General features: G+C 36.5%; 1 protein-coding gene and 1 pseudogene across 4 annotated transcripts; both read right to left on the bottom strand.

The window, feature by feature from the left end:
- Positions 1 to 41,201: 41,201 nt before the first annotated feature.
- On the bottom strand, positions 41,202 to 42,436 carry LOC102525362 (keratin, type I cytoskeletal 18 pseudogene; annotated as a pseudogene). The gene has a single exon (XR_001460535.3). The product of XR_001460535.3 is annotated as a keratin, type I cytoskeletal 18 pseudogene (transcript).
- An 8,141-nt stretch (positions 42,437 to 50,577) lies between these two features.
- KLF8 (KLF transcription factor 8) lies at positions 50,578 to 111,282 on the bottom strand. 3 transcript variants are annotated; one of them, XM_006218903.4, is made up of 6 exons: positions 110,642 to 111,282; positions 93,814 to 93,887; positions 82,464 to 83,028; positions 79,311 to 79,422; positions 78,541 to 78,680; positions 50,578 to 56,824 (listed from the first exon to the last, which is right to left on the bottom strand). In XM_006218903.4, exons 1-6 carry the CDS (start codon positions 110,646 to 110,648, stop codon positions 56,643 to 56,645), a joined length of 1,080 nt encoding a protein of 359 aa, XP_006218965.1. In that variant the 5' UTR covers positions 110,649 to 111,282; the 3' UTR covers positions 50,578 to 56,642. The 3 variants fall into 3 exon arrangements, with proteins under 3 accessions (XP_006218965.1, XP_015107215.1, XP_031531172.1); XM_015251729.3 differs by lacking the exons at positions 93,814 to 93,887; positions 110,642 to 111,282 and adding an exon at positions 93,080 to 93,218; XM_031675312.2 differs by lacking the exons at positions 50,578 to 56,824; positions 78,541 to 78,680; positions 93,814 to 93,887 and having other exon boundaries at positions 79,307 to 79,422.
- Positions 111,283 to 144,179: the final 32,897 nt, after the last annotated feature.

The raw sequence follows: 144,179 nt of genomic DNA, 5'->3' as shown, positions 1-144,179 counted from the left end.
GAATCATCAGAAAATGATGCTAAATAAAATAAGCCAATCTCAAAAAGTCACCTACTGACATACTGTATAAATCCATTTATAAAAGATCCTTTAAATGACAATGCTATAGAAATGGAGAACAGACTAGTGATTGTTAGTAGGTAGGGAGAGGGTTGGAGCAAATAAGGTGGGGGTAGTACAAAGAATCTTTGTGGTGATGGTACTGTTCTATATCTTGGCTATATCTTCTACATATCTTGGCTGTGGTGGTGGTCACATGAATCTACTGTGATAAAGTTACTTAGAACTAAACATACAGAACAGACACAAATTAATGTAAGTGAAACTGATAAAATTGGAATAAAATTGGTTGATTGTGTGAATGTCAGTATCCTGATTGTGATATTGCACTGCATGTATGCAATATATTACTTGTGGGGGCAGCTGATATGTGGACTATCTCAGTATTATTTATTATAACTACAAATGAATTTACTGTTATCTCATGATAAAAATTTAAAAAAACCCACAGATTGCTGTTTCCCACCACTAGAATTTCAGTGCAGTAGATCTGGTGTAGGTCTTTAGAATTTATATTTCTAACATGTTGATACTGATTGGGGTCACTCTTTTTAAAGCCACTTTATTGCTCATTCCTACCTATCCTTCAAAATCATCTCATGTACAATAGCTGACTAATTACTGCAGTCCTTTTTGATCAATAGATCCTCTGAACTTGACTATTGAAGAAATGCCTGATATATGCCAGACAGAGCTAGGCACTTTACAAATATTATATATATATATATATTTTTTTTGCTGTACAGCACAGGGAGCTATATTTGATATCTTGTAGTAACTTACAGTGTAAAAGAATATGAAAACGAATATATGTGTCTTCATATATGACTGAAGCACTGTGCTGTACCCCAGAAATTGACACAACACTGTAAACTGACAGTACTTCAATAAAAATACATATATATACCAAAAAAATGGGAAAATATAAAAAAATTATACAGTGAAATTTTCTCTCCCAGCTTTGTCTCCTTTTTGCCTTGAACCTTTCCGCTCCTTTCCCTTTTACCATAGAAAACCAAGTTCTGGTTTAAAAAAACCATTTCTTCTTATCTTCCAAACTGCCGCTCTACACTTAGCCTGGTGTTGGAGATCATCTCTTTCCTCCTGAGCTTTTTTCAGAAGACCACCTTTTGAAAAATTTATGGGCTTGCAGTGGGAGTAGCAGGGGTACTTTGCTTAATCCTTTACTGTGAATGGGATGAAGTTGTTTCTTTTGACCAACTCCTGATTTTGACATCCAAATTAGGAATAAGTTGGCCTGTGTGACCTGAGTCTTCTACTGTTTATTTTTAGTGAGATTTGTAATTCAAGGTCTTATTGCCAGACACATTTTTATTGTGTCCAGGTTATTTCTTCTGGCTATTTTCAATATTTTCTCTTTATTTTTGGCTTTTAGCTATTTGAATATGATGTGCCCCATGTGATTTTCTGTGTATTGATCATACTCCAATTTGCTAAGTTTTTTGATTGACAATTTTATGTCTTTCACCAAATTTGGAAAAATTTTTGACCAGTATTTCTTCAGATATTTTTCTGTTCCATTCTCCCATTTCTTTCCATCTGAAATTTTTTTTTACATTTTTTATTGATTCATAAATCATTTTACAGTGTTGTGTCAAATTCCAGTGTTCAGCACAATTTTTCAGTCATTCATGGACATATACACACTCATTGTCACATTTTTTTCTCTGTGAGTTATCATAACATTTTGTGTATATTTCCCTGTGATATACAGTGTAATTTTGTTTATCTATTCTACAATTTTGAAATCCCAGTCTATCCCTTCCCACCCTCTACCCCCCCCCCGGTAACCACAAGTCTGTATTCTCTGTCCGTGAGTCTATTTCTGTCCTGTATTTATGCTTTGTTTTTGTTTGTTTTTGTTTTTTAGATTCCACATATGAGCGATCTCATATGGTATTTTTCTTTCTCTTTCTGGCTTACTTCACTTACAATGACATTCTCTAGGAGCATCCATGTTGCTGCAAATGGCATTATGTTGTCGGTTTTTATGGCTGAGTAGTATTCCATTGTATAAATATACCACTTTTTCTTTATCCAGTCACCTGTTGATGGACATTTAGGTTGTTTCCATGTTTTGGCTATTGTAAATCGTGCTGCTATGAACATTGGGGTGCAGGTGTCATCCTGAAGTAGATTTCCTTCTGGGTACAAGCCCAGGAGTGGGATTCCTGGGTCATATGGTAAGTCTATTCCTAGTCTCTTGAGGAATCTCCACACTGTTTTCCATAGTGGCTGCACCAAACTGCATTCCCACCAGCAGTGTAGGAGGGTTCCCCTTTCTCCACAGCCTCTCCAGCATTTGTCATTTTTGGATTTTTGAATGACGGCCATTCTGACTGGTGTAAGGTGATACCTCATTGTAGTTTTGATTTGCATTTCTCTGATAATTAGTGATATTGAACATTATTTCATGTGCTTTTTGATAATTTGTATGTCTTCCTTGGAGAGTTGCTTGTTTAGGTCTTCTGCCCATTTTGGATTGGGTTGTTTATTTTTTTTCTTATTGAGTCGTATGAGCTGCTTATATATTTTGGAGATCAAGCCTTTGTCGGTTTCACTTGCAAAAATTTTCTCCCATTCCGTAGGTTTTCTTCTTGTTTTATTTCTGGTTTCCTTTGCTTTGAGAAGCTTGTAAGTTTCATTAGGTCCCATTTGTTTATTCTTGCTTTTATTTCTTCTAGGAGAAAATTTTTGAAATGTATGTCAGATAATGTTTTGCCTATGTTTTCCTCTAGGAGGTTTATTGTATCTTCTCTTATGTTTAAGACTTTAATCAATTTTGAGTTGATTTTTGTATATGGTGTAAGGGTGTGTTCTAGCTTCATTGTTTTACATGCTGCTGTCCAGTTTTCCCAGCACCATTTGCTGAAGAGACTGTCTTTATTCCATTGTATATTCTTGCCTCCTTTCTCGAAGATTAGTCGACCAAAGGTTTGTGGGTTCATTTCTGGGCTGTCTATTCTGTTCCATTGGTCTATATGTCTGTTTTGGTACCAATATCATGCTGTCTTGATGACTGTAGCTCTATAGTATTGTCTGAAGTCTGGGAGGGTTATTCCTCCAGCCTCTTTCTTTCTCTTCAGTAATGCTTTAGCAATTCTAGGTCTTTGATGGTTCCATATAAATTTTATTATGATTTGTTCTAGTTCTGTGAAATATGTCCTGGGTAATTGGATAGGGATTGCATTCAATCTGTAGATTGCCTTGGGCAGTGTGACCATTTTAACAATATTGATTCTTCCAATCCAAGAGCATGGAATATCTTTCCATTTTTTAAAGTCTTCTTTAATTTCCTTCATCAATGGTTTATAGTTTTCTGTGTATAATTCTTTCGCCTCCTTGGTTAGATTTATTCCCAGATATTTTATTACTTTGTGTGCTATTTTAAAGGGGATTGTTTCTTTACTTTCTTTTTCTGTTGATTTATCATTAGTGTAAAGAAAGGCAACTGATTTTTGAACATTAATTTTGTAACCTGCTACCTTGCTGAATTCTTCGATCAGCTCTAGTAGCTTTTTTGTGGAACTTTTAGGGTTTTCTATATATAGTAACATGTCGTCAGCATATAATGACACTTTTACCTCTTCTTTTCCAATTTGGATCCCTTTTATTTCTTTCTCTTGCCTGATTGCTGTGGCTAGGACTTCCAGGACTATATTGAATAGGAGTGGTGATAGTGGGCATCATTGTCTTGTCCCACATTTTAGTGGGAAGCTTTTGAGTTTTTCACCGTTGAGAACTATGCTGGCTATTGGTTTGTCATATATAGCTTTTATTATGTTGAGATATGTTCCCTCTATACCCACTTTGGTGAGAGTTTTTATCATAAATGGGTTTTGAATTTTATCAAATGCTTTTTCTGCATCGATTGAGATGATCATGTGGTTTTTGTCCTTTCTCTTGTTGATGTGATGTATTACATTGATTGATTTGCGTATGTTGAACCAGCCTTGTGTCCCTGGGATGAACCCCACTTGGTCATGATGTATAATCTTTTTTATGTGTTGTTGGATTCTATTTGCTAAAATTTTGGTGAGGATTTTGGCGTCTATGGTCATCAGTGATATTGGCCTATAATTCTCTTTTTTTGTAGTGTCTTTGCCTGGTTTTGGAATCAGGGTGATGGTGGCTTCATAGAATGAGTTTGGGAGTATTCCCTCCTTTTCAATCGTCTGGAAGAGTTTGAGAAGGACTGGTATGAGTTCTTCTTTGTATGTTTGGTAGAATTCTCCGGTGAAGCCATCCAGTCCTGGACTTTTATTTGTAGGGAGGTTTTTAATTGCTATTTCTATTTCCTTTCTAGTGATCAGATTGTTCAAGTGTTCCGTTTCTTCTTGATTCGGTTTTGGTGGACAGTATGTTTCCAGAAACTTGTCCATCTCCTCTAGGTTATCCAGTTTGGTTCCATATAGTTTTTCATAATATTCTCATATGATATTCTGTATTTCTATTTTGTTTGTTGTAATTTCTCCATTTTCCTTTCTTATTTTGCTAATTTGTGCTCTCTCTTTTTTCTTCTTTGTGAGTTTGGCCAGAGGTTTGTCGATTTTATTTACTTTTTCAAAAGACCAGCTTTTGGCTCGGTTGATTTTTTCTATGGTCTTGTTAATCTCTATTGCATTTAATTCCTCTCTGATCTTTATTATTTCCTTCCTTCTGCTGCTTTTTGGGGCTTTTTGTTCTTCTTTTTCTAATTGATTCAGGTGGTGGGTTAACTTGTTTATTTGAGATTGTTCTTCTTTTTTGAGGAAGGCCTGTATCACTATAAACTTCCCTCTTAGCACTGCCTTTGCTGTGTCCCATAGGTTTTGAGTGGTTGTGCTTTTATTATCATTTGTCTCAAGGTATTTTTTAATTTCAGCTTTGATTTCCTCATTGATTCATTGTTTTTTCAATAACATATTGTTTAATCTCCATGCTTTTCTTTTTTCTCCTTTGTTTCTCTGTTGTTGATTTCCAGTTTCATGGCATTGTGGTCAGTAAAGATGCTTGAGATAATTTCTATCTTCTTAAATTTGTTGAGGTATCTTTTGTGTCCAAGTATATGATCGATCCTGGAAAATGTTCCATGTGCACTTGAAAAGAATGTATATTCTATTTTTGGGGGGTGTAAAGCTCTGAAAATATCCACCAAATCTAGTTTTTCTATTGTAGTATTTAATTTCTCTGTTGCCTTGTTTATTTTCTGTCTGGAAGATCTGTCTAGTGATGTTAATGCAGTGTTAAAATCTCCAACTGTGATTGTATTCCCATCAATATCCCCCTTTATCTCTGTTAGTAATTCTTGTATGTACTTAAGTGCTCCTATATTGGGTGCATATATACTAACGAGTGTAATATCTTCATCTTGTATCACTCCTTTAATAATTATAAAATGTCCTTCTTTATCTTTCTTTATGGCCTTTGTTTTAAAGTCTATTTTGTCTGAAATCAGTACTGCAACACCTGCTTTTTTGGCTTTTCCATTTGCATGGAATATCCTTTTCCATCCTTTCACTCTCAATGTATATGTGTCCTTCTCCCTAAAGTGGGTCTCTTGTAGGCAGCATATTGAAGGTTGTTGCTTTATTATCCACTCTGCCACTCTATGTCTTTTGACTGGAACATTTAGTTCATTAACATTTACAGTAATTAATGATAGATGTGTGTTTATTGCCATTTTGAACTTATCTTTGCAGTTGAATTGGTATATCCTCTTTGTTCCTTTCTTCTTCCTTTTGTGGTTTGGTAATTTTCCTTTGTATTATCATTGATTTTATTTAATTTTTGTGACTCACTTGTAAATGTTTGACTTGTGGTTACCCTTTTTTGTAAATCTATTAACCTATACCCGTTTTTAATAAACTGATAATAACATGATCTCAAACCCATCCTACTGTTAAAAAAATTTAAAAAAAGAAAGAAAAATAATTCTATATTTCCCTGCCTCCCTCTCCCACTCTCAGTGATTTGTATGTCTTCTTTTATAATTTCGTGTTTTCTTTATTTGTAATTCATGAGTTATCACCTTTCCAGTTGTACGTTTCTCATTTCTATAGCTTCCTGCTGCTTTTCTATTTAGAATAGCCCTTTCAATATTTCTTTTAGCATGGGTTTAGTGTTGCTAAACTCCTGCAGCTTTTTTTTGTCTGTGAAACTCTTTATTTCTCCTTCTATCCTAAAGGATAGCCTTGCTGGATAAAGTATCCTAGGCTGCATCTCTTTTTCATTCAGGGCTTTGAATATATCTTGCCACTCCCTTCTGGCCTGTAGTGTTTGTGTAGAGAAATCAGCTGAGAGCCTTATGGGGGTTCCCTTGTAGTTCACTCTTTGCTTTTCTCTTGCTGCCTTTAGAATCATTTCTTTATCCTTGAGTCTGGCCATCTTGATTATGATATGTCTTGGTGTGGGTCTATTTGGGTTCTTCCTGTTTGGGACCCTCTGAGCTTCCTGTACTTGGATATCTGATTCCTTCTTTAAGTTTGGGAAGTTTTCAGTCATGATTTCTTCAAAAACCTTTTCAATTCCCTTTGATCCTTCTTCCCCTTCTGGGACCCCTATTATGCGAAGATTGGGATGCTTTATATTATCCCATAGTTCCCTTATGCTATTATCATTATTTTTTATTTGCTTATCTTGTAGTTCTTCTGAATGGGTGCTTTATGTTGCCCTGTCTTCTAGATCACTTATTCGTTCCTCTGCATTAACTAGTCGGCTTTGCACCACTGTTAGATCATTCCTCATCTCTGTCAATGAGTTTTCCCATTTTGCTTGGCTCTTCTTTATAGCTTCAATTTCATTTTTGACATATTTTATATCTCTAAGCACTATTTCTTTTAATTCCTTCAGCAATTTGATCACTCCTTTTTTGAAATCTTGATCTAGTGGGCTATCGATGTCTATTTCATTGATCTTTCTTTCAGGGGATTCCTCTTATTCTTTTAATTGGGAAAGGTTTCTCTGCTTCTTCATCTTGCTCATACCTCTCTGGCACTGTGGTTTATGGAGTATCAGTTGTCTATTTTGGATCTTAAGGATTTTATCTATCTAATACCTATTTAGGAATAGAACTTCGGGAAAAAAAGAGAAAAAAATAAGAGAGAGAGAGAGAGATTTTTAAAAGAAGGGATAAAGAGGGTTTGAAAACAATGTATAATGAATAATAGAAGAGCGGGTTGAAGCAGAGTATTAATCGGGTGGAGACGTCGTTTTAAAACCTTAAAAAAAAAAGGGAGTGGGGAGATGAATATATGTGTTTGAAGCCTGTGTCTAATCAATAACAGGACATCAAAACCCAAGAGAAATAGAAATGAATTAAGAAGTAAAAATTAAGAGAGTAATTGAAAATAGAAGAGGTAAAAACAGATTAAAACAAAACAAAACAAAAACAAAAAACAAAAAACAAAACAACAAAAAAACAAAACAAAAAAAAACAAAAAAAAAAAAGGGGGTTGTCGGTGTTCTCCTGGAGTGTGTGTGCTTTTAATGTGATGTCCTTCTGTCTTCGTCCTGTTTTGGAAGCTCAGCTTGTTTTCATAGGCCCTCCGTTGGCGCCCTCTTCTGTGTTGCTCCCAGCACCTGTCGGCAAGCAGATCGCGCCTCCTCCAACACGGGTTCAGATGCAGCTATCCTCTGCTGCGGGCGGGCGGGTCACTGCCCCTCTGGATGCGGCAGTCAGATGTTGCAGACTGGCCAGGCAGGAGGGCGGGTCGTGCCCCCTCCCAGCACCTCATTCAGGGGTTGTGTTCCTGCCCGACAGGCGGGGGGCCTCTCTCCCCCTGCCTGAGCCGCCGGTAGCTCTGCTGTTCTGTGTGGCTTCGCGCTCCACCCTGGTCACGCTCCGCCCTGGTCGCGCTCCGCGGGTGGGCTCGGGGAAGACCGAGGGGCAGCCTCCTCCCTGCTCCGAGCCAAGACCCCGCTGCTTGTTTGTCTTTGTGGAGCAAGTTCTCTGGGGGACCAGAATGGAAGGATCCTATCTGCCCAGGGCTGTAGGCCCGTCTCAGTCTGGCCCTTGAGGCTGCTAAGCCGTTCGGTGCGGATGCAGGTTTCGCCTCTGCCCCCGCCTGGGTGCTAAGCGCCAGAGAATATGGCGGCTCTGCCTGGGCCCCACCCCTCTTCCCCTGAAAAGTTTCCGCGGGTTGTCAGAGATGGGGGTATGCACCCTTCCCCCGAGAGCACATCAACTTTGCTGTTTTATGGAGGGCCCAGGTTTTTCTGTCCTGTACACCCACAGCCCCGGCGCCCAGCCCCTTGCAGATCCCTGGAGCTGCATTCCATGCAGCCGCCCCCGTCCTCTGCCCGGCTTGTGCAGCCTGGCCCTGCCCGCCGCTGCCGGCCCGCGTCTCAGGCTGGGTGTCGGGGGGACGCTCTGTGCCCGTTTAACTTAGTTCTGTCAGACAAGGGCTTCTCTGTACAGATCCGAGCCTTGGAGGCTCCCCCTCCGTCCCGCTGGCCTCTCAATTGGAGAGGGGAGACCCAGCGAGCAAGTGCCAGTCCTCCTTTGCTGCTTCCTCCCCGCGGGACCCGTCCTGCACTGCTTTGCCTTTTGTTCTTTCTTTTTTCCTTTTCTCCTACCAGATTTTTGGCGTCTTTATCTTTTGAAGAGGGCGATGTTCTGTCGGAGTTCCGCAGGTGCTCTGGTTGGCTGAGTGGGTCTGTAGGTGTGGGTCTTGGTGTATTTGTGGGAGAGGGTGACTTACAAGCGTCCTTCTACTCCGCCATCTTGCCCGGAAGTCCTTACAAATATTATATTATTTAATCCTAACACATGTTTCTATGAGACAAGTATTATTATGCCCATTTTGTATGCCCATTTATAGATAGGACAGCTTCAGAGTGGTTAAATAACTTTCCCCTAGTCACACAATTAAGTGAACAAATCAAGACTCAAATCCATCTGAAGACTAATGGTATTTTAATTACACCACAGTTCCCTTGGGAAGAGAACACATTTTATTTAAAGAAGTCATCATTATCAGGTCCCATTGCTTGATAATCTCCTGCACACCAATAATTTTACATATATTGACTAATTTAATCCTTCCAAGAATCCTGCAAAATAGATGAGATTTTTATCATTTTACAGAGGAGGACACTGAGGCTCAGAGAAGTTGGGTAAATTGCCCAAAGTTTCATAGCTATTAAGTGGTGGAACCAGGACTGTGGACCCTTGTCTGACTCTTCCAAGTCAGTTGAAGATTTAAACTACAAGAGGTCAAAGAACATGTTGTTCTTGCTAATCATTGTATCTCCAGAACCTACCATATCATGTGGCACGTAAGTGCCCACTAAGCGTTTGTGAATTAATGAATGACTCCAAGACACATGTTCCTAACTACATTCTACACTGTTCCATACTGCTTAATTATATTCTGTCTTATGTTGTTTTCTCTTTCAGATGTGTGTATCTTGTCCCTCCTATAAAAGATTTTTAGCCCTCTGAGGGTAGGGACTGTTCCTTATATGTCTCATTCCCAATACCACACCATATACATAGTAAGTGCTGAAGAAATATTAATTAATTAAGTGTTCTTTGTCTCAAAATTAGTCTTGACACAGACATCAAAATTAACCTCATCAAGATGAAGTTTCTCCTCAAAGATCAAGAACAAGAAAAGGATGCCCATTCTCACCACTTATATACATAGTATTGGAACTCCAAGCTAGAACAATTAGGCAAGAAAAGGAAAGGAGGAAGTAAAATTGTCTGTTTGCAGATGACACAACCCTAAAGACTCCAACCCCTCCCCCCAAAAACCTGTTAGAACTAATAAAATTCAGTGTAGTTTCAGCATATAAAATTACCCTATAAAAATCAGTTGTGTTCCTACACACTAATGAACTACACATAAAAGAAATTAAGAAAACAATTCTATTTACAATAGAATAAAAAATAATACAATACATAGGAATCAGTTTAACCAATGAAGTGAAAGACTTGTACATTTAAAACTTTGAAACTTTGATGAAAAAAATTGAAGAACATACAAATAAATGGAAAGATATCCTGTGTCATGAACTAAAAGAATTAATATTGTTAAAACGTTCACCATTCTACCCAAAGCAATATACACATTTGGTACAATTTCTATCAAAATTCCAATAGTGTTTTTCATAGAAATAGATAAAAACAATGGACCTACAAAAAATCCCAAATAGGTAAAGCAATATTGAACAAGAAAAACAAAGCTGGAGGCATCACACTTCTTGATTTCAAATTATTTTCCAAGCTATGGTAATCAAAACAGTATGATACTGGCATAAAAGCAGACTCATAGACCAATGGAACAAAATAGAGAGCCCAGAAATAAACCCAAGCATGTATACTCAACTAATCTGGATGTGATGGTGGTGATGGTTTCATGCTTATATATTTATACTCAAACTCATTGAGTTGTAAATATTAAATATATACAGCTTTTTACACATCACTCATATCTCAAAAAATGTTTTAAAAATAAATTGGTTTAATCACAATGACATATATTTTAGTGCCAATCGCCCCTTACAGAGAAAACAGATGGTCTAAAATTGGAGAGAACTCCGTGGAATTATTATTTAATATCTTTTGACCCAACAGTTAAGTAGATGCTGCCAAAAACTTTTAGGGAAAAAAAATGATTATAAATAGTTTGAAGATAGTTAGAAGATTTTTAATCCAATGCTTTAAGATTTAGTTGAATCACAATGTATATTTAAAAAAAACCAAATTTCTATCAGCCAGTTCCCACTTGCAGAATTTCAGTAATCCCATGCTCACCAAAATCCTTCCTTTCGTCTTGGGATTCCCATCTACAGGGCTAGCTTAAAGTGCTAAGGAAGATCAATTTCAGAACCAAATTGACTTGGTTCAGTTTTATTATATTTATTCCACATAAGTTTACTAGTCAATTTGAATAAAAGTACACCTAGGGTGGCAGGACCCACGATTTGAAATCCATTAGCTGATCAGAGATTGTTACCCTACTCTGCTTCTATCTACCCATGTTCAAATATGTCTATCCCAGTACTTTTCTGCTTATGTATAGCCTTGGTTCCTCTATCTCAATGCAATACTGACCTATTTTTGTTCACTTGTCTTAACTTTTTATAAACTTATATTTATTGCTTAGTTATTTTATTTTATCTTATTTTATTTTTAACTGAAGTATAGTTGATATACAATATCATATAAGTTACAGGTATGCAATATAGTAATTCACAGTTTTTAAAGGCTATATTCCATTTATAGTTATTATAAAATATTGGTTGCATTCCCTGTGTTGTTCAATAGCTTACTTTATACATAATAGCTTGTGTCTCTTAATCCTCTACCCCTATATGGCCCATCCCCTCTTCTCTCTCCTGACAGGTAACCACTAGTTTGTTTTCTATACCTGTGAATCTGTTCCTTTTTTGTTCTATTTACTAGTTTGTTGTAATTTTTAGGTTCCATTTATAAGTGATATCATACAGTATTTGTATTTCTCTGACTTATTTCACTTAGTGTAATACCCTCAAAATCCATCCATGTTGTTGCAAATGGCAAAATTTCATTATTTTTATGACTAAGTAGTATTCTATTGCAAATATACACCACATATTTATGCATTCACCTGTTGGTGGACACTTAGATTGCTTCCATATGGTGGCAATTGTAAATAATGTCTCTACGAACATTGGACTGCATCTATCTCTTTGAATTAGTATTTTTGTTTTTTGGATATATATCCAAGAGTGGTATTTCTGGGTCATATGGTAGTTCTATTTTTAGAAACCTCCAAACTATTTTCCACAGTGGTTGCACCCGTATACATTCCTACCAACAGTGTACAAGGGTTTCCCTTTCTCTACATCCTTGCAAACATTTTAAAATTTGTGATAGCCATTCTGACAAATATGAGGTGGTATCTCATTGTGGTTTTGATACTTAACCTTACAGTGGCTATGGGATGTTTAATTTCCTCATCATGCTTTCTTAAGTCATTCCTTTACCTCCTTTTGCTCTAGACCACATAGTCATCTTATTTTCAGTAATAAAGTTCCTATATATCTCCTATATTCATAAAAGATTTCAGGTTAAATTAAAACAATAAAGTCTCAAACTATTCAGGACAAAGATGTTAGTGGAATAGAAATGAAGTTCCCTTCTAATATCAGGGGAATGGGGGAATCCTGGAAGACTGAGCATTTTGCTGGAATGCCCAAGTTGCCTCATAAACTGTTTTCTTCCAAGTTACCCTATGATTTTTGCTTTCAGAATACTGTGGTGGTACCCCAATCACATCAAAATTACATGAATACCTGGATATCATTAATTTGTCAGCCTAGCACCAACTGCACTTCTCAGAGGTCCACAGACAAAGGTAAAACTTTTCTTATCATCCCCTTGTGCTTTCTGGTTTACATAAGACTCTAGTATGGGTATACATACATACATAGAACAGTGAATTCTTTTCTAGTACTAGATGCTCTTCTGTATGCTTTACATCCATAGGTTCTATTATTGTCTCCATTTCTCAGTAGAGGAAATTGAGTCTGATAGAAATTTAATATTATTCCCAATGTCACATGAATAATGAAAGAGAGGATCACAAAGGTAAATTTAGATTGTCTGACTCCAGAACCCATACTCTTAGACACTAACACAGTTAAGTACATGTTGCCAAAAACTTCCTGATCCTCCAGACATATCTGAATTGGTTGCAGATACATGGTTCGGGTCCATCAACCTGAGGACCCCTCTCTAAAACAAAACAAAACAGTCACATCAGGTTTTGTTGTAAAATTAAAGATATATCCCAAACACCTCAGTTCCTCTATCTTCATCAAACAGTAAGTTTTTAGCAGTCATTCTTGGTGAATGGAGAGACTATTGAGTTCTTGGTGCTGTGAATTGCTTCAAAAATTAGGTGCCTCAGGGCACTACTGACTCCTGAAATGGAGTAATCCCCCCACGGCAGTAGTCCATGATTGAGCTGACAGCAAATTTCAAAGTGTGCTGAGGATCAAATGGCAGGTAATAGATGAAGGATTAGTTGGTATAATGTAGGTATATATACACTTACTTGTGTATTTGAAGATAAATTATTAAATTAGTCAAGCCAAAGGACAGACATCTAGTTCTGGTTATGTAAAACTAAATATAGATACTATTTGGAATGTTAATATAACATTTAGGTGTGTGTAATATAAGTGTCATAACATATGTATGTTAATATAACATATCATTAACTCTAATCTATCCAAGCACATTAAGCAAATCTTGAGTACTTATAGGACTTCTGCTTCAAGATGGCAATCTCAGTTTCTGTATTTAACTTCTACCATACCAAATTCTTATGCAAATAATTGAAGGAATATAATACTACAAATACTAAAGAAGGGAAAAAGGAGGTGTTATCCAAAGGCCAGAAACTCTGAGAAATTTTTGTAATAAAATGCTCAAGTTAAAATGGATTTAGTGGAAACACACAGAAAACATTATTCATTAACATGCAAAGGAAAAGACTACACAGGGAATAAGTGAAACCTCTCTTCCAGTGGAACTCCAATTCTACTCCCTAAAATCAGAACAGCAGGAGATTGAAACAAAGAAGGATATTCCTTGACTAAGCCCCAATACTCAAAGAGTCAGTTAGTTCTACTTAGTTCATTTATATTTGATTCATGTTAGATGAAGAGTTCTTTAGATGGTTTTAAAAAGGAATTGAATGAGAAAAAAGTAAAACAGCAATATAGGCAGCTACACAGATTACTCAGTGTTCCCACAAAAAGATAGTTGGATCATTTTGATAGAAAAGTTTTATCAAACTTGCACAGAGCAGTTATCCCAATCGCATTCAAACTGTCTCAGAATATAGAAAAAGAAGTAATACTACACATTTGGTGATTCTCATATAAACTCAATTCAAAGTCAGACAAGAATACTACATTTATTAAGAGAAAATTAGAGACTGGTCTCATTTATGTATTCAGGTGAGGATAAATTGGCACTAAACATCAAAATCACATTATATATTATTTGTAATTTGTTTAAATAAGAATGCTTAAGTTAACTTTACAGTAAAGTATATACATAGTTCTTATGTCATAATGTGGTTTAATGATTCTAAACTTCCCCTTTATTCTCCTTTCATTAAGCTACACATTCAAGAACTTCTCAAGGAATTGTCAGAGATATGTGGACTGGGTGAAAATGCAGCAAAAATTTTGGAATCTAGCATAGATAAGTCAAATATACCTTTTAATGTTATTTTGTTTCAGCAAGGCTTATTCCTATCTGGGTGAAGGATTTTATGAAATAAAGACAAGGATTATTGTGTTGCCAAGTCTACCAAGAAAGTGATCTACATGGAATTACAGTATATTCACATATTTAATTCTAACCTGATATATTTTCTATAGTCTGAATGGAAAGAGTGAATAATGAAAGTCTAGATTTTTAAAATTACATTTATTGAGCATTTACTATGCTAGAAAGACACTTTTAAACACATTATATGTTTTATTAGGACTGGGATCAAATTCCCAATGCAAACCCACTTCTTAATCATTGTGATCTATTGCCTTCTGCTGGTTCTTTCCTGATTTTGTGTTAAAGGCATCTAGTTTATTTTATTCCATCAAAGACCATTGTTTGTAACCTAAGCACAGAAATTTTTGGTACGGTAACCACTCAATAAATATCTGCTGAATAAATAATATATTGTAAAGAATTTCTATAATTGTATGATCAATCAGACCTGGGACAAAAAAGTAGGGTTAACTCAACTGAAAGGAAACATGATCTCTAATTGTGTCCTACAGAACTTCAGGGTGGTACAGAGTCTCAACCTCTGTATAAAAGTCATGACTCTCCCAATCAAGCAGCTGGGAAAAGTTGAGATTAGCTATCCCTTGATAATTGAAGTAGAGGAAAGCTCATTAGAGTAAAATTTATGTAAATCCACTGATTGAAGCTAATTAATTGATTTAAAATGTGATATTTGGACATGGCTCCTCCCATCAGTGGGCCAACAACAACTCCCTAACTCCGGGACTCCCTGGTCCATGCCAGGACCTGACCCTGCCAGTCAGTGGTTGCAGCCTCTGAGTTAGGCAGGACCTGGCAGCCAATATTGATGGGGCAAGCCCTGCCTACTAGTAGGCTCACAGTAGTTGGTCCTGCCACAACAGAAGGGCCAATGTAGCTTGCATAAAAGGAACTTCTACAGTATAAAGCTCTGATTAACAGATGGGCTTATGCTGCTGAGCTCCATAGGATGTCTCCTACATAAGGTCACTTCTCCAAGATAGGGAAACATAGCCAACTTACCTATTACATAGAAGTAAAAACAGAGAATCAGGAAAATGAGGCAACAGAGGAATATGATCCAAATAAAGGAACAAGATAAAAACCCAGGAGGGCTAAGTGAAGTGGATATAAGCAATCGAGCTAACAAAGAGTTGAAGGTAATAATCACTAAGATGCTCAATGAACTTAGAAGAAGAATGGATTAACATAGTGAGTTTAATAAAGAGTTAGAAAATATAAAGAATAAATGAACAGAGCTAAAGAGCACAATAACTGAAATTAAAAAAATACACTAGAAGAAATCAACAAAAGATTATATGATAGAAGAATGGACCAGCAAACTGGGAGACAAGATATTGAAAATCACCCAAGCTGAATAGAAAAGAGAAAAAAAAATTAAAATGAGGATAGGTTGACACCTCTGGAACAATATCAAGCATACTAACATTCACATTATAGGAGTCCCAGAAGAAGAAGAGAGACAGAAAGGGGCAGAGACCTCATTTGAAGAAATAATAACTGAAAAATTTCCTGACTGGGAAAAAAAAAAAGACATCCAGATCCAGGAAGCACAGAGAATTCTAAACAAGATCAACCCAAATAAGTCTATAGCCAGAAACATTGCAATTAAAATGGCAAAAATTAAAAACAGAATATTAAAAGCAGCAAGGAAAAAGCAACAAGTTACCTGCAAGGGAACTCTCATAAGCCATCAGCTGATTTTGAACAGAAATTTTTCAGGCTGGAATACAAAAACCTACAACCAAGAATACTCTACCAAGCAAGGCTATCTTTCAGATTTGAAGGAGAGATAAAGAGTTTTACAATCAATATGAAAATAAATATATGTATGTATATGCATGACTGGAACATTGTGCTGCACAACAGAGATTGACACCGGAGATTGTAATGGACTGTATTTCAATAAAAAATAAAATAAAATAAAATAAATCTACTTTAAAAACATTTTTTTAATTACAAAAAAGAGTTTTACAGTCAAGCAAAAGCTAAAAGAGTTCATCAACACTACGCTTGCTTTATAAGAACTGTTAAGGACCTCTCTAAACAGAAAGAAAATGTCACAACTAGAAATGTAAAAATTACAAAAAGGAAAAATCTCATTTTTTAAACATTTTTATTGATTTATAATCATTTTACAATGTTGTGTCAAATTCCAGTGTTCAGCACAATTTTTCAGTCATTCATGGACATATACACACTCATTGTCACATTTTTTTCTCTGTGAGTTATCATGACATTTTGTGTATATTTCCCTGTGCTATACAGTGTAATCTTGTTTATCTATTCTACAATGAAAAATCTCATTATTAAGGTCAAATATACAGTAAAGGTAGTAGATCAGCCTGTAGGAAGATTAAAAGACAAGACTAGTAAAAACTTCTATATCAATATTAAGTACTTAAGGGATATGCAAAACAAAAAGATGTAAAATATAATGTCAAAACATTAAAGTTAGGGATGGGAGCTAGGAGGTTTTAAAATGCATTTGAACTTGAGATCACTAACTTAAAATAATCACATATGTATATAGGTTGCTATATATAAACTTCATGGTAAGCACAAACCAAACATACATAATAGATACATAAACACAAAAGAGAAGGGAATCTAATTGTAGCACTAAAGATGGTCATCAAATCACAAGGGAAGAGAGCAAAAGAAGAAGGGAACAAAAACAACTACAAAAACCCTGAAAACAACAAAATTGAAATAACTACATACCTATTAATAATTACATTAAATGCAAATGAACTAAATGCTCCAATCAAAAGACATAGAGTGGCTGAATGGACCTTAAAACAAGACTCATATATATGCTGCTTACAGGAAACTCACTTTGATCTAAAGACACACACAGACTGAAAGCAATGGGATGAAAAAAGGTATTCCATACAAATGAAATGAACAGAAAGCTGGCATAGCAATACTTATATCAGAGAAAATAGACTTTAAAACAAAGACTATAACGAGACAAAGACCTTGCATAATAATAAAGGGATCAATCCAACAAAAAGATATAACAATTGTGAACATATATGAACCCAACATAGGTGCACTTCAATACATAAAACAAGTATTAACAAAAGCAAAGGCAGAAATTAACAGTAACATAATAATAGCAGAGGACTTTTAACACCCCACTAACATCAATGGACACATCATCCAGACAGAAAATCAATAAGGAAACACTGTCCTCAAATGACACAGTACATCAGATAGGGTTAATAGATATATATAGAACATTCCACCCAAAAGTAGCAGAATGCGCATTCTTTTCAAGTGTACATGGGACATTCTCTAGGATAGATCACAGGCGTGGCCACAAAATAAATGTCTAAATAAAAAGATTGAAATCATGTCAAGCATCTTTTCCAATCACAAAGGTATGTGACTAGAAATCGACTACAAGAAAAACACTGCAAACTAAAAAACTGAAAAAAAAACTGTAATGGGAAAATATATTTGCAAACAATATTTCTGGTAAGGGTTTAATATCCAAAATATATATTAAAAACTCATACAAATCAGTATTAAAAAATACATGCAGAATCTGTCAGCAAAGTTCTACTTGTATATCACAGGGGGCTATATTCAACAGCTTGTAGTAAACTGTAATGAATATATATATATATATATATATATATATAGAGAGAGAGAGAGAGAGAGAGAGAGAATACCACTATGCTGTACACCAGAAACTAATACAGTATTGTAAATTTTTTTAAAAAGCTTATTTGTATTAAAAAATATCTAATTGAAAAATGGGCAGATGACTTGAATAGACATTTTTCCAAGGAAGACTTACAGATGTCCAACCGAAACATGAAAACATGCTCAACATGACTAATTGTCAGGCAAGTGCAAATCAAAATCACAATTATATATCACCTCACACCTGCCAGATTGGCTATTATCAAAAAGACAACAAATAACAGGTGAGGATGTGGAGAAAAGGGAATCCTCTTATACTTTTGGTGGAAATGTAAATTGGCACAGCCACTATGGAAAATGGTATGAAGGTTCCTCAAAACATTAATAATAGAACTACCATATGATTGAGCAATTCCACTTCTGAGTATTTATCCAAAGAAAACAATATGAACTAATTAGAAAATATATATGAACCCCTATTTCCCTGCAGTACTATTTACAATAACCAAGATATGGAAGCAACCTATGAGGCAGGCAGCTCCATATAATCAATGGATCAGTTTATTATAGGATAACTTACTCACAGGGTGGGATTAGGAAGACAAGAATACAGAATTATTTGCAGCTGCACTGCACACAGTCAAGGGCCCACTGGGACAATTTTATAGTTAACCTAGTGTCTCCAAGAATATGCTTGGAAACAGGACATGCATTTCTAAGTTAGGATTTATGAATGAGTAACTAGTCTTGTGGGTGCCAAGAATATGTCAGCATGGTCTTCATCATTATTTGGGGACTAACATAGCATACAGGCCATGGTCCTAATGATTATTAAGTATTATCTATTAACTACAAAGCCGTTGATGACAGAGAAGTGATTCACTGTTCAGTACAGCCCTGGACAGGGTCAGCAGAAGACAGGAGAAACTGTTCAGGTCCAAGATGGCATCAGTTATGCTAACAGCCATACATATACAATGAAATATTACTCAGCCATAAAAAAGAATTAAATGCTGCATTTTTGACAACATGGATGGACCTAGAAGGTATAATGCTAAGTGAAGTAAGTCAGATAGAGAAAAACAAATACCAAATGATTATACTTATATGTGAAATCTAAAATACAAATGAACAAATATATGAAAACAGAAACAGACTCATAGATACAGAGAATAAACAGGTTGTTGCCAGAGGGGAGGGGGGTAGGGGAAATGAGTGACATAGGTGAGGGAGATAAGAGGTACATACTTCGAGTTAAAACAAAAATCATAGGGATAAAACGTATACTATGGGGAATACAGTCAATTAAATTAAATATCTTTGTATGGTGAAAGATTGCATATAAACTTATTAAGATTATCATTTTATGATGTATAGATATATCGAATCACTATGTTGTGCACCAGGAACTATCATAGTGCTAAAATTAATTATGCTTCAATTAAAAAAATACATAGACACTGAGAGGAAATGCATCAAAATGCTAATGCTGGTTATCTCTGTGGTGTGGGGATTATGGGTGATTGTTATTTTTCAGTTTATGCTTTTATATATTTCTAGGTGTCAGCAATGAATATACATTGCTTATAAAATTATAAAGTAAACAATAAAAGTCATTAAAAATGATGATTCATCATCTATCAACTGGTGGTATACATCCCTGCCTTAAATTTTTAAGAGAATACATATGTACTTATGTGTGTGTGTGTGTGTGTGTGTGTATGTGCTCAAGCAATATGAAAATTTGAAAATACTTTATAACTAGGAAAGGATAATGGTGGCTATTTTCCAAATAAAAAATAAATAGATATGTGTATAAGGTTTTCAGTGCTTCTCACTTCCTGGTGTCAAGGTCATCTTTTCCCCTATGCCTACAAAATAAAAAAATAGGAAAGGGGACAAGTAAGAGAAGTTATTTTTCTGTCCTGTGGGAATTCATCCTATATAAATCAAGTCCAAGAAACAAGAGCCCTGGTATATAGTGCTGCCTAAGGTTTAAACCAGTATACCAAGAGGTCACCTAGTTCCACACATATGAAATAGTTTCATAGAAAACAATGCATTCTTCTCAAGAGTAACAGGCCTCCATTGTTTCCTACATAACAAAGTATACCCTAATGAAAGATCCAGATTTCAGCCACATACTTCTGAGGTTTGGCATGATTACCAGAGATATTTGCTTTCTCTTTTTCATCTTCACTTTTTTCTTTTCTTTTATTCTTATTTTCTCCTAGGTCCCAGGGTTTCTTATCTCTTGTGCTATTACTTTTTTAAACTTCTTTTGTATTAGGTAGTTGTGTATCCACTGCTGCTTTTCTTCTAAACATTGTTTTCTCCCCCTTTTCCACTCAAAAATAGATCAACAAGTAGTGTTTCAACAAAATACACCCAGCTCAGAACAAGAAGAGTGTGCCTGAAACTACAAGTCTTTCAGAGACCAAAGAGCAACTCTTTTCTTCTTGAGCATGTGGAGCATCTGGCTCCAGGAACACTGGTCTGATTCAACCAGTCTGTCATTAACTATTGCCTCAATATTTTTGTTTGAGAATCTGCCAGGTGTAAATTTCATGGCAACTAATTCAGTGCTCCTTTCACTAAGGTCTTTATCTCCTTAACATTTTATACCAGTCCCATATCTCAATCCCCTACTCTCACTCCACCTCCACTTCCATGAACTCTCCTGCTAGAGAAAAAAGGATAACTGGGCCCACTATAGACTCATGTTTTCTGTCTTTATTTCTGTAATCACTACTATTCATAATCCTTTTATTAAATTTCCATTGGCTTTCTAAGGTAGTTTTAAAATTACTGTAAAATAATATATGTTCATGGAAAACAATGGAATAGCATAAAAGTACAAATCTAAAGTTACCAAATTCCTCACAACTCCCTATTTATAATTCTGAGAGACAACTACTATTTCTTAAATCTCTTTCTTATAAATTTTTTACAATATATACAAGCCAATATCCTTCCCATTGAGACTAAAATTACTGTGAGCATATACTCATGTGAACAGGAACTTTTTAAAATCACCTATGTGTTATAGCATCTGAAAAACTTCCTGGTGCATAATAGGAGCTCAATAAATATATGTTTAACAAATTAATAAATCCATTTAAAAAGAATATATCATTTAAAAAATGACATATCATTATGCCGTTCATTATTTTCTGTTTTTCAACTAATATTTCTTGAGTATCTTTTAGTATATCCCCATATAGTCCTACTTTTCTCCCACAGGTGTACAGTGTTCTTACGGTTAGATGTATCGTGAACCATATAGTCAGTTAGAGTCATTTATTCATTCAAAAAGTATTCACAAACTTCTTACTATCAGGTTCTATTTCAGGGAAAGACAGACCATTATTTCCTTAAAACACATAATCCAGTGGTGGAGAAAATAATTAACAAATAGTCAAATATGATATGCTTTGAGGTAGTGATAAATGCTATGAAAAATAAGGCAAATAAGAGTACAGAGAGTGAGAAGAGTGAAGGTCCTTTTTTATATAGAGTGGTCAAAAAAGGCTGTTTGATAAAAATGTATTAAGATGTGTTTCCTATCCCACTCCCTGTGGTAACCCACCATTAGTGTTTTGTGATATATACTCCCACATGTTTTTTCCTAAATCTTCTGTTTTTAGGTTGTTGATGTTGTTGACACAATTTGGATTATACCATACACAATTGTGCAAATTTTTTTTTAATCATTTGACCATGAACCATGTATATGTTTCCATCTTAGCACATTCAAATCTACCTCACTCTTTTTTAATAACAGCACAGCATTCCTTTTATGGATGTACCATAGATTATTTAAACATTATTATGGGTGTACTTTTAGATTACTCACAGTTTTTTTCCTATTACAAACAATATTGCAACAAATATCCTTATAAATGTATCTTTATTCACTTGTCTAGTATTTCTAAGAGATGGGCTCCTAAAGTAGAGGCATTTTTATTTTAAATTCTAGTAGATAATTTCAGTTACCCTTTGTAGTAGAAACTTCTAATATTTACTAATATCTGGTTCACCTATCCTTTCAGTCATGTGAAAGAATTATCCTTCCTAGTCCGCCTTGCAGTGGGTGAGGCCATGTGACTATTTGCAGGTAATGAGTTATGGGAGAAACAACTGTCATTTCTTAGCTAAGTCACTTAATTGCAGTGACAGACTTTCTACATCTCCCAGATCTTCTTCTATGGTAATGGACCTCAATATACTGTGTTTAGACAGTGCCATTACAAGACAGCATGGAATGAATATATGGAGCAGGGAACCTTTGTGATTCATGTTGAACATGTAGCATGAATAACATAATTCTATTTTCTTAAGCAATGGAGATTTGGTGGTTAGCTTATACCACAACATGACCTAGAGTCCTAGTTGACATGCCGTCTAAAGGAATTTGTACCATTTTTCATTAACACCAACAGTGATTATTGTATCTTGGTCAAATTTTCCTTGTATTTCTAGCTGCTTTCCTTTTTGTATCTCAGAGCTCTACCTAAAATTATCTACCTAGCCAAATTAGCAAGCAAATGTAAAGGCAAAATATATTTTTAGATATATAAAAAATGAGAAAATTTCCTTTTGAACATTACTTCTGAAGAAGTGACTTGAGGTTTTAGTGCAATGGATTGAGGTGTGAATCTAAAGAAAAAGTTACATAATACAAAAAAAATGGTATCTACACTGAGTGTAAAGAAAAGAAATGTACAGCTGTTCAACACACCTAGAAAGCAATCACTCCAAATTAGGACAGGAAGGTGACGGGCACCAAGAAAAATGTCTTTAAGAAGAATAGAGAGTATTTCCTTCAATGCATAGGATGAGTAACAAACTGAAAAATTTTAGTGCATGGTGGAGAATGTATATATTTATTCTCTCAACAATAAAAGCAGGGGCAATTAGAAATTACAGGAAAGATTCTTTAAGAAAATACACCAGAGTATTTTTTTTCCTTTTTTAATTGAAGTGTAGTCAATTTAAAATATTGTGCCAAATTCTGTTGCACAGCATAATAGTTCAGTCATTTATAAATATATACATATATATGTATATATATACACACAAACACACACACATACACGCACATATACATACACATATATTTGTTTTCATATTCTTTTTCATTATAGGATACTACGAGATATTATATATGGTTCCCTGTGCTGTACAGAAGACATTAGTTTTTTTTATCTATTTTATGTGTAGTAGTTAGTATCTGCAAATCTCAAACTCCCGATTTATCCCTTCCCTCCACCTTCCTCCCTGATAATCATGGTTTGTTTTCTATGTCTGTGAGTCTGTTTCTGTTTTGTAAATAAGTTTATTTGTCTTTTTTTAGATTCCACAAACAAATGATATCATATGGTATTTTCCTTTTTCTATCTGGCTTTCTTCACTTAGAATGACAAAATTCAGGTCCATCCATGTTGCTGCAAATGGCGTTATGTTGTCGGTTTTTATGGCTGAATAGTATTCCATTGTATAAATATACCACATCTTCTTTATTCAGTCATCTTTCGATGGACGTTTAGGTTGCTTCCATGTCTTGGCTATTGTGAATATTGCTTATATGAACATTGGGGTGCATGTAGCTTTTTGAATCAAAGTTCCTTCTGAATATATTCCCAGAAGTGGGATTCCTGGATCACAAGGTAAGTCTATTTTTAGTTTTTTGAAGAATCTCTGTACTGTTTTCAATAATGCCTGCACCAAACTACATCCCTATCAACAGTGTAGGAGGGTTCCCTTTTGTCCACAACCTCTCCAGCATTTATCATTCGTGGACTTTTGAATGATGGCCATTCTAACTGGTGTGAGGTGATACCTCATTGTAGTTTTCTTTTGCATTTCTCTGATTATTGGTGACACTGAGCAATTTTTCATGAGCCTATTGGTCATCCATATGTCTTCATTGGAAAATTGCTTGTATGGTCTTCTGCTCATTTTTGGATTGGCTTGTTTGTTTTTTCCTTATTAAGTTGTATGAGCTGCTTATATATTCTGGAGATCAAGCCTTTGTCAGTTTCATCTTTTGCAAAACTTTTCTCCCATTCTGTATGTTGTCATTTTGTTTTGCTTATGGTTTCCTTTGCTATGCAAAAGCTTATAAGTTTAATGAGGTCCCCATTTGTTTACTTTTGCTTTTATTTCTATTATCTGGGTAGACTGCTTTAGCAGAATACTGCTAAGATTTATTTCAGAGAATGCTTTGCATATGTTTTCTTCTAAGAGGCTTATAGTGTCTTGTCTTATGTTTAAGTCTTTAAGCCATTTTGAGTACATATTTGTGTATGGTGTGAGGGAGTATTCTAACTTCATTGACTTACATGCAACTGTCCAGTTTTCTCATCACCATTTGCTGGAGAGACTATCTTTACTCCATTGTATATTCTTGCCTCCTTTGCAAAACATCAATTGACCAAAAGTTTGTGGGTTTATTTCTGGTTTCTCTATTCTGTTTCATTGATCCGTATGTCTGTTTTTGTGCCAATACCACGCTATTTTCATTACTGTATCTCGGTAGTATTGTCTGAAGTCTGGGAGGGTTATTCCTCCAGCTTCATTCATTTTCTTCAGTAATGCTTTGGGATTTCTAGGTCTTTTGTGATTCCATATAAATTTTAGGATTATTTGTTCTAGTTATGTGAAAAATGTGCTAGGTAATTTGTTAGTCATCACATTAAATCTGTAGATTGCTTTGGGTAGTATGATCATTTGAACAATATTAATTATTCCAATCCATGAATTTTTTTTCCATTTCTTTAAGTCATCTTGAATTTCCTTAGTCAGTGCTTTGTAGTTCCACATGTATAAGTCTTTGACTTGTTTGGTCAGATTTATTCCTAAGAATTTTATTGTTTTGGATGCAATTTTAAAAAGGGTTGTTTCTTTATTTTCCTTTTCTGATATTTCATTGTTACTATAAAGAAATGCAACTTATTTCTGTAAGTTAATCTTTTATCCTACTACCTTGCCAATTCTTCTATCAGCTCTAGTAGTTTTTATGTGGAGCCATAAGAATTTTCTATATATACATTCATGTCATCTGCATATAGTGACAATTTTACCTCTTCTCTTCCAATTTGGATTCCTTTTATTCCTTTTTCTTATCTAATTGCTATGGCTAGGACCTCCAATACAATAATGAATAGAAGTGGTGAAGGTGAGCATCCTTGACTTGTTCTGGATTTTAGAGGGAAGGCTTTCAAATCTTCATCATTGTGTATTATGCTGGCTGTAAATTTGCCATAAATAGCTTTTATTATATTCAGATGTGTTATCTCTATGCACGCATTAGTTAGAGTTTTTCTTGTAAATGTTGAAATTTATCAAATGATTTTTCTGCATCTATTGAGATGATCATGTGATTTTTGTACTTTCTTTTGTTGGTGTGGTGTATCATGTTGACTGATTTGCTTATGTTGAACAATCCTTGTGTCCTTGGGGTGAACCCAACTTGACAATGGTGTCTGATCTATTTTATGTGTTGTTGGATTCTGTTTCCTAATATGTTGTTGAGGATTTTTGCATCTATGTTCATCAATGATTTGGCCTATAGCTTTCTTTTTTTAGTAATATCTTTATCTGGTTTTGGTATCACGGTGATGGTGGCTTCATAGAATGAGTCTGGGAGTATTCCTTCCTGTTCAGTCTTTTGGAAGAGTTTGAGAAGTATTGGTATGAGCTCTTCTTTGTATGTTTGATAGAATCCCCCAGTGAATCCAGCTGATCCTGAACTTTTGTTTGAAGGAATTTTTTTTTTCTTATATTTAGAGTCAGAAAAATATTTTAAATTTAATTTATTCAGTTATAGTCAGTTTACAATGTTGTGTCAATTTCCAATGTAGAGTACATTTTTCAGTTACACATAAACATGCATATATTCATTGTCACATTGTTTTTCGCTGTGAGCTACCACATGATCTTGTATGTATTTCCCTGTGCTATACAGTATAATCTTCTTTATGTATTCTTTATATATCTGTCAGTATCTACAAATTTCAATCTCCCAGTCTGTTCCTTCTCACCCCCCCCACTCCTTGGGAACCACAAGTTTATATTCTATGTCTATGTGTCTGTTTCTGTTTGGTATTTATGTTCATTTGTCTTTCTCTTTTCTCCCTTTGTTTTTTTGTTTGTTTGTTTTAGATTCCACGTATAAGAAATTCCATGTGGTATTTTTCTTTCTCTTTCTGGCTTACTTCACTTAGAAGGACATTCTCTGGGGACATCTGTGTTGCTGCAAGTGTCATTATATTGTCATTTTTATGGCTGAATAGTATTCAATTGTGTGAATATACCACCACTTCTTTATCCAGTCAACTGTCGATGGACATTTAGGCTGTTTCCATGTATTGGTTATTGTAAATAGTGCTGCTATGAACATTGGGGTGCAGGTGTCATACTGAAGTAGGGTTCCTTCTGGATATATGCCCAGGACCAGGATTACTGGGTCATATGGTAAGTCTATTCCTAGTCTTTTGAGGAATCTCCATACTGTTTTCTCAGTGGTTGCACTAAACTGCATTCCCACCAGCAGTGTAGGAGGGTTCCCTTTTCTCCACAGCCTCTCCAGCAATTGTCATATGTGGACTTTTGAATGATCGCCATTCTGACTGGTCTGAAGTGATACCTCATTGTAGTTTTGATTTGCATTTCTCAAATTATTAGTGATATTGAGCACTTTTTCATGTGCCTATTGATCATTAGTATGTCTTCATTGAAGAATTGCTTGTTTAAGTCTTCTGCCCATTTTTGAATTGGGTTGTTTGTTTTTTCCTTATTAAGTCATATAAGCTACTTATGTATTTGGGAGGTCAAGCCTTTGTCAGTTTCATCTTTTGCAAAACTTTTCTCCCATTCTGCAGGTTGTCTTTTTGTTTTGCTTATGGTTCCCTTTGTTTTGCAAAAGCTTGTAAGTTTAATTAGGTCCCATTTGTTTATGTTTGCTTTTATTTCTATTGTCTGGGTAGACTTCCTTAGGAGAATATTGCTGAGATGTATGTGAGATAATGTTTTGCCTATGTTTTATTCTAGGAGGTTTATTGTATCTTATATTATGTTTAAGTATTTGATCCACTTTGAGTTTATTTTTGTGTATGGTGTAAGGGAGTGTTCTAGCTACATTGCTTTACATGCTGCTGTCCAGTTTTCCCAACAACATTTGCTGAAGAGACTGTCTTTATTCCATTGTATGTTCCTGCCTTCTTTGTTGAAGATTAGTTGACCAAAAGTTTGTGGGTTCATTTCTAGGCTCTCTATTCTTTTCCATTAGTCTATATGTCTGTTTTTGTACCAATTCTATGCTGTTTTGATGATTGTAGCTCTGTAATAATGTCTGAAGTGTGGGAGACTTATTCCTCCAGCCTCTTTCTTTCTCTTCAGTAATGCTTTGGCAATTCTAAGCCTTTGATGGTTACATATAAATTTTATTATGATTAGTTCTAGTTCTGTGAAATATGTCCTAGGTAATTTGATAGAGATTGCATTAAATCTGTAAATTGCCTTGGGCAGTGTGACCATTTTAACAATATTGATTCTTCCAATCCAGGAGCATGGGATATCTTTCCATTTTTTAAAGTCTTCTTTAATTTCCTTCATCAATGGTTTATAGTTTTCTGTGTATAATCCTTTCAACTCCTTGGTTAGATTTATTCCTAGGTATTTTATTACTTTGGGTGCTATTTTAAAGGAGATTGTTTCTTTACTTTTTTCCTGTTGATTCATAAATAGTGTAAAGAAATGCAACTGATTTTTGTACATTAATCTTGTAACCTGCTACCCTGCTGAATTCTTTGATTAGTTCTAGTTGTTTTTGTGTGGACCTTTTAGGGCTTTCTTTATATAGTATCATGTCATCTGCATATAGTGACAATTTTACCTCTTCTTTTCCAATTTGCGCCCTTTTTATTTTTCTCCTTTGCCTAATTGCTGTGGCTAGGACTTCCAAGACTATGTTGAATAGGAGTGGTGAGAGTGGACAGCCTTGTCCCAGATTTTAGTGGGAAGCTTTTGAGTTTTTCAACAGTGAGTACTATGCTCACTGTAGGTGTGTCATATATAGATTTTCTTATGTTGAGTTATGTTCTCTCTATTGCCACTTTGGTGAGAGTTTTTATCATAAATAGGTGTTGAATTTTATCAAATGCTTTTTCTGCATCTATTGAGATGATCATGTGGTTTTTGTCCTTTCTCTTGTTGATGTGATGTATTACATTGATTGATTTGCATATGTTGAACCACCCTTGTGTCCCTGGGATGAACCCCACTTGATCATGATGTATAATCTTTTTTATGTGCTGTTAGATTCTATTTGCTATTATTTGGTAAGGATTTTTGCATCTATGTTCATCAGTGATATTGGTCTGTAATTCACTTTTTTTGTGCAGGAAGATTTTTTTAATTACTGATTCTATTTCACTTCTAGTGATTGGTCTGCTGAAGTGGTTTATTTCTTCTTGATTCATTTTTGGTGGGCTACATGTTTCCAGAAACTTGTCCATTTCTTCTAGGTCACCCAATCTGTTTCCATAGTTGTTTATTGTATTCTGTATCTCTTTTTTTGTATTTCTGTGATGTTGGTTGTAATTTCTCCATATTCATTTTTTATTTTGTTTTTAGTGTCCTCTCTCTTTTCTTCTTGTTGAGTCTGGACAGAGGTTTGTCTATTTTGTTTACTCTTTCAAAACTTTGTTTTTCTATTGATTAATTTTTTCTATTATTTTTAATCTCTTATTTATTTCCTCGCTGATTTTTATTATTTCCTTCCTTCTGCTTACTTTCATTTTTTTGCTCTTCTTTTTCTGTTTCTTTTAGGTGGCATGTTAGGTTGTTTACTTGAGATTGTTTTTTTTTTTTTGAAGGCCTGTATCACTGTGAACTTCCCTCTAATGACTGGTTTTGCTGCATCCCATAGGTTTTGTGTGGTTGTAATTTCATAGTCATTTTTTCTCAAAGTATCTTTAATTTCTTCTTTGATTTTATTGTTGTCCCATTGGTTTTTTAGTAGCATGTTTTTTTATTCTCTGTGTTGGCATTTTTTTTGTCATTTGTTTTTCTGTGGTTGATTTCTAGTTTCATGGCATTGTGGAAGAGAAGATGCTTGAAATAATTCCTGTCCTCTTAATTTGCTGAGGCTTGTTTTGTGCCTGAGTATGTGGTCTATCCTAGGGAATGTTCCATAAGCACTTGAAAAAAATTTGTATTCTGTTTTTTGATGATGTAATGACCTAAAAATATCGACCAAGTACAACTATTGTGTTATGTCATTCAGTATTTTCATTGCCTTTTTGATTTTCTGTGTAGAAGAGTTGTCTAATGATGTTATTGAGGTGTTAAAGTCTCCTATGATTATTGTATACCCATCAGGTTCTCCCTTTATGTCTGTTAGTATTTATTTTATATATTAAGGTGCTGCTATATTGGGTGCATATATGTTAAGGAGTGTAATATCTTCACCTTGTATTGCACATTTAATCATTGTATAGTTTCCTTCTTTATCTGTCTTTATGACCTGTGTTTTAAAGTCTATTTGGTCTCAAATCAGTATTCCTACTCCCACCTCTTTTTCATTTCAATTTACATGAAATATCTTTTTCCATCCTCTCACTTTCAATCTATGTGAGTCCTTCACCTTAAAGTGGGTCCCTTGTAGGCAGCATGCTGTAGGCTCTTGTTTTATTATTTAATCTGCCACTCTATGTCTTTTGATTGGAATATTTAGTCTATTGATATTTAGAGTAATTATTGAAAGATGTGGGTTTATTGCCATTTTGAGCTTTGTTTTCCAGTTGACTTGATATTTCTTTTGTGTTCCTTTTGGTTTTCTTTTTGTGGTTTGATAATTTTCTTTTGTTAGCTTGATTTTTTTTTTGTTTTTGTGGCACTATTATATACTTTTGATTTGTGGTTAAGCTGTTTTTCAGGTATGTCAGCCCATTAGCATATTTGTTTGCTTTAGACTGCAGTCATGTAGTATCAAACACATCCTAAAAAGAATGAAGAAAAATAAAAAAGAGAGCACAAATCTATATTTTCTAGCTCCCCTCTCCTAACTTTAATGATTCTGATATTCCCCCCCCCCCCTTTTTTTTACGTCTTCATGTTCTCTTGCAGCTCATTGTAGTTATCACATTTCCAATTATGGTTTTCTTATTTCTATACCTTCCTGCTTCTTTTCTATTTAGAGTACACCTCTCAACATTTCTTTTAGTATTGGTTTAGTATTGTTGAATCCTCTTAGTTTTTGTTTGTGTGTGAAATTCTTTCTCTCTCCTACTCTAAAAGATAGTCTTGCTGGATAGAGTATCCTAAGTTGAAGTTTTTGCTCATTCGGGACTTTGAATATATCTTGCCACTTCCTTCTGGCAGCATTGTTTGTGTAGAGAAATGAGCTGAAAGCCTTATGGGAGTTCCCTTTTAACTAACTCTTTGTTTTTCTCTTGCTGCATTTAGAATCATTTCTTTATCTTTGGCCATTTTAATTACAATATGCATCAGTGTAGGTCTGTTTGTGTTCTTCTTGTTTGGGATCCTCTGTTCTTCCTGTACTTGGATATCTATTTCCTTCTTTAGGTTTGAGAAGCTTTCAGGCATGATTTCTTCAAATACCTTTTCAATCCCCTTTTCTCTTTCTTTCCCTCTAGGACCTCTTTTATGCATAAGTTGTCATACTTTATATTATCCTATAGATCCCTTATATTGCTTTCATTGATTTTTACTTGCTTTTCTGTCTGCTATTCTGATTTGCTGGCTTCTGTTATCTTGTCTTCTAAGTTCCTTATTCATTTTTCTGCATTATCTAGTCTGTTTTGGACTGCCTTTAGCTTAGCTTTTATCTCAGCTATAGAGTTTTATGTTTTTAATTGGTTCCTCTTTATATTTTCTATTTCCTTTTTGTAATATTCTTCATGTTTATTCATAATCTCTCCTATTTCCTTCAGTGCTTTTATCACCCCATTTTTGAAGCCATAATGTAGTAGACTATCAGGATCTCATTGTTCATTCTTTCAAGGTACTTTTCTTGTTCTTTTAATTGGGGTGGTTCTTCTGCTTCTTCATTTTACTTATATTTGTCTGGCTCTACAGATTTAGGAGTATCACTCATCTACTGTGGTACTGAATTATTTTTAAAAAATTAAGTAGGAGCATTTCTGTGTAGACTGTGTATATCTAATAGTTTTGTGAGATGGCTTTTCTTAGTACGGAAAGTTGTCTTGTCTTTCTTCTATGTGTGTTGACTGTTATCCTTTTGAGTGGGGGTGTGGTTGGTGTTGTGATAATCAGAGCTTGCCCTGATTGTTGTTGTTGCATGGGGCCTCATTTTTCTATTCTGTGGTTTTCACACCCTTGACAGAGGTGGATCTACCCCCCTGTTGCTGGAATAGAGGCTTCTAGACCCATTTCTGAGCTGTGGTGTGTGGTAGGTAGAGTTGGAGAACTTCATCATGGAAGAAGAATCACTAAGTATACCCCTGCAGCAGTTGTCCCCTGGGAAGTGCCCTCTGTAGTGTTGTCTGTCACTTGCTATGCAGACATAAAGTTATTTTTGTTGATGCTGACGTTGTTCTTGCCTTAGCTGTAGTAATGTCAGCCACCCACTCTGTTGTACCCCAGGTTCTGGTACCCTGGAACCACCTGTGCAGATCCACCAGTGTCAGGTGCTAGGACCCACTGTAGTGAGTGTGTAGTCACACATCTGCATCTGTGATGTACCACAGTGCCATCACAGACCCCAGCCCCACCTCTATGTACAGTACAGTATGCCCACCTGTTGTAAATACCTGTACTCATCCCTGCTGTGTGCTAGAACTCCACTCACTGCCTGTTCATCCTAGACGTGCAGGTTTACAGAGGTACCAGCACTGCAAATCCACCCTCTCTGCCTCGGGCAGTATATAAATCTCATTCCTGCTTGTGTAGTTGCAGCGTCCCTGGGTTGGATTCAGCTTTCAGCCCTGCCTCCATGCAGTAGTGATGGCTATGACCCAGCCCCACTTCTCTTCCCATGAGAACACAATAATGGAACCACATCGAGATGGCAGCTATAGTGTGGCTGTGTTGTGCTCCTCCCCATGCACACAAGAAGTGGTGCTTTTTTATGGGTGTACCAGTCTGTTCTGTTCCACACACACCCCAAGCCAGAGCTCACACTACCCTCCCATCTCCTATGGTTGCTTCTATGCAGTGGGCCCAAACCATCTCCCCAGGCTCATCACCCATTCTCAGGAGCCAGTCCCTCCCAGCTTGTGTCTACGGCTGGGGATCACAGGGATCCTACGTGTCAGTTTTTCTTATTTCTGTTTGCCAAGTGGCTGCCACTTTCTCCTCCAAGCCTTGGAAGATCTACTTCTTTGCCTGCTGCTCCCTGGCTGGAAAAACTGTTGCCCCCTGTGAAGACACTTTCTTCCTTTGCTGGTCCCTCCTCACAAGACTGGTTCTACACCAATATTTTTTCTTTTTGTTTTTTTCCCATTTTTTCTCCTATCCTTTTTGTGAGGAATATTCCTGTATTTTGAGGACAGAAACAATCTTCCAAAGTTCATTTGAGGTTCTGTGCAATTCAGTGGGCCTGTAGATGCAGTCCTTGGTGTATTTGTGAGTGAGGGTGAGCTGTGAGTCCCTCTACTTTGCCATGTTGGCACTCATCCCCCAGTGTATTATGTTATAAATATTAAGAAAACTAAAATGTGTAATGATTTTAAGCTATTGAGGGAATATGATAAAAGAGAATTCATCTAACTTTAAAAATGACAAAATTCTATTTTAAGTTGTGATATTGGTACCATAGATACAGAAATGTAATTTCTGTGAACAATATTTACTTAGTCTTATACTGTCATCCAAAATCATTAAAAATATTTTCCAGTTGTGAGAAGAAATGGGTATGGAGGCTATTATTTTTCATCATAAGTCTTGCTATACTATTTGACTCCAAAAATGTGCATGTATTACTTTGTCTTTTGTGTATTTGATTTTTAAAACTTTAGCAATTTTAAAATATACAATACAGTATTGTTAACTTTAGTCACCATGATGTACATTATATCCCTGGGATTTATTTGTATTAACAAATGGAAATTTGTATCTTTTGACCACTTTCACCCATTTCACTTTAACCTTGTCTCTGGCAATCAATGATACGTTCTTTCTACTCATGAGCTCATTTTTTAAAGAGTCTACATATAAGTGATATTATATGATTTGTGTCTTTGTCTGACTTATCTCACTTAGCATAATGCACTCAAGTTCCATCCATGTTATCACAAATGGCACGTACATACATACATACATACTAGTTTCTTTTTTCCATTCATCCATTGACCAACACTTAGGTTGTTTTCATGTTGTGGCTATCATAAATAATGTTACAGTGAACAATGGGGTGCAGATACATTTTCAAGGCTGTGATTCATTTTCTTCAGATAAATATCCATAAGTGATATTGCTGGATCATACAAGTCTATTTTCAGTTTTTTGAGGAAACTTTATAATATCTTCTATAGTAACTATATCAGCTTACATTCCTTCCACAGTTCACAAGGATTCCCTTTTCTCCACATCCTAATCAGCATTTGTTATTTCTTGTATTTTTAGTAATAGTCATTCTGACAGGTGTGAGGTAATATCTCATGTTTTCGATTTACATTTCCATAACGATTAATGATTTCGAATACCTTTTCATGTACCTGTTGTCCATTTGTATGTTTTCCTTGGAAAAATGTCTGACCACTTTAAAATTGGAATTTTTTTGCCATTGAGTTGTATGATATTTTTCTCTTACGACCTAGCTCTTCTCTTTAAAGCCATGTCTGACTGCCTTACCAGCAATACCCTACACACCATTCTCCACTCTCCCAGTTACAACTGACCCTTCACTCTTTCCTGTTTTCATTGCCTCAACCGTAGCCTTCCATTACACTGTTTAATCTAAAATAGAAGACATATGAAAAGTTAAATGCAGTAGGGAAGGACTTCTATTTCCAGTATAGCAAAGTAGATTGTGTGCTTTTTTCTATTTTACCTAAGTACATCTAAATATCTGGACATGATATATAAAAGAAACACAGAAACACTCTGAAGGGTAGAGAGAATAAAGCAGAACAGTTGGAGACCTTGGGACCTGAAGAAAGATTGGTGATTAATTTCACCATGATTCTTTTGGCCTCATATTTCTCAGTTTTGATGCTAGAGAAGTTGCAACCTAGAAACACCAATGAATACAAAGAAAAAACAAAATCCTCAACAAAAGTCTTCTCTCTGCCAAAGGACCAAGAAGAGGGTAGCCTAGCAAGCAGAAAACTTTTAGACCATGTGGTCCACTACAGCTAAACACCATAGAAAATTATGTGACCCCATCCCCATGTCCATCAGCAAAGGTAGAGTAGGATACCTAGAGTTTGGGCTTCATTTTCACTTGTAGTAAAAGTACCCCTCCCATTGAGGAACCTGGGACTTTCACCAAATTCTATTGATAACAAGTCCCCCTTAACATGATGTCATCAGAGGTCACCTGGGGAACAGAAATGAAGCAACCATTTTCATTCCACCAGCGTGGTGCTAGTAGAAGCCTAGTAGGGAAATCTGACCTCCACCCACACCCCTGATAGTAACAAGCCACACTCCATTTCTCCACACAAGCAAGATGTAAGAAAAGGCCTGCTAAAACTAGAAAACCAGAGCAAGATAAACTCAAATTAGCAAAAGAATGGAAATAATAATAAGAGGAAGTATCAATGAAATGAAAAACAGAAAAAAGAAAATTAATGAGAACCTTATTCTTCAAATAGATCTATAAAATTGAGAAACTTCTAGAAAGAATGACAAATTAAAAAGGAAAAAAAGACACAAATTACCAATGTTAGAAAGGAAATAGGGAGATGGTCCAAGATAGTGGCATAGGAAGAACTCAAACTTACCTCCTCCCATGGAGACAACAAATGTACACCTGCATATGGATCAATTCCCTCTCAAAAGATCCTGAGAACTAGTTGAACTCTTGTCCAAAAGAAAAGACAAAGGAGACTATATTGAGGGGTCAATGAGGCAAAGAAATTCTCTAACCATAATCCCCAATCCCAGCATGGCAACACACAATAGAGGTAGATCTCTCCAGATGGGCAATTCTCCCAGAGGAGCAAGAGGTTGAGGCCCCACAAAGTACCCCAGCTCCTAGAATTTACATTGGAAAGACAACCCCCCAAAATGGCTGACTTAGAAAACCAAAAATGTTGAAGCCCAAGGGTCCCAAAGTGCTATAGAAAACTAAGACTCCCCTCTTGATTGGTTCACATGTGGTCTTATTTTCTCTGGGGCTCAGCAAAATAACAAATTTGAAAAGCACCTAGACTGTGTGTGAAGGAGGGTCATTTGCAAATCTAAAAGCTTTGGCTGGAAGGGAAGGGGATGATGGAATCACTCTCTAGAGAAGGATGCACTGGCAGACACTATTGTTGCACTCCCCACCTAACCCACCAGGCAGGTGACATTGGACTGGGGGAGCAATCATGTCACCACCCCTTGGCACTACTGGAGCCAGAGAGCTCCAGTGGCTGCAGCAGTCTTCAACTTTCAGCTCTCCCCTACTCCCTGTCTGGGGCAGGTGGGCTCAAACATCATGGCATTCTCCTGCTCCCTAGCTGGATTCTCCAAATTCAAGCAACTGTAACTACTCTGTCTGGAGCTGGCAAGAGTGAGGAATTGCAGCTCCAGCTCCCAGCCTAAAGCTGAAGTGGGAGCACAGACAATGCACTGTCACACTGAATTGCTGAAGCCTGTGGGCACATTCAATTGAGACATTTTCCCACTCTCCCCCTGAGGCAAGAGACCCACCTCTACACTCTCCAGCTACCATGCTAAAGCCACACAGGTGACACCACTTGATCATCTGGCCCTGTTGGCCAAGGGAGGCTGGCATTCCTGAGCTCCATGGGACTGTAACAATCAGAAAGACAGTTCTTCACAGGGCACACCCCAGAGGCACTGAACAGACTGCAGACTGAAAAACAACCCCAGTCTTCCTGTGAAAAAGGAATATTTACATAGTCTGTAGATTCAACATGAGGGAGAGGCTTCAGATTTCCCACACATCTAAGGTCTAAGGAGGTGGCAAAATAAATTTTCACATATTGAGATTTTGAGAAGTCATTCTGCCTTATATATGAGATAACTTGAATTTTATGCTAATGAAAACAGCCTGTTTGTGGCCCATCAAACATGCAATAATCATTAAAGAAAAGGGTGCATCAACCAGAAGTAAAGAATGTCCATGTTAAAATAAAGATTAAATGACTCCCTTTCTGGGATGCCAGTGCTGGTACTCCTTCAATAATGAGACTCCCTTCCAAGCTGCCAAGGCCATACTGACTTGCTATGTATGTGTTGATCTGTTTTTTGAAGACTTGAAGGACTGTATCCCTGACTTGCTTAATGTTCTTTGTTCTGACAAGATATAAGACTGTATTGAAAAATATGTTTCTTTGGAGCAATTCCTCAGAGTTACCTGAGAGACTGTCTTCTGGTCTATAATTTTCAGGTAGGCTCAAATAAAACTATTTTCTATTCCTATTATAGATTATTTATTGATTATTTTCATCAACAGAAGTAGTCACAGGGAAAGTAAATAGAAAGACATAGTTATCCTTGTGCAGCTCCTTGGCCTCACTGTGGTTCTATGAAACTCCCCGGAAAAGAGCTTATACATTCATCAGGGGCCCCAATGTTTGCAATTGTCATGCAGAAGATACCTCCTGATCTCCTTATCTGGAGGCCAACAAGGATTACAGTTATAGCCCCACAGAACAGTATATATCTGCAAACTCTAAAAGATACTATCTGGGGGTCTGACATCCAATCAGCTGAAAACTCAGTGCTAAATAAGATTTTTTTCCCCTTGGTACATAGACAGGCCTCAGAACACCCTTAACAACAGGAATTCATCAAGAATAAATCAGTCAGCACCCTGCACAGAGCTGGGGTGGGTAAGCATACTGAGCCTTACACTCCCTACACAGTAGCCAGCCCACAACTGTACATGTGAGCACCTTGAGTTCTACCTATCTCATTCAGAGATAGAGCCATAATCAGGACTGACAAGTGGCTTGATTCCTACCCTCTCTGCACAGTGGCCAAGTGGCAAATGGGCTAGGTGAGTGCTCTTAGCCCCATTCTCCCCGTGCAGCAGCCACAACCCTATCACAGCGAGTGAGCACATGCAGCTCACATGAGGGATGCTCATAGAATATCTGGCTCTGGTGACCGGGGGCGGTGGGGGGAATCATGCTTCTAGACCACACAGAAGAGTTCCTACACAAGAACACTGCAAGACTGAAGGAGATAGTTGTTTTGTTTGATACATACAAACACAGAGAGACAGGCAAAATGAGGAGGTGGAGGAATATATTCCAAACCAAAGAACAAAGCAAATTCTAAGAAAAAGATTTTAATAAAATGGGGATGAGCAACCTACCTGATAAAGAGTTGAAAGTAAAGATAGTCACCAGTCTTGGGAGTAAAATAGATGAACACAGCAAAAACTTTAACATATATAGAAAATATAAGAAAGCACCAAAGAAGTTATAAGTAAACTTAAAAATACAGTAGGGGGATTCAACTGCAGAATAGTAGAAATAGAGGCATTAATCAGTAAGCTGAAAGACAAAGGAATGGAAAACACCCAGAGAGCAGCAAATTTTTTTTAAGCTGTCAGAATAGTTTATTTTTTAATTTTTTTAGCAGCAAATTTTTTTAAGCTGTCAGAATAGTTTATTTTTTAATTTTTTTAACTGATATATTTTGAAGATGAGTCAACCTGAAAAATTTTTGCATTGTTTTACATTTGTAATAATATAAAGTCTCATAGCTGCCTTTAAAGTCTACATTCTGTTTCTTAAAAAGTGACAACATATTCATTTGATAATACATTCCCATAAAAAGCAATTGATAAAGCTTCTGCTATTGTAAACGATTCTTTACCTAACATTTTCTATATTTAGAATAATTGCAGATACTTACTAATACATCTTATGGATGTATTTAGTGTTTTCTTTTTCTTTTTCTTTTATTTTTTAACATTTTTTATTGATTTATAATCATTTTACAATGTTATGTCAAATTCCAGTGTTCAGCACAGTTTTCAGTCATTCATGGACATATACACACTCATTGTCGCATTTTTTTCTCTGTGAGCAAATTTTTTTCAAAAAGAACTAAAAGAAGTGAGGATACCTTAAAGGACTTCTGGGACAACATGAATTGGAATAACATTCATATTATAGGATCCCAAGAGGAGCATGGAAAGAGAAAGGGGTAGAAAAATTATTGAAGAAATAATGGCTGAAAACTTTCCTAATCAGGGGAAAGAGACACCAAGGTTCAGGAAGCCCAGAAAATTACAATAAGATGAACCCAAAGAGAAACATGCCAAGATACATTATAATTAAAATGGCAAAAGTTAAGAATGAAGAAAAAGTCTTAAAAGCAGCAAGAGAAAAATAACATTATATACAAGAAAAAACTCATCAGGCTACCAGAAGTTTTTTCACCAGAAACTTTACAGGACATAAAGGCATGGCATGACATATTGAAAATGATGGAAGAAAAAAAAATCAGCCAACAGAAAATCCTCTGGCTGTCAAAGTTTTTATTCAGAACTGAAAAAAATTGAGTTTTATAGATAAGCAAAAGCTAAAGGAGTTTATTACCACCAAACTGGCCTTAGAGAAAGTGTTACAGACTTCTCTAAGCTCAAAATAAAAACACTAATCAATAATGAGAAAACATTCAAAAGTAAATATTTCATCAGAAAAGATAAATAAACAATAAAGGTAGTGGATCAATCACTTATAAAGCAAGTGCAAAATGTAAGAGACAAAATTAGTAAATTATTAAAACTATAATCATTAGTTACAAAATTAGTCAAGAGTTACAAAAATACAAAATGTATCATCAAAAATATAAAATGTGTGTGGGAGGAATAAAAATATAAAGCTTTAGGATGTTCTCAAAATTAAAGTACTAAAAGTTTAAAAGAGACTTATATACATAGGATGGTATATGTAAACGTCATAGTAACCACAAACTAAAAACATAGTACATACAAAAAAAAAAGAAAGAAAGAAATCTAAACATAAGACCAAAGAAAAAATTAAAACACACGGAAAGGGAGAAAGAGATGAAAATCAGAGAGAAGTTACAAAAGTAGCCAGGAAACAACAAAATGACAATAAGTATATATCTATCAATAATTACTTTAAATGTAAATGAACTAAACTCTTCTATCAAAAGACATAGGTGGGTGAATGAATATTAAAAAAAAATCCTTCTATGTGCTGCCTGAAAGAGACTCCCTTTAATTCTAAAGATGCTCACAGACTGAAAGTTAAGGGATGGAAAAAGTTATACCATGCAAATGGAAATAAAAAAAAAGTTGGGGTAGCAATAATTACACCAGACAAAAATAGATTTTAAACAAAATTTCTGGTCAAGATGGCAGAGTGATAGAACAAGTGGCTCATCTTTCTTCATGACTACAATGAAACCACAAGTGAATGCTAAACAACCATCAAAAAAAAAAAAACCTGGAACCTAGCAAAAAGATCTACTGCAACTGGAGACATAAAGAGGGAACCACAGCAGGACAGTAGGAGGGGCATGCTCATGATATAATTGGGCCCCACAGCCCCCAGTTGAGTGACCCACAAGCTAAGGAGTAGTTAAGTCATAGAGGCCCTCCCTCAGTAGTGAGATTTATAAGCCCCAAGTCAGGCTACCCAGACCAAGGTTCTGGCATTGGGAGGTGAAGGAGACCCCAGGATATCTGGTTATGAAGGCCAGAGGGGCTTGGCTCCAGGAGCTCCACGGGACTTGGGGAAATGGAGACATCATTTACCTGGGAAGCATACATGAAACCTAGCATGCACCAGGTCCAAGGGCAGAGGCAATGATTTCATAGGAACCTGGGCCAGGCCAGCCTTCTGGTTTTGGAGGGTCTCCTGGGGAGGTAAGGGACAGCTGTGGCTCACCCAGGAGACATAGAATCTGGTGGGAGACATTCTGGGAGTGTTCACCTACATGAGCTGTTCTGGAGGCTGACATCTTGATTGGATCATTAGCACCAAAACCTAGCCCCACCCAACAGCTTGTAGGGAAGACTCAGGCCAAACAATATACTGAGTGGGAACACAGCAGAATTATTTTTTTAAACATTTTTTATTGATTTATAGTCATTTTACAATGTTGTATCAAGTTCCAGTGTAGGGCACAATTTTTCAGTTATACATGAACATATATATATTCATTGTCACATTTTTTTCTATGTGGGCTACCATAAGATCTTGTATATATTTCCCTGTGCTATACAGTATAATCTTGTTTATTTGTTCTACAATTTTGAAATCCCAGTCTATCCCTTCCCACCTTCCACCCCCTTGGCAACCACAAGTTTGTATTCTATGTCTATGAGTCTATTTCTCTTTTGTATTTATGCTTATTTGTGTTTCTTTTTTTTTAGATTCCACATATGAGCGATCTCATATGGTATTTTTCTTTCTCTTTCTGGCTTACTTCACTTAGAATGACATTCTCCAGGAGCATCCATGTTGCAAATGGTGTTATGTTCTTGGTTTTTAAGGCTGAGTAGTATTCCATTGTATAAATATACCACTTCTTCTTTATCCAGTCATCCGTTGATGGACATTTAGGCTGTCTCCATGTCTTGGCTATTGTAAATAGTGCTGCTATGAACATTGGGGTGCAGGTGTCAACTTGAAGTAGAGTTCCTTCTGGATATGTGCCCAGGAGCGGGATTCCTGGGTCAAATGGTAAGTCTATTCCTAGTCTTTTGAGGAATCTCCATACTGTTTTCCACAGTGGCTGCACCAAACTGCATTCCCACCAGCAGTGTAAGAGGGTTCCTCTTTCTCCACAGCCTCTCCAGCATTTGTCATTTGTGGACTTTTGAATGATGGCCATTCTGACTGGTGTGAGGTGATACCTCATTGTAGTTTTTATTTGCATTTCTCTGATAATCAGCGATATTGAGCATTTTTTGATGTGCCTATTGATCATTTGTATGTCTTCCTAGGAGAATTGCTTGTTTACGTCTTTTTTTTTTTTTGCAATAACATCTGAACTTTTGTTGGCCTCTCACTTCCCAAAGGGCATCAATTCTGCCTTCTTAATACTTCAGAACTTCAGAACTGCCATCCACAAGCCTGAGGGTGGTGGTCTTCTGGATGGTTTGCCTGGAATTGCTGCTGTCCACGGCGTCACTAAGATTGAAGTCCTCCCCATCTTTCAGCAGGCGGTGGTAGGTGTTGATCTCAGCCTCCAGCTTGACCTTGATGTTCAGCAGGGCCTCGTACTCCTGGTTCTGGCATTGCCTCTCTGCCCGGGTTGGGGCCAGCTCCGACTCCAGATACAGTAGAAACCCGCTGAGCTGCTCCATCTGAATGGCGTAGCGGTCCTCCACCTCCTTCAGGCTATTCTCCAAGCTGGCCTTTAGGTTTCTCATAGAGTCCAGGTCAATCTCTAGGGACTGCACATTCCGTCTCAGCTCCTTGAGGGTCATCTCAGCAGCTCCTATCTCAGCGGTCTGTGAGGTGACCACTGTGGTGCTCTCCTCAATCTGATGAGACCAGTACTTGTCCAGCTCCTCTTGGTTCTTCCGAGCTAGCTCATCATACTGAGCCCAGATGTCTGCCATGATCTTGCTCAGGTCCTGAGACTTGGGGGTATCCAACTCCACAGTCAGCCCAGAACTGGCAATCTGGTTTTGTAGACCCTTTACTTCCTCCTCATGATTCTTCTTCATAAAGAGCAGCTCCTCTTTGAGAGCCTCAATCTCTGTCTCCAGCTGCAGGTGAGTGACATTGGTGTCATCAATGACCTTGTGGAGTCCATGGATGTCACTCTCCACAGACTGGCACATAGCGAGCTCCATCTCATACTTGACTCTGAAGTTATCAGCAGTGAGACGGACATTGTCCACAGAATTTGCAAAGACCTTAGCCCTCAGGTCCTCAATGGTCTTCAAGTAATGCCTCCAGTCTCGGACCTGGGGTCCTTTCTTCTCCAGGTGTTTCCGAATTTTGATCTCCAGTCTCCGATTGTCAGCCTACAGGCTCCTCACCTTCTCTAGATAGGAGGTCAGGCAGTCATTTGGTCTTGCATGGTCTCCTTCTCTCCCTGGATGCCCCCTACGCCCACCACACACCCGACCATCCGCGTGCCCAGGTTCACGGAACCCCAGTCGCCCCGTACGCTGGTGGAGCGGGACACAGAGATCCGATCTCAGCCCCCGTCGCCTACAGAGACACTGGCCATGCTGCTGACTGGTCATGGTGCGTAGCACGACTACATGGAACCAGTGGACCGGTAGTTGAAGAAGCTGGACTGGGTGCTGAAGCTCATGGTGTCTGTTTCACGAGGAAAGCGGGAGGCCAGGACTCAGATGCTGGGCTGTGGGCTTGTTTACGTCTTTTGCCCATTTTTCGATTGGGTTGTTTGGTTGTTTCTTATTAAGTCATATGAGCTGCTTATATATTCCAGAGATCAAGCCTTTGTCGGTTTCATTTGCAAAGATTTTCTCCCATTCCGTAGATTGTCGTTTTGTTTTACTTCTGGTTTCCTTTGCTGTGCAGAAGCTTGTAAGTTTCATTAGGTCCCATTTGTTTATTTTTGCTTTTATTTCTATTGCTTGAGTAGACTATTCTAGGAGAACATTTTTGAGATGTATGTCAGATATTGTTTTGCCTATGTTTTCATCTAGGAGGTTTATTGTATCTTGTCTTATGTTTAAGCCTTTGATCCATTTTGAGTTTATTTTTGTGCATGGTGTAAGGGAGTGTTCTAGCTTCATCACTTTACATGCTGCTGTCCAGTTTTCCCAACACCATTTGCTGAAGAGACTGTCTTTATTCCATTGTATATTCTTGCCTCATTTGTCAAAGTTTAGTTGGCCCAAAGATTGTGGGTTCATTTCTGGGCTCTCTATTCTGTTCCAGTGGTCTATATGTTTGTTTTGGTACCAATACTATGCTGTCTTGATGACTGTAGCTCTGTAGTATTATGTGAAGTCTGGGAGAGTTATTCCTCCAGCCTCTTTCTTTCTCTTCAGTAATGCTTTGGCAATTCTAGGTCTTTGATGGTTCCATATAAAATTTATTATGATTTGTTCTAGTTCTGTGAAACACGTCCTGGGTCATTTGATAGGGATTGCATTAAATCTGTAGATTGCCTTGGGCAGTGTGACCATTTTAACAATATTGATTCTTCCAATCCAAGAACATAGGATATCTTTCCATTTTTTAAAGTCTTCTTTAATTTCCTTCATCAATGGTTTATAGTTTTCTGTGTATGATTCTTTCGCCTCCTTGGTTAGATTTATTCCCAGATATTTTATTACTTTGGGTGCTATTTTAAAGGGGATTGTTTCTTTACTTTCTTTTTCTGTTGATTCATCCTTAATGTAAAGAAATGCAACTGGTTGTTGAACATTAATCTTGTAACCTGCTACCTTGCTGAATTCTTCAATCAGCTCTAGAAGTTTTTGTGTGGACATTTTAGGGTTTTCTGTATATAGTAACATGTCATTGGCATATAGTTACACTTTTACCTCTTCTTTTCCAATTTGGATCCCTTTGATTACTCTCTCTTGCCTGATTGCTGTGGCTAGGACTTCCAAGACTATGTTGAATTGGAGTGGTGATAGTGGGCATCCTTGTCTTGTCCCAGATTTTAGTGGGAAGATTTGAGTTTTTCAATGTTGAGTACTATGCTGGCTGTAGGTTTGTCATATATAGCTTTTATTATGTTGAGATATGTTCCCTCTATACCCATTTTGGTGATAGTTTTTATCATAAATGTGTGTTGAATTGTATGAGATGCTTTTTCTGCATCTATTAAGGTGATCATGTGGTTTTTTCCTTTCTGTTGTTGATGTGATGTATTACATTGATTGATTTGCATATGTTGAACCAGCCTTGTGTCCCTGGTATGAACCCAACTTGATCATGATGTATAATCTTTTTTATGTGTTGTTGGATTCTATTTGCTAATATTTTGGTAAGGATTTTGGGATCTATGTTCATCGATGATATTGGCTTATAGTTATCTTTTCTGGCAGTCTTTGCCTGGTTTTGGTATCAGGGTGATGGTGGCTTCATAGAATGAGTTTGGGAGTATTCCCTCCTTTTCAATCTTCTGGAAGAGATTGAGAAGGACTGTTATGAGTTCTTCTTTGTATGTTTGGTAGAATTCCCCAGTGAAGCTGTCCGGTCCTGGACTTTTATTTGTAAGGAGGTTTTTTTATTGCTATTTCAATTTCATTTCTAGTGATCGGTTTGTTCAAGTGGTCAATTTCTTCCTGATTCAATCTTGGTGGACAGTATGTTTCCAGAAACTTGTCCATCCCCTCTAGGTTATCCAGTTTGTTTCCATATAGTTTTTCATAGTATTCTCATAGGATATTCTGTATTTCTATTTTATTTGTTGTAATTCCTCCATTTTCCTTTCTTATTTTGCTAATTTGTGCTCTCCCTTTTTTCTTCTTTTTGAGTTTGGCCAGAGGTTTGTCAATTTTATTCAATTTTTCAAACAACCAGCTTTTGGTTTGATTGATTTTTTTCTATGTTTTTTTTTAATCTCTATTTTATTTATTTCCTCCCTAATCTTTATAATTTCCTTCCTTCTGCTGCCTTTTGGGGGTTTTTATTCTTCTTTTTCTATTTCTTTCAGCTGGTGGGTTAAATTGTTTATTTGAGATTGTTCTTCTTTTTTGAGGAAGGCCTGTATCGCTATAAACTTCCCTCTTAGCACAGCCTTTGCTGTGTCCATTAATTTTATGTGGTTGTACTTTCATTTTCATTTGTCTCAAGATATTTTTTAATTTCATTTGATTTCCTCATTGTCCCATTTTTTAAATAGCATATTGTTTAATCTCCATGCTTTCCTTTTTTTCTCCTTTGTTTCTCTGTTGTTGATTTCTAATTTGAAGGCATTGTGGTCAGTAAAGATGCTTGAGATAATTTCTATCTTCTTAAAATTGTTGAGGTTTCTTTTGTGCTGAAGTACAAGGTCAATCTTAGAAAATGTTCCATGTGCACTTGAAAAGAAGGTGTATCCTCTTTTGGGGGGGGGTGTAGTGCTTTGAAATTATCCACCAAATCTAATGTTTCTATTGTATTATTTACTTTCTGTGTTGCCTTATTTATTTTCTGTCTGGAAGATCTGTTTATTGATGTTAATGTAGTGTTAAAATCTCCAACTATGATTGTATTCTCATCAATATTCCCCTTTATCTCTGTTAGTATTTATTTTGTGTATTTAGATGCTCCTATATTGGGTGCATATATATTAATGAGTGTAATATCCTTATCTTGCATCACTCCTTTAATCATTATAAAATGTCCTTCTTTATCTTTCTTTATGGCCTTTGTTTTAAAGTCTATTTTGTCTGAAATCAGTACTGCAACACCTGCTTTTTTAGCTTTTCCATTTGCATGGAATATCCTTTTCCATTCTTTCACTCTTAATCTATACGTGTCCTTCTCCCTAAAGTGAGTCTGTTGTATGCAGCATATTGAAGGTTGTTGCTTTATTATCCAGTCTGCCACTCTATGTCTTTTGATTGGAGCATTTAGTCCATTAACATTTACAGTAATTAATGATAGATGTGTTTTTATTGCCAGTTTGAACTTATTTTTGCATTTGATTTGGTATTTCCTCTTTTTTCTTTCTTCTTCCTTCTGTGGTTTTATAATTTTCCTTTGTATTATCATGGATTTTATTTAGTTTTTGTGACTCCCTTGTAAGTTTTTGGCATGTGGTTACCCTTTATTTTAAGTCTATTAACCCATTACTGTAACTGTTTCTATTAAACAGATCATAATATAAGCTCAAACTCATCCTACTGAGAACAAAAAAATTTAAAAAAGGAAAAGAAAACCTCCATTTTCTTGCTTCCCTCTTCCACTCTTCATGATTTAGATGTCTTCTTTTACAATTTCATGTTTATTCTATTTGTAATTCATGGTAGTTATCACCTTTCCAGTTATGAGTTTCTCATTTTGTAGCATCCTGCTTTTTTTATTTAGAGTAGACCTGTCAATATTTCTTTTAGCATGGGTTTAGTGTTGCTAAACTCTTTTAGTTTTTCCTTGTCTGTGAAATTCTTTATCTCTACTCTTATTCTATAGCATAACCTTGCTGGATAAAGTATCCTAGGATTCATCTTTTTTTATTCAGGACTTTGTATATATCTTGCCACTCCCTTCTGGCCTGTAGTGTTTGTGTAGAGAAATCAGCTGAGAGCCTTATGGGGGTTCCCTTGTAACTCATTCTTTGTTTTCTCTTGCTGCCTTTAAGATCGTTTCTTTATCCTTGAATCTGGTCATCTTGATTATGATATGTCTTGGTGTGGGTCTGTTTGGGGTCTTCTTTTTTGGGATCCTCTGAACTTCCTGTACTTGGATATCTAATTCTTTCTTTAGGTTTGGGAAGTTTTCAGTCATAAGTTTTCCAATACCTTTTCAATCCCCTTTGTTTTTACTTCCCCTTCTGGGACCCCTATTATGCATAGATGGCCTTCTTTATATTATCTTATAGGTCCCTTATATTGTTTTCATTGGTTTTTATTTGTTTTCTCTCAGTTGTGCTGATTGGGTGCTTTCTGTTGTCCTGTCTTTTAGGTGAGTTATTCATTCCTCTGCATTATCTAGCCTGCTTTGTACAGCCTTTATATCAGCTCTCGTCTCAGCAAATGAGTGTACCAGTTCTACTTGGCTCTTCTTTATAGCTTCAATTTCATTTTTGACATATTTTATGTCTCTAAATACTATCTCTTTTAGTTCCTTCAATACTTTTGATCTTTCAGGAGATTTCTCTTGTTCTTTTAATTGGGAGTGATTCCTCTGCTTCTTCATCTTGCTCATATCTCTCTGGCACTGTGGCTTACGGAGTATCAGTTATCTATTTTGGTCCTTAAGGAGTTTATTCATTTATCTATATGAAGCCTATGGAGAAATAAATCAGTTTGTGGTGTCTTTGTCTTTTGAATAGGAGAATATACTTTCAGAGTTCAGCAGGTGCTCTGGTTGGCTGGGTGTGTCAGTGGATCTGAGTTTTGGTCTATTTGTGGGAGAGGGTGAGCTATGAGTGTCCTTCTACTGTGCCATTTTCAAAAGGTTTGAGCATATATCTATTATGACACTTAAGACAGTACTGTGCAAAAATTTTCAACAACATATTAGAAAATTGAATACAACACATAGAAAAGGGCATACACTATGATCAATTTGGACTCATCCCTGGGACACAAGGATGGTTCAACGTATGCAAATAAATGTGATACACCACGTAAACTAATGAAAGACAAAAATCACATAATCATCTCAATAGATGCAGAAAAAGCATTTGATAAAATTTAACATCCATTCATTAGATTACCTCTTACCACAGTGTGTATAGAGGGAACATATATCAACATAATAAAAAGTATTTATGACAAATGTACAGCCAACATAATATTGGTGAAAAGTTGAAGCTTTTCCACAAAAATCTGGAATAAGTCAAGGATTCCCACTCTCACCACTTCTATTCAACAAAGTATTGGAAATAACAACCATAGCAGTAAGACCAGAAAAAGTAAGAAAATTCATCTAAATTGTAAGGGAAGAAGTAAAATTGTCACTATATGTGGATAACAATACTATTTATGGAAAACCTTGAAGACTCCACACAAAAACTACCTGATCTGATAAATGAATTCAGCAAAGTAACAGGATGTAAGATTAAAATACAGAAATCTGTTGCATTTGTCTACACAAACAATGAAATATTAGAAAATGAAAATAGAAAATAATTGCTTTAAAATCACATAAATAATACTTAAAATAAACCAAGGAGGTGTATCACAGGCAAAGAACAATAAAACATGGATTAAGGAAATTAAAGATGATTTAAGGAAATGGAAAGATATCCCATGTTCTTGGATAGGATGAATTAATACTGATAAAATGGCCATACTCCCCAAAGCAATCTACAGATTTAATGTGATCCCTATTAAACTACCCAGGACATTTTTCACAGAAGTAGAACAAATAATCCTAAAACTTATATAGAATCACAAATGACCCAGAATTGCCAAAGGATTACTGAAGAAGAAGAATCAATCTGGAGGAATAACCCTCCTAGACTTTAGGCAATACTACTGAGCTACAGTAATCAAAACAGCATGGTATTTCCTAAATACAGACATGGATCAATAGAACAGGATAGAGAATCCAGAAATAAAACCCCACACACTTTTGATCAATTAATCTTTGACAATGGAGGCAAGAATGTCCAATGGAGAAAAGACAGTCTTTTCAACAAGTGGTGTTAGGAAAGCTGGATGCAGGTATGTAAATTAATGAAAATGAAATTAGAACACTCCCTCACACCATACACAAAAAGAAGCTCAAAATGACTTAAAGACATAAATGTAAACAAGACACTGTAAACCTTCTAAAAGAAAACATAGTTAAAACATTCTCTGACATAAATCTTAGCAATGTTCTCGTAGGGCAGTCTACTAAGGCAATTGAAATAAAAGCAAAAATAAGGAAATGGGACCTAATCAAATGCTTTTTCATAGCAAAGGAAACCATAAACAGAATGAAAAGACCACCCATGGAATGGCAGAAAATATTTGCAAATGATGCAACTGACAAGGGCTTAATTTCCAGAATAGAAACAACTAATACAACTCAATAAGAACAAAAAACAATCCAATCAAAAATGGGCAGAGGCCCTAACTAAACATTTCTCCAATGAAGACATACAAATGGCCAATACTCATATGAACAAATACTCAATTTTGCTTATTATCAAAGAAATTCTAAGCAAAACTATGAGGTATTACCTCACACCAGTCAGAATGGGTATCATTAAAAGTCCACAAATGATAAATGCTGGACAGGCTGTGGAGAAAAGGGAACCCTCCTACACTGTTGGTGGAAATGTAGTTTGGTGTAGCCATTATGGAAAACAGTATGGGAATTTCTTTAAAAACTGAATATAGACTTACCCTATGATTCAGCAATCCCATTCCTGGGCATATATCTGGAGGAAGCACTAACTGGAAAAGATATATGCACCCCTATGTTTATAGAAGCACTATTTACAGTAGCCAAGACACGAAATGTCCATTGACAGATGATTGGATAAAAATGGTTTGGTATATGTATACAATGGAATACTACATAGCCATAAAAATGAATAAAATAATGCCATTTGCAGTAACATGGATGGATCTGGAGATCATCATACTATGTGAAGTAGGACAGAAAATGAAAGGAAAATACCATATGATATCACTTAAATGTGAAATTTTTAAAAATAGACAAATTAACTTATTTACAAAACAGAAACAGACTCACAGACATAGAAAAAATCTTATGGTTACCAGGGTGGAAAGGGGAGTGTGGAGGGGTAAATTTGGGTCCAGGATTTGCAGATACTAACTACTGTTTATAAAATAGATAAACAAATATGTGCTACTGTATAGCACATGGAGCTATATTCAATACCTTGTAATGGTATATAACGAAAAAAAAAAGAAAAAATATATATTTGTAAATGAATCGCTATACTGTTCATCAGAAATTAACACAACATTGTACATTGACTATACTTCAGCAAAAAAAAAATTATTGTGTTTTTTTTCATGCTAATATGCCCTATTAGAGAGTGAATTTCTTGAGAGCAGCTGTTTTATTCATCTCCACAGCAACAAGCAAAGAGCCTGGATTGTTGGTAGCTTTTCAGTCAATGTATTTATAACATTGAAGTGATGATTCTTTTAAACCAAAAGGATGACAATGACTATTAGAATCATTAAATGAGTAAAGAAATACTATTGGGAAACTTATAAGTATGAGATTCCTTGTTTTATAGTATTTGTAGTGAAAAATCCCTTCTGGCAACCCCAGGAACAGTTACTCTTCAGTCTTTCCTTTCAGCTCTTGACTTTAATCTCACAGGATTTCCCCCCTTTTACTTTTTCCCCAGAATGTTTCTGAAAGACAAGGTGTCTCACAGCAGAATCTATAGAAAAGGCAGCTTCACATATCCCCATCCAGGGGTGGTATTTGTATTGAGGTAGCTTTGGAGTTTAAAGCTGTCCCAATACCCTTCTCTCCTGCATTCCTTCTTAGGAAAAACAAACAAAAATGGTGAAGGGAACAAGGATGGGGAGGGAAATCTAGCCAGCTGAGTCTGTATCACACAGGGGGATTCTCCATAGGAAATATACAAAAGGAGCACACAGTTTTCATGAAGCCCCATTCAGGGACATGCTGAATAGATTTCCAAGAATGGGGAGGGTCTGATGTACTTAAATAGAGAAATTATTGTGTTCAAGACAGCCTAGCTTCCTTTCTTGCACCATGCTATTATACAGTAGCTATACCACAACTTTATCCAGTTAAGGGAAAGAAAACGATCTATGCATACCATGCCATGTTGTGAAAACATAAAATGAAGACAAATGATTATAGCCATAGATTCTGAAGTTTAAAATATTTTTATTAATAAAAAAAGTACAATGATCAAACATAACAAGATCGCTTAGTTCCCAAGCACACACCCTGCCTGGATGCCACAGAGGAAAAGTCCCCTTGGGCTAGAACAGAGTAATCTCTATGTGACCATGCTAACTGAAGCAATTCTTGTACTTCTGGATGCCTAACAGACTTGTTTATGAGAGATTGCTCATGATCCTAGCCTCAACGCCATGCCTCTGGAGCAAGAACTAGTATAAAATAGAAAACAAAACAGGTTGCTGCTCTAAAGCACTGAAATAATGAGGCACAGACAAGAGTTATAAGGAATAAAGCTTAATATACTGTCCTACAATTTCTTTAAACAAACAATGACAAAAAATCAGTCATTTCACTGCAGGCTCCTTTCCCCAACACAAAAATGAAGAGTCAGTTTCTGGCACTGTTCTCCCACTGTGTCTTCCTGTCAAAAAACAGGAGTGGACAGCTAGGGATTCTCTTCCTCTTTTTATTTAGAAATACAATGAAACTGCACTGCATACAACATAGGAATAATGTCCAACACAACTACTTGCACTGATCCTGGGAAACATCTACTGGAGGGGAAGAAGAGTTTCTTAATTAACAAAATAGTGTCTCTCTCCCTGTTCCCAACCCACCACCAGAAAAGGAAATGGAAGATAAAACCAGTATTTGAAAATCAAAGAGATATCCTGCCACTGATATAAATTCTATCCTCTTCCATCCCACTCCAATCCTAACCACCCCACCCCGTTTCCCTTCTTCTTATACTGTTAAGAATATAATAAATGGGAAAAGAGAATATTTAACTGGTGAAGCTGGACTGGCCAAAGTTTGAAAGGCTCTGGGAAATTGCCTCTGTGCTTCTGACAGGGTGATATGTAATATGGTCCAGATAGAATCAGGAAAGGGGAAGAATACAGCTTTTAAAGCAACGGGTTTTGTCTGCTTATTCCTTTAAGCCCTAATATGCTTTGAGTATGGAAACAGATGAGAATCCTATAGTTAGCAACAAGGAGAATGTAAGGAAAGTGGGAGGAAGAGATACTATTGCTTCTAGTGACCACTCTTTAATTACCTTTGTTACTGACTCAAATTTAGCTCTTTATCATCCAAGAAGCCTACTCCTCTCCTTTTTCTAGGGTAAATATAGAGTACTATAATTATCATAGTGGTAATCATAATACTTTGTTGTTCATATAAGGATCACTTGTCATTTTTGCCAACATCCATTAATAAGAATCCTCACAACATTCCTGTGAGGTAGATATATGGATCCCCATTTTACAGATGGGTTAACTGAGGCACAGAGAGGTGATGTGACTTGCCTAAGGTCAACCAAGTGAGAGATGGGAAAATATGGAAGAGAGGTAACTGAGGGTAGCACCTCTATTGTCAGAGAGCCATATTTAACAGTGAGAAAAGATAGTGCTAAGTGTTTCTTTAAATTGGGCACACTCACTTTCTTCTGTGTCCATATTTTTATACAGGTATTAGCACACTGTGGAGGATCAATAATTTCCTTTGTCTTATTAAAGATTAGGTCAATTCTCAATGGTTTGCTTCTTCAGAAAACCTTCTGAAGGCAGGATACACCCTAAGTTTCTGGAACTCAGATCATAGAAATCTGTAATTCCTGAATTTTGAAGATCACTTTGTTTTAAAGAACAATTGGAGTTCTAAAAATGTTACTATCATGTACATAACCACTGTGCTCTAGCTGCTTCTATGGGTGTACAGATCAACAATAAGATACCACTACACGTGTGCTTTTGAATTAGACAACTAAGTAGATGGCAGAGTGTGGGAGCCAGGTTTCTCATTGTTAGAATAGAAGATTACAGTAAGCAAAGGGAAAAGGCTAAGAGAGGATAATCCATGTGGTAATGGACTGGAGTTGTAGACATCAGTATGAACTCATGTTTAGCCTTAATAAAGATATGGATGATTAATACATATAGAAATATTTGTAGATATGTGTTTATATACATGGGTTAGTGTACTCACATATATTTCCTTGCACTGTCACCTGAGATGACCTAGAAACAACAATACCCCAGTAACAACAAGCATACCTAATGCCCAGATCTTGGTTTCTAATACAATTCTCCATGAACAGAAACCCGGACTCCTTAAAATGGTTGATTATAAGAACTGGCAAAAAAAATATACAAGATGAGCTTGGAGCATGTTGTAGTGCCAAAAAATGAAGATGTGCCACACACACACAAAAAAGATAGGGGGATATTCAAAACAACTTGGGAGTCAACCAAGAGAGTGCCCAGTGACCAAAGCTGGAACAATTTGAGCAGCAAAATAAGTTGTATTGGATTATAACTCAAAGTGCAAAATATATATCCATGAGTCCATACTGATATTACTAAATGATTCCATAAATAAATAAATGAGGGAAAGCAGACAAATCTCCCACGCAGAAGAATTCCAAATAATTTATGTAGATACTCCCTTTTAAGGATGTAATGTGTAACTAACCATTCCTTAAGTGTGGGCTACACATAGTAATTTCCTTCGAAAGAGTACAGTATGGACGGTGGGGTGGATTATAGGGGAGAAACCTGAAACACTATTTCAGCCAGGTGATCAAAATTAACGTCAAGAGTCAATCATGTTAATATGATGTAATGGAAATGGGAGTTCATATCTGTGGTCTTCCTCCCCCAAACTCATAAGCTCAATTTAATCATGAGAAAAACAACAAATATTAATTGAGGGTCATACTCCTCGAAACCATCAAGGTCATAGGAAAGAAGAAAGTATGAGAAATTGTCACAACCAAGAGAAGCCTAAGGATATGACTACTAAATGTGATGTGGTATCCTGAATGGGATACTGGAAAAGAAAAAGGATATTAGGCAAAAACTAAGGAAATCTGAATAAAGTTTGGATCTTAGTTAATAATAATGTATCAACATTACTTCATTAATTACAACAAATGTACCATTCTAATGAAAGATGTTAATAATAGGGAAAACTAGGTGTGAAGTATAGGGAAACGCTCTGCACTATCTTCACAATTTTTCTGTAAATCTAAAACTTTTAAAATAAAAAGTTTATTTAAAAAGAAGTTAGTCTCACAAACCTTTCTGTCTTGCCCATAATTCACTCTACCTAAGGTACTCAACCAGTTCACAATCTTCATAGTTTCTCCTGAATTTTCCGATCATAATTATCAATAGTAATGTACAACTGCCAATCATCTACAGATGGAGGAATTCTACTGCAACAAATCCCAGGATATTATTCAACCCTATTGAACAAGGCCATTTTCCATGCCCTAGGCAACTGTCCTCATAATGGTGCTTTACTGGTGTGAGCACAGCAAATTCAATTAATCCCAAATGCCACCTAAGAAAGACAGTGCCTTTTAATCTCACTGTCTATTTAACAAAGTTCTATGTGCTTTTGGTGTGGTACAGTATTATACTATATTTGAATACCTGCACTCCATGAAATACTCTTAATGGATTGGACATATTTCTTAAAGTATATGTAAATAATTGACAGGATTTTATCATTATTTGGAAGGGAGAGGGCAATGAGAATAGGGTTAGAACTGTTTCCTGACTATAGACAATTAATAAAGCATTGACAAAGTCCCTCATTACTTTCCAGGAAAATATTTGAATAATAAGAGCTTAGCGATGTCAAGGATAGTAATATTTGGAATCCTAATTTGATTATCCTAGTTAGTACAACAGTATGTTTGATAGTGTTTATTTATAAATAGATCATATGCTCTTATGCAAAAGATCCTGAAGTCTGAAGGGCACAGATCAGTTATGAATTTTGGAAAAGGAGTCTCAGATCCAAACTCTGGAGAAAATGGTTAAGTCCTTGGACACTGCTGTGAAACACCATATCAACTACTTAATTATAAGCTTAAACTTATGTATGATGGTAATTCCCCTTTAACAGATTGGCCCTAGATATTTCCTAGTGCTTTAGCAATTAGTCTACAGTATGGAACTTGCACACCAGAAGTCAGGGAAAAACTTACATCAAAATAACAATGATAAAATAGTAAAAAATCTACATATTTTGAAAAATACAGGTAGTCCTTGAATTTATGAGAGTTTATGGTCTGGAAAGACATTTTAAGTTGAAATGAGGTAAATCAAAGCTGAGATATTATAGAAAGTGTCAGAATAGAAAAATTGTGTGCCTAATGTTATATATCAATGACCGCAAACACATTTTACTTATCAGTCAACCGTAAATGATTTTGTGAGTGGTCTAAAGTTTCTGAAGCATAACATATAAAATTGGACAAATACTGCAACCAATAATGTATTTTTAAATTTGGTTTAATAATGTGATCCCTGGGAGAATGGGTGTGCAGGTCTAAAAGGCCACAAGGAAACAAACACCTGGGGAAAGACTGTGACCCGTATTTGTCTCATCTGTAAAATACTAATGATGTGTAAGAATAGAGAGTTAATAGGATCCCTTCTTGGTGCTAGAATTCTATAATTTAGTCAGAATAAATGGCCTTAGGAGGTAGCAACTTAAAGTATTCAAGAGGGACTGGTTGATTACCTGCCAAAAAAACGGGGTACCATATGAAGACAACCTTTAGGAGAGAGGCTGCATCCAAAATTAAGTGATGCGAAGTCTCCCCTCCCCCACCCCGGGAGAGGAAACATGCCATGTAGAGGTAGATCTGAGGTCCAGGGCATGGAACAGAGGGTTTTATGTCCCAGAGACTATTATGAAACAGTCTGATTGGGTAACCAAATGTGTATTTTATACAACCTGCTTTAATGGCTAAAAGAAATGGCTTAGGTATTCATAGCAGCTGCAGAACATCAAATTGCTTTTTGTCAGTTTTCACCAAAAGCCTCTTATATTCCATTTGAAACACAGGAATGTATTTTAATAATGCCATGGAATGAATTTTTTTCTTCCAACCCCTTACCTCTGTATAACATGGCCCCAGTGTGTGATTTCTCATCATTCAATATGCTGTTGCTTTATGTAAACAAAAGAATAAACAGTACAGAGCAGCCCCTTAAGACACTGTATCAACAGGTTGCCATTTGAATGAGGCTTGTTATTACAGCACTTCTGATATCCTATCCAAGTAAAAGTCCCTCTCTATTTGTTTTCAGGATCCTTCTGGGTCTACTTGTTCCTGTCACTGCCCAACATACTCTCCTGGAACACTTTTCTCCTTACTGGCATGTCGATGTGTGCTTTGAAGTTTTGTCCAAATTTAACCTAACAAAGAATGCAATTGTGCAGCAAAATCCTTAATCCTGAAGAAGGAGGAGCAAGAAAGGAGGAAAGGAGAAGGAAAAGAACATCTTTTCATTCCCTTCAATGGACTTTAGAAGCAGAAGCACCAGCATTGTCTGAAAACCAAAGTGTAAGAACAAATAGATTAGATTTACAAAACTTCTGAGTTTGGTATGGGACTCAGCTTATTCACTGAGAATGTGCCCTATACTCAAGATCCAAATCCCTGTAAATCTTACTAACCAATTACAGCGCTATGCCCTCTTTTGTCTAGGAACTTGGAAAAAGTCATTTTAGGACACTACCAGCAACTTTGATGTACTGATTCAAAAAATATGGATAAGAATTCTAGAAAACAAGAAAAAAAAGCAGCGTATGTGTGTTCACAGCCTTGAATTTGATTCCTGTTTTGTTATTGTAGGAAAAATGTCCTATCTCATAATAGGGGCCGGGGTGAGGGGGGCAACCATGGGTGCCGCACTGGAATTCAACCCATGCGGAGGTTGAAAAAATTGGGAACTGGACAGTGGAAAAATGAAGGTGAAATATAAAGAGTCCACATGGGAGATCAGCTATCTTTTCTTCCAGGCTCAACCTGGCTCACTGAGCTGTTCCAATCCCATCCCAGAGGCAAGCTGAAGTCAAAGAGGAAAAGATGGTCATGATCTCAATGCACGTGCGCGCACGCGTGCGTGTAAACACACACACACACACACACACACACACACACACACAGGAAAGAGACCAGTGCAACTCTTCTAGTGCAGTCTGTGCAGCTCTTCTAGTGCAGTCTGTGCCGCTCACATGGTGTCATGGCGCCGGCGGTGCAGGGAGAGGTGGTCAGAGCGAGAAAAGCTACGGTTGCAGTCTGTGCACCGGAAGGGTTTGATGCCTGTGTGCTTGCGGAAATGGCGGGTGAGCTCATCTGAGCGAGCAAATTTCCAGGAGCAGCCATCCCATGTGCACTTATAAGGTTTCTCTCCTAAAAGAGGGGACATGACAGAACAAAAGGAATCAGATGTGAGATGTTTGGATACTGGAAAGATACAGACTACATAACCTTTTATTAAGGTTTTGGTCAAAAGACAAGGCAATCACTTTGAAGACATGCTCTCCTCCACCTTTACAGAAGTCTTAAAGAGAAGCCACGATGGTTGAGTGGAAAGCACTGGCTTGAGGCTCTGGCTCAAACAGGCCTTTCCTTGAATCCTGGCTATAAGTACATATTACTTGTGTGACCTTAAATTAGTCGCTTCTCCCTGGCTGGGTCTCTGTTTTCTCATCTCTAAAGAGGGATAAAAATATCGCACAAGGTTGTTTGAAAACATTTTACATTTTAAGCATAGCCATTAAATGGTAAAACTGGGATCAAACCCAAATCTTTGACATTTTCCTCTATACCAAATGGTAGTGACTATGTTCTCTCCTTTAATACCCAACAAATAGTCTAAAATAGAGCCATACACACAGGAAGAATGTGTGATTCACTGGAGTGGGTCCTCAGCTAAGGCTACAGGCCTTCTGTGAAAGGTCAGAAACTCAAAGGCATGGGGTGAGAAAAGTCAAACTTTTAAAAATAGCTCAATGCTCGGTACCTGCAGGTTGCATCTGTGTTATATATTGAATATGTATGCTCTGGATAGAAAACTAAGTGAAAAAAAGTAAAATAAAAAACATTAACACAGTATGAACCCATTATGGTGTATAGATCATATAACATATATTTATATACTCAAAATAAAGGCAATACCAATACACTTAAATGCAAATTAGGAGAGAAATTATCAACAGTGAGTGAATACCCAGAAAATGAGGATAAGAATGATGAGAAGAGGACTTCCCCTTTTTACTTTTCACCTTTCTGTATTGTTTGAATGTTTTAAAAATCAGTAATCCTTGTAAATCAATTATACTTCAATAAAAAAATAAAGCACTTGGTGCCCACATAAGTAGGAGCACAATAAAAAAATTAAAAAATAAAAATCAGTATCTTAGTGTTTCTCTATTTCCCATTTGCTGCAATAAGCATGTATCATTTTTATAATCATAAATAAGTGATAATGCAGATACAAAATGCTTTGGTAATTTAATGGTCTCTCTTACTCTGGCTCTTCCTCCCCTTTCTCCTTATAATTTCTCCAGGGCATTTTATGTTATGCTGTTCTAAATTCTGGTAGCAATCCGGTTTGCATACATTTTCTTCAACTTTTTCAACACTTACCAATCTTCCCAAGTGTTCACTAATTAACTGTACAGCTTTCAAATAATGGGCAACAGAATAGAATTCACTCAGACTCACAATTGTGGATCATACCGCAACTGTTTTGAGAATTAAAGATGTTAGCTACTGATCATTTCAATATTCAGAAATTGCTGCATTAGCTGCTGAGAATGAGATGAAGTTGGATGTATGGAGAACAAAAGATGGCCAATGAAATATTATAAAATGAAAAGAGAAAGATACTGAATGGCTACGCACCATACAAATAAACACACACACAGTGGGATCCCATTTATATTTTCTAAACCTCTCTGCCTCTGTGTCTCTCTGTCTCTATCTCTCCCTCTCTCTTTCTCTCTCTCTCTCTCTCTCACACACACACACACCCCAAAGAGAAAAGATCTGGAAGACCATACAACAAATTATTAACAGTGAGAAAGAGAATGAGACTGCAGATGGTGATGAGAGTGTGTAAATGAGATTTTCACTGTTTGGCCTATATAATTCTATCACATCTCCACACTTCCCAACTGTCACATTGCTATCAATTTTGTTGCAATTGCTCAAGAATTTCTCCTGAGAATTTCTAATCTTCTCTACACCCAAATGAAGAAGATTTGACTTGTAAAGCAGTGACACCCTGTGGGGACCACAGCTCATTGCTAGAATACACAGATTACAGGATTCAGCAAGATCAATTTTCCTATTGCAAAAGCAGATATCTTATATTATCATTGAACAAGGTCCTATTTGTGCCAATGTACTTCATACAACACAACTCATAAGCTTCATCAATATATTATCAATATTAAGGAACAAAATATACATAGGGAAATAATCCATAATATAAAGTGTACATTATTAACTGTGTGACACAGTTAAGTGTGCTAAGTTCCAAGGCTAGACAATCTGTGGGCTAGTGTGATGCACTGAACTTGAAGCAGGGGTAGGTTTTACATGTGTGGAAAAAAAGGCAAAAAGCAACTCAGGTAGATAGGGGCATGGGCTGGTAAGGAAGCATAGAGAATGATGCATAAGGTCAGCCATCCTGAAGCATGGGGTATCTTTACAGAAGTTCTATGAGATGGCCCCTATTATAAAGACCAGACTAAAGAATTTAGATTTTTAGCATGAAATGTAGTGACATAGCAAACACAGGGGCAGTAAGAAGTTTGCCTCAGGAATAGGAAACAAGGGGGATGCAATGGCTATAAACAATTTTAAAACAAAATCAACTAAAAGTTTGCTCTTTTCTACTATCATGTTCCAATTATAAGTCAATGGTAAAATACTCCTTCTGGCTATGACAGACAGCTCCTATTGCCCTCTCCTTCTTGGTACACCACTGCCAGAAGGCAATGGTGAAGGGGGTAGTGTGTAACACTAAGCATTTCAAGAGTGACTTGAAAAGGTTGTACACTGAAATGATCTAGCCATGAAGTCATTTAGCCATATAAGATGGATTACAATAGATACAAGACTACTGGAGTAAAGTACTTGCCTGGCACGTACAGAAGGTGCTCAAATTATTTATTAAATTGATGATGAAATCAAGAATAAATGTAACAGAAAATTGAAATATAAATCAGAAATGAGAGGAGACATTACAATGGATGCCTCAGAAACAAAAAGGATCATAAGGGACAATTATAAACAGTTACATGTTAACAAACTAGATAACCTATAAGAAATAAATTCCTTGAAACTTACAATCTACAAAATCTTAATTAAGAAGAAATAGAAAGCCTGAATATATTAATAACAAATAAGGAGATTGAGTCAGCAATCAAAAATCTCCCAAAGAAGAAAAACCCCAAACCAGAAGGCTTCATAACTGAATTCTACAAAATATTAAAAAAATTCATACCAATTCTTATATTCTTCCAAAAAATGGGAGAGGAAGGAACATCTCCAAACTCATTCTATGAGGATAGCATCACCCTAATACCAAAGCCAAGCAAAGCCCTACAAGAAAAGAAAACTATAGACCAATATCCCCGATGAACACACATGCAAAAATCCTCAATGAAATCCTAGCAAAATGAATTCAACAGTACATTAAAAGATCAAGATGGACTTATCCCTGGGATGATGCAAGGATGGTTCAATGTACTTAAATCATCAACAACAACAAATTAACAGAATTTTAAAAACCTACATAATCATCTTAATTTATGCAGAAAAGCACTTGACAAACTTCAACATACATTTATAATTAAAACTCTCAAGAAAATAGGTATATAAAAACTTATCTCAACCCAATACAATCCATAAACAACAAAACAACAGCTAACATCATAATGAATAGGAAAAAACTAAAATATTTTTTCCTAAGATCCAGTGCAAGGCAAGGATGCCCACTCTTCCCATTTTTTTTCAGCATAGTAATGGAACTTATAGCCAGAGCATTACACAGGAAAAGGAAATAAAAGGCACCCAAATCAGAAAGGAAGAAATAAAATTATCTCCCTTTGCAGATGATATGATCATATCCATAGAAAACCCCAAATTCTAAACAAACAAAAAAACCTGCCAGAAATAAAGAATTCAGTAAACTTGCAATATACAAAGTCAACATACAAAATCACTCACATTTCTATACACAAACAACAAAGTATCTGAAACAGAAATCAAGAAAACAATCCCATTCAAAATAGCAACAAAAATAATAAAATACTTAGGAATAAATTTAACTAATGAGGTTAAAGACTTATATACTGAAAATTATAATACACTGATGAAAGGAATTAAAGAAGGCACAGATAAATGGAAAGACAACCTGTGTTCATGGAATGGAAAATTTACCTTGTTAAAATATCCATAATACCCAAAGTAATCTACAGATTCAATGTGACTCCTATCAAAATCCCAATGGTGTTCTTTACAAAACTAGAAAAAAAAAAAAGCTAAAATTCATGTGGAACCACAAAAGGCCCTGACTAGCCAAAGCAATTTTGACCAAGAAGAACAAATCTGGAGGCATCATAATTCCTGCTTTCAAAATATATTACAAAGATAAGGCAATCAAAATAATAAAATGCTGACATAAAAATACATAGACCAATAGAATAGAATAGAGAGCTCAGATATAAATATATGCATCTACAGTCAATTGATTTCCAACAACGTGCCTATAATAAACACTGCGGGAAGAACAGTCTTCAACAAATGGTGTTGGGAAAACTGGATACCCACATGCAGAAGAATGAAACTGGACCCTTATCTCATAACATATTAAAAAAAAAACTCAAAATGGAGTGAAGACTCAAATGTAAAACCTGAAACCATAAAACAACTAGAATAAAACAGGTGGAAACCTTCTTCTCATAAATTGCAGTTGATTTAAAATATGTTAGTTTCAGGTGCACAGCAAAATGATTCAGATATATATATAGACATATATGCATATATATACACATATCCATATATAAAATAATCTGATAAAATGTATATAAATATAACTTTAAATGCATATACATATAAATTTGAAGTTATATATATATATTTGAAGTTCTGTTTAAATGTTTTATGATTATTTCCCAGTATAGGTTATTAGAAGGTATTGAGTATAATTCCCTGTTCAGTAAATCTTTGTTCTTATCTATTTTATGTATAGTAGTTTGTATCTATTAATCCTGTACTCCTAATTTATCCTCCCCCAAGTCTCCTTCCCTTTGGGTAACCATTAGTTTGTTTTCTATGATTGTGAATCTGTCTCTGTCTTGTGTACAGAATCATTTGTATTATTTTTTTAGATTCCACACATAAGTGATATCATATGCTATGTGTCTTTCTCTGTCTGACTTAATTCACTAAGTGTAATATTCCCTAGGTCCATCCACGTTGGTGCAAATGGCAATATTTCATTTTTTATGGCTGAGTAATATTCGTGTGTGTGTGTGTGTGTGTGTGTGTGTGTGTATCACATCCTCTTAAGCCAATTGTCTGTTGACGGGCAGTTGGTTTTTTTCCCCACACCTTGGTTATTGTAAATACTGCTACTTATGAACATGGGGATGCATGTACCATTTCAAATTAGAGTTTTCATCTTTTCAGGATATATACACAGGAATAAGATTGTGGATGATATAGTAGCTCTATTTTTAGTTTTTTAAGGAACTGCCATACTGTTATCCACAGTGGCTGCACCAATTTACATTCCTACCAACAGTGTAGGTGGGTTCCCTTTTCTCCACAATCTCTCCAGCATTATTATTTGTAGACTTTTTGATTATAGCCATTCTGATTGGTGTGAGGTGATACCTCTCCGTGACTTTGATCTGAAATTGTCTAATAATTTGCGATGTTGAGCATTTTTTCATGTACCTGTTGGCCATCTGTATGTCTTCTTTGGATAAATGTTTATTCATGTCTTCTGCCTATTATTTGATTGGGTTGCTTGTTCTTTCAATATTGAGTTGTATAAGCTACTTGTACATTTTGGATATTAACTACTTGTCAGTTACATCATTAACAAATGTTTTCTCCCATTCCATAGGTAGGCTTTTCGTTTTATTGATGGATTCCTGTGCTGTACAAAACCTTTTAAGTTTGATTAGGTCCCATTTGTTTATGTTTGCTTTTCGTTCTTTTGCTTTGGGAGACTGATCTAAGAAAATATTGTTACAATTTATGTCCAACTATGTTTTGCAAATGGTGTCATGTCTTATATTTAGGTCTTTAAAACATTTTGAGTTTATTATTGTATATGGTGTGAAGGAGTGTTCTAACTTCATTGATTTAAATGTGGCTATCCAACTTTCTTAGTACCACTTGCTGAAGAGATTATCTTTTCTCCATTCTTGCTTCCTTCATTGAAGATTAATTGACCATAGGTGTGTAGGTTTATTTCTGGGCTCTCTATTCAATTCCATTGATCCATATGTCTGTCTGTGCCAATACCATGCTGATTTGATTACTATAGCTTTGTTATACAGTCTGAAGTCTCAGAGGGTTATGCCTCCAGCTTTATACTTTTCCCTCAGGATTGCTTTGGCAATTTCAACGTGTTGTAGTTCCATATAAATTTTAAGAGTATTTGTTCTATTTCTGTGAATAATGTCATGGATACTTTGAAAGGGATTGCTTTAAATCTGTAGATTGCTTTGGGTAACATGGCAATTTTAACAATATTAATTCTTCCAATCCAAGAGCATGAGATATCTTTACATTTCTTTGTATCATCTTCAATTTCCTTTATCAATGTTTTACAACTTTTAGATACAAGTCTTTCATCTCCTTAGTTACATTTATTCCAAGGTATTTTATTCTTTCTGATGTGATTTTAAAGGGGGTTTGTTTTACTTTCCCTTTCTGATATTTCATTGTTAGTGTAAAGAAATGCAACAGATTTCTGTATATTAATCTTGTATCCTGATAACTTGCTCAATTCATTAGTTCTAATAGCTTTTGTGTGGAGTCTTTTTTTAGAGTTCTCTATATAAAGTATCATGTCGTCTGCAAATGTTGAAATTTTACCTCTTCTTTTCCGATTTAGATACATTTTGTTTCTTTTTCTTGCCTGATTGCTGTGGCTAGGACTCCCAATACTATGTTGAATACAAGTGGTGAGAATGGCATCCTTGTCTTGCTCTTGAATTTAGTGGGAAGGCTATAAGTTTTCACCACTGAGTATTATGCTGGCTGTGGGTTTTTCGTAAATGGCTTTCATTATGTTGAGATATGTTCCCCTCATACCCCTTTGGTAAGTGATTTTTATAAGACTGAATGTTAAATTTTGTCAAATGCTTTTTCTGTGTCCATTGAGATGATCATGTGATTTTTCTGTCCTTTTGTTAATGTGGTGTATCACATTGATTTGCATATGATGAACCATCCCTGAGACCCTGGAATGAATCCAACTTGATTATGCTGTATAATCCTTTTACTGTATTGTTGGATTTGGTTTCCTAATACTTTGTTGAGAATTTTTGCATCTATATTCACTAAAGATATTGCCCTGTAGTTTTCTTTTTTGTCATGTCTCTATCTGGTTTTGGTAACAGGGTGATGTTGGTTTCATGGAATGAATTTGGGAGTGTTCTCAATTTATTGGAATAGTTTGAGCAAGATAGGTATAAGTCTTTCTTTGTATGTTTGGTGGAATTCCCCAGTGAAGCTGCACAGTCCTGGAATTTAGTTTGAAGGAAGGCTTTTTTTTTTAATTAGAAATTCTATTTCACTTCTAGTGATCAGAGTGTTAAAATTATGTTTATTCTTGAGTCAGTCTTGGCAGTCTGTATGTTTCTAGAAACTTGTCCATTTCTTCTAGGTTTTACAATTTGTTGGTACAATTTTCATAGTAATCTCTTATGATATTCTTATGATATTTTTGTATTTCAGTGGTATTAGTTATTATTTCTCCTCTTTAATTTCTTATTTTGTTTACCTGGGTCCTCTTTCTTTTCTTAGCTAGAGTTTTGTCAGTTTTGTTTATCTTTTAAAAAACTACTCTTGGTTTTACTGATCTATTTTTTAAACTTCTATTTTATTTATTTCCTTTATGATTTTTATTATTTCCTTCTTTCTGCTGAATTTGATTTTTGTTGTTTTTATAATTCTTTTGAGTGGTAGGTTAGTTTGTTTATTTGAGATGATTCTTCTTTCTTGAGGAAGGCCTGCGAACTGCAGTATCTCATAGGCTTTATAAGATTGTGTCTTAATTTTCATTTTTTGAGGTATATTGTGATTTCTTCTTTGATTTCATCATTGATTTATTATTTTTTTAGCAGCATTTGTTTAGTATCCATGTGTTTATTCTTTTCTCATTTTTCTTTTTTTGTGGTTGATTTCTAATTTCATACCACTGTGGCTGGAAAGATACTTGAAATAATTTCTATCCTCTTGAATTTGTTGAGGCTTGTTTTGTGACCTACTATGGTCTACCCTAGTGATCATTCCATGTGCACTTGAAAACAACGTGCATTCTGGGTTTGTTTGTTTTAAACATAATGTCTTATAGATATCAATTAAATACAACTGGGTCTATTGTGTCATTTAGGGCCTCTGTTGCTTTATTGATTTTCTGTCTGGATTATTGGTCTATTGATATTAGTGAGGTGTTAAAGTCCCCTACTATTGTTGTATTATTGTCCATTTCATTTTATGTGTGTTAGTATTTATTTTATATATTTAGGTGCTCTTATGCTGAGTACATATATGTTAATGAGTGTAATATCCTCTACTTGTGCTAAACTCTTTATGATTATATGATGTCCTTCTTCTTTCTTTATGGCCTTTGTTTTAAAGTCTATTTTATCTGAGTATTGCTACCCCTAATTTCTTGTTTTCATTTGCAAGAAGTATCTTTCCCCATTCCCTTACTTTCAGTCTGTGTTCTTCTTTCACCCTGAAGTGAGTCTCTTGTAGGCAGCATATAGCAGCCTTTTGTTTGCTTATCCAACCTGCCACTCTATGTCTTTTGACTGGAGCATCTAGTCCATTGACATTTAAAGTACTTATTGATAGGTATATACTTATCACCATTTTAAACCTGGTTTTGCAGTGGTTTTAGTAGTTCTTTGTTCATTTCTTCTACTTTGTGCTTTTCCTTTTGTGATTTGATCGTTTTTTGTAGGATTGTTGAGTTCCTTTATTTTTGTCTGTTGTGAACCTATTATATGTTTTTGATTTGTGGTTACAATGGAGTTCAAGTATGTTGCCAATAACTAGATATACTTGCTTTGAACAGGTAGTCATACAAGTTCAAAGACATTCTAAAGGATCTATATTTTCAAATCTTTTAATTGTTTTTAACCTATGTACTGGCTTATTTAAATGATCTTCAGCCCTCTGATATATTTGCCTTCACTATTGTGATTGTCCCTTTCCTATATATTCTTGTTTATTTTCTATTTAGAGAAGACTCTTCAATATTTCTTTTAGGGTAGGTTTAGTATTGCTAAATTCTTTCAGTCTGCTTGTCTGAGAAACTCTTTATATCTCCTTCTATTCTAAACGATAATCTTGCTGGGTAGAGTATCCTAGGTTGTAGGTTTTTCCCTTTCAGGACTTTAAATACATCATGCCACTCCCTCTGGACTGCAAAGTTTCTACAGAGGAGTCAGCTGATAGCCTTATGGGGGTTCCCTTGTAACTGGCTCTGTTTTTCTCTTGCTGCCTTTAAAATCTTCTTTTCATTTTTCATCTTTGCCATTTTAATTATGACGTGTTTTGGTGTGATTCTGTTTGGGTTTATAATATTTGAGACCCTCTGTGCTTCCTGTATCTGTATATCTGTTTCTTCAGTTTTGGGAAGTTTTCAGTCATAATTTCTTCAAACATGTATTTCAATCATCTTTTCTCTTCTTTTTCTGGAACTCCTATCATGCATAAGTTGGCATTTTCTATATTATTCCATAGATTTTGTTTGTTGTTTTCATTTTTTTCCATTTGTCTGTCTGCTGTCCTGATTGGGTGATTTCCATTATTCCATCTTCCAGATCACTTATTCATTCTTCTGTCCAATTTAGTCTGTTATTCATTGCTCCCAGATTGGTTTTATCTGGGCAATTGCATTGTTTTGATTGATTCATTTTTATTGCTTCTAGTTCCTTGTTATAGTAATCTGCATTTCTATTGATAATCTTTCTTAATTGCTTTATGATTTTTTACCTCCTTTTTGAACTCTTGGTCTAGTAGACTGGTAAGGTCTGTTTCATGATTTGTTCTTCCAGGGGATTTCTCTTGTTCTTTTCATTAAGAATGTTTCTTTTGCTTTTTTCTTTCATTTAACTTTCTCTGTCTTTATGAATTTAGGAGAAACAGTTTTCTACTGTGGTCTTGAAAGGGTGTTTTTATGTGGGAGTGTCCCTGTATAGAATGTCTGTTTAATATTTTTGTTGTGAGGGCTAGTTTTGGTATGGATGCCAGCCACAACTTTTCTCAAGTGTGCTGGCCATTATTACCTTCATAGAAGATGTGATGGTTATTGTATTGTCTAAAGCCTTTGCTGGATGTGAGGTGAGGCTTCCTCTTTGCTCTGTGACTATCACAACACTTTTGGGGGGTGGGGCTTGCCCCCCTAGTTGTTGGAGTAGAAGCCCTGAGGGTCAGTTTTGATCTGGTTCCTTTGCCCTTGAGTGAGTGCCCTGCCCCAAAGGAGGTGATTGCTGAAGCAAATGAGGTCCATGTGGTCACAATGAACTTATGTGTTGCCTGTGTAGGTGCCTGAAATTCTGCTTAGAAGCAGCACAAGATCACATCCCCCTCTCTACTTTGCTTGTCCCAGATCCAGTGCAAGGTTGTGGTGTGGAGCAGGCTGGGGCTGGGAGTTGGGGAATTATGGCTGCAGAAAGTTAGGTGGCTGTGCTACTGCCTGGGTTCTGGGCTGCCTCTGTCAGCCCAGTTCTGGCACCAAGTTGAGTTGTGGAGTGGGTAGAGCCATGGTGCTCTTGGCATGAAACAAAACCTGAGAGTTCCTGCCCTGGTCTGGTCTGTTAGAGACTTAGCACTCAGCCACTGAATGTTTCTGTGGCATCACCCAGTGTGTGTGCTGGAAATGCTTTTTGGGCTGGACCCATCACCACTGTGTTTGCCAAAAATATGCTGCGTGGTGGGGGAAGCTTCTTGACATTGTTCTAGGCAATGGTTTTTTGGATATGCAACCAAAAGCACAAGAAACAAAAGCAAAACTAGACAAAGGGATTCCATCAAAAACAATCAACACAGTGAAAATGCAGCCTGTGGGATGGAAGAAAATATTTGCAAACCACATGCCTGATAAGGGTTAATTTCCAAAATAAATGAACTCTTACAACTCAACAGCAAAAGAAAAAGAAAGAAAGAAAGAGGAAAAAAAGAAAAGAACCCAATTAATTAAAAAATGGACAAAGAATCTGAATAGATATTTCTCAAAAAAGACATGCAAATGGTCAACAGGTATATAAAAAGTCAATAGATAGCCCAACTTCACTAATAATCAGGAAAATTTAAGTACAAATCACAATGTGATATCACTTCACCCCTGTTACAATGGCTATTATAAGAAAGACAAAAGATAACAAGTGCTGGAGAAGATGTGGAGAAAATGAAATCCTTGTACACTGTTGGTGGGAATGTAAATTGGTACAACTACTGTATGAAACAATATGAAAATTATTCAAAATTTAAACATAGAAATGCCACATGACCCAGCAATCCTACATCAGGGTATACAGCCAAGGGAATTGAAGTAGTATCTCAAAGAGATATTTGCACTCCCATGTTTATCACAGACTTATTCACAATAGCCAAGATACAGAAATAACCCAGTGTCTGCCAATGGATGAATGTATAAATATCATGTGGTAAGTATATACAATTAAATATTATTCAGACTTAAAACAAGGAAATCCTGCTATTTGTAAAAGCATGGAAGAACCCAGAGGACATTATGCTAACTGAAATATGTCATATTCAGAAAGACAAATACTGCATGACCTAATGCAGTATTTGGAACGCATGCAGTATGTGCAATCTAAAAATGTCAAACTCAGAGAGGAGATCAAGATGGCAGAGTAAGAAGACGCTATGCCCACCTCCCCCTACAAACCCATCATAACTATATCTACATGTGGAGCAACTCTCTATAAATACAAACTGGAGGATGTCAGAAAGGCTCTTCTATGACCACGGTGGTAAAGAAAGATCCACAGAGTCAGAAGGAAAAGAGGAGAAGTTATCCGGTCAGGATTCAGGTTCCTAACGGAAGACATAAAGAAGAAGGGATATCATGGGCTCTGGGATCTTCTATGTCAAGTGAGAAGTTTGAGGCATCTATTGGGTACCCCAGCCCTGGGGCTTGACACTAGGAAGATGAGTGCCCTTATCTGGTTTTAAAACCAGTGAAACATACTGGAAGGCTGTAAGAAACTGAGAGGCTGCTTGTGAAGAGCAAGCGTATGTGTTTTCTGACTCCCAGGAACAAGGCAAGTAGGTGGATAGAAAATGGCCTGGGGCTCTGGCTGATTTCCTGTGACCATCCCAGTACACACCCCAGCCTGCACTGTGGGCCTGTTCCAGCCCCTCTTTCTCTGGCTCAGTTCTCCATTAGGGCAAAGGCTGCTGTTCCTGAGAAGAGTGCACACTTTTGGGGAGGGAGGGACTTAGCTAGGTCGGACATGGCCCTGTACCTGAACAGGGTGAAGGTGGCCATTGCTGATGTGTATGAGAAAGTGGCAGCTTGGGAGTTACCTAAAGCTCTGATTGGCATGCCAGGACTATCCTAGGCATGCTCCACCCATATCTGGCACTTGCTCCAGCCCCTCTTGTTCCAGTGCTGCTTTACACTGGGGCAAAAGTGCCATTGCTTGGAGTGTGTATGCATACTTAGAGGAAGCAGAGATGGCTTAGACCTCATCCTGCATGTGAATGGGGTGAGGGCAATCATTGGCAGTGAGCATGTAAAGGCAGTGGATTGGAAACTGCCTGACTAGCTTGATAGGATCACATCAGCACACACCCAACTCTGCACCAGGCATCTGCACCAGCACTTCTTGCTCTGGCACTACTCTCCACTAGGGTGGAAGTGCCCTTACCTGAGCAAGAGTGCACACTCATAGGGACTGGAAACAGGTGAGACCTAAACCTCAGGAGTTCTACTGAAGAACCCTGGGCATCAGCCCTGCCCTCAATATGGTGATGATAGCCGCTGAGCATAGGAAAAGCCCTGGTTCACACCTGGAGAAGGCTCTAGTTCCTCCATCTCCAGCCCTACATCCCATCCCATCAAGGTAGTAGATGCTAGTACATATAAGGAGAAGGTGGGATCCATGCTTACTTCAGATCCAGCTCTCCTATCAAAGCCAATGGGCACATGTAGATGCATATGGATGTTCCCACATAAGGACACTACTTCAAGACCAGGATGGGCAACTGTGTCACCTAATTTCATAGAGACACAGAAAACTAAACAAAATGAGAAGTCAGAGGAATTTGTTTCACATGAAAGAACAAGGAAAAAAAAACATTACAAAAATCTCCTACTGAAACAAAGATAAAAAATTATCAGATAAAGAGTTGAAAACATTTGTAATGAAATGCTAACTGAACTTGGGAAAAGAAGAGATGAACACAGTGAAAATTTTAACAAATAACTAGAAAATATTTTAAAAGACCCATTCAGAAATGAAGAATTAAATAGCTGAAATAAACACATAAGAAGGAATGAATAGACTAAGTGATACTGAAGAACACATAAGTAATCTGGAAGGTAGAATAATGAAAATCACCAATCAGAACATAAAAAAGAAAACAAAATTTTGAAAAAAATGAAAGTAGCTTTAGAGATATCTGAGAAATCATTAAGCATACTGACATTCACATTATAGGGGCCCCAGAAAGAGAAGAGAGAGGCATTGAAAATGTATTTGGGGAAATGATAGCTGAAAATTTTTCAAACCCAAGGAAGGAAATAGATTTCCAAGTACAAAAGTCACAGAGGATTCCAAACAAGATGAACCCAAACAGCAAGACATGTCATATTTAAAATCACAAAAGTTAAAGATGAAGAGAGAATTATAAAGGTGACAATGAATATATATATGTTCATGTATAACTGAAAAATTGTGCCCTACACTGGAATTTGACACAACATTGTAAAATGATTATAAATCAATAAAAAATGTTTAAAAAAGAGAGAATTATAAGGGAAGCAAGAGAAAAACAAAAAGTCATATACAAGGGAATCCCCATAAGGTTGTCAGCTAATTGCAGGAAGGGAGTGGCATACTGTATTCAAAGTGCTGAATGGGAAAAACCCAAACCTAAGATACTCTATTCAGCAAGACTATCATTCAACTAAAAGAGTTCATCAGTACTAAACCTACCCTAAAGAAACATCATCAGTTCTCTAAGTGGAAAAAAGTAAGAATCTATAGGAAATGGAAAACACCACCAAGAAAGGCAAATATATAGTAACTATTGAGGATCAACCAATCACATAAGCCATTACAAAGATTAAAAGATAAAAAATTGTAAATGTAACAATAGCCACAATAAACAGGAGATAAACATAAAGATGTAAAATATGACATCAAAAAATCAAAATATGGGTAAGGGAAGCAAAAAATTTAGTTTTTTTAGAATGTGTTTGGACTTAAATAACTATGAGTTTAAAACAAGTAGATACAGTTATAGGTCAACATATATGAACCCCATAGTAACCACAGATAAAAAAACCTATAGTAGTTACACAAAAAAGTTAAAAAGAAGAAATACAATCATATTACTAAAGAAAATCCTCAAATCACAAGGGAAGAAAAACAGAAGAAGAAATGAACAAAGAATTACAAAAACAACCAGAAAACAAGTAATAAAATGGGAATAAGTACATACCTATCAATAATTACTTCAGATGTCAATGGACTAAATGCTCCAATCAAAAGACATGGTGGCTGTGGGTATAGCTCAGTGGTATGGCACATGCTTAACATACATGAGGTCCTGGGTTCAAATGCCTAGTACCTCCATTAAAAAATAAATTCATAAAACAAAATAAGATATTAAAAAAAGACATGGTGGATGACTGAACAGAAAAACAAGACCCATCTATAATGCTCCTTAAAAGAGACTCACTTTAGGTTTAAGGATATGCACAGACAGAAGATGGGGGGTAAAAAAAAGATATTTCATAGAAACAGAATAAACATGAAAGCAGAGGTAGCAACACTCAAAGAAGACAAAATAGACTTTAAAGCAAATGCTATAGCAAAAGAGAAGCAATGGCATTATATAATGATAAAGGGATCAATATAAGAAGATGATATTAACTTCTTAACATGTATAAACCCAATATGGGAGCACCTAAAATATAAAGCAAATATTAACAGACATAAGGGGAGAAAATGGCAGTAATTCAATATTAGTAGGAGACTTTAGCACCCCAGTTATATCAGTCGACAGATCATCCAGACAGAAGTCAGTAAGGCAACAGTGGTCTTAAATGACACAATAGATCAATTGGATGTAATAGATATCTACAGACATTTGATCCCAAAACAGCGAAACACACATTTTTTTCAAGTGTACAGGAAACATTCTCCAGGATAGATCATGTGCTAGACCACAAAAGAAGTCTCAACAAATATAAGAGAAAATTACAGGCCAACATCTATGATGAATATAAATGCAAAAATCCTTAACAAAATATTAGCAAACTGAATCCAGTAATACATAAAAAGGATAATGCACCATGATCAAGTGGGACTTATTCCAGGGTTGTAAGAATGGTTCAACATTCACAAATCATTGTGATAAAATAGATTAACAAAAGAAAGAATAAAAATCACATGATCATCTGAATAGGTGCTTAAAAAGCATCTGACAAAATTCAACATCCATTTATAATAAAAACTCTCAAAAAAGTGAGCATAGAGAAGTTGTACCTTAACATAGTAAAAGCCATATGTGACAAATCTAAAGTTAACATCATACTCAATGACAAAAAGATAAAAATGTATCCTCTAATACAAAGAACAAGACTAGGATGCTCATTATTTCTACTTTTATTCAATACAGTATTAGAATTTCTTGTCAGAGAATAATAAATAAACAAGAAAAAGAAATAAAAGGCATCCAAATTGGAAGGGAAATATTAAAACTGTCACTGTTTGCAGATGACAGGATATTATATATAGAAAATCCTAAAGTCTCCATCAAAAAACTATTAGAACTGATAAATGATTTCAGTAAAGTTACAGGATACAAGATTAATATACAGAAATGTGTAGGTTTTCTATATAACAATGAAATAGAACAAAGATAAATAATGGAAACCATCCCATTTACAATCACATCAAAAAGAATCTAGGAATAAACTTGAATAAGGAAGTGAAAGACCTACATCCAAAACTACAAAACACTGATGAAAGAATTTGAAAATGATACAAAGAAATGTAAAGATATTCCATATTTTTAGATTGGAAGAATTAATATCGTTAAAATATCCATATAACTCAAAGCAATATACAAATTTAACACAGTCTTTATCCAAATGCCCATGACATTTTTCACAGATCTAGAACTAGTAATATTAAAATTTATGTGAAACCACAAAAGACCCCAAATAGCCAAAGCAATCTTCAGAAAAAAAAAAGAACAAAGCTAGAAGTATCTACTTCCTGGCTTTAGACTATACTTCAAAGCTACAGTAATCCAAACAGATTGGTACTGGCACAAAAAAGGCAAATCAGTGGAGAACCCAGGAATTAATCCATGCACACATGGTCAATTAATCTATGACAAAGTAGGAAAAAATACACAATGAGGAAAAGACAGTCTCTTCAATAACTGGTGCTGGGAAAATTGGACAACTACACATAAAAGAATGAAATAAAACCTTTTCTCACACTGTATTTAAAAAAACCTCAAAATGGATTAAAGACATAAATTTAATATCAGAAACCATAAAATTCTAAAAGAAAACATAGTGGGTACACTCTTTGACATAATTCATAGCAATATTTTTTGAATCTGTCTCCTCAGGTAAAGGAAACAAAGCAAAAATAAATAAATGGGAACTAATTAAATTTAAAAGCTTTTGCACATCAGAGGAACCCATAAACAAAATGAAAAGGCAACCTACTGAATGGGAGAAAATATCTGCAAATGGTATTTCAATAAGGTGTAAAATATATTAACAAAATATACAAACAGCTCATATAACTCCATATCAAAAAAAACAAAGAACCTAATGAAATAATGGGCAGAAGACCTGCTTAGACATTTTCCCAAAGACATACAGATGGCTAACAGGCACATGAAACAGTGCTCAACATTGCTAAACACCAGGGAAATGAAAATTAAAACCATAATGATGTATCATCACACAGACTTCAGAATGGCTAATATCAAAATGTCTATAAATAACAAATGTTAGCTAAGATATGGAGAAAAAGAAACCCTAGTACACTGATCATGAGAATTTAAATTGGTGCAGCCATTATGGAAAACAATATGGAGGGTTCTCAGAAAACTAAAAATATCCTATGATCCAGCAATTCCACTCCTGAATTATATATTTATCTGAAGAAAATGAAAACATGAATTTGAAAAGATATATGCACCCCAATGTTCATAGCAGAATTATAGCCAAATAACCAAAATATGGAAGTAACCTATGTGTCCATCAACAGATGAATGGATAAAGAAGTGATAAAATATATATGCACAATGAAATATTACTCAGCCATAAAAAAGAATGAAATTCTACCATTTGCAGCAATGTGAATGGACCTCATTATGTTAGTGAGATAAGGCAAACAGGGAAAGAAAAATGAATGTATATGCAAAAGAGAAACAGACTCACAGATATAGAATACCAACTTGTTACCAAAGGAGAGAGGGAAGAGGGGAGGAACAAATTAGGAGAATGGGATTAAGAGACTCAAACTACTATGTAAAAAATAGATAAGCAACAAGCATGTATTGTATAGCACATGAAATTATTGCCATTATCTTGTGATAAGGTATAATCATGTATAATCTACAAAAATACCAAATCACTATGTTGTACACCTGAAAATAATATAATATTGTAAATCAACTATACTTCAAGTAATCCCACCCCTGGGCATACATCCAGAAGGAACCCTACTTCAAAAAGACACCTGCACCCCAATGTTCATAGCAGCACTATTTACAATAGCCAAGACATGGAAACAGCCTAAATGTTCATCAACAGATGACTGGATAAAGAAGTGGTGGTATATTTATACAATGGAATACTATTCAGCCACAAAAATGACAACATAACGCCATTTGCAGCAGCATGGATGTTCCTGGAGAATGTCATTCTAAGTGAAGTAATCCAGAAAGAGAAAGAAAAATACCATATGAGATCACTCATATGTGAAATCTAAAAAATAAATAAATAAATAACATAAATACAAAACAGAAACAGACTCCTAGACATAGAATGACATAGAATACAAACTTGTGGTTGCCAGGGGAGAATGGGGTGGGAAGGGACAGACTGGGAGTTTAAAATTTGTAGATACTCGCAGGCATATGTAGAATAGATAAACAAGACCATACTGTATAGCACAGGAAATATATAAATGATCTTGTGGTAGCTCACAGTGAAAAAGAATGCAACAATAAATATATATATATGTTCATGTATAACTGAAAAATTGTGCTCTACACTGGAAATTGACACAACATTGTAAACTGACTATAACTCAATAAAAACATTAAAAAAGAAAAAAAAAAGATGTGAATATATACACACACAGTGGAATATTACTCTATATTACTCTGCCATAAAAAATGGAAAAATTTCATTCTTCCATTTGCAGCAATGTGGATGGACCTGGACAGTATTATGCTTAGTGAAATAAGTCATACAGAGAAAGACAAATGTATGCTTTCACTTGCATGTGGAATCTGAAAAAAATAAATGAATAAACAGAAAGAGAATCACAGATATAGAGGATAAACTAGTGGTTACTAGTAGGAAGAGGAGTGGGTGGAGGGACATACCAGGGGGAGAGGCAGATAGGGGTAGGCGATTAGGATATATTGTAAAGCACAGGAAATACAACTAATATTTTATAACTTTAAATAGATCATAATCTATAAAAATACTGGATAAGTATGTTGCACACCTGAAACTGATATAATATTGTAAATCAACTGTACTTTAATTTAAAAAATGTCAAACTCATTGAAACAGAGCATAGAATGGTGTTTACCAGGGTCTGAGGCAGAGGGGTATGGGGAGATGTTGGTCCAGGGGTACAAATTTCAGTTTTGCAAGATAAATAAGTCCTGGAAATCTAATGTACAACAATATGGCTATAGTTGACAATACTGTATACTTGAAATTTGCTAAGAGGGTGTATATTACGTGCTCTCACTAGACACACACGCACACACAAAATGTAACCTGGTGAGGTGATAGATATGTTAATCATCTTGATTGTGGTGAATATTTCACAATGTACGTATATATCAAATCAGCCAATTTTGCATCTTAAATATATACAATTTTAATTTTCAACTATAAAGTTGGAGGAGAAAAATAATAAATTAAGACAAAAAAATCTGTGTGCGGCAGTGAGACTAAAATTGAAAGAATATAGCCAACATTTATTGAGAGCTCATTATATGTCAGGTAATATTCTAAATGTTTAGACTATTAATATTTCCAGATAAGGAAACTGTGGGAAATAAAGGTGATGTAACTTTTCAGCTAATGAGTACACTCAAATCCAGGCAGTGTAGTTTCACAATATATGCTCTTGGCTATTATGCCTATATCCCCAATAAAAGAGCTATTTGAAGAAGAAAATAATAGAACCTTAGAAACAAACAACTGGAGGAATAAGAGAATGCTAAGAATCAATGATTAATTTTGCATCTGAGTGAATGGGTGATGCTGTTATTAGAAACTAGGGCTTAACTGTACATTTAATGGAAATTGTTGTAGCTCTACTTCCTACTTTATATGATTCTAGCTCAGGGGAGATGAAGGGCTGCATTGCATCCAGATAAGCAAGAGCCTCATGGCTCTCTGCTGAGAAAAAAATCTACCACAGACAAAGATGTTACTCTCTGGAACCCTTTGAAATAAATCTTAATCTTTAGAGGGCAATAAATCAGGCATTTCTGCAGCTGCTTTAGTTCCAAAGAACCTGTGGAACACCAGCAATGGAAAAAAGTATACCCAGGTATACTAAGTATACCACGGTTGGATTCCTGGGGGCTTTTCCCACTTAAAGGTGTGATCATTGGCAAATTGTCTCTGAAAATGGCATCTCCATCCACCCAGTCACCCAAAAAAGAAATCTGAGAGTCATCAGTGTCCCCTCAATCATCAATATACTTCCTTCTCTCCACATCCACTCCTAACATCCTAGCTAGGCTCTGATCATTTTTTGTCTGCATCACTATAGTAGTCTTTTAAGTGGTCTTCCCCCTTTCACTTTTGCATCTCAACGCTTCCACCAACTACTGCACTCAATATGCCTAGCCATGCTGGGCTTCTGTCAGTAATTAGAACAAAGCAAGCTCATTCTTATCTCACAGCTTTTGTTCTCTAACCAAGAACACTCAAGGTTTTTGCATAGCTGGCTCCTCATATTAATTATGCTAGTCAATGTATGAGCTTTGTTTAGATCTAAATTGGAATAAACTTTAAAAAAATTTATGAGGTAATTGTGGAAATTCGATATTAAGGAATTTGTATGTGCTAGTAATATTGTGCTTATTTTTAAATGTTTGTGTTTTAAAGATATATTCTGAAATATTTTTGACTAAGATAATGTGATGTCTGGAATTTGCTTCAAAATAGTACAGTGGGGAATGGGATAGTTGGTAGGGGTGTGGAAGAAATAAAATTGGCCATATACTAATATAATTGTTGAAGTTGGGTAAAGAGTACATGGGAGTCTGGTAAACTATTTACTTTTGCATGTTGAAAATTCAGGTTTAAGTCCTTAAACATTATGTATGTATGTATGTATGTATGTATGTATGTATGTATGTATATATATTCATTCAGTGGAATCAGCCTCCATCCTATGTGGAGGAGAAGCATACAAAACATCAATAAATAAATAAAAAAGTGTTATGGGAATATTGGGAGAATTTAGCCTGGAAACCAATCACCTGTTCACAGCCTCGGGACATAGCAATCAAAACTCTGGGTTCTTCTATACAAACCCTAATACAATATATGCTTATAAGAAATGAGGGCCCCTGACTTATCCAGGGTGTCCAACCTCACTTCTGAGCTGGAGATGACTGGAGTTGAGGAGTCTTCAAGGCAGAGGATACAAACTGATGACTGACAAGCTACTTCTGGACCATAGGCAGGTTTCTTCGAATCCATGGTGTTATAAAATTTCTTTAATTAGATGCTAACATTCAAATCTGGAATGTTTCACAAAAAATCTTGTTTTTTTTTTAATTTGGAAGATTTGGTAATACTTAGTTGGAATTGAGTGACAGTTCTCCTTCAAATTGGGCAGGTTGCCTGCTCCCCTCCAACCCTCACTTCTGACCTCCCTGGTATGCTTTACTTATTCTTTCTAGCATTGCATCTTTTTTCTAACATGAACAAAGGTATGTTGTAGTTTGGTGGATGGTGCTGAACTCCAAAAGCTTGCTTTAATTTCACTATACTTTTCAATACTCAGTAAAACGTAGGGCTCTGGTAGAAAGGGAGGGAGTGATGTCTTAGCTGCCTTAATCTTCACATAAGTGTTAAGACTTCCCAATTAGAAAGATTGCAGGTGCTCAATGGGGATAATGACTATTCAGAAGATACCAGGCGTAGTGTTTTCTTAGGCTGGTTTCATGAAAGCTACCATAGACTAGAAACAAGACATGGGGTAAAAGCCATGAATGGAGCCTGTGCCCATGAGTATAAATAGATCAGTCTTTGTTGCAAGAATTTCTTCTCTTCCTATCTCTCAGAGATTGAATGTGTGTATGTGTATGTTTGTGTGTGTGTGTGTGTGTGTGTGTTGAGGGTAGGGTGGAGGTGGGCAGACCTGTATGGATTCTGCGGTGGGCTTTCAGGTGAGAGCTTTTGGTGTACACTTTGCTGCATCCCGCAAAGTCACACTGATGAATCCGTCTTCTTTTCAAGTCAAGGGACTCTTCTCCCTGCATTTGGGTCATTGCTGCTGGTCTGAGCAAAGAAAGAGAAATAGGGCCAAGTAATGATTTTAAAGTGAAGGCTAGATAAATGGACTTACATATAATGGTATCACCTCATACATGCATTAAATTTATGCAAATTTACCACCAGGCCTCTCAAGAGAAGAAATAAGTGAAACAGTTCACGTAATTTCCTCATCTAGGCCATTCTGTTCAGGAAGTGTAAGTCCCAGGAGGTGGTAATGTTTCCTTGGGTGATTTCTGTTCCTAAGCAGTGTGAGAATTTCACTCTAACAAATCTCATTCTTATGTTTAAAGGAATGTATTTTTCATACAACATGATTGCTAAAACACAAGCCAACTACAAGGCTGCTTTAAAATTACAGAGAGAAACAGAATACGACTGTACTTTACAGGAAATTTGCAGATTTTTTTCCAAAAGTAAAATTGAAGATCTACATTATAAGATTACTCTGTCATAACATACATGTCCATGCACATATATGCACACAAGCTTATACCTTCATTGAGAAGGCGTTTACCTATATTTTGTTGTCCTCAAATTCTTACAAATTCGTGTCTCAGAATTTTTTCCACTTCTACCACAGACACACACATATATACAAAGAGACAGTCCTGAAGTAAAGATAAAAGTACTCACTCTTGCTGTAGTCCCTGAAGGCCCTGTAAGGCTGAGGATCCACTCTCAATTGCATTCTCCTCACTGTCACTTGGGATCTCCAGTGGAGACATGGAGGTGGGGTCAACTTTCACTAAAAGGAAAGAAAAGAGCAGTGTGAGCTACAAATATATGTACTTCTGCATTCATTTTCAGGATTCCCAGTTTAGCTCACAATGAGATGTATCAGCAAGGTAGAAAAATAAAGAAAAAGCAAAGATGGAAGAAGTACAGATGCATGAGAGGAAGAGAAGAACATTTAAAATTTTAGCACAGAAGGATACATAAATTCCTTTGAGGGAATTCTGGTACCGCTAGAATGAGCATCTCCAGGATAGCAAGATAAGATAGAAGGTTTCTCTAGGATAGGGTTTAGGTATGATTCATCTCTTTATCTTCAGCCCCCAGGACAGTGTCTGCTGAAAAGTCAGGTTCAATGTGTGTTTGTTGAATCAAATTTTAAATAGTTCCATGGCTGTCCTAAGATCAATGCCTAGGCTCACACCAGAGGTGAGAACATCTTCTTTGGTTTTCATGTTCCTAAGTCGAAATAAGTCAATGAGATGAGACACATAATTAGCACCTAATAGGTGCTTGATACATGTTAGTATCCTTCCCTTTTACCTATGTTGGCAGAAGCCCTCAAATATTTATTGCCAACCATTGGTGTTTCTGATCCCTAACAAAACTCATTCAGGTGGTCAGCCATCTCCTAATCTAGTGAAAGCTTCAAAACTTCTGTATAGAAGAAACTTATGGGTGGCAATAAGGTTGGGGGTGGAGAGTATTTGGCTAATGCAGTCACCTCCAAACATTGTATATCATTCACTAAAATGTTTAAAGCATGCATCTCAATAGGGGATGCGTGTCTGTGTGTGTGTGTATGATATAAATGTACTAGTATCCTAAAATTTTGTGTACATTATGAAAAATAAACAAAATAACATGTAAAGGGTGACAAAATAAAAATAGAACATTTGATACTTTCTTCTAGTACTCCATTTATTTTGTACAATACCCAACCTCACCCCTCACCAAGCTGAAAGCATAGTACTTTGGAGACCACAAGGCTAATGGTCTTAGCTTGAAACTACACTGAACACTTTTAAAATTGATTCTATTAATTTAAAGTGGCTCTGGTAGACTGATGGATATTATGAGCAGAATTCAAAGCCCCATAACCATTCCTTGGTTTTATTACTGCCTTGATATCAGCAAATTCTCACACAGAGAATTTAATTTTCCCAATTCCTTTTTTGTTTGGCTCTTCCCCTATATAAGAATTGATAATCATGTCTTAATTACCTCAAAAACAAGGTTGTTATGAACATTTATCATTACCACAATTAACCACTAGTCAATAGTGGCTTTTTTTCATAGTTATAAAAAAGGTTTTTTGTTTGTTTGTTTGTTTGCTTTTTTGCAGGAAAATCCCAGAAGTGGTTGCCAGGACCATTTTTATTTATTTTTTATTTTTTAATATTTTTTTATTGAGTTACAGTCATTTTACAATGTTGTGTCATATTCCAGTGTAGAGCACAATTTTTCAGTTATACATGAACATACATGTTCATTGTCACATTTTTTTTCTCAGTGAGCTACCATAAGATCTTGTATATATCTTCCTGTGCTATACAGTATAATCTTGTTTATCTATTCTGTATATGCCTGTCAGTATCTACAAATTTTGAACCCCCAGTCTGTCCCTTCCCACTCCCTGTCCCCTTGGCAACCACAAGTTTGTATTCTATGTCTATGAGTCAGTTTCTATTTTGTATATATCTTCATCTTTTTTAAAGTGAAGTAGGCCAGAACGAGAAAGAAAAATACCATATGAGGTTGCTTATATGTGGAATCTAAAAATAATGGCATTTTTATTCAAAAAACATGCCAGCAACTTGATGCTTAGTATGTCATTTTTCATTCTCCTACATTTAGTGATGAGATAATCACAAGGCATTGAATTTCAAAGGTAAAAAACTCTTAAGTTCTTTTTTCACTGAGTTGAAATCTTATACCAAGTCATTTCCATTCACATATCTTTTTTTGATTTTTTTAATCCATGCTAAACATTTATCAGTTCCTCATCTGACATGGGTTTGAGTCCTCTCACCATCTTAATCTTTCTCCTCCAATTATATTCCAATTCCTCAACATCCTCTCTAAAGTTGAATGTTCAAAAGTGATTATAATTCTACAGATGTGGTGAAGCTAAATATCTTGAACCACTTAAATGGCCATATAATTTTCTTTTATCATTCTCAATTACAAACTAAAGTAGATATACCTCCAGAAGGGTAACTGGATAGCTGGGGGATAGTGGTAAAAGGAAGACAAGGTTCCTTTCTGAATTCTAAACTTATTTTAAAAATTAAATAAAGGGTAACATTACAGCATATAAACTGTTTCCTGGACAAATTTTCAAATTTGTTCATCAAATTATTTGTGACAAGTACTACTTGTGTGCTCTCTCGAGATACACAAAGAGAAATTAAGTCTTGCAAGTAAAAAAGTAAAATGAGTGAAAAAGTAAAATGGAGGATGATAGATGCCAAATGAGGAGGAACATAGGAAAGATGGCAACATTTCAAAGAAGACTATTTTACCTGTAGGGAAGACAATGCAGGGGGGCTAAGCCTGGCTATATGCATAGGGCTAGAAACATTCTCAACTTTTCTACCAAAGCATTCCTAATGGCATAAAAGATTAAACACATCCTCCTGGGAAGTCCCAGGGTGGGTGCCTTAGTAGGCTTAAAACTATTTTTGAAGTTTTTATTTTATCTTAAAACATTATTCAAATTTTATATTTTTCTCTTTAACAATATCATATTTTTAAAATATAAACTGTTTTAAATTACTTATTATTAAATAACATAGAGGTTTCAGGGAAGATATATAGTGTTTCACTCAAGGATATGCATACCCCAGTTTGAGAAGCATGGGCTAAACAAAAAAGAGTCATTGTACATTTGTAAGTATTGAGGAGACATGATAAAAGAAGTGTTTATGAACAATTGCTCAAGCTGTATGCAAGAATAATTGGAGAGAATGAAAAGAAATAGGAGATATGATATTCAAAAAGAGAATAAATGAAGGAAGGTAAGGTCCAGCAAAGGGGCACACTGATGCTCACCTGATCCAGCATTTTTGCCATCTCCTCCAATGAGTGGGACTGTAATGGCTGCAGGGCCCCCATCTGCAGGCAAAGTAGTATACACCATGGGCAGTGACTGCACCACCACTGGGATGGCCTTCAGGCCACCCATCTTATTTGGCAGACTGACTGAGGGGATGGTGTGAATCACATGTAAAATCTGCTGACCACCAGTTCCCTGAGAGGAGGTCAGGATAGAGCCTGGGGTCAGAACAGTAGGGATATTTGTTGAAGTGCCTGTGTCAGATGTTGAAGTGGACGCTACAAGGGTCTGAGAAGCAGGCTGTGGCTTGGGAGGACGTATTGGAGCTTGCAGCATACTGGCAGGCTGGAGAGGAGCCTTGGGCTTGTGAAGGGAGAGGTCAACTGGTTCCACCTGGGGAAAGTTGAAATCATTAGCCAGAAGTTCTTCTGGGGGCTCAATCTTGATGTCATTTAACAGTGCTGGGTTCTCCATGGGGCTGGCATCCAGGAGTGGTGGAGATGTCATATTATTTCTGTCTGCTGTCTTAAGAGAATCTCTAATTTGAACAGGGCCAGTGACCTAAAATAAATAAACAAATAAGAGGTACAAAACAGTGAGTATTAGTACCCTGAAGAAGACATGTGAGCAATGAAAGAAAGAAATCTCTGTTCTCTTGTCATGGACAGAATATATAGTGAATTGAGAAAAATGAGGTAAGAGTAAAAAGAGCAAAAAGCAAAAGAAGAGTTACCACAGTTTAAAAAAAAAAGTAAAAGAAGAGTAAAGAGGAAAAAGGAGCAGAAACTTTATTGAGCACCGGCACCAGGCACTGTATCAGGCAATGATACAAATTATTTCATTTAATCATTACAATAATCCTGCAAGATTAATTAGTATCAACACTTTCTGAGTATCCACTATAAGTGCTGTGCTAAGCCCAGTGAGGCCACACATGAATAAGGTATAGTGACAAAGTACACACCAACATATTAATTATAATGATAGAATAATAAGTAGCTTATAAGTCATACCATAACAAAAGATGCAGTAGACATATAAGCAAGGTATTTTAGAAAAAGAAAAAGGAATGATTCATTTTGTCTAGACAGGATCAGGGAAGGCTTCAAGGAGGAAGTGATATTTTATATGGGTTTTAGAGGCCTAAGAGAAATTATGTAGGTAGATGGAGTAAGAAAGATATTTCTTTTTACAGAGATATAACAACAGACAATATGTTTAGGAACTAATGATGCAGTACAGTCAGTTATATTATATGCAAAATCTAACTGTATAACTAACTCAATGATCACTTTATAGATAATATATAAAATATCTTAAAACCTCAGCCTAATTACAATTTTTCTAAGAATTCCATGAATTCAAAGGTGAAGGATATCCCCAATCAAAAAGTGGGCAAAAGATCTGAACAGACGTTTTTCCAAAGAAGACATGCAGATGGCTAACAGGTACATGGGAAGATGTTCAACATCATTAATTATTAGAGAAATGCAAATCACAACAACAATGAGACATCACCTCACACCTGTCAGAATGGCTATCATCAAAAAGTCTACAAATAACAAATGTTGGAGGGGATGTAGAGAAAAGGGAACCCTCATACACCATTGGTGGGAATGTAAATTGGTGCAGCCACTATGGAAAATAGTATGAAGATTCCTCAGAAAAACTGAAAATAGACCTACCTTTGATCCAGCAATTCCACTTCTGAGTATATACCCAGAAAAAAACCAAAACACTAATTCAAAAAGATATATACACCTCAATGTTCATAGCACTATTTATAATGGCAAAATATGGAAGCAAACCAAGTGTCCATCAACAGATGAATAGATAAAGAAGATGTGGTGTATATATATAATATATATAGATATTATGTAGTATGCATATATAGTATTATATATTACATATATATAATGGAATATTACTCAGCCATAAAGAGTGAAATTCTGCCTTTTGCAGCAATGTGGATGGACCTAGAGACTTAGAGAATATTATGCTTAGTGAAATAAGTCAGACATAGATAAATACTGTATGATATCACTTACACATGGAATCTAAAAAATAATACAAACAAATGTATATGCTAAACAGAAACAGATTCACAGATATAGAAAACAAACTAGTAGCTACCAAAGGGGAAAGGGAAAGGGGGAGGGGAAAATTAGGAGAAATGGATTAAGAGGTACAGGTGACTAGGTATAAAATAGATAAATAACAAAGATATTTTGTATAGCACAGAGAATCATAGCCATTACCTTACAATAACTTACAATCACTATGTTGTACACTTGAGACTAATATAATGTAAATCAACTATACTTCAATTAAAAAAAAAGTCAAGGATATTGTGGACTGTATATTGCCATTGCCAAGCAACACTTTGGACCTTGAAGATGGCCTTGGAGACGGTGGTGCTACTTAGCTAGTAAACAAAACAATATTCCATTCTGTATCAGGATTATATTTGAGTTGTAAGAGTTTTGAATTATGAGAAATGTTCAGGAAATCACCCATTGAAAAAAGTACAACTATCTTTTATCTTTGGAATATGAGGGAAGGTAGAGTTCAAGGAAAGGCTGGGTTATAAAAGATAATTGTTTTGAGAAGGGGAGTGGACAGAACTATTTCTGTGATATTTAACTATTTGCTTATTCAAAGACACAAGGAGTAATAAGACTGGATTCAAAGAGATCAAGAAGGAAGTAAGAGAAAAAATCTTGGTGAGACATTTATGAGACTATTGGATAAATTTGAATATTGACTGGTTATTGGATGATGTTAAAAAAGTAGTGTTAACTTTAAAGGGTTGATAATGATATTGTAATAGGGAAGAACAAATGTGACTCCATATTAGATCTGTTCCTTTAGCTCTAACTCTGTGCTCTATTTTCTATGCTTAGTCACACTGGTTCTGCACCTTTTGTAAAAGAATGTTGCCTACAGCCTGAAATATACAGTATAGCCCATTCTCAAGGCTCTGACCTTTAAAGGCATAACACTTTCCCATTCATATAGAGATGAAAAGTTGCAGAACAGAGAATGACATTTGTCTTGTTAAAGGTTTACACAAACATCATGATATGACCTACATGGACAGTTGCAGGAACAAAGGATTCCAACACCAAGAAGTTTGCAACAGCCAACCACACCCCCTCCCCTTTTAGTATAAAAGGAGCCTGAATTCTGACTTGGGTAAGATGGTTCTCCAGGACATTAGTCTGCCATGTTCTTGGTCTGCTGGCTTTCCAAGGAAAGTTGTTATTCCTTGCCCCAACACCTCATATTCTGATTTATTAGCCTGTTGTGTGGTGGGCAGAACGAGTTTGGACTCAGTAACAATATTATGGTTATGATTTTTAAAATTTTAGATGAGAGATAATACGAGCCTGAACTCAGAGAATGATGAGGGGCAAGGATATACAGTGCCCTCTTGCTCTGACTTCTTTAAAAAACTCTCAGAGCATGCTGAGAGTGAGAAAAGACACCAAGAAGTATCCATGCTTTACCTACAGAATTTAGGCAGACAGCCATCTGCTTTCTCCTGCTGTGCTATGATGTTTTTGGTTTCTTGATTTATAAGCCCTCATCCCAACTCAGGCTTGTTTGTGGTCCACATGTTGCTTCAATCTGCTCCTCTAAGACATATCTTCTGTGATTTGTCTCAGTCTTTGACATATCTCTAAAATAATCCATCCCTCATGGGTGGATTCATTCCATCTAGGTAGAGGGGGAAGTAGAATCCTGTTGGTGGGGAGGGGGGAGATATGGAGAAGTTGTAAAGAATGGCTCTGCTGAACTTAAAAATTCCTTGTCCTCTGAATCCCCCAAATCAACCTAAGCTCTTATTTCTCCATATTTGCTTCTTGTCTCTTCACCTGACTCCCTTCCCAAATTAAGGAGGCAAAATCCCAGGAATCCTTAAGGAAGAGTAGGAAGAATTATCTCTTCTATAGTCTCTCTATCATGACTATCAATAACATTGAGAATTAGAGTTATAACAGAAAGCATAAGAAGAGGTTAGGTATAATATCATTTTCTATCAGAATATAGATTGTGGGTGCAGATATAGAAATATACACTGTCAGCCAATATACATTAAGAAAGGCTCTAGTTAAAATTTTAGGAACTTTCTGGACTCTATGCTTTAGGCCCTAGAAACCTAAGGAAGCTGAAGTTCTGAATTGTAAACATAAAACGAAGACTACTTTGGCAACTTTACTCTTTTGCTAAATAGAGGCCGTTTCCTAGACCTTCATCATTGACCAGAATAATGCTATGATTTCAAGGCCTTGTGCTTAGCTAGTACTTGATCCACAGTTATTCATTTTATTGACAAACATATTATTCAGGGAAATCCAAAATGGAAAATGACTGATGAAAGTATAAAACTTGAAGAACATATAGGCTATTCTTATTGCCTTGATGAGATAAGATGTTGCAGGGCCCTGCTTCAGCAAAGCCACCATGAGTTGTCTTTCTGTAGACCAAGCCCGCTTTGTAGTCTACTAATTCTTAACAAAAACCCTGTCCACAAGAGGGCGTCAATCATTACTCTCTTTCTGCTATCATCACAAGACTTTAAAAGAAATGTTGGAAGTCCAGTTGTTTGGGTTGTATTGTTTTACTTTCTCAAATCATATCATCACATATTTCCTTCTGTACATATCAGTTTCAAGTGTATCTGTTATGTCTAAGTGAATCCAGCCTATAGCAAGGATTTTCTGGTTTATGAATGCTGTATTCTGCAAGTACGCTTCCTCAACAAAGCAGACTATACTTGAAAGCAGCTCTCAAGGTTGAACTTACTGTTTTCTTGCTTTGTGGCCTGAAAACATATAGGACAAGCATTCCGTATCTACATATTACTATACTAAATGCTTTTTGTGTGCACTGAGAATTCTCTTTTAATACGGTCAAAATAATTTTGATAAGAATTTCAATATACAATCTGAATTCTTTCATATTTTTATTATAGCTATCCCTATGGTTAAACACACACTATCTACCTTACTTTCTCTTTGTAGAGTCTGAGAAAATATAGTGTAAGGAGTGAGTGAGTTTTCAGCCCTAGAGTTTTGGAGATATTTTAGAATTCTCACTAAGACGACTCAAAATGTCTCCCTATTCTACTTTTCATTGAGTACACACAGCTTGGAAGCTCATCTGAGGATTAATTTAAAGCTGTGTCGCTGTGGGCTGAGGACCCCACAGCACGGTAGCCAAGCACTCACAGAGGGTCATCAGATGCTAAACACCCGTTCTGACCAAGCTCCAAACAGCAGGACAATGAAGACAAGAGCTTCGTGTCAGGGCGTCTTCCTGCAGGATGGCCGCCCTGCTGAGGATGGGGGAGGGGCGCACTGGAGCAATTCCGGGTCCCAGGAACTCTGCCGCGCGTGGACATGCACTTCAATATTGTTTTTTGGTTTTATTATAGTTATTACTTACACTTGTTTGCTCTCTCCTGACATGGTTTGACTGGGAGAATTAAGCATTCCACAAAGAAACGTGAAAACTCGAATACAGAGAGAAATTAATATTTTTATCTAAATGCTAACGATGTTTGTATATGATACCTTATGGACAATTTTCTTTAATCGCTGGAGGATATATCATAATCTTCTAACTTGACTGAAGTTAAAAGTGGCTCTGAGCTGGGGGCACGCTTAAACTCACTTTAATTGCTTATTCTAATTTGTTGTTATTTCTGTCATATATTAGTGCTGGCTACATAGAACAGGGCACTTGACAAGAAGGATAACAATCCAATGTCTCTATCATATTTTTACACATTGTAGAAGAATCTCAAATACTCTGTATCCAATCACACCCCATCAGATCCAGTTGTTATAAAAATACTGTTTGCTTAAAGTGAGTGGAAGAGCCCCTGGAACACTGGTTTTTAAAGATGTCTCCACCTTTCATGAACAGATATTCTTTGGCTAACTCAGTTTCTTACACTTGAAACAATATTGACAGTAACTCAATATTTCAATAAATAAATTATGAGAGTGAAAGTCAGAACTAAAAAAAAGCTGTGTCATCACATTTTTCTCTTTAAATCATCGATTTTCATCTTCAATATTGTGTGGTGACTTAAGGTTTTAAGTGTTCTATAGTCAGTCACTAACATTTTTCAAAGAAAGAATAGTTTACCCATTCGCTATTTTATTTTTAAAATTTTTACTGAGTATGGTTGATTTACAATTTTGTGTTAGTTTCTGGTTTTACAGCAAAATGATTCATATATATATATATATATATACACACACACACACACACACACACACATGCATACATACATCCTTTTTCATATCCTTTTCCATTATGGTTTATTACAGGACATTGAACATAGTTCCCTGTACTATATAGTAGGACCTTGCTGTTTATCTATGTTTATATAATAGTTTGAATCTGTTAATACCAAACTTCTAATTTATCCCTCCCCTATTCGCTATTTTAAAACTTTAGCCTGCAGCTTCCTAAGATTTCTGAATATATGAAGAAGGTTATGTATGTAAAAATCCAGAAACTTGGGGGTAATTTGGAGACAAGTTTTAATTTTCACAGTCCTTCCCCTCAAATGTCCAGGATCCTAATTCAATTTTAAGTCGATTTGAGTTGACAAAAAGAGTTATTTATTGATGTATCACCAAAGAGGATTGATAAAGGCACCTAAGACCCTCCATTCTAAAAAGAAACTCAGAAAAGGTGGTCAATTTCACATATTTAAGCTCTTGAGCATTTGATGAAGGTAGACGGCCCTGCAAGGTGGAGGGTCAGGAGAATCAGTTGTTTAAAACAGCTATGATTTAGAGCAAGACTAGAAAGAAAATGAAAGAACAAAATACTCCAGACAGCACAGCAGATGGAAAAGAGAGGAAGGAGTATTATCATGGTAATAAGATAAAGCTCAGGCTCCTCCCAAATAGAAAGAGGAAAGCCGTTTTTGTACACAGGTCCCTTCTAGCTTTGCTTTGGGTTTAGACTAATCATTTTCATGTCCATGTTCTCATGTATGCACATACAAACATATATGCACACATTCATTGTTTAAGTAAAAAAACCTCTAAATCTCCAAAAAAGACATCAGGTGTTTGGGTATTAGAGAAAGGACAGGTTGGTGGAGTGGATATTATTAGAAAGTTTGACATAATCTAAACCTAGAGGGATTTCAAATTTTACTTCACCACCACCTCAATAGCAGCAGGAAATGGAGCACTATTAGACAAAATAATTCATCAATTTGTATAAATTAATGAAATAGACAATCCTAAGGAGAAAGTATCAAGCATTGTAGCAGCCACATCCAGGCAAAATGAGGTCAGAAATGTATATATGTAGGCATGTACATATATATGTGTATATGCATATGTCTGCATATATTCATTCATTAGGTATTTAATTAGTACACATCTAAAAGCATCTAAGATTGTTTGGGGATGGTGCATAGATAAGTTATTTTATTTAAAAAGCTATATATTTATTTCTTATATATTAGAAAATTAGATATATATAACACATTGTAGTGGGCTGAATTGTGCCCCCCCAATGTCCATATCCTAATCCCTAGAACGCATGATTATTACTTTATTTGGAAAGGGTCTTTGTAAATATAATTAAGGACCTTGAGGAGATTCTCCTGGATTATTTGAGTGAGCCCTAAATTCAATAACAAGTGTCCTTATAAAAGACACACAGAGGAGACACACACAGAAACACAAAGAAGAAATCAATATGAAGATGCACACAGATATTGGAGTGCTGAGCTCACAAGTCAAAAAATACCTGCATCCACCAGAAAGTGGAAAAGGCAAGGAACAGATTCTCCCTTAGAGCCTAGGGATGGATCATTGTACTAACGACACCTTGATTTTGAACTTCTGGCCTCTAGAATTGTAATAGAATAAATTGCTGTTGTTTTAAGACACCCAATTTGCAAAAATTGTTGTGGCAGCCCTAAGAAATTAATATCCCACATCAAATCCAGAATTCTTTGGACTATTTAGGATAAAACTAATATAATATTTATTTATTTTTAGCTGATTTATTTTTAAGTAAATAATATTAATGATAAGGATATGGCAAACATTGTGAAGGTGGTACACAAATAACTGAAGTTTGGGAGAGGAAGATTATCACTGTGTAAACAAGAGATATTTACATGAAGCAGTTGACAGAAAACAAGTAGTAAACAGAGCCATATGAGTGACTGATACATATAATTTAGCATTCCAGGAACTCAAGGGCACTGGAGATTAGTGAGAGTTGGGGTTATCAATGAAAGTTTTATGGAAGAGATGGAATTGGAATTTGAAACTTCAGAAAGTGTAAGATTTGGTAAATGAGACAGGCTGACTGAAGCACATTCCTGGCAGAAAAAATGGTACAGGAAAAGGTGTCACTGAGAACCTTTGAGAAAATGTATAACCCAATTAGTTAATATTATAGAAATATTGTTAATTTTCTTGGGTATATTAGCGTTGATGTGGTTATGTAGGAGAATATCATTATTAGTAAGTGATGCATACTGAATTATTTGGGTGTGAAGTTTCTTGATGTAAATTACTTTCAAAGGTAAGAAATGAGAGAAAGAGAAGAAGAGATAGGGAGAGAATCACAGAGAGAGAGGCAGCGAAAGAGAGAGAATATATGCAACTATGTGAGAATATGTGCCAAAATGTTAACAATATTAAATTGGAGGAGGGATGACATGTATGATAGAATATGAACCCTAGAGCTGCTCATAAACTTTGTCCAAGAAATCCTACTTCTAGGAGATAATTAGAAACTACAAACAAAGGGCAAGTGACAACCAAGTGCTCATTCATTATATGGTATGGTGATGTAGGAATTCAAAGAAGGGAGAGCAGCATGTGTGTACTCAGCTAGACAGCCACCCACCAATCCTACTGTAATAGGGAAGAACAAATCTGACTCTGTGTTGAATCTGTTTCTTTTATTTTAATCTTTATATTCTACTGCTTTTGCTACAAGTTAATCACTAAAGGGATGTTACATATAGCTTAAAGTATACATAATGGCCCATGTCTGGGAACCCTGCCTTCCATGCCTGAGCTTAAGCCAAAATAGCTTTGTTTAGTTCACAGGAAACATCATGACCAGGCCCACCTGTGAATGGCTGGAGGAAAGAAATTAACACATCCCCTCCAGACTCTGGCTGAAACCAAGAAATATTTGCAACAATTTACCACTTTTTTTTTTAACTTTTCCTCCTTCCCCCTCTTTGCTCTATAAAAGAAACTAGCATTCAAACCTGGGCAAGATGGTTCTTTGGGACACTAGTTCACCATCTTCTCGGTCTGCTGACTTTTCAAACAAAGTTGCTATCTCTTGCCCCAACACCTTGTCTCTCAATTGATTGGCCTGTCATACGTTGAGCAGTATGAGCTTGGACTCAGTAATACTACATCACAACATAAATAAATCATACAATGGACCAAACTAAGAGGCTTCTGCCCACTAGGATAGTTGTCAGCTTTGTATTGTTATAGAACACAAATTCAGGGCCCAGGACATGGTTAGTGTTCCATGGCCATGTACCACAAGCACTCTAGCTTCATTAAAAACAAGATATCTTGGAAGTGGCAAGAAACAAACAAAAGAAGTGCTTAGATCATCTACTTTCCAGAATTGTCTATACATTGCACCAATTTCAAGGTGACTTCAAATTCTGGAACCTTAGTATACTTAATGCATGGAAAAACATTTTTTGAATTGTACTTAAGTATATTGAGATTTCAAAATTAGGTACCTTTGTATGCCTGACAAAATTTCATTGAATACTTTTTATTACAAGTCCAGTACATTTTAATCTAACCCTTATATTCAGCTTCCTCTTAGTATCTACTATGACAAAGTACCAGCAACCAGCAGATGTTTTGCAACAATTACCAACTTTTGATGTGCTAATAGTCCCTAAATGGCAACAGCTAAAAGGAAGGTAAAAGAGATATTCAATTGGGTTTAATGTCATTAAAACAGTACAAAGGCTTCTCATCTATATGCACACATAACTTAAATAAATTCAGTTGTACACCAAACACAAAGCATTTAATGATTAAAAACATTTTTTTTCTAAAATATGACTCCTAAACATCAGCCAGATACTTTATCTGGTTGCTTATGTAAAGTCACAGATCAGTATTAGATACACAAAGCTGTATACTCAATTTTATGGGCAATTTAAGGATTTTCAAAGATGATTTTGATTATATTTGGGTTTCACTTAGCAATGGCTTTAAAACTCAACTCAAAATGTGATTTCCATATCTAACACGGAGTGCTTAGCTGTAAAAACCAGATAATATGTTTTGAATTCTTGTTCTGGGAGTGCCCAAGGTTACAACTTTCTTATCTGTAAAGTAGGAACATTAAAATGTCTGTCTTTGATGGTTAATTTTATGTGTTCACTTGGCTAGGTCAGCTGCCGAGATATCTGGGCAAACATTATTCTGAATGTTTCTGTGAAGATTTTTTGGGTGAGTTTAACATTTAGATCATCAAACTTTGAATAAAGCAAATTACCCTCCATAATGTGGCTTGGCCTCATCCAATCACTTGAAGGCTTTAATAAACAAAGACTGACCTCCTCCAAGGAGAATGAATTCTTTCAGCAGACTGTCTTTGGACTAGAACTGCAACTCTTCCATGGCTCTCCAGCTTGCCAGCCTACCCCATCAGATTTTGCATTCACCAGGATTCCATAATCATGTGAGCCAAATCCTTAAAATCTCTCTCTCTAGATAGATAATAGGTAGATAGGTAGATAGATATAGATAGATATATTTGGATAGATATATTTTTCTTTTATATGTAAAGATATATATCTTTAAATATAGGATATATAATTTATAGTTATAGAGATAGATATAGATAGGTATACATACATATTTTATTTATATCTATAGATATACAGATAAAAAGATATTGAGACATATACATTCTGTTTGCTCTGTTTATCTGGAGAACCCTGATTAACACACTTCAACAGAGTTAATGTGAAGATTAAATAAAACAATGCATTTGGTCTTTGGGGTGCCTGAAATATGCAATAGTGCTAGAAAAATTATTGCTGTTGTCTACTAAGTGTCTAATCTTGTCCCTCTAGCCTTGATCCCAGAGGGGATGATTCTTTTGGGCCAGATTTACTCCCTATTTGAACCAGAAACCCAAGCATTTAAGTATTTCAGGGAAATCTCCCTTCTTTCACCCCTTCTCAGCCCTCAACATGTTGTTAGAAAGAAAAATGAGCTTCAGCTCTGTAACAATTACCAGGTACTCAACACTCAGTATTATTATCTTATTTTCCTGATAACTGACCTGTTTGAATACATGCATTGAGCTACCTTCTGAATTAAGGTGGATCTCCAAGTTGTTTATGAGTTGATCCATATCTGGAAAAGAAACAAGGGAAAGACAATTTTAAAATAAGATCTAACCTAATATATGCATACAGTATGCCATTTACCCTTGGCTACTTCTGTTTGTGTTCTATGAACATTATTTTTCAGGACTTACTAGATACTGAGAAGTCAGTATTTGGACAACATTCTAATTTATATATTCTACTCATCAAGATAGCCCTGATTTGTCCCCAACAATATTAGCTGCCCCCTCACCTCAAATCCTGTTTGCACATGAATCTATTTCTTTCAAACTTTCTAACCCAAATTACCTTCAGAAGAATATCATCATAGCTATGTAGTTCCCAAAATCCTTCCATTACTGGCCTAGTTCTCATTCTAAGGAGTTCCAAGCTCCTTAGATATTTACTCAACTGAACTTCTTTACACATCTGCACCGAATCTCTCTAAAGAAGCATTTTATCTTTTTACTTCTCTTAAACATACACACCAAATGGGGTTAATATAAGCAATTTTCCATTTTTTTATTAGATACCTTTCCCTCCTATGAAAGGAAATACTTGGTGTCTTCATTCAGTTTCCCTATATCATCACAATAATTTATATCAGTAGTACCTACTAGCACCTCTTCAACCAGATTTCCTTTGGTTTATCTATAGTCTAATCTCACTAGAGATGAAAACACAGGTCAAGGAAAATGAATCCACAGCTTGCTTTTGACTTAATTGCTTAGATTGCAGATCACACTAACTGTCACCAAATCTTACAATAAGTTTCCTCATTTATGACCTGGTTGCATTTCAAAAGATAGTCTATAAATCAGTTAATTGTTTTGGATTTCAAATACATTTACTCATAAAGTGTTCATTTTACAGCTCACTTCAAAATTTAAGACCTAATGCAATCAAAATGAAACAAATGAATAATCAGCAAAGATACAAAATTTTAATACAGCCACACAAAAAAGTAAAAGATAAACCTAAAAACAATTCCTTTATTTACTGAATATCAGGAATTGAGGAAACCAGTCGTAATTAGGTAATTAGATAGGCAATAACACACAGTGAATCTTTTATTGGGATTATGAGGAAAATTTCTGGGCCCACTATCAAAGAGTTTGGAGAATTTTGACACTTCGTCTCCAATTTTATCTCAAAATACATGAATTTACTTTTCTTTGATCCAAGTATATGAGTAGAAATGCTCACATGTACATTTATCATTCGCCAAATATTTATTGCATAATTACTATGTGTCAGAGGTTATACGAGGCACATTGTTATCAGTTTTAGATCTGGGTCAACCAGACATGGAGAGTCAGCAAGTATAGTAGAGAGCACTGACCTGGGAGTTAGATGCCCAGGAATTATATCCTATAAACCTTTGTCAAGGCCTTTTTCTTTCTAAGCCTTAACTTCTCCATATAGAATTAAAATATTTTAAACTATTCTCTGCAGAGTCCTAAGGCTTCTATAAAATCTCTTTAGGGGTAAGGGTTGGAGTTAATGGAGGAAGAAGTATAGTAAGGAGTAAGCACAGTAGAAGTCAGATGCGGAAAACTCTGATTGTCATTAGAATATAAGCTCCTTGTAGGCAGAAAGTTTTTTTTCTTTTTAAACTTTTTTTTAATTGAGTTATAGTTATTTTACAATGTTGTGTCAAAAGAAATTTTTATCTTTGATGTTTTATCCAGCATATATATATATATTTTTTTTTTGTTTTCCAACGGCTTAGACCAGTGCCTGGCAAAAGTAGGTGTTCAATACATTTCTGAAGGTTTTGGTGAGAGTGACAGAAAAAGAGAATGAGAAAGTGTGTTTTCTCAAGTACAGGAATTGGGCAAAAGTAGGAGAGAATAAAAGAAAATTAGAGGGGTTATATATGAGACATGTTTCTGGGTTAACTGTGAAGTATGAGGTGCCAGAGAGGGCAGCTTTTTCTGATTTCAAGGAGGGAAAAAGGAGGTGCAATGGTAGAAAAAGAATGTCCAGTCAGGTAACTTTTATATAGTCATAGTCCACAAGGGGTGGGGAGAGGCATCATGAAAGCCAGGAGGGCTTGCTTGGTTGCTGGCAGAAAAATCTGTAGAAGAGTGGGGAGAGAATGCAGTTCTTGTTCTTTATTCACTTATCCTTCAACTAGGCCTTGTTATTTCTAGCCAGGACAACTTAGGAGAGCCATCTTCTATCTGGTCTTCCTCAATTCCTATGGGTTAATGAAACAGCAAGGTCGAGGAAGCACAGTGACTTTGATAAGCTGTTGAGCCCCTATGAACCTCAGTCTCTTCACCTGCCCATGAACAAGGGGAAATGGCACTGATTTAATAGGGTTAATGTGAGGATTCTATGGATTAGTACACATGAACGCACTTAAAATAGTTCTTGGCATGTAAGAAGTTTTCAATATAATTAGCTATCATTATCATCACCACCATTATTATTGTTGATGGCCAGAATCTTTCTCTCTGGCCCAGAAGAATATCTCCTAGGAATCAGACAGGTCTCAATGTGCTTACAAACCTTCTCCACTTCCTATATTTACAATCTAAATTTTTTAGCACCACTATAAGCCCATCCTCAGTCTTAGTGACTGAGAGTTAGTTACCTTTGACTCCTCATTCTTCATCTCCAGCCAATTGGTTATCAGCTGCAGTAAATTCTACTGCAGAAATGCCTCTTAAATCTAGCCTTTCCAGTCATTTCTTCATCTAGCCCATATATCACATTGCTACCCAAGTGTGGTAAAAACATGCAGGCTCTGGAGTAAGTACCTAGGATCATATCCTGGCTCTGCAACCTCTTAACAATAAGACTTTGGGTAAGTTTTTCCATCCCCCTTTGTCTGTTTCCCCAGCTGTAAAATGCAAATAATAGCAGTATTAGCTCATGGGTTGTGATGAAGATTTATCAAGTTAATATGTGTTCAGGTGTTTAAAACAATACCTGGCACAAAGGCACTGTTTCCCTTACTATCAGGTGAAACCCACAACAGTTACCTCATCTTGTTCTTCTTTATATCCCTTCTTTTAGCAGAGTACTTCCTCTTACAATGTGCTAATGTCCAATAAATGAATGATCATGGGATCAAAGAAAGGTTATTTAATAGCAATAATATGTTATAAAATAATATTAATATTATTTAATAGGAATAAAATCAAGGAGCCTTAAAAATACTTTCTGCCCCACCACTCATATCACAAATACTTCGGTTAAATGGCACATGGGGGATAGCTGACAATTAGGAATGTCTCAGCCATTTCTGGTCAGCGTCCTCTCACCCAAAGAATAGTCAACTGGAATAGCTATGAGATAACCCTGGACAACATTCTAAATGTTATAGAAGTAAGTAAAGGGAAAGCTATGAGGAAAGTGCATAAGTTTCTCTTTTATGGAAAAGAAAGTTTAATATTTAATCAGCTAAAATTTAAAGCTAAAAGACATTAGGGCTTACGGAATGGTCTTAAAGGAAGCTCAGTTTTTGAAAAAGAGGGCTTCATAAATCTTTTGCTTTTCTCCAGATTTGGAGTTGCTGTTCTAAGTATCTGGGACCAGACAACTGCCCAGAAACTGCGAGAGAAGTAGTGAGAAAATACCCAAAAGGGGTTACAGTAGGTCCTGGGATGTGAATCTACAGGCAGGAAGTCTTCAGAAATGCAAATTAGCTACTTGAGACGTTTAACATTATTCTGTTTAGATTGGCTCTTTAAGCCTTTGAACAAAGATTTCACTAGAAATGAAATCGAATTAGCAATAAAAAAACCTCCCTACAAATAAAAGTCCAGGACAGGATGGCTTCAACAGGGAATTCTACCAAACATACAAAGAAGAACTCATACCAGTCCTTCTCAAACTCTTCCAGAAGATTCAAAAGGAGGGAATACTCCCAAATCATTCTACGAAGCCACCATCACCATGATACAAAAACCAAATAAAGATGCTACTAAAAGAGGGAATTACAGACCAACATCACTCATGAACATAGATGCAAAAATTCTTACCAAAATATTAGCAAATAGAATCCAACAACACATAAAAAGATTATACATCATGACCAAGTGGGGTTCATCCCAGGGACACAAGGGTGGTTCAACATACGCAAATCAATCAGTGTAACACATCACATCAACAAGAGAAAGGACAAAAACCACATGATCATCTCAATAGATGCAGAAAAAGCATTTGATACAATTCAACACCCATTTATGATAAAAAACTCTTACCAAAGTGGGTATAGAGGGAACATATCTCAACATAATAAAAGCTATATACGACGAACCTACAGCCAACATAGTACTCCATGGTGAAAAACTCAAAAGCTTCCCACTAAAATCTCGGACAAGACAAGGCTGCCCACTCTCACCACTCCTATTCAACATAGTCTTCGAAGTCCTAGCCACAGCAATCAGGCAAGAGTGAGAAATAAAAAGGATCCAAATTGGAAAAGAAGAGGTAAAAGTGTCACTATATGCAGATGACATGATAATATATATAGAAAACCCTAAAAGGTCCACACAAAAACTATCAGAACTAATCAAAGAATTCAGCAAGGTAGCAGGTTACAAGATTAACCTTCAAAAATCAGTTGCATTTCTTTACACTAATGATGAATCAATAGAAAAAGAAAGTAAAGAAACAATCCCCTATAAAACAGCATCCAAAGTAATAAAATAACTAGAAATAAACTTAACCAAGGAGGTGAAAGACTTATACATGGAAAACTGTAAACCACTGATGAAGGAAATTAAAGAAGACTTTAAAAAATGGAAAGATATCCCATGCTCCTGGATTGGAAGAATCAATATTGTTAAAATGGTCACACTTCCCAAGGCAATCTACAGATTTAATGCAATCCCTATCAAATTACCTAGGACATATTTCACAGAACTAGAACAAAAGATAATAAAATTTATATGGAACCACAAAAGACCTAGAATTGCCAAAGCATTACTGAAGAGAAAGAGGCTGGAGGAATAACTCTCCCAGACTTCAGACAATACTATAGAGCTATAGTCATCAAGACAACATGGTATTGGTACAAAAACAGACATACAGACCAATGGAATAGAATAGAGAGCCCAGAAATGAACCCACAAACTTTTGGTCAACTAATCTTCGACAAAGGAGGCAAGAATATAGAATGAAATAAAGACAGTCTCTTCAGCAAATAGTGTTGGGAAAACTGGACAGCAGCATGTAAAACAATGAAGCTAGAACACACCCTTACACCATGCACAAAAATAAACTCAAAATGGATCGAAGACTTAAACATAAGACAAGATACAATAAACCTCCTAGAAGAAAATATAGGTAAAACATTATCCGACATACATCTCAAAAATGTTCTCCTAGGGCAGTCTACCCAAGCAATAGAAATAAAAGCAAGAAAAAACAAATAGGACCTAATGAAACTTACAAGCTTCTGCACAGCAAAGGAAATCATAAATAAAACAAAATGACAGCCTATGGAATGGGAGAAAATTTTTGCAAATGGTGAAACTGACAAAGACTTGATCTCCAGAATATACAAGCAGCACATACAACATAATAAGAAAAAACAAACAACCCAATCGAAAAATGAGCAAAAGACCTAAACAAGCAATTCTCCAAGGAAGAAATACAAATGATCAATAGGCACAAAAAATGCTCAATATCACTAATTATCAGAGAAATGCAAATCAAAACTACAATAAGGTATCACCTCACACCAGTCAGAATGGCCATCATTCAAACGTCCACAAATGACAAATGCTGAAGAGGCTGTGGAGAAAAGGGAACCCTCCTACACTGCTGGTGGGAATGGAGTTTGGTGCAGCCACTGTGGAAAACAGTAATGGATATTCCTCAAAAGACTAGGAATAGACTTACCATATAACCCAGGAATCCTGCTCCTGGGCATGTATCCAGAAGGAACCCCATTTCAAAATGACACCTGCACCCCAATGTTCATAGCAGCACTATTTACAATAGCCAAGACATGGAAACAGCCTAAATGTCCATCAACAGATGACTGGATAAAGAAGAAGTGGTATATTTATACAATGGAATACCATTCAGCCATAAAAACCGACAACGTAATGCCATTTGCAGTAACATGGGTGCTCCTGGAGAATGTCATTCTAAGTGAAGTAAGCCAGAAAGAGAAAGAAAAATACCATATGAGATAGCTCATATGTAGAATCTAAAAAAAAAAAAAGAACATAAATACGAAACAGAAATCGACTCATAGACATAGAATACAAACTTGTGTTTGCCAAGGGTGTGGGGGGTGGGAAGGGACAGACTGGGATTTCAAAATTTGTAGATACTGACAGGCATGTGCAGAATAGATAAACAAGATTATACTGTACAGCACAGGGAAGCATATACAAGATCTTGTGGTAGCTCACAGTGAAAAAAATGTGACAATGAATATATGTATGTTCATGTGTAACTGAAAAATTGTGCTCTACACTGGAATTTGACACAACATTGTAAAATGATTATAAATCAATAAAAAATGTTAAAAAAATGTTTAAAAAAAGCCATTGTATTCTGAAGCTGGACTTTCTGGTCCTTCTCCTAAGGAAGGGAGTACTCGAGTTCAAAATAAAGGTGGAGATACAGAAGAATTTTGAGCCCCATCCACAGCAAGTCTCTGTGAGGTAGGTACTACTGTCTATTCCAGTAGGCACATAAGGAAATAGAGGCTCAGAGAGATCAAGTAATCCCTGGGTCACATAGCTGGTAAATTACTGGGATTTGAATCGATGGATCACGTCTGATAGCAATGCTCCTTTTATTCCTTAAAGTAATTGCTACTACTGTACACTTTGATGATGTTACAAATAATAATAATAATGTAACTGTTTTTATGCCTTAGAAGTAAGCTCTACTACTGAACATTTGAAAACAATATTAAAGGGTTCCCACTAATTGTGATGTTAATCATTAGACAAAACCTCTAGCATTACAGAGCTTGGCACTAAGGCATTCATTTAGAAAAAGGACAAAAACCCACAGCAATACAAACTCATTGCTCTGCAACAGTATGCAAAATCTATGCAATCCACTTCATTACTTCATACCATTATTTCATGCAACACTCTCCTCCAACAAATTAATCATGGTACAACAACCAAAAAGAATGTATAACATTATAATGGTTCGTGCTCATGCTTAGTATAGCAAGTGCTTAAGGGTAGAGAGTTTGTGGGGTTTTTTAATTATTAAAATACCATCAGCACAGGGAAATACACACAAGATCTTATGGTAGCTCACACAGAAAAAATGTGACAATGAATATATATATGTTCATGTATGACTGAAAAATTGTGCTCTACACTGGAATTTGACACAACATTGTAAAATGATTATAAATCAATAAAAAATTTTAAAAAATACCATCAGTTACAATGTGTCAATTTCTGGAGTACAGCACAATGTCCCAGTCATGTATATATATACATGTATTAGTTTTCACATTCTTTTTCATTAAGGGTTATTACAAGATATTGAACATAGTTCTCTGTGCTATGCAGCAGAAATTAAAAAAAAATCTATTTTTATATATAGTGGCCAACATTTGTAAATCTCAAACTCCCAAATTTATCACTTCTCACCCCCTTTCCCTGGTAACCATAAGGACAGTTTGTGTTTTGAATGACCTTTTCATGCACTGCCTGAGTACCTGGCTCAGGAGCACCAAGTCACATAGTCCTGTAAGAGTCTGGGCCATCTCAATTTGTAGGACACACAGAGATCATGTAAATAAAGGTACCAATAATAATAACCCATATTATTATTATTTTCAGTGATACATATTAATTCTAGGATCTAACTACAAAAAATGGAGGAGCTACATTGTGTGCATTTATCAGAACTAGTTTTTGAAACAAGAAAATGAATAGATTCACATCACGCATTCCCATTCTAATTGAAGATGAAGGAACTAAATCATTGACAGTACAGAAAGAAACAAAAGAGCTGGGATAATCAGCCCTTAATAATCAAAAGTCAAGTATATGTCCAGCATTGTGAAGACCTTTCTGAAGATACTGCACCTTGTTTGTGAGTTTATATTTCAAGGGAAATGGAATGAAAGAGAAATGCATAAAAAATGAAAGAAACTCTAGAGAAATAAATAATCAATTTTTTAAAAAGAAAAAAAATGGAGTTAGGTCAAGGATTTGGATGATTACATTTGGAAAAAAGAAGTAGGGGTAAAGAAGGCTGCCCTGATAATTGTCTTCAAAGGTACATGTTAGGCATTAGGAGAAAATAGAACTGCTACATTATTACTGGAGATCACATTTAACTTAAAGAGGAACTTACTGATAATCAAGTCTTTACAGATGACTTACTAAGTAGCCAAAATTGTAGTACATACTATGTATATGTATGGAGAAGGGGAGCAGATAGTACCAGGCTCCAAACTGGTCTCTACCCTCAGTGAGTTTGCAGTGTAGGTTAGACAGAGAAAACTGACAGCCCATTACAGATGCTGGCCTAGTTCTCAGACTGATGTTAAAAATTAAAATCAAATTAGCTGATAATCTTTCAAAAGCAGATTTCTTTAAAAAAATTACATTTCTTGCTTTTCTGAAAAAGTTGGGAGATCTTACAACACGGAGTCTATATCGGCACAAGAGAAAAGTTAGTTGCAGTTGACCAATGTCTGTCCCCTTTATATTGGGCATGCTTCTGTCACTTTATTGGGCATTGAAGAGAGCTGAGATTTCAAGTCTATGTAGTAAGATATAACTATGCATAAAACAATAACGACCAAATATTATAGGAAAATATATGTTGCATTGCTTAATTATAATTTGAGACTATGAGCACTAATTAGAAGAGAAGATAACTGAAAGTGGAATAGTCAGAAAAAAATCCAAAGTAATGTTCTGTGGTATGGTTGGCCTTGAGGAACCAGAGTTAGTCAAGAAGAGACAGAAACGAAATCCAGATGAGAGGAAGAGAAGACTATACACTCTGTGAAGGCAAGGGTCTCATCTAAATTGTTCACTATTTTAATCTCCAATTCTAGCATAGTGCCTGGAACTATACAAGCACCCAGTAAATGACTGTGGAATAAAGAAGAATAACATAATTTTAAAAATGTTTTATAGGGAAGATATTCTGGCAGTGGTCTACAGACTAAAGAAGGCAAAAAGAATCAAGGTAGGTCTAGAAGCTATTGGAATACTCTATGTATATCATGGTAAAAGCTTACATAGGTGTCACAAACTCAGTACCTAAAGAGGCCAGGCAGGTTAAGGTCACCTAAGCCAGATGGGGAATACAGCGAACTGAGAATACATGTCCTGTCTAAAAGGTGAGGGAGGAAGAAGCTCATTAACTCTAGGCGATTGTTGACAAGAGGGAATACTGGTTTGGTATCTTCTGGTTATTCAAGAGAAGCTGGAATTCTAGAGTTTTAAGCAAAATATGGTTTTGAAATGCTGGCAATCAACTATTTTTTAAAAGTATGGGTCTGGGCAAATTGACATACTTCTGCAGACTGAATTGTGTCCTTCCTCATATTCATATATTAACACCTAACCCCAAGTGTGACTGTATTTGGAAACAAGGCTTTTATGGAAGTAATTAAGGTTAAATGAGGTCATAAGGGTAGGGTCCTCATCCAGTGGGATTAGTGTCCTTATAGAAAGAGACACCAGGGATCTCACTCTCTTTCTCCAGGAGCTCAAAGACGAGGTCATAAGAACATACAGGGAGAAGGCAGCCATATGCAATTCAGGAAGATGTCCCTCATCAGAATCTGATCATGCTGGTACCCGATCTCAAACTTCCAGCCTCCAGAAGTGTGAGAAGTAAATTTCTAAAAGCCATCCAGTCTATATGGTGCTTTGTTAAGGCAACTCTAGCAGACTAATACACATACTTACAAAGTTTTTTTAATTGCTATTACAAACAACAGTGAAAAAGTTTGGAAATATTTTAAATGCCATTCAATAGAAGACTGTTTAAATAAATTGTGACTCATCCACATAGTGAAAACTATGTAGTTTCACAAAAGAATGAAGTATTTCTTTACATATAGACATGGAATCCAAAGTATACTTTTGAGTAGACAAAACAAGATATAGAATAATATGCAGAGTGTGTTGCTAACCGTATAAAAGAGAAGGGGGAGAAAAAAATACATATATACTCACATGCTTGATATGCATAAAATAAATGTCTGTGAAAGGATTTCCAATAAACAGATAACTTTAGTTGCCTTTAGTGAGGCAACTAGGGGATAGGACTAGGAGGGAGACTCTTTACTGTATATCCTTTTATATATTTTGAATTTTGAGAGATGTGGAATGCATTATCAATTTAAAGTACTTTTTTAAATTAAAGTTTTAACAATTTAGGGCAAACAAAATACTAGTTCTGTTGGTTCTTTCATTGTACCTCTGGACGAAATTAAGTTGTTGGCAGTTAGAATAAAAAGAAAGGAACTGATGCCAGATACAAAGGGAAAAAAACCAATAGCCTGTGGCAATCTAGTAGGCAAGAAAACTGAGGAAGAGGAAGAGGAAGAGGAAGAGGAAAATGTTGATGTGAGCATTTTGAGCATGGAATGTGGGAACCACAAAGACCATGCTTCCCCACTGCTTACTACACTGTCATTCATTCTTCTACATGCATTACAAAATTAACACATTTATTCCTTACTGCAACCTTATGAGGTAGTTTCTAGTATTGTCCTCAATGCACAGATGAGCAATTAAGTGCAGAGTGTTAACAACCACCAAGGTTATGATGATGGTAAGTTGCAGGACCAGGGAAGTGAAAAGAAGAAGTCTGCATTGAGGAGTGAGGGAAGAATCTAGGGGTGATGATGACTTATATCTTAGAAATGATGAGTTTGAGGTTACAATAAAATACCAAAATGATACTGATTTGATATCTGGATTAGTATCAAATACCTGGATTTGGCTTTAGAGTTAGGTTATAACTCCTTAATATACAGTGCTTAATAACTCCGAGTTTGGTTTGCCCAGATTACATCTATTTTGTCTAAGTACACAGATAATATATTTAATTTATTATACAAACCACTTAGCTTGTTACAGACATTTAAATCCAGCTTCCTGTCTCACCTTCCTTTTCTCTGAAAACCAAGCAACATTTAAATAAAATAAATTACTCAAAGTAACAAAAATGACACCCTCCACTTAAGAAGTATGTATTACACAGAAATCTGTTCAATTTCTTTACACTAACAATAAAATAGCAGAAAAGAAAATTTAAAAAATTCTTTTTAAAATCACACAAAAAATATTAAGAATAAACTTGACCAAGGAGGTGAAGGACTTATATGCAGAAAACTATAAAGCATGGATTAAGAAAATTAAAGATGATTTTAAAAAATGGAAAGGTATCCCATACTCTTGGATTGAAAGAATTAATAGTGCTAAAATAGTCATACTACTCAAAGCAATCTAAAGATTTAATGTGGTTTCTATCAAGTTACCCAGGACATTTTTCACAGAACTAGAACAAATAATCCTAAAATTTCTATGAAATCACAAAAGACTCAGAATTGCCAATATAATACTGAAGAAAAAGAACAAAGCTGGAAAAATAAACCTCCCAGACATCAGACAATACTACAAAGCTACAGTAATCAAAACAATGTGGTATTGGCACAAAAACAGACATATGGATTGATGGAACAGAACAGAGAACCCAGAAATAAATCCACACACCTATGGTCAATTAATCTTCAACAAAAGAGGTAAGAATATACAATGGAGAAAAGACATTCTCTTCAGCAAGTGGTGTTGGGAAAGCTGGACAGCTGCATATAAATCAATGAAATTAGAACACTCCCTCACACCATATACAAAAATAAACTCAAAATGGCTTAAAGACTTAAGCATAAGACAAGACACCATAAATCTAGAAGAGAGCATAGGCAAAACATTTTCTGATATAAATTGTAGCAATGCTCCGCTAGGACACTCTACCGAGGTGACAGAATGAAAGCAAAAATGAACAAAACAGATCTAATTAAACAGTAAAAGGAAACCACAAATAAAATGAAAAGAAAACCTACATACTGGGAGAAAATATTTGCAAATGATGTGATTGACAAGGGCTTAATTTCCAGAATATACAAACAGCTCATACAACTCAATAACAAAAAACAAGCCAATCCAAAAAACAAATAACCTCATCCAAAACAAATCATAAACAAACATTTCCCCAATGAAGACACACAAATGGCCAATAGGCTCATGAAAAAATTCTTAATATCTCTAATGATCAGAGAAATGCAAATGAAACTACAGTGAGGTATCACCTCACACCAGTCAGAATGACCATCATTAAAAAGTCCACAAATGACAAATGCTGGAGAGGCTGTGGAGAAAAGGGAACCCTCCTACACTGCTGGTGGGAATGCAGTTTGGTGCAACCACTATGGAAAACAGTGTGGAGATTCCTCAAAAGACTAGGAATAGACTTACCATATGACCCAGGAATCCCACTCCTGGGCTTGTACCCAGAAGGAAATCTACTTCAGGATGACACCTGCACCCCAATGTTCATAGCAGCACTATTTACAATAGCCAAAACACGGAAACAACCTAAATGTCCATCAACAGGTGACTGGATAAAGAAGAGGTGGTATATTTATACAATGGAATACTACTCAGCCATAAAAACCGACAACATAATGCCATTTGCAGCAACATGGATGATCCTAGAGAATGTCATTCTAAGTGAAGTAAGCCAGAAAGAGAAAGAAAAATACCATATGAGATCGCTCATATGTGGAATCTAAAAAACAAAAACAAACAAAAACAAAGCATAAATACAGGACAGAAATAGACTCATGGACAGAGAATACAGACTTGTGGTTACCGGGGGGGGGGGGGGTAGAGGGTGGGAAGGGATAGACTGGGATTTCAAAATTGTAGAATAGATAAACAAGATTACACTGTATAGCACAGGGAAATATACACAAAATGTTATGATAAATCACAGAGAAAAAAAAAGTTGTGTTTTACATAAATATATGTGTACACACACACACACACACACACACACAGAACGGAATAGTACTCAGCCATAAAAAATAACAAAATAATTCCATCTTCAGCAACATGGATGGACCTGGAGATTGTCATACTAAGTGAAATAAGCCAGAAAGAGAAAGAAAAATACTATATGATGTCACTTATATGTAGAATATATTAAAAAAGGACACAAATTAACTTATGTACAAAACTGAGGTAGACTCATAGAATAGAAAACAAACTTATGGTTACGGGGGAAAGTGGGTGGGGAGGGATAAATTAGGAGTTTCAGATTTGCAGATACTAACTACTATCTATAAGAATAGATGAACAACAAGGTCCTACTCTATAGCACAGGGAATTATATTCAATATCTTATAGTAACCTAAAATTAAAAAGAATATGAAAAGGAATATATACGTGTATAAATGAATCATTATGCTGTATACCAGAAATTAACACAATATTGTAAATTGACTATACTTCAATTTTTAAAAAAAGAAATATGTATTAGAAGTCAGGCACTAGGTCCAATGTTAATTACCATACTATTTTATAGGCGAGGAAACTGAGGCTAAATTGGTTGGGAATAATATAATAATAATAATAATATAATATAATATAATATAATATAATATAATATAAAATATAATATGTATCAGAAACCCAACTTCAGGTATACAACCTGAATTGAACACATTATTATATGAGAATCAGAAAGTACATCAAACAAAGTTTTACATAATTTTTGGGTAAACTAATGAGCCTGATATGACAATGTTATTCATTCACACTCTCCTTTGTAATGAGATGGCAGCTGTACTGGATGATCATCTAGGTCAATTATCCCCATCAAGTTTTTCATCACTGACAAAATCATGACATTTTGGAACTAAATCTTAGAAGATCATCTATAAAATATGTACCTAGTGTTTACATGGCTAAATGCTCTGAAGAAGCAATCATAGTACATGTCCTCAAGCACTTCTCTGTCTGAAAAGGGGGTAAGGGCTTAGATATATACACTAATGACCATAATACAGGGAAGAGAGTTATGTAGGTTCCAGATAATGCAGGTAAAGTGATACAAAAACTCAAAAGAGTTTAATTCTATATGCAAGGTTGAGGCAAGTTTTCATAGAAATGGCATTTGATTTGGGATTAATAATGGAAGGAATTAATTTTACTAATACTGTTTTAAGGAAAAAAATCATGAAACAAGTACATTACAAGGTAGTTCATTTACAGTAAGTATTCACTGAGCAGAGCAGACAGTGATGTACAATTTCTAAGATATAGCTGAGGAGATAAGGAAGGCTTGATGTGGGGGCTAAAGACTAAAATAGGACTTGAAGTAAGATTTAGGTTTAAATGGGAGGGGCAGCAAATAGAAGGAATTTAAGATGGAAGGAAGAGAAAATGAGGTTTTAGTAATTTTATCAGCATTTGACACATAGTATGCCAACAGATATTTACTAAATGAATTACATATCCAAAAGCAATTGTCTCATTATTCATCAATTTAAGTGAGATAATAAACTACAACTGACTCAAGGTAAGGATGAATATATAAATGTGTCAAATAATAATAATGTCCCTGTCAGAAGGAGAAAAGATAAATGGTTGATCTCCCTTACCATCACACACACACAATCTAGAGAAACGAAAGATGACTAAAGCGGTGACTTGGAATTCAATTAACTGAACTAATGAGGGCTCCATCTCAAAAATGCATATACTAGGATGATAGGGGTTGAGGGGCTGAAGAAGTGGTGGTGGTGGTGGTGGTGATCTAGTTCATGTTTTTTCCCCAATTTTCTTTCCAGTGTATCCTGAAAGCCTTAACAAGAGGTACCTAGAGCTCCCCAGAGCTCTAAAACTGGACCCATTAACTAGTTTGGGCTTGAACATGCACTAGATGCACCAGACACTTTCACTTTTGAGTTTAAATTTCTGCCCTTCCTATGTTTTTGCTTGTATGCTCTCCAAGGTAACCTGAAGACACTGTTCCCAGCCCATTTTTTTGTGTTCCCAACAGTCACCAAAGATGAATAACAAATATAAGAGTCCTCCTCTAAATTCTGAAGAATGGGATAAGGTCATCTGTTAGTCCCTGGTTTCTGTTGTCCAAAGGTCCTATTGGTTATATCATCCTAGTTAAGTTGCCCAAAGAATGAGGGGAAAGGCAGGCTAGTGGCTTTTTCTCTCAGAGATGCCAAAGTCCAGTGGGAAGAATGTTAAAGAAGTAGCAAATAAAGGGATAAACTGGGAGCTTGAGATTTTCAGATACTGACTGGTATATATAAAATAGATAAACAAGTTTATACTGTATAGCACAGGGAAATACATTCAATATCTTGTGGTAGCTCACAGTGAAAAAGAATATGAAAATGAATATATGTATATTCATGTATGACTGAAGAATTGTGCTGTACACCAGAAATTGACACAACATTGTAAACTGAGTATAATTCAATTAAAAAAATTTAAAGTAAAAAAAAGAAGCAAATAAAACCTATGTTCTAGCCTCAGCCTTTGGGCAAGCTAATTAAATCTTCTGAGGTCTCCTTTCACCCCCTGGAAGATGTTTTAAGGACAGCAAAGCACTAATTCTATCAACAGTGCTCCAGAGAAAGAGTCTCAAACAGACTAGGAAAAATAAGATTTATATGGAGTGGCAGCCTCTTTCACATACACTGAGGTATTTAATCTACCCAAATATCTTTTGAGATAAGATTATTAATCTACATTCTCTAGCAATGCCTAGGGTCAAACAGCTAGTAAGTGGTGGTATTAGGATTTCAAAGGAGAGCTGTCTGACCATCATAGTCTCCATCAGTTTCAAATCCAAACTTACTCTCTTTGCCCAGATATTATCGCACTGAGTGATATCAGACTGCTGCTTAATAAACGCTTTTCTTTACAATGTAGACAGTAGAAAAGGAAATAAAGGATCATTTCTTTGACCATCTGCTTGGACTTAATTTTTCTAAAGAATAAATTTTATTTATTTTGTGTTACTTTCCCCCAAATTCTTAGGGTTAAAAATAAAGAGCCCACAAAAAGGTAGCTCTTCTAAGTGACCACTGCAAATCGATACTCTCCAGCAATCCCAGCAAATCGGCCCAATCTTCCACCTACACAGACAAACCAACCGCCCTGTCCACGTCTTAAAGAGCCAGGGAAGGGCCTAGGCTTCCTCCTCCAACGAAGCCCAACCTCTCCTTAAAGAGCCGGCACGCCCAAAGCAGCTCCTCCCCCGCAGCTGCCTCCAGGGCCTCGCTGTTCAAAAGCCTCGGCTCAAACCTTAACCCCTGCTCCCTTCTCCTTCTTTTCAGAAACATCTCTAGATACCCGCTACTATTTAGAGGGGGCTACCTGGGAACGTTGGCCTTCTGATTCCCGTTCTCTTTGGCAGCAACTTTGGCTGTGTGGGGCTAAGTGAAAGACAAACCTAACCGCTTAAGGAGAAATGAGAATGCCAAACCAGGGCAGACTAAATTAAATTCATCTATTCGTGTCCCCTTTCATTTCTCCTACGAGGCTCCCCAAAATACTCTTCCCCTTCCTAACCCCTCATTGCTCAGCCCTTTAGCAAAGTCATTTTCCCTTGAGTTTCATTTGAGTCCACATAGTGTTCACACCCTTAGCTCCTCAACAACCCCCCCCCACACGCCCTCTACTAAAAACTAAAGAAAAGAATTGGGGGTGGGGGATAGAATCTAGAGGGAGGAGATGGGAGTGGGTGGGTTCTAATCCCGGAGTCACTTACCGCCCATGTCACTAGCTGGGGACTCCTGAAGTGTCCGGAGCTCATGCGGTCCTCCAGGAGGCTCATACTCCTGAGCTGATCGCAAGACAGCTGTTTCGCTCACACCCGCCCCTGTCTGACAGCGCGCCAGACTCTCGCCTTCTCGCCTTCTCTTTCTCGGCCCCCCACCTCCCCTTTTTCTCCTGGCTGAAAAATGAGGAGGAGGGCCAGAGCAGAGAGAGTCTATTCAGACCCAGCTGGGCTACTCTCGAAACAAGGGAAACAAAGCTCTCAAGCATCCAACCCCAAACTGAGGAAACAGCAAAGCCGACTTCCTAAAAAAAATCTTCCCCCTGCTGCCAATGCAGCTCTTTTCTTCGGCTAAAAATAAAATGGGTTCATTGGGCCCAAGTGGCCAAGGCTGAGGATCCTTCGTTCCCCTTTCACCTCCACCAATTCAGTTCCGGCCAAACCCACTCTCCACCCATCCTCTGAACTCCACACACCCTTGAGGAGAGTGCCGAGGATAAGAGCTAAGAAAACCAACCCAAACCCCAAAGCACTACTTGAATACAAAGTTGAGGAGGAGAAGGACTCCTTCAAGAAAGGAACCCATGAGAAGATACCACAGAGGATCCCTTTACTGCCGCCTTGCCGCTGCACACCCCAGCGCCTTCCTAAAAGAAAAAAAAAAAAGAAAAAAGGGAGGGGCAAATGGCTACGATTGGTGGACGCATATAGGGGCACCCCAGCCTAGGAAAAGGGCTTCAGCGAAAAATGACAAGAACTCGTGCGGGTACTCTGGGCCGAGATTTGGGGCGGAGGCACTTAACTGTCCCACTGGGGACCACGCGTTCATGAGGGTCAGTACCGACACTGCTAGCTGGGCAACCCGAGTGGGTGGGGTGACTGTCTCCTGCCCGGTTAGACCCAGAGAAGAGGTGTGACTATCTTGAGGGCGGAGTTCCTTAAAAGGGACAGGCGGCCGTTAGAGGAGAGTACAAAGTGGGAGGAGGTTGAAGGGTGGGGCTGAGACCAGGGAGCCAGAAGGGAGGGGGTGGGGCGGGGCGCAGGGCCGAGAACTCTGGTCTTGCCCCTGGCGGCAGTCCCTCAGTCTCCAGCAGCAGCAGCAGGTATAACTCGAATCAATTTCAGTTCCTTATTCGTCCCGGAAAAGAGGCTTATAAGCACAACGTTTGGTCGCCTATCCATTCCATTCGCGAGTTAAGCTAACTCACCGAGGGAGGTGAAAGGGATGTGTGAATTGGGGGGTGGGAGTTGTCTAGGAAAGGAGGAATAGGGAAAGGGAAAAGCAAGAAAGCTGGCAACTGGAAGAGATGTTTACCCTCCTAGCTCTCCATGGTAACAGTGTGACACTAGCAAGGACAGCGAGGTCACAGTGTCTTCTCAGGGAGGGGACTAAAAGCTAAGGAGAATGGAGCTGAGGGATTTTCTAGCAAGAGATAAGCAGAGGAGGTAAGGGTGAAAGGGTGGGCGGGGAAGAAGGGGGAATTGAAGGAATTGTGAATACAGAAAGGTTCTTTTTAGTCTCTCAGAAACCAGACCTCTAAGAATAGAGTCCTCAACTCCCTGAGATGGCCTCTCTTCCAGGCATTGTGGAAGATCCCTGCAGAGCTGAATCCATAGCATAACAAACCACATTTTCAGGATTTCTTTGCCCTTGCCTGAATGTCCCTCTCTAACTCATTTTAATAGAAGGCCAGGAAGTCACAGGCAACCACAGGCCCTTTTCAGTGCCTCTTTGCTACCACAATTCTTTTAAAGGGTAAGAAAGAAGAGAAAAGAAACAAAGCAGAGGGAGGGAGCAGAGAGACAGGAGAAATAATAGTATCTACTATGTATTCAGCACCTAATATAGGCAAGTCACTTGGCCAGATGTTTTTACATTCATCATTTTTCATTTATACCTGATAACAACTTTGGAAAGTAGGTGCTATTATACTCTATAAGCCCTTTTATTTTTTAGAATAAGGAAACTGAGGTTCAGAGCCCAGTACTTCCCAACACATATATGCCCACTTCCTTGATCTTTCTGCCAGAATGTCTTCTAATCATCTCATCTTCTCTTATTCCACCCCAATCTCTGTTATTCCTCTTGTAGTTCACCAGCTACCTGAATGGCATCACCATGTACCCCAACATCCAAGGCAGCACTCTGGAACTCAACCTTAAGCCTACTGTGATCTGGACCTTGCCTACCTCTCAATCAGCAAAGCTTTTGCTGATTTCCTGGGCCTTATCAGTATTACAAATCCCTGAGAATTCCAGGCTAGTTCCATCCTCCATGCTTTGGCTCACCTTTTTTTCTCTGTCTGAAATGGCCTAAGCTCTCTGTCCACCTCATTGAAATGACTAATTCAAGGTCATTTCCCCTCCTTACTTAATTCTTCAGGCAGAACTGGCCATTGCTTCCTCTGTGCCCTTCTCTTAACACCGGGGCACATATCTGTTGATATAATTGCCTCCCCCTACTAGACTATAAAGTCCCTGAAGTTAAGCACCAGGTGTTATCATCTCTGTAACGCAGGTGCTAGGTATTACTATCAACAATAATAATAGTTATTCAGCATTAACTATGTGGCAAACTGTTCTAAGCCATATATACATATATAAACTTATTGAATATATATAAATTATATAAATATGTAAATTTAGATATATACTCATTGACGCCTCTGACAATCTTATGGGTAGGTATTATTAATATTCTCATTTCCAAGATATGGAAACTAAGGGACAGAGACTAAGTAACATTCATATGTATTTGTTGAATGAAAGAATACCCCTGTAGCAGAGGCTTTATGACGGTCTCCTTATCTCACTATACCATATTTTTTGACCATCTTCCCAGCTTACAAGGTAAGATGTATTGACATAGAACCATATAGACAAATGTACACATTCTTTAAAAATGAATCACTTTATCCTATGGAGCCTTAGTATTTTAATGTATAAAATTTGGGGAGTTCTACTTAACATCTACTTAACTCCAACCAACACTGATTTCAGCAGCATTGGAAAGTTTTCTCTTAGATTCAAGGGCATGAAAGGACATTGAAATATTTATATCAAATGTGACTATATATATATATATATATATATATATATATATATATATATAATGTGACTATAACTCAATAAAAATGTTTAAAAACATGAATGCATCTTTTTTGTGATGGGCAGATGAAAATGACCATATAATTGAAGTTAAATTTTGAAAAGAGTGGCCACTAGGATTCTCTGTCAAGGCTAGGTGTGCCTCAGGGTGCCTAACTCATTAGGAAATGAGTTCCTTGTTTAGTCTGGAAAAGCTTCTCAAGACCTATCCATCTGCAGATGGCTAAATGCTTTACATTCTTATTAAAAGTCTTTCCTAACTAATTTATTTTACTTCCTAGTTTTTGGTTTGTTTTTGTAGCAATACTGCCTCAACTTTATTTGTGGGAAAAACTGAGACCTCAGATAGCAAATTCAATTTTTGAAAAACATAAAGTAAATGATTGAGACTTGAAAAAAATGAACCCAAGATTCTTCCCTGTCCATTCTTCCAACCATTTAGTCAATAAAATGTATTGAGCACTTATGGTATATCAAGAACTATGCTAGGTGTGATGGGGAGAAATGAGAACATCTATCTTTTCCAAGAGACTTCAGTGAAGGAGCCCTTAGTTCACCATGCACAGTACTAATTAGTCCACATTTCCCTTTAGTCTTTTTAGAACTGGCTTTTGCTCAAATCAGGACTCAGCAATGGTTCAAAGGGAACTATGTACCCCATGACCAGAGCTAATGGCAAAGCCAGAACTTTTCCTTTATATTCTTTGCCTCTTGTCGCATCAGTAATCAGCAAGTGGCCATGTAAGTCACAGGAAAGGGTGTAGGGGAGGAAGCAAGAATGGAGAACTAGAAATTGTGATCATTTTCCCTCTCCTACTAGGAAGCAGAATAGACTCTCCTTTGTATTAGCTGCCTTATGAAATAAACCAAATAGTGACCTGAAATATCTTTAACTCTTCCCATCGCACCCTAAAGGTTAGGGAGACTACCTGCTTGAAGTAGCAGCCTGAGCTTTTCTCTATATAGCCAGAGTCAGATGAGGAATATAAGAGTTGACTTGCATGGAACCAATGAACAGCTAAGAAATATGCAGATACCCCATGTGTCAGGGCCCAAGATATGCTGTTTTTCCTTCCCTTTTCCTCCTCTTCATCCTCCTGCGTCTCTTCCTTTTTTTTTTTTTTCTTGAAAGCCAGCTGACAAACTACTAGGGTGGAGCTCAGTCTGAGGGCTGGAGGGAAGGGAGGAAAAGCCTTAGTAAGAGGACTCCACCCTCTCTGCTCCCAGGAGAATAACAACAGCAAAAAAGAAGGCTTGGGGAGCTGGGGCTGAGAGGAAGGTGGGGCAGAATAGGGTGAAGTGAGGAAGGGAGGGGAGAGCAAAGGGAGTTAGGGGCCCAGAAGGGTAGAGCTGGTCTGGGAGGGAAGGGGAGTCAAGTTGTATATAAACAGAAAAGCCTGCATTCTTAAGTCACTGTGAATCATGGAACAACAAAAGTGTAGTTGAAACTAGTGTATAGCTCAGTTCTAATAGGAAAAAAATTACCCCCCTCACCCACTTTCTTCTTGCTCTACAGTTCCCCAGAGGGCATATTCCCCTGCAAGCTCAGCTAGAAGGAGACCTTTTGGCCCTCTGCTAATGTTGAGCCAGTGTTAAGTTCCTCACACATGCCAGAAGACAGTGCTAAGGTTACTGTCAGCAAAGGATAAAGACACTTTAGAGGAAGAAATCTAGTTAGCTGAAAAGAGAAAGCCTGGAAGGATACTGTGGGAGAAAAGCAATGTACAAACTGTGCATTCTTGGGCAAGTGACCTCACTTCTCTAAAAGTCAGTTTCTTTACCTTTCTTTTTAAAGGTATACTGCTAGTATTTACTTCTCAGAATTGTCAAATGATTAAAAAAGATACAGAGGTGGCTTTACAGTGAAATTAATGAAGTTTGAGCTTCAGGGCCCCTCATTTGAATGGGCTCTTTCCAAGATCCTGGAAAACATCAAACAGTGTGCTTTTCTTAAAGAGGGTCCCCAAAATTGTAGAAGCTTCAGGCCCTACAAAATCTGGATTTGCTCCTGATGAATTTATAGCTACAAAGCACAGTACCTGGTACAAAGAAAGCACTCAATAGAGGATAACTATTATTCTTAGCAGTGGCAGCTCCTAAATCTACTAGCTTTAGATTGAGTCTCTTTCTGAACATAGATATTGGGAACATGCTTCCATGTTTCCCATAATTTCCATCCTTGTATGTATTAGCAACTTATAACAACTAATAACTAAACAGCTTGCTTGAGACATTCAGAGGCATGACTAAATTCAGCTTAGGAATGGCCAATGGGCCAGGAAGGAGATGACCAGGGTTTGAAATTCTCTTGGAAGAGAACCATCTTCGGCAAGCTCTAGCAGGCCTGCTAACTCCCACAAGTTGAGTTGTGCTTCAGGCTGCTAACTTTATGAGCAGAGCTTGACTAGGAGTGTGTGTGTGTGTGTGTGTGTGTGTGTGTGTGTGTGTGTGTGATTGTGTGTGTTGGGGCTATGGGGTTGGGTATGCATGGATTTTTCATGGCATTTAGACACCTAGATGCTACCACACCTATAAATTGGAGGAGGGAAGAGACTTTATAATTAGCAACCAAGCCAAAGCAGAAAAACTGGGAGTTTCAGCCTCATCTGCTGGAAAGGAATAACATCCTTGGCCTGGTGCCAACAATGTATATTCCTGAGGCTAAGAAGGATCCTATTGCGTATAGAAGAACACTTGCATTTTTGTTTTCATATTCAACAAATACATATATAAGATTGTCAAAGGAAATATATAAATAGAACAGGAGCTTCTTAATCACTGAGCTGGAATCAGAGAGGCACCAGGGCCCTGCAAGTCCCTCAAAGGCAAGCTTAAGATTATCACCCTTGCATTACCACAAGTAGCTCTTACTTCCCTATCAGAGGAGTTGTGACCATCTTCTACTGTCCCCCAAACCAATGGGAGAATGGCTTTCATCCTTCTGCTTATTGTAGTCTTAACACTTCCCTGAGAAAGTTAAAGGGAGAGAAGAAAGGAGAGGACTATGTCTTAGGTGCTTTCTTAAGACCTATCCACTAACATACCTATTGAAGTACTGCACATTTATTATTTTCTTTCTCTGCTCTTTGTTTGTCCAAGTGACCATGTATTGTGGTAGCTCTTTTGTCTCAAGTCAATATCACAAATATAGTTGTAGCAGCCTACCATGAAGCCATGACAGGACATTACCTTTTCAAATCAGGCTAGTAGTGAATTTAAAAGAGTAAGGCAGGCAGATTAGCAGTGGTAATTTATTTCCTAAGATGAGATAAATAATTTTATCTGTGAAGAAAGTCTAATCAGAATGTCATGGGGATGTAGGCAACTATACCTGTTTACATGGTGTAAACACACGGCTAAAATAATCAGGACTATCTGAACAACAGGTGGAAAAATATACACAAACATGCTGAAAATAAAACATTCTAGGCACACACTGGAGGCAAGAGTAGTTCACCCAAGCACAGAATGTTGCTATAGGAAGGGCCTGAAGAGGTCATTTCATTTAGTGTTTTTCAACGTGTGGTAGGCATACCAACAATAAATAGTATGAATGATTATCTTAAAAGGTACAGAGTCAAATATTTTCTAATAGTATGCATTTATTTTTACGGTTGCTTTCTCTTTATGGGGACTTAAACTGACTTCTATTTCTGGTAGTGCTATTTTTGATTAATTTTTTTAGTAAAATAAGATAGTTTATTTAAGGAAGTATATTAAGTAAATAAATGGTATAGGTGATAGATATGATCTAAATCATGAAGGTGAAATATAAATAACCGAACTTTAGCAAACAATAATTCAATCCAATTATCTTCCCAATTCAGGAGTTCCTGTATTAGACACCTTGGTTTAGAGGAGGGTCTAACCCTCAAATCAATAAATATTTATTTTTTAATTGAAGTTGAATTGATTTATAATGTTGTTTCTAGTGTACAGCAAAATGATTAAGTTGTATATATATATATATATATATATTCTTTTTCATATCTTTTACATTATGGTTTATTATAGGATATTGAATATAGTTCCCTGTGCTACATAGTGGGACATCATTGTTTATCTATTTTATGTATAGCAGTTTTTATCTGCAAATCCCAAACTCCTAATTTATCCCTTCTCCACCTCTTTTCCCCTTTGTTAACCATACGTTTGTTTTCTATGTCTGTGAGTCTGTTTCTGTTTTGTAAATAAGTTCATTTGAATCATATTTTAGATTTCACATATAAATGACATCAGATAGTATTTGTCTTTCTCTGTCTGACTTACTTCACTAAGTATGATAATCTCTAGGTCCATCCATGTTGCCGCAAGTGGCATTATTTAATTATTTTTATGACTATGTGTTCCATTGTGTGTGTGTGTGTGTGTGTGTGTATTACATTTTCTTTATCCATTCATCTGTCGATGGACATTTAGGTTACTTCCATATCTTGGCTATTGTAAATAGTGCTGCTATGAACATTGGAGTGCATTTATCTTTTCAATTTAGAATTTTCTCTGGACATATGCCCAGGAGTGGGATTGTTGGATCATATGGCAACTCTAGTTTTAGTTTTTTAAGGAATCTCCATACTGTTCACCATAGCGGTTGTACCATTTTACATTCCCACCAGCAGTGTAGGAGGGTTCCCTTTTCTTCACACCCTCTCCAGCACCAAGTCAATAAATACATAGCAAACCTGCTTCTTCCTCTTGTGCCTATGGCAAAATTGCTAACAGAGCATGGAAATTTTCCACTGAGGCTGGATGAAGCCTTATACTCTTTCAGAACACACTGCTATAGGAAGTCTTCTTCGAACCTCCTGTTTGGCCTGCAGGGGCTTCTTCCAGACCTTATACAGTGCTGACATAATTCTTTCATAGGGCTCACCACATTATAGTACACCTATCTTTTTATAAGGCAGTTTCATCCACTTGACTGTCCGTTCCTTGAGGTTAGGAGCTCATTCATCAGTAGTTCAATCATCTTTGTATTTTCAGCTTTTAGCAAAGTGTTTGTTTTATTATAAGTACACAATAAAAGTTGTGCCACAATGTCTGGGTGTGAATACTGGCTTCACCACTTACTAGCTGGGTGACCCTGAACACGTTATTTAATGTATCTGAGCCTTGGTGTCCTCATCTGTAAAATAAGAATAATAATAGTACATACCTCATTGGATACTGAGATTATGTAACTTAATACATGTACATGTAACATGCTTAGAACAGTACTTGGCACAGACTATGCACTGTATAAGTTTTTGCTATTATTATGTTAAACTGAAATATGCCTTTTGAGATTTCTATATCTATTTTTCCTGGGACTGACCTCTAGTAAAACAAAGAGCAAGGCTACTCCTTTTTCAATGTCATAGTCCATCAAATGTCTCACCTTCTTTTCCCTCCCATAAACATTCCTGATTGCTTAATTGATCCCTTATATAATATGGTTTTGTTATCCACAACAACTTGTTTTCTTGGTTTGTTAGAGCAAAATGATCAGGATTTCCCGGCTAGAGATGCTATATCACAGAGACCAACGTGCTTTTCCATACTGTTTACCATATAAGCAAGGGCAAGGATGGGTATAAATATCTATCACCAGAAAAGCAGAGATGGGGACAAAGGAAGCTCATCCCAGATTTAAATATAACAATGAAAATTTGGAAAGAATTTAAATATTCACAATAAGATATTGGGCAGCTAAATTAGAGTATATCTACATGGTTACAGTTATTTAAAAAGGTTTTTCAAAAATTCTCAGTGACCATGGAAAATATTTATGTAATAATGTTAGGTATAAAAACAGGACACAGAAGTACACTTACACTATCATTTTTGTTTGACATACATGACACACATTTACTACAGAAACAAACGCATTTTGGTATTAAAAAAGGATAGCAGTAGAATTATAAGACAATTTTATTTTTTCTATAATGAGCTTGTATTACTTTTATATTAGAAAAATATTTGAGTTGGACATAGAATTAAAGTTCTAGGTGGTTGAAAGATTGTGGGAAGTTTGTTTCCTTTTTCATACATCTCTGTTTTCCAAATTTTCTATAACAAAATTGTATTATTTCTATAATTAGAATAAAATAAACAGGATGAATTGTTTGTGAATCAGCATCTTATAACCTTCACCTGCCTGAATCACATCAGCTTAAAGGAATGATAGTCAAGTAGCATGTATATGTAACACTAGTAATAGGAACCACTCACATCATTTCTTACCTAGATTATCAAAATAACTTCCTAATTGGAAGTGTCTCTGTCTCCACGTTTGCTCTTATGCACTACAGCTAGGATTGATCATTCCAAAATCATAAATTTCTCAAAGGTGTCTCATTGTCCTTTTACCTAAGCCAAAACCTCTTAGTGTGGCCTGTAAGAAAGACCTTAAATGGCTCATACATTTTTCCCTAGCCTTAACTACTCAACTAGGACTTACCTGCTCAGGACAATGCTTTGCAAGCCAAGGTACAAGAATTCTAGCTGTGTCCCTCTTTCCCCTTACACATTTGGCAGAACAATTTTCCTTAGTAGCAATAACCACAATTTTTAATTGGGTATGCTGTGCATTTGTGATTATTTTTTCTATATCTGTCTCTCCCACTAGACTTCTTTTTTGTGAAGGCAGAATCCAGGTCAATTTTACTCTCAAATGTAATCTAATGCTTATAAAACAGTAGATGCTCAATAAATATTTGTTTACTCATTGACGAGCTAACTGAATAATATCCTCATCTGCTTTTTAAAAAATACTATATGTTCCTCTTTGACTTCTCTCATCTATAAAGCTCCTAAATGTGCCTGGGTGGAAAGGGTCATAGAAGTGGGGATAGAGTAGAGTAGTTTTTTCCATTAATAATAATTGGGGAAAGAGCTTGGGGTTGAAATTAGTCTACATTTTTAATACTAATAATACACACAAATGGGTGCAGTCATTCTTCTAAACATTTTACATGTAGAAAGATATTTAATTCCTGCAACATTCCTATAAATGCCATCATCCCCACTTTACAGATGAGTAAATTAAGGCAACTTAAGTTAATTAAATTAAGGAAAATAAACAACTTAGACAAGATCACCTGTCATATCACCCCTTTCAGTTATCCTGATCTTATCTGGATCCAAAGAACATGGGACAAGCCCAGGATCCTCAGAAATAGGTTCTAGAGATCTGTATAAAATATTATTTTAAACCTGCACAAGTTTTGCCAAATGACAGTCCTTTTTGTATTTATACGTCTATCATTGGCTGTTGGAATGAGAACAGGGAAGTCTCATCTAATGGCCCCAGTCAGAATGAAACAAGAGGCACTATTCCATGGTGACAAAAAGGCCATTTGCTGTGGAATTATTTTTGCATTTAGAATTTGCTTTAAAACCAGTCTTGACAATTCCAGCCTGTATCATTGTTCTCATTTTAGGATGTCAGAAATGCACAGTATTTGTGGAAAAGTTCCTTGCACCGAATCAAGATTTCTGACAGCACTTAAAACTCCAGTATATCATGGTTCTCACATTTCAGCGTGCATTAGAATCACCTGGAGGTCTTGTTAAAAACAGACTGTAGGGTCCCACCAGAGTTTCTGATTTAGTAGGTTGTGGGGTCTAAGAATTTTCATTTCTAGCAAGTTTCCAGGTTATGCTGATACTGCTATTCTGGGGACCATACTTGGAGAATTAATGGTCTGAGTTTTGCCCTTTAGGGTAATGGGAACATACATTCTGCTAGACTGTTACTGCTCTACAGGTATTAGAAACCAACAGTTGACTGATTCATAGGAAATACTTTTTGTTGATTTCCAGAACAAGGAATGCTTTTGTAGTTAATTAATTTTTCCACTTTTATAGAAGCTGCTAATAATAATGACTACCAAACTCCGAGTACCTACTCCACGGCTAAGCACTTCATAGACATTATCTCATTTACTCCTCACCCAACTACTTTTTATTTTCCTTAATTTAATTAACTTAAGTTGCCTTAATTTACTCATCTGTAAAATGGGGATAATGACATTTATAGGAGTGTTGCAGGAATTAAATATCTTTCTACATGTAAAATGTTTAGAAGAGTGACTGCACCCATTTGTGTGTATTATTAGTATTAAAAAAATGAGATTCTCATTTTGCCTTGGGTGGGAGCTGAAGGCCCAGTGATGAAAAAGGTAACTAACTGAAGACAAAACGTGGCTCTGAAGAACACAACTGGAGAGAATAAATCATCATCATCATCAACATCACCATCATCATCATCATCATGGAACATTAGTGGAGCACTGTGATAAGCCCAATATTAGTTTTATTTAATCCATGTAACCACCCTCAGAGTTAATAGCCCAGTCTTATGTGTGCATGTGCTTAACATCCACTGCCTCTCAATCCTCAGAGTCAGTCTCAGGCTTTTGAATTCATCCATTTTGAATTGAGTGGATGGGGAAGACAACAATGTGAGTGGGAGAAGGAGAGGATACTGGCGAGCGGCTGGAAGTCAGCAGGCATCTCCAGTCCTGGTCCAAATCTGGATATTCCTGGACTCTAGCCTTATGATTGATAAAGATCATATTTTTGGAGGTTATTTTTAGTATTAAAAAATGAATCTGGCAGCTTTATCAATGGCCCATTCCCAGTTGGTAATACCTAGGGCTTAGAACCACTCAGTTTTTTCATCTGTCTGTCTGCACAGAACACCAAGCAGACCCATTCCTCCTGTTGGAGAAGCTGTAATAACTGGCCAATGATCATCTGTGTTTAACGACACTCATTTTTCAGAGAGGTCTCCAAACAGCTTTAGATTCCTTCAGTAGCCTATTACAGGCAGAGCCTAAGAAAATCACTTGGTCAAGGCCTAACATTCCCAGAAAACACCAAATTTTGACTTTTGCCCTTATTGTCAAATTGCAGCATTGAAAAATTTCACCATATTAATTCAATGTGGAGCCCATAATTGGACCACACCACCTATTGAGCACACTATTTTTGATATTTATATATAAGAATGTTTTAAAGTCTTGTGAATAGCATTATATTATGTGTGCTTACTAAAAATGTCATTTTGTTTAATGTGAGAACTTAAAATATGCCACAGTTTTATGGACATTATTTTTGATATTTCATTTTTAAAAATATTCTGAGAATTTCAGCAAAAGGAAGAAATCCAAATTCCTTGTGAGGTCTGGTCCCATGCAGACCCTCTTCTCTAAACTGACTCTGGATTCTTTAATTCCACAGCTTTACTCTCTCAAGATGAAAGTCTAAACCTAATACTCACAAACCCTTTTACAGTTCTACAAACCTAAATGGACTGCTTCTGAAAAGATTTGCTTCCCAATTTATCTGGGGTTAAATTAAAAGAATTAAATTTTTCATTGATCTTCCAAACTTTCTTACAATTTATACTTGATTACAGCAAAGCTAAATAGTAATTATGTGTATCAGTTAACATATGTTAGATTAACTTTTGCATTCTAGTTTAATTACATCACTAAAACATTGTGGGTCCTTTTGATCTTCATAGTATAATGCTCAGATAGAATTATTATATTCTCATAATAAAAGGGAAGATTATTGGCTTTAACAGGAGACATTGATGGTATGTTTATTGCCAGCTTTGTATATAGGACACAGCCAACTTATTTGGAAATTCTTATCACAGAACACGTTTTGAACTAGAAAAAATGACTGTTTTTTAAAAATAAGACCCCAAAATATACCTGCTTCTGAGCAGGACTCTTTGATTTCCATCACTCTAACCCAAACTCTGGGTTTGGCTCCCAGAGGTCTACATGTATTACCTCGTTATCCCCTGTTTGTAGTAGAGGAGAGTTTGAATACTTTGACCTCAGACACTTACAGAGTTCTAAATTAATTTAATCCAAAGCAGCAAGGTTCTTCATCCCTTGCCCTAGGATCACGTTACCTTTGAATCCTCTCTGTACAGATACAGGCACTGATATAGGTTTTCCTTTCTGCTGTTGGTATGTGATGCAAGTCAGATGATTCTGCCTCTTACTAGGGCCACTGCTGCAATGGATGCTCAGCAGCTCTATCTCAGACTCATCTGGTTGCTGGGATTATGCCAATTACATCTCTAGCAGTGATTTCACTCCCACTCGGTCTTCAGCAAATGACTACAGTATAGCCAGGGACCTATAAACTAAGACCTCCTACCCACAACTCATCCTTATTCAGTGTACTGTCCCTTTCTCATTAATCTCTCTCCATATTACCAACCCTAATTTACTTCTCCATTTCAAAGTTAGATTATGAGATTATCTGTTAACTCCAACATAGTTTTCTTCTGTCAAAGGCATGATTCCCTCTGTTCAGAAACTTCAGTAAAATCCCCAGAAGCAGTGTTTACTGGGCTACTGGGAGTGGTAGTAAATCCTCTCCATAATACCTTAAAATTTTTGTTTGTTTTTTTGGAGGAGTGGGTGGGGAGGTAATTAGGTTTGTTAGTTTGGTTTGTTTGTTTGTTTAGGTAATGTGGATTGAACACAGAACCTCATGCATACTAGGCATGCACTCTACCACTGAGCTAAACCCCCCTCCCCATAAGACCTATTGTTCTAACTCTTGCATCCACTGAATATCATCAGCTTTTTAAAGTTACAACCAGAATGACATAGAAAAATCCTGAATTCTACAATCCCAGTTAGTTAGAACTAGGAGCAATTAGCCTCTAATTCAGTTCTAGTGGATTCTATCAGGAAAACACTATCAATAATAAATTCTTCTTCCACAACATTGGAGTTGAAGTGAGATGTTCTGGTTTCTAGTGGGCATACTACATATGAAAGCAACACCAGGATGTGGTTCACTACCCTTAAGTATCCCTTCAAGATAGAAAATCATTAAGTACTAATTTTTGCTATTAATTATGCTCTTCAAATAGGCAACATGTACTTTCAATACCATTGTGAAAATTGTTGTACACAAGTTCACATTCTTGGCCACCATGGGCCAGCAGAGCCATATTCTGAGCAGCATTAAGACCTTCCCTTCTTGGATTCCATCTTTTTATCTAACTAATATTTGTTTGGCACACACTACTTGCTATGGGAGAGAGACTTGAGCTATCAAGGGAAATCAGAGAAAGCTTACCTGAGGTTGAGTAAAAGCTAACTAGGCCCAAAGGGAGGACATAGGAAGAAGAAACATCATGGCCAAAGGCTCTGTAGCAGTAGGGGATATATATGTCTAAAAACCCAAATGGTCATAGAGGTTGGAGGAAAGTGAGTGAGAATAGTGCAAGTTGAAGCTGGAGATACAGGAAGGGGCCAAACTATACAGGAGTTTACAGAGATCCTAGAGTTTTGTTTTTATCCAAAAAACCACTAAATATTTTAAGTAGAGGAGCAACATAATCAGATACGTATTTTGAAATGTATCTTTGGCTGTATTGTGGAGATCTGATCAGAGGGGTTTGTGGTAAGTTAGGGGAGACAAGTTAGGAGGCTGGTGATAAAAGATTATAGTTTGGATCATAGCTCAGATTATAGTTTAGGTAGAGGCAGTGAAGATGCACAGAAGTACACTGATTTTAGAGAAATTCATGAGGTCCCATCAACAGAATTTGGTATTGGATTTAATATTATAGGTGAGGAGGGGAAATGTCTCAGATGATTCTTAGAATTCTAACTTGAGCAACTGGATGGATAGTGATGTCATTCACTGAGGAACAATGTAAAAGAATCATGTTTAGGGAGGGAAAGTCATGAGTTTGGTTTTGGATATGTTGAGTTTGACATGCCTTTTAGGCAATGCCAAGTAAACAATTGGGTATGTGGGTTTCCATAGAGCTGTAAGCTCACTGTAGAGGACCTAAACCTTATAGAGCACTGATTCCTTCAGTAGACCTCAGGTCTTATTCTACTTTATATAAAAATACTTTTCAGAGCTTCTGCTTGAGATTTTCTTCTAATAGCATTTTAGACTTAATTAGGGAGGAATTGTTTCATTTGCAGCCATTTTTTCTTTCTTTTGTCAAAACAATTTCTCTCTTGAATCTTTTTTCCAACTCTTAGTGAATTAATAGCCATCTCTAAAATAGCGAGGATTTGTTCATTCAGTATGTATATCACCAATGTAATATTGTAGTCTCAATTTGTAAGTTATGGTATCTTGATAAGAACAATAAGAGAAAATAGTTATTGAGCACTTAATATGTGATACACTCTATTTGACAGTCTTTGGAAATTCCAAAATGAATTAAGATCTGTTCACTGTGTGCAAGAGACTCATAGACTACTGATCAACTTGGCCATATACCTCTGTTCTATAGCATAGAGCTTAGCAATAGTTATATTTCTAAATTGGAAGACCACTGACATGTATTGATCACCTGTTATATGTCAAATATGAAACTGGTATTTGAGATGCACTTGTGCATAGAAGGCAGTATAAGGTAGTAGTTAATAGTGTAAACTTTCGAGTTAGACTGCCTGAGCTTCAGTCCTGTTTCTGTGACTCTGGGTAGATTATTTAACTTCCCTGTACCTCTGTTTCTTCCTCTATAAAATTAGACTAATAATAGTACCTGTGTATAATAGTTTTCTAGGGTTGCCATAACAAAGTGCCACAACTGGTTGGCTTAAACAACATAACTTTATTGTCTAACAGTTCTGAAGGCTGGAAGCCCAAAATCAAGATGTCAGCATGGTTGGTTCTTTATGAGGGCTGTGAGGGAAGGATCTGTCCCAAGTCTTCTTCCTATGTCTTTTCATATCATCTTCTCTTTATGCACATCTGTTTCAAAATGTCCCTTTTTAGAAGGATACTAGTCATATTTCGTTAGGGCCCAACCTAATGACCTCATCTTAAGTAATTACATTTGCTATGACCCAATTTCCAAATGAGGTCACGTTCTGAGATACTGGGGGTTAGGACTTCAACATATGAAGTTTGGAGTGGGTGGGGGGAACAACTTAACTAGTAATATTATGTCATAGGATTGTTGTGAAGATTAAAAGATTATCCATAAAGTACTTAAAACAATTTCTGGCACATTGTGCACACTCAATGAATGGTAATTATTAAGCCGTATATTATTTCATTTAATCTTTATACCTATGCCCTATATTATGTAGGCCATTTTTAATGATGAGGATACTGAAACTCAATGTCACACAGCTAGTGTTGATTAGAGCCTGGATTCTAACCTAGCTCTGACTGATCTCAAAGTTGATGCATATTTCATTATACCATGAGGCATCATGAGGTTACTAGGTTATTGCGTATGTGAAACTGCCATAGAAATATTTTCAGATATAGTTGATGACTTTATGCATCAGTGCCAAGATCTCACTGTCTGTGGGTCTCTGACTAGCAACAGTAATTTGTCATATATATCATTTATCATCTAGGATAATAACACCACCAGGCCATCCAGGCTAACAACAGTATCACTGAGAATAAAAAATTTGTCGAAGCAATGTGGGAAGAAATTTAGGTCCTCCAAGTCTATTTGTAGCTCTTCTTTCTCATAGATACTCCAACAGCCCACCTGTTGGACTATTGGACAGTGTCAGAAGTCTTCATGCTCATTTTGCAGGGATGGATATTGTGTTCTTCTCTTGTATGCTTATATATTCTCAAGTGGAGTCCTAAATGGCTTGGCAATGAGAGAGGAACTGTTGCCATAGGTCCTGTGGTTCCTCATAAATCCTGAGACTTCTGATTTATTGGCATTTAGCAGGGCATCCCCGGGTGTTGATAATAATGTTTCCATGGCTCCATGTTCGACTTGATGCATTATGTAACTCAATAATCTTATCGAAGTCTAGCAAAACTGGAATTTATCGAGGGATAACTTAGTCCAGCCTCATTTAGGCTGCTAGGTTTTTGAGGAGCCTCCACTCAGAAGTTTACAGAAGTTTTGCCTGAAACTGTGACATAATCTAGAAACACAAACATTTTCAAGTGATTTATGGCTTTCACCTTCATTACCCTTGGCTATTGGAACATGACTATGTTCCCCAAGTCCCTAGAACAGCCTTTCAATCTGATAGAATCTCACCTGACAGAAAAGGATATGAAGCCAAATCACCCCCTCATGGCTATCCTGTAGTATTTGTTACAGGAATCCAGCATTGAAAATAACTGAATATGGGGCCTAAATCATTGATCCATTTTAGTCTTCCCATTTAAAATATGATAAATAATGTATATTTTATTTTGTCTAAAAATTTCCACTGGTAGGCAAGAGGCAGTATACTTCAGAATATGGATTCTAAATTAAGATTGCCTGCACCAAAAAACTACCTCTATTATTTACTTGCAGTGTGATCTTGGGTAAGTCATTTAACCTCCCTGTGCTTAGATTTCATTTTTTGTAAAATGGAAATAGTGATTCCAAACTCATAAAATTACTGTGAGAACCAAATGAGATAATGCTAGAAAGTGTTCAGCACAGTCTCTGTCATGGTAAGTGCTCAATCAATGTTACCAACCACTGTTACTAGATAAGACTGTGACAATTATTTCACTGCCCAGTAGTTTTTTATGTGAATCCACAGATTCATATTTTCAGGCTCAGGGGGTCTCCTAGGCGGCTCTCTTGAAGCCAAGAGTCATGAATTAAGCTCAGCAATGATGGGTCTTCTAGCTAATACTGTACCGTTATCCGAATTCCTATTCTCTTCCACTAGATGGCACTGGAGAGGATGTCAAATCAAAACTACATGGCTCATGTGTGGCAATCCTATTGCCCTATGCAGCTGTTTTTCTAGTCCCTTATCATGAGGAGAGATACACTCACTCTCCTTTTAGAGTGGCCAGAAATTAAACACATATGACCTATGCATACTCCATCTTCCCAAACATGTGTACCCAAACTTGTGGACAGTTGATCACAGGTGTGGAGACCTTGAATAGGTTCTCTCAGGCTCTCAATTAATGAACTCTTTTCCTCAAAACCTGGCACTTGTCACACCTGTAGCATGTCTATAGTAGAATTCAGCCAGAACACAAATGTTTCCTTTCTAGAAACAGAAAGCATATTACTAGGGAACACCTACTGCTGTTATTAGCTGGTAAATTAAGAATGCTACTATATAGTCGTCCTGAGACTCTCCTCCAATGCTGGTGATCAGGAAATCTTAGGATACTAAAGAACCTTGAAGAATGGAAATGTAGCTCACATTTGAGATTGGCATATACAGAATAACCCTACATTCCCTTCCTTCTATAGAAATTATGTGTCTATAAATGCAGGCTTTACTGAATAGATTTCATTCACTCTCTATCTCTACACCAGTAATTCTTAATGTGTGGTCTACAGATCCCATAGGGTCCCTTTCAGGGGGATCTTTGCAGTCAAAAATGTTTTTATAATAATACAAAGACATTATTTGTCTTTTTCGTTGTGTTGATATTTGCTCAGACGGTGCAAAAACAGTGATGAATTAAACTACTGGATGTTTCAAAAGCTCCTAAAACTGAACTGTTTCAAAATTGAACTCATGATCTCCACTCCACCTCCTGCTCCCATCATGCCCTGTTTCATTGTTACTTATATTCTTGTGGGCACTGCCATACATCCAGTTACACAAATCAAGACCGTATGAATTATCCTGGGCACCTACTTCACTTATCCTCCTACCACCCATATTCAATCCATCACTAAATACTGTCCATTTCACTTCCTAATCCCTTCTCAAATCTGTCTATTTCTCTTTATATCCACTCCTAGTACCTTAGTCCAATATACTACCGTCTCTTTTTTTGGACTTGCAGTGGCCTTATATCTTGTCTCCCATCTTCCATCCCTGTATCCCTACAGTTGTATTATCTACAAGCAGCAAGAGTGATACAATGAAAGTGGAAAAAAGATCATGACCCTCCCTTACCCAAAACCTTTCAATGAGTCTTACTTTTACTCTTAGAAGAAAACATAATGTCCTTACTAAGATGTACAAGTTCCTGCATGGTCAGAAGTACCTACCTCTGTGTCTTCAAACTCAGCTTGCTTCCACTTCCTTTTTCTCTCAGCATCAGCCATATTAGATTTCTTTCAGTTTCTTATATTTGTCATGCTCCCTCCTGCTCCATATAGTCTTTACTTATGATATTCTCTCTCTTTGGAGTGCTAATCATTCTTATGTCTGCCTAGTTTAGTAATTCTTCTTAAAGCAAGCCTTCTTTGATCTCCTGAAGAGGTCAAACTATCCATTATACATTTAATAGCAACATATTTTTCTTTGTTACACTTATCATAGATACAAGTTTATATTCATGTGATTAATGATAATTATCAGCAAGAGACTGAGGTCTTCTCTCAATGACCATGTAAGTAAAACATATTGGAAGGCATTCTTCAGCCCCAGTCAAGCCTTTAGATAACTTTAGCCCTGGAAAATATAGATATTTCTGACAAGTAAAGAGGAAGAGAAGGAAGAGTTTCAAGAGAAGTGGCCCAAAGGCAGGAGGGAAGCCAGAAGAATGAATAATGGAAACCAAAGAGAGACTATCTTTAAGAAACTACAGGCTAACAGCATCCAATGTAGGATGTCTGGGAAGGAGTCCTCAAGTTTCCGTATCCTTGATGGCTCACGTTTCCTTCATCAATCCAGATGATAATACTCATTTGATAAAATATCTAGTGCGTATGTCAGATGCTACACAGGGTGCTGGAGTTATTGTAAATACCAAAATAGCTTTGCCCTCAGATAGCACTCACACAAAGATGACAACACGAAAGCAGCATCTAAGTTTTTTGTTAAATTAATGTGAATTTTTAAAAATAAGCATCCGTGTCAGCTGGGTTAGGAGCTGGTGGAAAGGGGCTGAGAAAAAGGCAAGGAGAGGGAAATCTCTTCTAGTGGAAATAGGGCTCCAGGTTCAACCCATTAAAGATTTCATCTAAGGTAAAAGTGTTAAGAAATCCCCACTGTGGGCTCTATCTCCCTCTCCCCTTCTTCATTCAGAGTTGAGTTGAGATAATCTATGGGCTTAGCCTAGGGCCAAGGAAGCCAGTTTGTATGTAGCCATTTGACTTGGAGAGAATCCAGAATTTAAAATGTGTTCATGCTCTTGTGCTTTCCACAACTGAGCAGCCTGAGCCTTCATTCTAAACTGACTTCTTGCCCAGTGTACGGGTAGAACAAAAACGTCTGGTGATCCAAGTGCTTAGCAACAAATATTTTAAATAGCAAAATAATAATAATAATAATAATAATAATAATAATAATAATAATAATAATAATAATAATAATAATAATAATTATTATTATTTATATTAAATGGAATCCTCAGCATTTAAAAATAATAAAAGTATCCTGAGTTTGTGAAATTATAGATAACATAATGTGACAGTGGAGTTGCAATGATACTTTCTTGCTGCTAAAGTGTCATTAAATGGGGGTGCTATGGAGGTAGTTCTGAATTTAAGATTCTTCAGAGCAACCATCTGAAGGGAATAGTACAGGAGAAAGGCCTTTTAAATTAGAACCACACAGAGAAAGTCACAGATACCAGGAAATGGCACATCCAGCTTCTTGGGGTGGGAGGAGAGACCTTACAAAATTTAAAGAAACCAAAGCTTGATGTCAAGAGTGGTCAATAAGAAATTACTGAGACTCCAGAATGCATTCTAAAATTTGTATCACCACTGATGTCTGGAGTATGGTTGATTATTTTAAACTTGAAGCTTTTTGGAGTAATGTGACCATCCATGCAAATCTCTAATTATGAGTTTATGTCCTAAAATTTTTCTTCCTTTAAGAAAATCAAGTTTAGTTATGAATTTTTTGGCATGTATGTGTGTGTAGGGTATGTGTAATATAAAGAGAATAAAATATGGAAAATAAAGGTCAAAGCTTAGGAGAGATATCTAAAGAATAATATTTCCATTCTTACTCATTTTTTGGTAGGATCAGGAGTTCAGGAGGAATATGATTTGATCACAAAAGGGAGACTGGGGTTGTGGAGGACAGAATGAAAGCAGGGATTAATTTACATTTTGGCATACAAAAAATCAAAGATTGGGCTAGAGGAAGAGGCAAGATGGCTGAGTAGAAGGACGCTCGTAAGTCACCCTCTCCCACAAATACACCAAGACCCACATCTACAGACCCACTCAGCCAACCAGAGCACCTGCGGAACTCCGACAGAACATCGCCCTCTTCAAAAGATAAAGACGCCAAAAATCTGGTAGGAGAAAAGGAAAAAAGAAAGAACAAAAGGTAAAGCAGCGCGGGACGGGTCCCGCGGGGAGGGAGCAGCAAAGCAGGACTGGCGCTCACTGGCTGGGTCTCCCCTCTCCAACTGAGAGGACAACAGGACGGAGGGGGAGCCTCCGAGGCTCGGATCTGTACAGAGCAGCCCTTGTCTGACAGAACTAAGTTAAACAGGCACAGAGTGTCCCCCCCGACACCCAGCCTGAGACGCGGGCCGGCAGCGGCGGGCAGGGCCAGGCGGCACAAGCCGGGCGGAGGACGGGGGCTGCTGCATGGAGGCAGCTCCAGGGAACTGCAAGGGGCTGGGCACCGTGGCTGTGGGTGTACAGGAGAGAACAACCTGAGCCATCCATAAAACAGCAAGGTTGATGTGCTCTCGGGGGAAGTGTGCATACCCCCATCTCTGAAAACCCGCGGAAACTTTTCAGGGGAAGAGAGGCGGGGCCCAGGCACAGCCGCCATATTCTCTGGAGCTTAGCACCCAGGCGGGGGCAGAGGCGAAACCTGCATCCGCACCTAAGGGTTTAGCAGCCTCAAGGGCCAGACTGAGATGGGCCTACAGCCCGGGGCAGATAGGATCCTTCCATCCTGGTCCCTCAGAGAACTTGCTCCACAAAGACAAACAAGGAGCTGGGTCTTGGCTCGAAGCAGGGACAAGGCTGCCCCCTCGGTCTTCCCCGAGCCCACCTGCGGAGCACGACCAGGGCGAAGCGCGACCAGGGCAGAGTGCGCAGCCACACAGAGCAGCGGAGCTACCCGAGGCGCAGGCAGAGGGAGAGCGGCCCCCCGCCAGTCTGGCAGGACACAGCCCCTGACCGAGGTGCTGGGAGGGGGCACGACCTGCCCTCCTGACTGGCCAGTCTGCAACATCTGACTGCCTCATCCGGAGGGGCACTGACCCGCCCATCAGCAGCAGAGGAGAGCTGCATCTGACCCCGTGTTAGGAGGAGGCGCGATCTGCTTGCCAACAGGTGCTGGGAGCAGCACAGAAGAGGGCGCCAACGGAGGGCCTATGAAAACAAGCTGAGCTTCCAAAACAGGACAAAGACAGAAGGACTTCACATTAAAAGCACACAGACTCCAGGAGAACACCGACAACCCCCTTTTTTTTTTGTTTTGTGTTTTGTTTCAGTTTTTGTTTTTTTTTGTTTTTTTTTAAATCTGTTTTTACCTGTTCTATTTTCAATTACTCTTTTAATTTTTACTTCTTAATTCATTTCTATTTCTCTTGGGTTTTGATGTCCTGTTATTGATTAGACACAGGCTTCAAATACATCTATTCGACTCCCCACCCCTTTTTGTTCTTTTTTTTTTTAAAGGTTTTAAAAGGACGTCTCAACCCGATTAATACTCTGCTTCAACTCGCTCTTCTATTATTCATTATACACTGTTTTCAAACCCTCTTTCTCCCTTCTTTTAAAAATCTTTCTCACTCTCTCTTATATTTTTCTTTTTTTTCCCTAAGTTCTATTCCTAAATAGGCATTAGATAGATAAAATCCTTAAGATCAAAAATAGACAACTGATACTCCATAAACCACAGTGCCAGAGAGGTATGAGCAAGATGAAGAAGCAGAGAAACCTTTCCCAATTAAAAGAACAAGAGGAATCCCCTGAAAGAAAGATCAATGAAATAGACATCGATAGCCCACTAGATCAAGATTTCAAAAAAGGAGTGATCAAATTGCTGAAGGAATTAAAAGAAATAGTGCTTAGAGATATAAAATATGTCAAAAATGAAACTGAAGCTATAAAGAAGAGCCAAGCAGAATGGGTAAACTCATTGACAGAGATGAGGAATGATCTAATAGCTGTGCAAAGCCAACTAGTTAATGCAGAGGAACGAATTAGTGATCTAGAAGACAGGGTAATAGAAAGGACCCATTCAGAAGAACTACAAGATAAGCAAGTAGAAAATAATGATAATAGCATAAGGGACCTATGGGATAATATAAAGCATCCCAATCTTCACATAAAAGGGGTCCCAGAAGGGGAAGAAGGATCAAAGGGGATTGAAAAGGTTTTTGAAGAAATCATGACTGAAAACTTCCCAAACTTAAAGAAGGAATCAGATATCCAAGTATAGGAAGCTCAGACGGTCCCAAACAGGAAGAATCCAAATAGACCCACATCAAGACATATCATAATCAAGATGGCCAGACTCAAGGATAAAGAAATGATTCTAAAAGCAGCAAGAGAAAAGCAAAGTGTGAATTACAAGGGAACCCCCATGAGGTTCTCAGCTGATTTCTCTACACAAACACTACAGGCCAGAAGGGAGTGGTAAGACATATTCAAAGCCCTGAATGAAAAAAAAGATGCAGCCTAGGATACTTTATCCAGCAAGGCTATCCTTTAGGATAGAAGGAGAAATAAAGAGTTTCACAGGCAAAAAAAAGCTGCAGGAGTTTAGCAACACTAATCCCATTCTAAAAGAAATATTGAAAGGGCTATTCTAAATAGAAAAGCAGCAGGATGCTACAGAAATAAGAAACTCACAACTGGAAAGATGATAACTCATGAATTACAAATAAAGAAAACACAAAATTATAAAAGAAGACATACAAATCACTGAGAGTGGGAGAGGGAAGCAGGGAAATATAGAATTTTTTTCTTTCTTTTTAAATTTTTTTTAACAGTAGGATGGGTTTGAGATCATGTTATTATCAGTTTAATAAAAACAGGTATAGGTTAATAGATTTACAAAAAAGGGTAACCACAAGTCAAAAATTTACAAGGGAGTCACAAAAATTAAATAAAATCCATGATAATAAAAAGGAAAATTACCAAACCACAAAAGGAGGAAGAAAGGAACAAAGAGGATATACCAATTCAACTGCAAAGATAAGTTCAAAATGGCAATAAACACACATCTATCATTAATTACTCTAAATGTTAATGGACTAAATGCTCCAGTCAAAAGACATAGAGTGGCAGACTGGATAATAAAGCAAGAACCTTCAATATGCTGCATACAAGAGACCCACTTTAGGGAGAAGGACACATATAGATTGAGAGTGAAAGGATGGAAAAGGATATTCCATGCAAATGGAAAAGCCAAAAAATCAGGTTTTGCAGTACTGATTTCACACAAAATACACTTTAAAACAAAGGCCATAAAGAAAGATAAAGAGGGACATTTTATAATGATTAAAGGAGTGATACAAGATGAAGATATTACACTCGTTAGTATATATGCACCCAATATAGGAGCACCTAAGTACATACAAGAATTACTAACAGAGATAAAGGGGGATATTGATGGGAATACAATCATAGTTGGAGATTTTAACACTGCATTAACATCACTAGACAGATCTTCCAGACAGAAAATAAACAAGGCAACAGAGAAATTAAATACTACAATAGAAAAACTAGATTTGGAGGATATTTTCACAGCATTACACCCCCCAAAAATAGAATATACATTCTTTTCAAGTGCACATGGAACATTTTGCAGGATCGATCATGTACTTTGGCACAAAAGAAACCTCAACAATTTTAAGAAGATAGAAATTATCTCAAGCATCTTTACTAACCACAATGCCATGAAACTGGAAATCAACAATAGAGAAACAAAGGAGAAAAAAGAAAAGCATGGAGATTAAACAATATGTTATTGAAAAAACAATGGATCAATGAAATCAAAGCTGAAATTAAAAAATACCTTGAGACAAATGATAATGAAAGCACAACCACTCAAAACCTATGGAACACAGCGAAGGCAGTGCTAAGAGGGAAGTTTATAGCGATACAGGCCTTCCTCAAAAATGAAGAACAATCACAAATAAACAAGTTAACCCACCACCTGAATCAACTAGAAAAAGAAGAACAAAAAGCCCCAAAAAGCAGCAGAAGGAAGGAAATAATAAAGATCAGAGAGGAATTAAATACAATAGAGATTAACAAGACCATAGAAAAAATCAACCAAACCAAAAGCCGGTTTTTTGAAAAAGTAAATAAAATCGACAAACCTCTGGCCAAACTCACAAATAAGAAAAAAGAGAGAGCACAAATTAGCAAAATAAGAAAGAAAAATGGAGAAATTACAACAAACAAAATAGAAATACAGAATATCATATGAGAATATTATGAAAAACTATATGGAACCAAACTGGATAACCTAGAGGAGATGGACAAGTTTCTGGAAACATACTGTCCACCAAAACCGAATCAAGAAGAAACGGAACACTTGAACAATCCGATCACTAGAAAGGAAATAGAAATAGCAATTAAAAACCTCCCTACAAATAAAAGTCCAGGACCGGATGGCTTCAACGGGGAATTCTATCAAACATACAAAGAAGAACTCATACCAATCCTTCTCAAACTCTTCCAGACGATTGAAAAGGAGGCAATACTCCCAAACTCATTCTATGAAGCCACCATCACCCTGATACCAAAACCAGGCAAGGACACGACAAAAAAAGAGAATTATAGGCCAATATCACTGATGAACATAGACGCCAAAATCCTCACCAAAATTTTAGCAAATAGAATCCAACAACACATAAAAAAGATTATACATCATGACCAAGTGGGGTTCATACCAGGGACATAAGGGTGGTTCAACATACGCAAATCAATCAATGTAATACATCACATCAACAAGAGAAAGGACAAAAACCACATGATCATCTTAATCGATGCAGAAAAAGCATTTGATAAAATTCAACACCCATTTATGACAAAAAACTCTCGCCAAAGTGGGTATAGAGGGAACATATCTCAACATAATAAAAACTATATATGAAAAAGCTACGGCCAGCATAGTTCTCAATGGTGAAAAACTCAAAAGCTTCTCACTAAAATCTGGGACAAGACAAGGATGCCCACTATCACCACTCCTATTCAACATAGTCCTGGAAGTCCTAGCCACAGCAATCAGGCAAGAGAAAGAAATAAAAGGGATCCAAATTGGAAAAGAAGAGGTAAAAGTGTCATTATATGCTGATGACAAGTTACTATATATAGAAAACCCTAAAAGGTCCACACAAAAGCTACTAGAGCTGATTGAAGGATTCAGCATGGTAGTAGGTTACAAAATTAACGTTCAAAATTCAGTTGCATTTCTTTACACTAACGATAAATCAACAAAAAAAGAAAGTAAAGAAACAATCCCCTTTAAAATAGCACCCAAAGTAATAAAATAGCACCCAAAGTAATAAAATATCTGGGAATAAATCTAACCAAGGAGGTGAAAAAATTATACACAGAAAACTATAAATCATTGATGAAGGAAATTAAAGAAGACTTTAAAAAATGGAAAGATATTCCATGCTCTTGGATTGGAAGAATCAATATTGTTAAAATGGTCACACTGCCCAAGGCAACCTACAGATTTAATGCAATCCCTATCCAACTACCCAGGACATATTTCACAGAAGTAGAACAAATAATAATAAAATTTATATGGAACCATCAAAGACCTAGAATTGCTAAAGCATTAATGAAGAGAAAGAAAGAGGCTGGAGGAATAACTCTCCCAGACTTCAGACAATACTATAGAGCTATACTCATCAAGACAGCATGGTGTTGGTACCAAAACAGACATATAGACCAATGGAACAGAATAGAGAGCCCAAAAATGAACCCACAAACTTTTGGTCAACTCATCTTCGACAAAGGAGGCAAGAATATACAATGGAATAAAGACAGTCTCTTCAGCAAATGGTGTTGGGAAAACTGGACAGCAGCATGTAAAATAATGAAGCTAGAACACACCCTTATTCCATATAGAAAAATCAACTCAAAATGGATTAAAGACTTAAACATAAGACAAGATACAATAAACCTCCTAGAGGAAAACATAGGCAAAACATTATCTGACATACATTTCAAAAATTTTCTCCTAGAAGAAATAAAAGCAAGAATAAACAAATGGGACCTAATGATACTTACAAGCTTCTGCACAGCAAAGGGAACCAGAAGTAAAACAAGAAGAAAACCTACGGAATGGGAGAAAATTTTTGCAAGTGAAACCGACAAAGGCTTGATCTCCAAAATATATAAGCAGCTCATATCACACAATAAGAAAAAAATAAACAACCCAATCCAAAAATGGGCAGAAGACCTAAACAAGCAACTCTCCAAGGAAGACATACAAATGATCAAAAAGCACATGAAAAAATGCTCAATATCACTAATTATCAGAGAAATGCATATCAAAACTACAATGAGGTATCACCTCACACCAGTCAGAATGGCCGTCATTCAAAAATCGAAAAATGACAAATGCTGGAGAGGCTGTGGAGAAAGGGGAACCCTCCTACACTGCTGGTGGGAATGCAGTTTGGTGCAACCACTATGGAAAACAGTATGGAAATTCCTCAAAAGACTAGGAATAGACTTACCATATGACCCAGGAATCTCACTCCTAGGCTTGTATCCAGAAGGAAATCTACTTCAGGATGACACCTGCACTCCAATGTTCATAGCAGCACTATTTAGAATAGCCAAAAACATGGAAACAGCCTAAATGTCCATCAACAGGTGACTGGATAAAGAAGAAGTGGTATATTTATACAATGGAATACTACTCAGCCATAAAAACCGACAACATAATGCCATTTGCAGCAACATGGATGCTCCTGGAGAATGTCATTCTAAGTGAAGTAAGCCAGAAAGAGAAAGAAAAATACCTTATGAGATCGCTCATATATGGAATCTAAAAAACAAAAACAAAAACAAACAAGCAAACAAAAACAAAGCATAAATACAGGACAGAAATAGACTCACAGACAGAGAATACAGACTTGTTGTTTCCAGGGGGGTAGAGGGTGGGAAGGTATAGACTGGGATTTCAAAATTGTAGAATAGATAAACAAGATTACACTGTGTAGCACAGGGAAATATACACAAAATCTTATGATAAATCACAGAGGAAAAAATGTGACAATGAGTGTGTATATGTCCATGAATGACTGAAAAATTATGCTGAACACTGGAATTTGACACAACATTGTAAAATGATTATAAATCAATAAAAATGTTATAAATATCAAAGATTATCCTAATATACTTATGCCATGGAGAACCAGGGAAACAATGCTGCTATGACTTCTCAAAGGGAAAGCTAGGAGGAGGCAACTGTTAAAAAGCTAGTGAAGAACACTATTTTTGCCCCTGATATCGACATCTGATCTGGATATCCATGCCCCTCACCTGTGCTCTCAGTTTCATCTAAAAAGTCAGAAGGTGTGAGTCGGTTTTTCTAGGCAAGAATCAGGAACCTGATGATTAAGACAATGCCATAGGAAAATCCAAGGCTGAACTTTGGAAATTTTATCTCCTAAAACATTACTGTCTTCCTCACTCTTTCCTTCTTAGGTCTAAATTTCATATGTAAACATACATACTTTCTTTGCTTTTTCATGAAAGCAAAAGTGATATCACATACTTTTTCATGTTACTAATCTTCCGTGTGCCCTTAAGCACACCTAGTCTTCTCCAGGTACATACAGGTTGGTCTAGGGCACTGTCACCAACAGGCTAAAGAGTACAGATGAACTTCGTTAGATCTGAGGCTCTTTTGCTTGAGTGGACCAACAGGTCATCAACTACAGCACATTTACCTGTTTACAGCAAATATAAGTTTGATAGTAGAAGACAATTGAACAAGAACGTAGGCATTTCCAAGTAATGTTATAAATAAATTACAATAGAAATCTATAAGAATCATGATAGTATAAAATTTTTCCCAAAATAGGAATAACCATTTTTGAGTCCTATAAACTAATATTAGACACTGTTCTAATCAGTCTGCATAATTTTTTACTTAAAAATTTTTATTGAAGTATAGTTGATTTACAATGTTGGGTCAGTTTCAAGTGTACAACAAAGTGATTCAGTATATACATATACATATATATCAATTATTTTCAGATTATTTTCTATTATAGGTTATTATGAGATATTGAATATTGCTCTTTGAGCTATACAGTAGGTCCTTGTTGTTTATTTATTTTATATATAGTAGGGTGTATCTGTTAGTCACAAACTTCTAGTTTATCCCTTCCCCTACACCTTCCCAATAGGTAACCATAAGTTTTTTCTCTATGTCAGTGAGTCTATATTTCTGGTTTGTAATTAAGTTCATTTGTAACATTTTTTCTTAGATTCCACATATAAGTCATATCATAGAATATCTTTCTTTCTCTGTCTGAATTACTTCAGTTACTATGATAATGTCTAGGTCTATCTATGTTGCTGCAAATGGCATTATTTCATTATTTTTTGTGGCTGCATAATATTCATATATATGCATATCAAATTTTCCTTATCCATTCATCTGTCAATGGACATTTAGGTTGTTTCCATATCTTGGTTATTATAAATAGTTCTGCTGTGAACATTGGGAAGCATGCATTTTTTTGAATTAGAGTTTTCTCTGGATATATGCCCAGGAGTGGGATTGTTAGATCATATGTTAACTCTATTTTTAGTGTTTTAAGGAACCACCATATTGTTCCCCATAGTGGCTGCACCAATTTACATTCCCACCAACAGTGTAGGAGGCCTCCCTTTTCTCCACATCCTCTCCAACATTTATTATTTGTAGACATTTAATAATGGCCATTCTGATTGGTGTGAGTCGTTACCTCACTGTAGTTTTGATTTGCATTTCTCTAATATTTAGTGATGTTGAGCATTTTTTCATGTTCTTATTGGCCATCTGTATGTCTTTTTTGAAGAAATGATTATTTAGCTCTTCTGCCCATTTTTGTTTATTTTACAATAAGCGGAATGAGCTGTTTCTTTATTGTGGAAGTTCATCCCTTGTCAGTAGTATAATTTGCAAATATTTTCTCTTATTCTGTAGGTTGTCTTTTTGTTTTATTTATGGTTTCCTTGGTTCTACGAAAGCCTTTAAGTTTAAATCTCATTTGTTTATTTTTGCTTTTATTTCCATTACTCTAGAAGTTTCCAAAAAAATATAGTTGTCAATTTTGTCAGAATATTTTGCCTATGTTTACCTTTAGGAGTACAGGTCTTTTGCTTCCTTAGTTAGGTTTATTCCTAGGTGTTTTATTGTTTTTGAAGTGGTGGTAAATGGGATTGTTTTCTTAAATTTTTTTTTTTTGCTATTTCATTGTCAGTGTATAGAAATGTAACTGATTTCTGTATATTAACTTTGTATCCTGCAACTTTACCAAATTCATTGATGAGCTCTAGCAGTTTTCCAGTAGCTCTTCAGGATTTTCTATGAATAGTATCATGTCATCTGCAAACAATGACAGTTTTACTTCTTCCTTTCTAATTTGGATTCCTTTTATTCTTTTTTCTTCTCTAATTGTGGCTAGGACTTCCAAAATTATGTTGAATAAAAGTGGCGAGAATGGGCATTTTTGTCTTGTTTTTGATCTTAGAGGAAATGCTTGCAGCTTTTCACCATTGAGTATGATATTCGCTGTGGACTTGTCATATATGGCCTTTATTATGCTGAGTCATATTCCCTCTATACTCATCTTCTGGAGAGTTTTTGTGTTTTATCATACATGAATGTTGAATTTTATCAGAAGCTTTTTCTGCATCTATTGAGATGACCATATGATTTTTATTTTTCAATTTGTTAATGTGGTGTATCACATTAATTGATCTGCAGATATTGAAAAATCCTTGCATCTCTGGTATAAATCTCATTTGATGTTTGTATCCCACTTATGTATGATCCTTTTAGTCTATTGTTGAAGCTGATTGGCTACTATATTGTTGGAGATTTTTGCATATGTGTTCCTCAGTGATTTTGGCCTGTAATCTTCTTTTTTTGTGATATATTTCTCTGGTTTTGGTATCAGAGTGATGGTGACCTCAAAGAATGAGTTTGTAAGTGTTCTTTCCTCTGCAATTTTTCTTTTTCAGAGTTAAGTTCTTTATTGTTCAGTTCCCCCTGAAAACCTCTCCATCAAGGCAGGGAATCCTTTCCAGGGCAGTGGCTTGGCCAAATGAACTGGAGTGTTTCTTGCTGACAAGCTACATTCCTGCCTCTACTGGGGAAATCTCCTTAGAGCGAGCTGTTCCTCACCTTTTTATTCACCTGCTACCAGAGCACCTCTTTTCTTTATAACATTTTTTATTGATTTATAATCATTTTACAATGTTGTGTCAAATTCCAGTGTTCAGCACAATTTTTCAGTAATTCATGGACATATACACACTCATTGTCACAATTTTTTCTCTGTGAGTTATCATAAGATTTTGTGTATATTTCCCTGTGCTATACAGTGTAATCTAGTTTATCTATTCTACAATTTTAAAATCCCAGTCTATCCCTTCCCACCCTCCACCCCCCTGGTAACCACAAGTCTGTATTCTCTGTCTGTGAGTCTATTTCTGTCCTGTATTTATACTTTGTTTTTGTTTGCTTGTTTGTTTTTGTTTTTGTTTTTTAGATTCCATATATGAGCGATCTCATAAGGTATTTTTCTTTCTCTTTCTGGCTTACTTCACTTAGAATGACATTCTCCAGGAGCATCTATGTTGCTGCAAATGGCATTATTTTGTCGGTTTTTATGGCTGAGTAGTATTCCATTGTATAAATATACCACTTCTTCTTTATCCAGTCACCTGTTGATGGACATTTAGGCTGTTTCCATGTTTTTGGCTATTCTAAATAGTGCTGCTATGAACATTGGAGTGCAGGTGTTATCCTGAAGTAGATTTCCTTCTGGATACAAGCCTAGGAGTGGGATTCCTGGGTCATATGGTAAGTCTATTCCAAGTCTTTTGAGGAATCTCCATTCTGTTTTTCATAGTGGTTGCACCAAACTGCATTCCCACCAGCAGTGTAGGAGGTTTCCCCTTTCTCCACAGCCTCTCCAGCATTTGTCATTTGTTGATTTTTGAATGACGGCCATTCTGACTGGTGTGAGGTGATACCTCATTGTAGTTTTGATATGCATTTCTCTGATAATTAGTGATATTGAACATTTTTTTCATGTGCTTTTTGATCATTTGTATGTCTTCCTTGGAGAGTTGCTTGTTTAGGTCTTCTGCCCATTTTTGGATTGGGTTGTTTATTTTTTTCTTATTGATTTGAATGAGCTGCTTATATATTTTGGATATCAGGCCTTTGTCAGTTTCACTTGAAAAAATTTTCTCCCATTCCGTAGGTTTTCTTCTTGTTTTACTTCTGGTTTCCTTAGCTGTGCAGAAGCTTGTAAGTATCATTAGGTCCCATTTGTTTATTCTTGCTTTTATTTCTTCTAGGAGAAAATTTTTGAAATGTATGTCAGATAATGTTTTGCCTATGTTTTCCTCTAGGAGGTTTATTGTATCTTGTCTTATGTTTAAGTCTTTAATCCGTTTTGAGTTGATTTTTGTATATGGTGTCAGGTAGTGTTCTAGCTTCATTGTTTTACATGCTGCTGTCCAGTTTTCCCAACACCATTTGCTGAAGAGACTGTCTTTATTCCATTGTATATTCTTGCCTCCTTTGTCGAAGATGAGTTGACCAAAAGTTTGTGGGTTCATTTTTGGGCTCTCTATTCTGTTCCATTGGACTATGTGTCTGTTTTGGTACCAATACTATGCTGTCTTGATGACTATAGCTCCATAGTATTGTCTGAAGTCTGGAAGAGTAATTCCTCCAGCCTCTTTCTTTCTCTTCAGTAATGCTTTGGCAATTCTAGGTCTTTGATGGTTCCATATAAATTTTATTATGATTTGTTCTAGTTCTGTGAAATATGTCCTGGGTATTTGGATAGGGATTGCATTAAATCTGTAGGTTGCCTTGGGCAGTGTGACCATTTTAACCATATTGATTCTTCCAATCCAAGAGCATGGAATATCTTTTCATTTTTTAAAGTCTTCTTTAATTTCCTTCATCAATGATTTATAGTTTTCTGTGTATAATTCTTTCACCTCCATAGTTAGATTTATTCCCAGATATTTTATTACTTTGGGTGCTATTTTATTACTTTGGGTGCTATTTTAAAGGGGATTGTTTCTTTACTTTCTTTTTTTGTTGATTTATCGTTAGCGTAAAGAAATGCAACTGAATTTTGAACGTTAATTTTGTAACCTGCTACCTTGCTGAATCCTTCAATCAGCTCTAGTAGCTTTTGTGTGGACCTTTTAGGGTTTTCTATATATAGTAACTTGTCATCAGCATATAATGACACTTTTACCTCTTCTTTTCCAATTTGGATCCCTTTTATTTCTTTCTCTTGCCTGATTGCTGTGGCTAGGTCTTCCAGGACTATGTTGAATAGGAGGGGTGATAGTGGGCATCCTTGTCCCAGATTTTAG

This window comes from Vicugna pacos, chromosome X, assembly GCF_048564905.1.
Source record: "Vicugna pacos chromosome X, VicPac4, whole genome shotgun sequence".
Lineage (NCBI taxonomy): Eukaryota > Metazoa > Chordata > Mammalia > Artiodactyla > Camelidae > Vicugna > Vicugna pacos.
This window is presented reverse-complemented; position numbering and strand designations above follow the sequence as displayed.

Bases quoted from the DNA above. Each gene is read 5' to 3' on its own strand.
- KLF8 (XM_006218903.4), bottom strand. The intron at 78,681-79,310 runs GTGAGTACTTTT...TTCTTTGCTCAG, and splicing joins CTTCAGGGACTACAGCAAGA to ACCAGCAGCAATGACCCAAA. The intron at 56,825-78,540 runs GTCTGCCCACCT...CCCCTCTTTTAG, and splicing joins CCACCGCAGAATCCATACAG to GAGAGAAACCTTATAAGTGC.